This window comes from Tinamus guttatus, unplaced genomic scaffold, assembly GCF_059628265.1.
Source record: "Tinamus guttatus ecotype Peru unplaced genomic scaffold, ASM5962826v1 Tinamus_guttatus_pri_ptg000136l, whole genome shotgun sequence".
NCBI lineage: Eukaryota > Metazoa > Chordata > Aves > Tinamiformes > Tinamidae > Tinamus > Tinamus guttatus.
This window is the reverse complement of record NW_028288670.1, coordinates 279,875-424,053: the sequence shown is the minus strand read 5'-3', so window position 1 is coordinate 424,053 and position 144,179 is coordinate 279,875. Positions and strand designations below refer to the sequence as shown.

Here is a 144,179-nt window from a genome sequence, read left to right as displayed (position 1 = left end):
CAATAATATTTTTACTACTACTGCCCTCACAAACACAAGATACTCACACTATTGTTACTCTTTTTCTACTCTTCTCTCACTTAATTTAAAAGTCTGTTAACTTAAGACTCTAGTTGTTGCCATTTTTACTGAAGTGTGTAAGTTATCTGACATCTTTTGAAGTAGTTGATGAACACTTGTGAAGCTGAGAACAGAGAGTTTCCTTCAACTAAGCAGGAAGCACAGTAAAAAGAAATATTATGATGGGGAGGAAAAATCTGAGGAAAATTCACAACTTTAATACCAGTGGAGAATAATTGAATTTAAATAGATAAACCTTATCCTTAGATAAACCTTACAGGAACTGAGAAGAAGCTAGTTCTGAAAGACCTGCCCAGAACAACTGTGGCCCAGTGTCAGTTCAGTGTCAACTGGATTAGACGATAAAAACAGGTTTTTGCGGGAGGCCAGACACGACTCCTGAAGGCTTCAATATGAGTCTAACAGAAATCGCTTTATTCACATTACAGCACTCTATTTATCTACTACATTTCTGCTAAATTATCTAGCCGCGAGTATGCTTACAATGTAATTGGTTACATACTACTGTCCACGCATCTTCTATCATGCTAGGTTGGCTGTAGATATCGGGGCACACGTTTACTTGATTGGCCCGCACACAGTCCTCTATTCTGCACTGATAAACTTGTTTATAGGTCCTTTCTCTCCTACTTCTGTTCTTCCAGCTGGTGACTTTCCCACAATCTTTTTCGCCTTGGTCTTAGTCCGGCTCATCGTATCCGTCTTCTATCGGGAAGCCTCTGTTAATTAGATATCCTCCCACAGATTTTCATGCCAGATACTCTATTTCATTCATATTTTTAAAATGGTGATGGTTATACCTAGATGCACATTCCAAGCTGGCAGATACAAGTAATTCCCATAAAAATGATACTACTGAATGCACAAAGTGCTTGCGCCGTGCTAATTTACCCTGCCTCTCATCTAATATATCCTGTGCTAGCACAATACTTTGATTTGAAGTGGTTCACAGTGCTGCAAAAGCATATTCACAGAAAATATGGAACAGTTGAAAAGTTTTGATTTATTTTTAAAATGTCTTCTTCAAGAAAAATCGTATAACTATATGCAGGACATACATACTTTTGTATGCAATAATATTATGTAAGATCATTCTTTGTCTCCACTACAGAAGCGGTATCACATCAATTACTCCAAAGCATTTCATACAGTATCATACAATCTCTTATATAGTCATCTAATGACATTCTTGTAGTTCTTAGAAATTGATCAAAAATGGATTAATACTATTTAAGGAAATGTGAAACTTCTGAGTGTGAAGAAAGATATTTCACTGTTATTTTTTTCCGGGCTTTGTAGGCAAGAATTGTGTGTTTTCAATGTTTTGTAACTTCACGTTAACTAAAAGTATACTGTCAATTTCTAATAGATATTGGGTCACTTACTTATTACTTGTGAATGAAGATTCATCTTACTGTTAATTCTTAAAGTATTGAAGTTTTTAAAATACAGTTAATGTACTAGGCACTTCTTTTTAGAAAAAGATTGTCTTGTAGTATATGAAGCAAAAGGGGGAAAACATGAAAAAATGCACATAAAATTCTGATGTATGTAGCTTAGCACTACAGAACTGTAATCAGAGTCTATCAGTATAATGTTGAATAAGGAATATGCAAAAAAAAAGTAGAAAATATCTTTTCACATGCACAATTCAGAAGTTAATTCTTTCAACAGTTATGATAAAAATATAATTTCATTGTTTTCAGTAACAGAATATCCCAGTTCTTTGTAAATCAAAGTGTAGTGTTTACACTTCCAAATATCCTTGGGTTGCAAAACCAGGATAAATGTAACCATGTTAACAAATAAGATTTCCCTTGAGTCTTTGCCTCATTAGTCTGGTCATACCAGTTCAAGGTGATGTTGCGTCTGAATATTATTTAGTTAGTGTTGCATATTCTGTCCAGTAACACAGGCATGTAAATTACTTAAAAAAAGAAGTCATATTTTTAACTGTAAAGAACCTGAGGAAGTCAGTATCATTTCTTCTTGTTTCTAACTCTCATTTTTTGCACTCTCTCAGAAACTGTTCTAGGTTATTCAGCTGGGAAACATTTTTGAAAGTCACCCCCTGAAGAAAATGTTGTTCTTATCATATTGGCAGCAAGCATTCAATTCCTAGCTGTTATAAAACCAACTTGCTATTTTCAGTAAATTCAAGGGATTAAGGATAAAATATTATAGATCAGAATGCTGATATTTCCCCCTTAAAAATATAGTTTTCATTTTTCTGTGTACCAGTATGACACAAACTTATCGAGCTTTCTCCATGCCTCCTAAGTTCCATCTGATTGCTTTTTGTAATATTTATTCATGGAAAGATATGTTTATATTCTGATTCACTACAACAGCCTTCGGTTGCCTGTCTTTTGAAAAATGCTTTTAATAAGGATTGTGTTGAAAACAATTTTACTCTACTTTTACTGAAAACCATATTAGAGTTTTAATTCCTTCTCTCTCTCTTTCTCTCTCTTTTTTTTTTTTTTTATCATTCAAAAAATTGCAAAGAGCTTGAATTGTTCATTTCAGGTAGCACACATACCTAAACACACATATGGTAGAGATGTATGTACATTATATATATATATATATATATAAACTGAAAAATCAAGGCTATAAATGGTATATTCACAGAATCACAGCATGTTTAAGGTTGGAAGGGACCTCCGAAGATCATCTAGTCCATCCTCCCTGCTCAAGCAGGGACACCCATGTTGCACAGGGTCATATCCAGGTGGGTCTGGAAGATCTCCAGAGAAGGAGACTTCAGAGCCTCTCTGGGCAGCCTGTTCCAGGGCTCTGTGACCCTCACGGGAAAGAAGTTCTTCCTCATATGGAGATGGAACTTACTGTGTTTCAACTTGTCCTGCAACTGGCCATCACTGAGAAGAGTTTGGTCCCATCCCTGCTATGTTCTCTCCTCAGGTACTTGGATATACTGATCAGATCTCCTCTCAGTCTTCTCTTCTCTAGGCTAAACAGGCTATTCAGCTGTGCTGGTTGACACAACTTGATACATAAAGAATTTTTTTTTTTTTCAGCTATGAATCAATTACTCCTGTTGCATTTTATGCAGTGGAAGGCTAAAAGTGAACACAATTCCAAGAAATACTGGAACAGAAGCATTGGATTGACATCTTAAGAAAAAGATAAAGCTTCCAGCAAAATGTTGTTACACTTTCTACATAAAAAATGATGAATTTGCCTTGCTCTGGGCAAGAATGTTGCCATTTGGTGATTATTACAATATAACTCAAATACTCCTAAATATTTTATATCATCCTTAGGTAGTGGTATCAAGCTCTCATTTGAGTTTAATCATACTGATTCTGCTTAACATGGTTGTTAGCCTCTCTTTCCTAGTGCATCTTTGCAAGTGTTGTTTTAGTAGTAGTAGTAGTAGTAGTAGTAGTTTATTTTATCTAGAAAATATATATAGATGCATTGCATTCAACATCAATTACCTGTTCCTAAAGTACCAAATTACCTATCTTGTTTTAAGCTTAGAGGTCAATGTAATAGAACAAAAGAAGGGTATTGTATCATTTGCATTGTAGGAGAGGAAATGTGATAAAATTATATACTTTAGTCTCAGCATATTAGTCTGAAAAGAATCTATGTTAATAGACTTCTGGACATGTAACTATTCTTATGATATCATGGATTTTTTTTTTTTTTTAATCCAGGTCGGGGAGAGCATAAAAAATAAGTTAAAAAATAAAAATAAATAATAATAAAAAATCTAATCAGTATGATTTATATTAGCTACACATTTCCACTGCAGGAAGAAAATTTATTTGGTGTAAAAACATATGGGATGGTCCCAAACCAATAACACTTAAAATAGCAACAACAAATGAGGGTAAAGACTTAAGTTCTGAACTTAGGACCTAATTTTACCTCCATGCTTTTAACTTCCCATTCGTGTCAGAGATAAGAATTAGATCACTATTCAAAAGTAAAATGAAATGGGAAACTTTTAGTTTCAAAAATAATTCAATTGTTCTGAACAATATGGACAACAGATTCCATAATCATATTTTTCATTTTAAATGTGAAATATTCTATCAATACACCGAACATTAAAAATTGAGATGGAAACAAAATGTTAATAATTGCCTGATTTAAGATGAATTTTTAATTTTAATTAGTAAAATTGGTGGAAATAGTCGAAACTGCCATAAAAGGAATAAGAATTGAGACAAGTCAGATCCAGTAACTGTAACATTTACTAGCATAAATTACAGTCAGATAAGTATAAACTATGCTCTCAATTTGCATCCAGGAGTATGTATCCAACTCCTTTATCTGGATAAATTCAAAACTGCTGTTTTAAAAATGCTCTTTTAGGTGCTTCTCTATGGAAACTGGACAAGAAGCATTCAGACAGAAGGCTTCTTAACTATTTCTAAAAAGAAAGAAGATAAAAAAGCTGTAATAAGGCATTTGAGACCTCCAGTTTCATGGGAGAGACAGCAAGAGGAGGCAGGAGAAGGAAGTGATTTTTTTTTTTTTTTTTTTTTTGAATGGGAGTCTGTAACTGTGGAAAGTGTTGATAGCCATGAAGGATGCTCCAGGACACGCATCATGCTCAACAACATGTTTCTTAATTGAAGACTTTGAAGTTAGGCACCTACTGAGTTGCCAGAAGTTAAATGTCTTCAGTCCCACCACAGACTATCTATAATAAATCTTGATCTTTACTATGCATAAATTTTCCAAGAACTACAGTTTTACCCCTGGCCTATGTGATCAAGTAATTCTGTAATCATTTCAAAGAACAAAACTGGAACTCTTCTGAAGTCCATTGAACTACCATTTTTTGGGATAGGATGAACATTCCTCACTTTTAGTTACAGGAATATGAAGGAAAACTACTTCAAGAAAAAATTAACAAATAAGACCTCAAGTAGACATTATAATTCACGATCATCATATTGAGAGTGAAAGAAAAATAAAAATGCAGGCATAAATAGGATGTTTTTTAAATAAAATGAAGCTATTTGAAGATAATATAGGATACCAGTAAGTTTTGTTTACACTTCCTCAGAATTTCTGAGCATTCAAAATATTAGACTGAAACCAACACTGAAAAGATGATGTATTTTTTTTTACTAATTTTCAAATTCTGTTAGTATAGTCTTTGTATGATATCAGTGATCGTCTACTTCTGAGCTCCTCTATGCTTCATATAGTTTTGTAGTCTTCCTTATGTTTGCAGGGTACCTAGACTTTTGAAAATTTAATTTGTAATAAATAAGAAAGCCTGGAGTAATTTTCATCTTGATGTTACTGACATTCTGATGACACTTACAATCTCATAAGACCTTCAATAGTTCCTCATTCATTTCTCCACATTCTTTTTTACTAATTCCATATTCCCCATTCAACTTTTTACTAAATGTTTCATGGCAAGGATCACTTTCTCTACTGTCACTGTGTTACGATGTGAATCAAACAAAACTAAATTATCCAAGGAAAATTATTCTATGGTATTCTCTATTCTCTTTCTTGAATTTAAATTAACCTATCAAGACATATCCTAACAAGTACAGAGTGTCTTAAATTATCTGATAAATCATAATCCTTACCAAATAACAAACTGTTATCCTTTATTCTTTCTATATTTTCTACAGATTCTAGATTCTATATTTGAGTTATCACAAGAAGTCCTGTCTTTTTTACCTGTATTGGTTATTGCTTATTTGTAATGATTCATGATGTGTAGCTGTTTCTTAAACAAATGTACAGGATTTTATTATTTTGAAAATGTTTCAAAATTGTATTACTTTGAAATTTTGAAATTTATTATGTGGAAATACAATACATCACAGTGAAAGCATGAATAACAGCTTCAGATTAATCCAATGTGTCTCCTCTATAAATGACATCTGGATATAAACAGGAATATGAGGTATAGAATACACATAGTAGTCTTTCACTTTCTTATAAAAAAACGCATAATCAGAAAGTCGTACTTAAAATATTTTCAATATAATATCTGAATTCTCCCATTTGCGTTTCTGAAATTTACAGCATAGATAATATTCAATTAAAAACAATACAATCCAAATCACACACATGCACACATGCACATAGACACACTGCTTTTTACTTGAAAGCAAACTTGAACTCTTTGTTTTTTTATGAGGAAAGTCTGCATAATACTTACATACTTATGAATGTCATTATAAAATTATCCACCAAAATGAATTAAGTTAATGAACAGAGGTGGATGCACAAGGTTATGATACTCTCTTGCTTCAGGTACTTTACTGACAGACAAGGAAATAGTAATGAATTGCCACTCACTTTTCTTATTAGCCCTTTATAACTACAGTTCATCAAACATTTCTTTTAACTGTGTGACTGGGAAAGGACACACTCTTCTAAATGTTACAATAAATCATTCCTGTGAGCAATATTACAAAGGAAACCTAAGAATATGCTATTTCTTCTTCATTGCTGATAGGTGGCAATTACAGAAAAATAGAAAAGTAAAAGGAATCACTGATCTATAATACCCCTTCCTTGAGGTGGGTTATTAGCAGCAGCTTCCTCTTTGTCCCTTATATCTGTGTTCTGTACTGTCATCTACTGTACTGAAGTTCAAGTACTTCTGTAAATCTCCTCTCTAGTCTGTCTGTTTATACCTTCAGGCTACAAAGTGATTGGCTGAGTGCCTGGGCAGTGATGCCAAACTTGAAATATCTTCTTGGACTGTTAACTGCAACCCGCTTCCACTACTGGGGGACTGCTTAAATGTTGCCAAGAGGCAGTGTTTTTCACTTTTTCAGAGGAACTGCACAGTTCTTGGATTTCGGCAAAGCTCTCATAAACCAATGTTATAAACAAGAAGTTAGAAAAAGCTAGACTACTACCTAGAGTTTGGTTACCTTGATGAAAGGCTGAAAATGAAACAAAAACATTTTGGAAAAAAATGGTTTAATTCCTTAGAATTGGATGAGTTTTTGGAAAGGAACATACTCACTCTTCCTTTTTCCTTTATACTGAAAACATGAAGGACTTGGCTTTATTGTCCCTGGAAGGTCATAATCTTTGACAGTCAAAATTACACACTGCCATTTTGTTGGAACTTACCTTAAGTGGAAATGAAGCTTCTCTTGTCCTCAAACATTATCAATTCACTAAAATACTCAAGAGACAGCTCGAGTTTTCTGAGAGAATTTAAGTTTCTTACTCTATCACAAATATTACTTTCTGCTTACCTTTTCACCTTTTCATCTCCTTTTTGTGAGGGTTTTTTATTATTATCGTTGCACTGCTTTCATTCCTTTTTTTTTGAGTTGAGAAAATTTTCTCTTTAAGAAGAGGGCTGCTTTGTCTTTTAAAATACTCTGCTAATAGTACATCACTGGAGAAAGTTTCCAGTGAAAAGTTAGTGCTGCAAAAGTTAACTGACAATGGAATATAGTTTGAGGTCAGCATTAAAATTGTTTACCTATCTTTTGAATGCAGTTTGCTTTTAAGAAGTGAAACCTTGAAGAAAGAAGAAATTACACCATGAATTGCATTTTTTGGGAAATGGTACTATAAAGAATGGTATTTTTCCTCGTCCGGAATCAGTATAAGGATCCCAATTCTTATGTAAACTGACTTGATGAAATAAAATGCAAGAGTAGACAACTGTTGTATTATACTATGTCGCTGCAGGGAGCGGAAAAAGCATTGAAAAAGGTATCATGTTTGAGAACTTTTTCTGGCAGCAGATTACATACTGGATCTCATAGCTTTTTGCAATCAGTTACAGCTCTAGGCAGGAATATACCACTGAGAAAATATATTTTCGTCCCAATTTTCCTGCTTTAAAATCCTATTTTCCCCTCAATTTCTTCTTCTGTCTGTCTCCTCAACCCCTTGGATATTACTTTACCCTTCTACTCCACCTGTTCACTGGTGCATTTCTGAATTCACCATCAATAAAGAGCTTTCTTCCTCATGGCTTCAGCCATTTTACTTCTCTTTGAGATAATTTGGTATCCTTCTTGTATCCTCCTTATCTACCATGCTCTTATTTGTCCCACTACTGCTATCTTCTAAGTTTTCATTCCTACCCTACTGTCTTTCAATAAAACAATTAAATGAGTAGGAAACATATGTCTTACTTTCCAGATCTGTATTCATCCGTCCAGCATGTTCAGGCCAGTTCTGGCTGCAGCTGATTATTTCTTTGGTAGTTTGGAGTTCAGAGTTAATATGAGAATAAGAAACGCATGGACTCTCTGTGCCCAGCTAGAGTATTTAGCAGTAAAACATCAAGTGATTTCTCTTGAATGTATGCCAAATACTTTGTTGGATTTGAAGTGTGGCTTGAGAGTAATTTTTTTTTTTTTTTTTTTTTAGTAAAAAGACCTGAAACATGTCTTTTATTTGAAAAACTGTACAGATATTCTGAAAAGGATCGAAGGACTGTCTGTGTTAACGTCCTCATTGAAACCATGAAAATATTAATGCTTGTTAAAGAGACAGTATGACCACTTTTCTCTACATGTACAGTGTTTTTTTTTTTTTTTTTTTTTTTTTTTTTTTTCTTCCTCCAAACCTGTTTTTGGAAATGGTGGATACATTTATGTCAAAACTTGCAATCAAAGTGACACCATTCACTCCAGCACACAGGTCACTCCAAATGTCTAAAGTCTAGCAAAGATTTCAGCAACATTTTTTTTAATCTAGTTATTTCCATATTCTGTCCCTCACATATCCACATCAAACTGTGATGTTTCTATTTTGTGTACTTCAATATTAGTCAGGCCAAGATTTGTATTAAGAAAAGCTAGTCATTATATCAAATTCCTGTCTACAAATTTCACAGAATGTTTTGAATAGACAGGAATCATTTGTCTGCAGCTACTGTTTTGCATTTTTTGAATTGTTACCTAGATCTCTAGGCCCCTGAATTATTCTGACACATGCCAGAGGTAATGATTTAGGAAAACTGTGAAGTGTGACACTGGTTAGGCAAATAAAGAAAGATATCACTTCCCTGCATAAGTTATTATAAATAGTTTTGATAGTGTACTCATGTATTATTCAGTGACCAACATTTAGTAATGGAAAGTTAGAAGGATAAAACACAAGAACAAACAGCTCATAACTGTATAAAAGCAGGGGCAAGTTTCATTCTGAGGTAATAATAAGGGAAATAAATTGAACATTTTGTAATCTCATGGAAGTGAGTAAGCCTTTTATTTAAGGAAGATGCATATGGCAAATTACATTTATGCAGAAGATGGTGTGAGTTTCAAAGATTAAAATGAAAATTGATTTAAACTTCTGCAAAGTGACCTGATGGAGTCAAACTATTTACCTCCTTCTGCTCTATAGTTCAGCTACCTATCATTGTGTAGCTAACAGTAGTATAGGACCAATATAGGATACTTGAATACTTCATAAAGAATAGATGGGTAAAGATACTGCTATATACTGTCACTGTTTTCCCCAGTTCTAGATCATACTCTTGGAATTTTTTTCTTGTGATTTATCTTGAAAGAACATTAAAGAAATTGATAAGATAACATTAAAGAAGATAAACAGGATCACAAAGGAATTATAACTTTTAAGGAATAATATTTTATTAAAATGGAGATGAAGACACAAGATTCCAAAAATTAAAAAAAAAACAATTCTTCAAAGAACTGTTAAAAGGCCTAAGTGATCAATGAATGAATTTGGGCATAATATAGTTATAGTCAGTATAAGCTTCTAAAATTATTAAGACATGCCAAAGCAATATTACTAGAAGAAGCTAACATCTTTATTAATCACATAAATTTATCTTGGAAAATTATTAGAAATACTAATTTTAAAGTATACCATTTTCTAGTATCATCTAATTTTGTGACAGATTCAGAATAATTCTGTATCCAGTGCATTAACTTTATTGTTACATGCAGCATTTTGTCTTTCAGCCTCAAGAATATATTTCCTGACACAACTCTGTGAGAAAAATATTTTCCTTTGAAACCTGTGGCTCCAAGAACATTGTCATTGGCAGTGTTGTTTGAAGTACTAAAAGAAAATTATATTGCTGTATCAGAAATACTTATTTCCAGAGAGATATTTTATTGTGGCAGGATGACAACTTAAAAGAAAAGTGGGGGTACAGAATCTAAGAATTCCTGTAACTCATTATCCTGCAAATACATGGATTACAGCAGTGCGAAAGAAACAACTGTATTCAAGAGCAGTCAACAAATCTCTGGGTGAATAGTTACTGTGAGAACTCTGAAATGAGGAAAATTGAAAGCAACTTCTGTGCTGCTCAAAGACTCATTCAAGCATGTAGGGGGTGAAGCTTCATCTCTCCAGTTTATTAAACTAGTTCATTTTTAATTAAGCCATACGATACAGCAGGGCATAAACTGTACTGCATTAACTCATAGTTAATGTGTTGCTGCTAGCCGTGAGGCTGAAGGATAAGTCACCATCAATGCAACTAGGCATGAATTAGCACCACTGAGTGTTCATTTTGTAGTATCTTATGGTCATCTTACACTGACCACATTATTTTGAAAATATTTATATTGCTAATTGAAAATGTGCACAAATGCAGCTTTATATGCTCAGCTTACTCAATTTTTAAAAGTCTATACATGTATTTAGCAAGGGAGAAATTCACCCCTTCTGGCACAAAGCCCATTTACTATGGAAGAAGTGGGAATAGAGGAAAGGAATAATAATTGCTCTTTTTTCATCCTGCTGTTCCAGCAGCTTCCGTTACTTTCAGAAGGTTTTGAACGCAGAATTATCACAACTATGCAATAAGTGTTGTTTAAAAAGTTAGTTAGACAATTTTAGAATTTTAAAGTTTTTAGTTCTGAACAGAGTATAAGATTCTTCTTCCTGTTTTGCTCATGTATATTCAGAGCAAAACCCTGGGAGCACAAAAGAGTAAGTCCCTTGGCTTCAATGAGATGCTCTGTATTCAAGTAAGAGAAGATACTGAGCTAGTGATCAGAGCTAGAAAACAATGCAATCCGTCCTAGCATTTGCTTCCTCCTCTTTCTCCACTACAGATTGAAGGTGGGCCACGCAGTGTCTGCTGGCACACTCAAGCTCACAATGCCCCTGACTCCAGACTGGATCTCAGCCAGCTTTGGTACAAAAGCTGTGTAGTCATGTCACTGTTGTGCTCCATGTGAGGTCCTATATCCCTCTCATGAGAGCTCAGCATATACAAAATGAGAGTATCAAACTGCCAGGACAGAAATGGCTTGTACTTGAGTAACTTGGAGTGCAGGTGGCTTATAATAAGTTAAAGGGCCTTTTTCCACCTGAATTACCCTGCACTACCAGTGCTTAGCCAGGCTTAGCGTGAGACATGGGGCTCCTGGGTGGAAGCAGCCCTTCTAGCTCTTGGAGCTAGCTGGGGAATAGCAGGCTATATATATGCATGCAGCAAAAGGAGAGGCAAGATTTTGGCACAGAGTTTCCAAACACATAGCAAAGTCTATACCCTGGGCCTTAGGCTTATCAAAAGCAACTCTTTTATCATATTTCTTTCTTCTAGAAGAAATCTTTTAACTATATACATATTTTTTTCTTTAAGATCTTGTAAAATATAGGTCTTATTTCACACACACACATGCAAAAATCTTACAAACTTAAATACTTTTAATACCTGTATTACAAAGTTCTGTAATTTCCTAATTGCAGTTCCTTTCTTTACCATTCCTGCTCTTTTTTTTTCTTTCATTTTTAATAGGTTAGTAGCAAATGAAAATAATTTGTGACCTTCCCTTCATTTCAGAGAGTGCAGGGATGTTAGCACTGAGACAGGTCCTGGATTACCTGGATAAGCTGACAACAGGTTCTGTAAATAACATAATTGAAAGTCAATTTCTGTGATAATATGAGACAAAATATATGGAAGTATACTGCATTTGGAGCACACTGCATGATTAGATTTCTTTCTGATGGTGAAAACCAATTAACAACACAATAGGACACAATACAAAGCAGTCTGCCCATCCTATAACAAAGTAGCTATTGCATCTCTTCCAAGTATCATTTTAGGATTTTCTTTTCCATATGGTATATGAAAGAATGCAATTGGTGACAATGGATTGTTGCCTCTGCCAAAGGAACTCTTTGGTAGGCTGTAATTCAAGATTTTTTTCTTGATAATGGATTATTAGATGATTGAATGACCATGTGAAATAGGTGAATTTTATTATTCATTAACGATTTGAGTATATGATGATCTTATTGCTGTTAGTTTTTCTTAAAGTAGTATTTTTAAGATAGTTAAAAAGGTATAATGTCTATAAAAATGCCAAGTTATAGAAAGTAATATAGAAATGCAGCAATATCTGCTGGCAATACCTAGGTATCATATGGCATGAAAATTGCACAGTGTTGTGCGGTCTCAGGGGTCAAGTAATCCATTAGTTTCATGGGCAATAGCAGCAACTAGAAGTAGAAATTTTATTAAAGTAAGAGCACTTTTATGTTCTCTTTCACAATCATACAGGACTGAAAATGTCACTCACAACTAGAGTTCTTACTTGTAGTCTGCGTTTGATTTGTTGACCCAGTTTTAAATAGACACTGGACTTTAACTAAGCTACAAATATAAATGATTAAATTTCTTGAAAGGAGCTGAGGAGGAATGACATAATGATTCTGTCCTTTAAGAAACCTTGAGAAGAATCAACAACAGATCAGTGTAAAGTTCAGAAATGGCCCAAAGCTAAACTGACTTAAAGTAGTCTTTAGCAAGTCTAGTCATCATTCATTTCTACCTGCCCTAAGTGAAGCAAAAAAAAAGTTTAAACAGCTTTAATACCCAGTAGCATGAGGAATAGTAGCACCAACAGAGGTCCTATTTTATCAAGAAACAGTCGTATCTTATTGTAAGGCTGATGTGTGATATTTGTGAATATGCTTACTGTACAATGGAAAGGCATGAAAACATCATATTTGTATGTATCTCACATGATTAATGTTAACACCTGCACCTATCCCTAAGCAGAATACATTAGGATTGCCTTTCTGAAACAATCTTGAAAATGTTTAACTTGCTACTAAAATTACTGAAAGCAGAATGATATAAGTGGATACAGCTTCAGCCATATTATATCTATACAGGAAGAAGCAAGACATGGGCTTACTTGACTGGACTTGGATTTTTGTCAATGATGGCCAATAATAAAACCAAAGCTCAAAACAGCTGAGATCACTGAAAGTTGATATCCAGCAATTGTAAGACGCTCTGAGAACTAAACCTGGCACTCTCAGGTTTAAAAGAAATGTATTTTATCACTGATTAGATATAAAGGAAATTTTGTGTCACCTTGGAATGAAATGGCTTAATTAAAATGAAAAACAAAAATATTTTTTGAGCTATAGTTTAAGTATGATTTATAAAAAAACAAATCATATAGTCAGACACTTAAATAATCCTCAAACAAACACACTAAACATAATATTCTTTTCAGCCTGGTTAGTGAGGACTATTTTTGGCTCTAGGAAATTAAGAGATAGAAAATCCAAAGGAAGAAATACATTTGCAATATCTATGTTTGAACAACAGAAATATTGTCTTAACCTACTAAACTAGTTGATATTTCACGCATTTTTAAATCAAATTCAGTTTCCAGTATCATCAACATAAATGCAGAGCACTTTTAGTGGGAATATTTTTCTTCAAATGTTATAGAAATATCATATAGAAGGATCTGTTCCATAGCCTCTCTGATTATAGCTTTTTAAATTGTCAATAAGTTTGAATGGGACTCAGGTAATTTGTTCATAGTCTTAATGAGGTTTGAACTGTTTGCTTGCTTGCTTGCTTGCTTGCTTGCTTTTGCTTTTTCTGTTTTAGATTAATGATACTGTAGGGGAAAATGATCACTGATAACCGGCCTTGTAATCACAGTGGCCTAAATGGATATTTTTGAAAGCCAGTCCTTCTTTTTATTAGTTACATCCATTTTATGTGTGACATCTGATTAATCATTTACAAAACAATATTAGATTAACAATAATTTGGCATAACAATTTTAGAGAAGTAAGGTAAGGGAAATCAGATGTGAAGGAAAAATAAGTCCTTCAGAATTCTGGAGCAGTCATGAGAATTTTATTAGAGTTGAGAACAGTCTAATGTGACAGAGATTCTTCACAGACATTTTAGCTTTCAAATTAGACAATGCATGCAGCATTGTATAAGGCCACAGAATAGATACATTACTGTCCCAACATCTTCAAAATCAAAAATCTGCAGAATTATTCACTTGCCATGCATACTGAATATTAATGGCATTTAATACTGCAGTTTATTAACCTTTTACATTAGTGGTCAGAAATGAAACATGCTTGGAACAAATGCACGACAGAAGGGAAAAGTGTTCCTGACGGCTATTGGGCTCCATTTGACAGTTAATAAAAACCATCAAGTCCATATTATGTTAGATTAACCAAGATCAGGATTCCACTTGACAAGTCATTATTATTAAAGGCAAGTGGAGGGTATTTTCAAATACACCCTGGAGTGATGCATGTTAAAATATGTATGGCAAACTCTTGAATGTCAAGGACATTTTGTGCAGTGTGTAATGGAAAGCTGTGTGTGATGTGCATTTGGGGAACTATTTTATGTACCTCTGAAGACCTCAAAGCATCACAATGAATGTTTTATTGAAAGCTGTCATACGCTGCGCTAGGACCAACTGTACAGCAGATATTTATGGACAGTCATCAGCTTGGCAACACAGTGCTTCTGCTAACGAAGAGCCTTTCTGAAAAGCCAGAATATGACTAAGCATATATCCTCCCCTCACTCATTGCTGTTTTCTCCCTTTCCTTTCCTTTTATCTCCTGCAGTGTTGCAACATGTTAACTTAGGATTGTGATTCATACATTTTAAATGCAGTAAAACATTTCTAATACTGGTCTTCTTACTGTACAAATGCAGTATTCTCTAGAGTCCTATGGCCTCCTCATCCATTTTCTGGGCTGTTACTAGGTTTTATGTTATAAAAGTGATGTGTTTTTATTTTGCTGCTCCTTTCCACTAGTGTTTAGAGTCAGGCTAGGATTTAGGGAATCTAGGATTTTAGGGTGTTATTTGGTAAAACTAAGCTAAACTAAAACAAAATCTCACAAAACTATATCGCGATAATCGAAGAATTATAATCCTATGTTGCCATAGTTTATGGACTACAGTGCTATGCAGGAATAAAAACTGATTCAGCTTTGTGGTCAGTGTCTTTAACAGGCAAATACCTTCATATTCATAGTAACCATCATGTTCTAATAAAGGAATAGTGTTACATTGAACAAGATTTCAGAATTACTGAATGAAAAGCAATTTTGCAACAAACCATTTCCTTTGGTTCACCCACCACTTTTGCCTTAGGAATTACTCTGAAAAAAATTATGTACTTTCTCAATAACTATTAACATTAGTAATAAAACACACCCACCAACATTATCCTACTCACAGGATATCAGACACGAAGTCTCTGTGCTCTACCTGTCTCAATCAATAGATTAGGCTCATTTCTGAGTTGACCTTAAGGAGATGTTACACTTCTGTTACAGTATCTTCACTGTATACTTGGGCTAGGATGTAGGAAAATCTATTAAATGATGAGCAGAGCAAAGACCACAGCTGAAACTGTGCATAAATTAATGATTATCTGATGGCCTTGAAGATATGTCTAGTAGAATAGGCATAGTAGGATAAAGGCAGCAAAAGGAGAGCACAGAAAATTGGTTCGTCTACATGAAAAAAGTGAGTTAGTAGTGATTCATTTTCAGTATGTCCACCACTAATTCTTGCTATTAGCTTGACTTTTATCATAGCTAGATATGGGCCAAGTAATGGACATTAATGTTATTTAGAACAGTATCCTCCACCTACCTAACTGTATATTTCTATAATTTACTCATAATTCTGCATTAAAAAATACATGTGTCTTTTCTTTGTTATGAGGATGAATTTTTTAAAAAATGAAAAACATTATATCCTCGATTTGTGACAATAAAGTAATTGCCTTACTACTATTTTATTCAGTTTACGATTTACAGAAATCCTTTCTATCATTTATTACACTGATAAGAGAAAATACCACACTGAATGGCAGCTCTTCTTGACTCAATTTATTCACTCTAATTTAATCTGGCATATAAAAGACAGTGGCACTCCTTCACAAGGCGCCTAATTCTTACCTAATAAGAACTGATGTAGCCTTATTGAAATAAATGTGATTCAGCACAACATGAAAAAAACAAAAATGGAATCATAACTCATACAAGTTTCTTCTAAAATTGATGTAGATGCTAGGGAATAAATAGATCAGATTCCCCTAGTGAGGGAACTATAGTAAGTCTAAATTTTTCATGTATGATCATAAGGCCAAAGGAGCTCTGCCTGGTCCTGAACATAGACATTATCAGATCACCCTCCATTTTCCATTACTTTCACTGGGACCTCACTTAGCTGTTGCCCAGTTTGAAGAAAGAATTGAAGGGGTACTAAAAATGGTAGAAAGTCGTCTTGCCTCACTAACTCAAATTTCAATTCTCTCTTTCAGAATTGTCTGAAATCATGTGTAAAATTTCAATTTGTTATTATTCTAGGGAAAAAAATAACAACCTGAGATATTCATTCATTTTTTATTTAGAATAATAGGGGGAAAAAAAGTTGTTTGAAGGAGAGTTATAAGCCAAAGTTAATCAGGAAAATTCATTTTTAAGCTGAAGACCATAGGATAAGCACACAGAGTCAAATCAGTTAGTTTAGCATCTTATCTCCTTTAGCAGCTCATAATAAATGTCTTGGAGAAAAATAACTTCTGAGAAAGTTTAGATAGATTATTCATGCAGCTTTCTTCAGTTGGTCATTTAGAAACATCTTCAGAAACAAGCTTAATATGGACAATTACATTTAACACCAAAGTATTTATTTCCCATGAAGTTATTTATTTATTTATTTATTTTAATTCGCAACGTCCTTCAGCAGTGAGCTTTACAATTTTATTATGAGCTGTGTAAAAAAATATATACATGTCCTTCTGCTTGTCTTAAAACCACTGATAAATTTATCTCTTGTCCTCTTATTTCTTTGTTACGAGAAATAGAAAGTAATCATTCCTTATCCACCTTTTCCTGACATGCATGATTCTATAGACCTTTTCAAAATCCTCTTCAGTCAATTATTTTCCAGGCTAAAGAAAGCTTTTCCTCTTGCAGAAGCTATTCTATGATTCACAAAAGCAACTGTCTTGCCCTTCCCTATACCTTGCTCATTCTATGGTAGGTGCAATGACGGTAAAAAGAGGTGACCAGCACTACATATGAATTTCAGGTGTAAGAACAATATAAATTATTAAGTGCTATACTGTTAATTTGTTTTCAAATTGCTTCATAACTATTCATAATGTCCTTTGCAGACCTATATAGAATGACATACAGGAAAATTTATTTCCTGATACTAACTAAATAATTTAAGGCTATCTAGTGGTTTGTACATATAGGCTTTTGTTTGTTTGTTTGTTTGTTTGTTTTTGTTTTTGTTTTTTTCCAGCTGTTTCTTTTGATTTAATGATGTTGATTCTTAAGTACCAGTTTACTGACATTTCACTTTTTATCAGGACATACTTTTTAAAATTTTTGTTTTTGCTGTTTCTTTTTCTTTTTCATCCTGCCAACACTTTAATTATTTTAAATAACTGCATAGATCTGCATATGGGTCTGTCCATTTATTTTTAGCATTAATATTCAGATTTATAAAGATAAAAGACCTAACATATTAGCACTGTTTAGATTCTGATATTAGATAAAAAGGAATGATGTAAGACTATCAAGCACTACTATAATACTTTATCAAAACAACAACTCCTTTGTCTGTCCTTCAAATGATCCTTGCTGTCTCTTTTAGTCTTAGATTTTACATAGTCTTAGATTTTACAGAGTTGTTTCGGTTCTGTGCACTTCTATTAAGTATCTTATTCCTACAAGTTATTCATTCAGTATTGACCTTTGTAATAAAATGCTTCGGATGAGAAATGCAGCACACTGAAATTACGGAGCTGTTATTTGCAACACTTCAGCTCTTGTATTTAGAGTTTTTTAAGGAGCATAATGGTGCTTGGTCCAGCATGATTAAACAACACACAAAATATGAAAATATTAGAAAATCTGAAAGAAGGAGTTCAGATAAAATTATATTTTATCTCCACTAAATTTAAATGCAGATATAAAAGTCTTGACTTTTAAAGATGTTATGAATAAGGTAACAATAAACACAAAGGAATATAAATATAAATAGGAATATAAATAAGTGTCAATATAAAGAAAACTATGTAAGGTTTTAAGGTTGAATTCTCATTGCATTTTTTTCAACTTTCTCTCCTATTCTTCTCCTTCTCCCTCTACAGCCACCTCCGATTAAAAGCCATGGTAGAAATAAAACTGATTATCTTATCATATGCAATATTCTCAAAGTGTTTAATAACAGCCTGCTCTAAACATCATTAAAATTCTTTTAATGATTCAGAATGTGTTGTGGGTTTGTGTATAATTCATAAACCTTCATTAAGATTCTTTACATATTATGCATTTTTATATGTTCTTGCAAGAAATAATATTGACAAAAGCATTTATATGTCAATATGTTTTGAGATTAAATCTTCTTAATCTGTAACCTGTACTGAAAAATGGGGGACCTTTACATGAAATAAGAACAGAAAGTAAAAAAAAAAGGAAAATATTTGCAGATCAGCCCAAGTTTAATTACCATATGAAGCTCTAGAAGAACCTTGTTTATAAAATCAGTATATTGATGATATTTAAACAGTGCCCTCCCCATGGCTTGAGCATTCCTCACACATACTCTTGCAAATGGGATTACACTCCAAGAATAGATGCAAATCGTGTATCATGAAGTAAAAAAAAAAAAAAAAAAAAAAAAAAAGGAGAGGAATAATGATCAAAAGAACATTAAAAAATCATTCTCTACATTTGTGTATGCATGTATTTGTATGTGAATATAGATATTTACATTGTTTTATAGACATATTTTTTTACCATTTCAAAAAGGTGAAAACCATGATGGCTAAAGCTCTTTCATATACAGCTCTTCAGCTCAACCATGCTGTAAATCTGCAGAATTATAATCAGGACAGGCAGTTTATTTTCATCTTAGAAAATACTTACAAATATTTTTTGTACTTATGAGAAAGTAACTTAAAATTCATTTATTTCATAATAGGCAGACTCAAAATATTAAAGTGAACAATAGCCAATTTTCATGAATTAATTGCACGAATTCTAGTTAAGAGAATACCTTTGCCTACAGTATAGCAACTATATACTCAGCGATGTTACATATTCTATTTACTCTTTTTGAGGAGGTAAGAGTGTGTTGAACTCAAACCTACCATTTACAGTGAATTTATACATTCCATGTTTGGCTTGGTATACAGAAGACAACCTGGTGTTTTCACTTTAGGAACATACAGTGCAATATACATTTTTTAATAATTGAATATTTTAGTTTGAATAATTTCCATGTAAATTTTAGCTACAAGTGGCACTTAAGGTTCAAATCTGGATCAGGAGTTCAGTTTAATCATAGATCTGGTAGGGTGAAACAAAAAATCTAGGATTTCCAAAAGAATACCAAAAGTTTTCAGCTCCCTTTTTGTGCTTTTGGCTTTTATTTTCTGGCTCAAATTGCTTTGGATTATCACATCTCATTTCTCAATGCAGGTAAGTCTCTCACATTTGACTTCACAAAGTGTCAGTTGTTGAACAAGATATTTGACAGTTAAGTCTTTCCTTGTCTGCCAACCCCAAATGCCTGGTGACACTGTGCCACAACGGGCTACTAACTAATTTTTGTCAGAAATTTTCACCACCTGAATATTTCTTGCTGTATAGTTACTGCTACCGTTTAGTCAGTGCAGATGGATTCTTTGCTTTTGCCAGCGCAGAGAGCACCTGTTGAGAGTCCTACTGGTAAAAGTCATGCTGGGTGGTTGATGGCACAGGAATTATTTCAGAGCCAAAGAGTCTTACAGAGCGCAGCTGCATTCACTGCCTGCTGAATAGACAAGGCATGCATTTGATTTGGTACCAGGCATTTTACTAAGCTGCCTGCAAAGTAAGGTGTAATACTATGGTAATGTTACTTATGTAACTTTACCATGTAACATTACCATGTAACTTTACTTATGTAAAGTTTCTACCTCTTTATGAGGAGGGGAGAAAGGGAGAGCAAATTATATTGGTATAGCAGACAATACAACTATGAAGTTTTTATAAGAATAAAAGAAGCCATCCCATTTCAGAAAATCTTCTAGGCAAGGTGCTAAAAAGAAGCATGTTGAGGGCTCTGAGTAAATAGCTATTTGCCACAGCTAACAATATAATAAGGAAAAACAAGAAAGTTTTCCTTTTTTATTTATGTTCATTTTTAATAACATTTACCTGAAAAAGGAGGAGGAGAACAGGGAGGGACAGATAAAATTGTGCCAGAAACCAAACACTTTTCAAAAAAACAGCTCTGAAAAACACAGGCAAGTTAACAACTGAGATTTGTTGCATTGCATCCTCCTATTCAGCAGATCATACAAAGCTGTAAATATAGAAAGAGATAACAAAGTAGCTGAATAAAAAGCTTCTAACAGTTTGTGAAGAAAACAAAGTTTTGAAGAAAAAAAAGAAAAAAAATCAATAATAAAGAATGTTAATGTAGACCTTCTGGTTTCTGATACCTGTGACCCAAGAAAATAATTTCCAAATGATGAAATATCATCATTTGGAAGAATCATGATTTCAGCTGAAATCCTGCATAGGAAAGCCAACAGTACTATATACAGGGTGCATTGACACAGTCCAGTAGCCAATTCCAACTGTTTCCAGGAAGAGTTTCTTAATGGTGCACTTCTCTGAATCTTCTTTCTTCATAATAATGATATTAAGATAATACTCCATTTCATCTTATGGCCATCCAATAAACAATGATTAAGCATGCCAGATAGTATTGCACAAGCTTGATAATAGAAATACTGCCAAACTGAAGCTTGATGGCAACCATTCCATTGTGGAGTTTAGTCTTTTTCTGGCATAGCTGTTTTTATTTTGTTTTGTTTTGTTTTCTTATTCTTATTCTTCTTCTTCTTATTATTATTATTATGGACAGCTTTCAGTAGAGACTTTCAGCAGTGCAAAAAGATATCTGCAGAAGGCAGATAGACAGTCCCATCGTAGACTGCAAGATTGTCCAAACCAGTGCCCTTACCTTTCCACTGGGGTAGACCTGATCTCTGAAAGTGTCTGGCACCCTCAGGGTACACTGCTCAGGTAAATGTTTGAAACCACCTTTTGGGATAAATGGCCCAAGTTCATCATCACTTTTGAGTTCCCATATCTATGAAAGGGACCGACCTAAACTCATAAGCCTCCACCATTGTAGTATTGATATATGGACCATATATCCCACTACTATTCTAGTTCGGATATGTGGTTTAGCACATTCACAGGAGGGGAACTGAGCTGAAATGAATTGTATTCTGTCTTGGCCTATATCATTAGTATATACCACAAATTTTAACATATTTCATAGGGTCACTATTCATTAAAGACTTTCTAAATACAGCGTGCCTTAATTTTAGGACATCAATTCAAATGGTCTTCAAGATTATTTTTAGTTGGAGTGGTCCACATGATGAATGGGCAGCTAGGAATTGGTGGTAGAAATTCCCTAGGACTTTCTGTTCTCATGCTAAGAAAAAAAAAAATCTTAATTTTTGTCAAAAAATGTGTGTGACCTGATTGAAACCTGAATCCTGAAATGTGAATTAAGTGACACAGATTTTAATGTCCAGAGTTGAGTACAGAACTATAATTACCTGCACTTAAGACAAATTCAGGAATCCAGCAAATCCATTATAACTGATTAATATCTGTAAGTAACTGAAAAGAGTCATTACTAAATTGCTACTATATGAATAATGGCAGTCAGAGAGCAATTAGCAAACTTTTTAGATAGCTTTTGTTAATCAATCAATAAAATAAATATTTTTTCCATAATCACACATAGGCTTCTAATATTTTTTACCTACTTGATAACGCTTAAATAAAACTCTATGAAGATTCTGATTTTTTTAAAAAAAAGTTAAGCACAATTAGTTCATTAAAAAATAAAAAAGTTATTCTTCCTTCTTCTTCCCCCAAAAACAACAACAATAAAACAAAATAAATCCCCTGACTTTCCATTCTGAAGTAGAACGAACAAATTTGAGTTTGATCAGATTGAAACATTGGTTTGGATTTGATCTCAGGTATTTTCTATTTGATTTAATTTATTTTAGTGCTTTTTTTCCCTCTCTTTCTTTTTTAGGGACAATTTGCAGAAGGGAGGTACTTAAAACAGTTTAACATTTTGATGAACTTTAGGTCAAGCTGAATTTGATGTTGGGAACACAGTCTTATTTTGGTTAGAGGAAAGCTGATGTTTCGCATCTTGAATTAGATTTATACTGATATATATGAAAAACTGAAGTATCAGGGAAAAAAAAGATGCCAACCATATTTTGCAGGGTAGATCAGCACCCAGGATCTCATAATTAAATATTAAAATGGTACATTTAATGGAAGTATATACCCAATATTTAGCTGTTACGCATAAGTGTTAAATGTTTATAATACAGTGCATCATTTTTAACGAAGTCATATAGATTTGTGTACATATACATATAAATATATTTCAAACATGCCATTTTATCAGGGAGGAGAATATTTCAGAACAGAAGATTTTGACAGAGATGGAAAAAGTATTTTAGAAATATACAGATGTTTAAAATTACACTTATGTCCTACTGATAAATATATTCTCTCTTTTTGACAACTATGCTCTTCCAACATTAGGTCCTGTTAGTTTCATTCATTTAAGCTTGCTACATTTCCTCTGGTGACTGTTTTTCATAGAACAAAACCCACTCAGAGCAATTTGGGAATTCAGAGGGGTACAGTATTACTCAACTCTTTACTTCAAGCTTTTTTAACTCTTTGAAGTTCTGGCTTTACATGCTGTGTGACAAAGAAGAAAAACCCAGGGGAATGAAACTCAGACCCCTTGAAAGTTTTATCTTACTGGAGATTATTTAAATCCTAACTTCATCTCATGCTTGAGATTCATACTGTATAAAAAATGTATCACTCTCACTACTATAGTCCCTTTGAGCTTCTGCATGTGGACACTGAAACTTTGCAACATACAAAGAATCATTTATCAGATTTAAGCGCAGAATAGCTTCTAAATGTTATTATAAAAGAAATAGGGTCACTGCCATAAACTCTAAGCCATTATTTGATTTTTCAGTAGCTCTATATTTAACTTTATTGTTGAAAATTTCTTGCCCATACTTTCTGATTATTGTGAAGAACAAATGCCTGCTCTCTTGAGGTTGTATTTTTTGTTATCTATTGTGCCAGTTTTCCTTTTCCCAGCATGGTCATCTGAGAACTTAAAACAAGAAACAGAGTGCTACGTTTTCAAGTCTTTTTTTCCCCATCGATCTGAAACCCTTTTTTTCCTGCAGTTAAGGAAGACTGCAAATTATCTATTGGCACTAAAAATCTCCAGAAAGCTCCCAATGCATTTATCCTCATTAACGGTTACCTCCATAGTCTCATTATTAGAGACAACCCACGAGGGGTTGTCCCCAACTGGCAAGTTCAGTAAGAGAAAAAATGTCAATTTTATCATTTTTATTCTGAACTCTCCCCATTTTATTTATGAATAGTTCTCATAAAAGTCATTTACAAATGGTACTGCCTATAGGATATATATCCCACTGCTATTTTTTTTTTAGAAGGGCTCAAAAATGGCTTAGAGAGGTTGCATTTTTACGGCCTTTCTCAGAAATTTCATAGCAAACTTTCTAAAAGAATAGGCAAAAATCTAATTAAAATGTTTGTCTCCTGCCAGCTCTACCTTAGCTCTCAAAGCTGAGCTGTGGTTTCACTTCATTTCTTGGGAGAGAATAGAAATAAAATGGTAAAAATTTTTCATTGTGTCATGTTGATGTTCAGTGATTTTCAAATAGTACCAATTGCTCCCTTATTGTGTACAGGTGTATACTTGCATCTGTGACTTCCATAGTCTCAGCTAAAATTCTTTCAAATTGTGAAACATGACATTGTAAAACAGCTTAGCAAATGGAATGTTGAGTGCACGGGGAGGGCAAGGAAAGGTAAGGGAAAAGTTTCCCTAAACTCTGGAGAAAGAAAATTCAGGTGCTGGGGTGCACGTTGATGGGGTCCTAGATGGTGGTCTACCTCATCAGATGAGCCTAAACACAGCAACAGACTCCTAGCCACAGTTAGGAGTTTAATAGCTAGAAACAGAGCATTAAGAGAGCATCCCTCTCTCTAATTAGGCTTCAATGAATCAGTGAGTACACGTTGTATGGTGTGGGAAGAGCAGGGAGCAGGCAGCTTATGTGACTATGTCACAGATCTGCACATGTCTTTTTTTCCTAGAAAAGCAGGTTGTTAAAAAGGTAAAAGCAGTCACTGAGCCAGTGAAGATAACTGGCTAATCTCCCTGAAAAGGTGAATTTACTTGAGTTGAAGAAAAAGGAGTTATCTCATTTCACAAAATAGCAAAAAGAAAAAAAAAAAAAAAGTTGCTTGAGGAAAATGATTTATTCATTATCAGTCTTGCTGCAACCATATTTTGTTACCTGGATTTGTCTCAGGAATTGAAAGTTACAGAAAGTGAAATCTCTGCAATTCCTTTGCAAACCCTGGGAATCTTTGGAAAGACTTTCAAAGTGTTTTTTGAATACAGAAGAAATGATTAGATAGTCTGTGCCTAACCAAGGAGATGAACTTTAAATTATGACATCATATACTATGTTTATGTGAGAATATAAGACTAAGTCTCCCAAACATGTCACAATATCAGAGATTTTGTGTTTTTTGGGGGGATATTTTTTTCAGAAGTAAACAAACAAAAACAAAAGCCTTACGCCAACACCTGTGCTGGACACATCCCCAACCTCTGCCTTGATAGCATTTTTCTACAATCATAGAACAGAACAGGAGGTGAGCACAAAGTAGCTGCAACAAAATGAAGTTAGTGTCATAAACAGTCTCTTCACATTTCTTCTGTCTGAAATTAAGATATTGTGAGATTATTGATACAGCCTTATGTAAAAAAAAACCCACCTAACTGAATTTGCAACTTACTGAACAGACATTCAAGTATTCGCAAAATTTCTGATTATTTGATTTTTTTTAGATTACCTAAACTTCTAATTTGACTGTAGGAGTATATTATCCTGAATTTTGAAATATAACATATACAAGAGAGGAATAGAATAATATAACAGAGAGAGATTAGGAAGCAGTCTCATATTCTGTGAAAACATAAAACAAACTTCTGGGATAGTTTATACTTCAGTCTTTCAATCTCTTTATTCCCTGGATTAAAAAGAGGCAGAAATTCATAATCTAGTTTCTAACTAGGACTAGGGAATATTAAGAATTCTGAGATATCTGTCTGAGTATCCTCAGTTAACTGAAAACAACCATTTATATGTTGAGAAATTGTTCAGACAACTGAACTTCAATCTTGGCATTATGAGGTTCTTCTGGTCTTAGTCAATATGTATTTGTGATGCACAAGAAGATAGTTTACTATAAATATTACAGCACAGGATTTTTCAAGGAGAGCCCAGAAAGCAGTATTACCTCAGGCATTTACAAAAGCTAGTTATCTTAATGGAATTGCATTCATGTGCTATATATTCGGTGGAGAAAATATACATTTACCAAATATTTAGCAAGATTTATGAAATTAAGAGATCTATAAATTCTTAATAATCATAAAATATACAGTATCTGCCCATTTTTAAAAATGTTTTGCATATAAAAATTTAATCAAATGATGTGTTTGATAATATTTTATAACTGGCCGTGAAACAAAACAATGACATCGGGTAAATGACGCTTTGTCTCAGATAGGCCACACCTTGAATACTGTGTTCAGTTTTGGGCCCCTCACTACAAGAAAGATATTGAGGTGACGGAGTGTGTCCAAAGAAGGATAACGAAGATGATGAAGGGGCTGGAGCACAGATCTTACGAGGAGTGGCTGAGGGGTTATTTAGTGTGGAGAAAAAAAGGGTCAGGGGAGACCTTATTACTTCCTACAACTACTTGAAAGGAGGGTGTAATGAGGTGGGGGTCGATCTCTTCTCCAAAATGACTACCGAAAACAGGACAAGAGGAAATGGCCTCAAGTTGCATCAGGGGAGGTTCAGGTTAGGTATTAGGAAAAAAAATCTGCATTGAAGGACTGTCAAGCATTGGAATAGGCTGCCCAGCAAAGTGGTGGAACCACTCTTCCTGGCAGTGTTCAAGAAACGTAGATGAGACACTTAGAGACATGGCTTAACAGGCATGGAGTTGAGGGGCTTACAGTTGGACTCGATGATCTAGAAGCTCTTTTCAACCATAATGATTCTAGGATTCTATAACTGTCTACAGTGTTCCATATGGAATTCTACTTACACTGTTAGGGTATGACTACACTGTTGTATGGGGTTGCAATTTTGTTCCAGAATGGATAAACCATAAGGCCAAGAGACATGTTGGCCAATGTGATGAAGAGATAAAAAAAAATTTCCTCATAAAACCAGGGAGAGCAATTGGACTCTGCAAGGATGTATCTTTTAGTAATGCAGATCACTGAGAATGTTGGGTTCTTCCTTTCTGTCTCCTTAGAACAATGACCTTGATTGGCCCTGTCACAGCTTTGGTACTGCTCTTGAACTATTACCAGGATACCGTGTGCTGCAATTCTACTACCCGAAGAAGAGAGCTGGAGAGCCACCGCGGAACCTTTTTTTTCTAATTCTCTTCACTAGTAGCATCATTCAGATTAATAGCAGATACGATCTCTCCTTTCACATCTGAATAAGTAGTACAACAGCTAGAACATCCACAGATCATCTCCTTATCTCTTTTAGGCTAAATAATGAATAGCACTTACTTTGCTCACTCCCTAGACATTTCTTTCTAAAATATTAAGATTGTGTATACAATATACTGTCTGTTGATGCAATTTGAAGAAAAACAAGAAGTAGAATGTAAAAGGGGATAAAAAGGAGACACCTCATCCTTATTTCAATGCAGTTATTGATATTTCCTTTTTTATCTATAGCACAATTCTTAGGAAAATAAAGTGTCTCATTTGGAAATATTTTTATCCTCCTACTATATCTTATAAATCATGGAAATCTCAGTATTTGCTTATATTCTGGCTTCTGTTAAACAAAAAGCACTATGAGATGCTATACAGTTGCATCTATGATCTGGGGGAAAAATGCTTTGATTTTTGAGGAGTTGGCTGTTATGTGATCATTCTGTGTGTTTAGATGGTTGGGCTGTTTGAACAAATGGAGCTGTTTATTAACCATAAGCTCTCTTCTGGCTGGAGAAAATTAATACATCTGTGAACATAATTTCTGATCACTGAAAACGTTTTGACAACTTCTCTTTATCCCCTAAAATTCTCTTTATCCCCCAGAAGATCTATGCTAAACATGTAATAGGAGAAAAACTATTATAAATAAAAAATAATTGAACGTTTACTTGCAATCATAAGTTTATATTTGCTGAATTTCACATTTAGAAAATAGTTTTGTATGACATTTCCTAACATTTTTGTTTTCAAAGTTTTAAAGAGAAAAAGAGAGGTGATGCTGTTCTTGTTTTTAACTAGTGCCAAACTTCAAACTTCAGAAAACTGTAAAAATAGCTGAAAATACGGCAGATGGGGTTCATAACTCTGCTCTACTTGTTGCTATTTTGTTTTCTCCAAAAATCTACAGAGCACATAAAGCATGAATCTGAGCATTTCTACAGTCAACCTTCTTGTGTACAGGAACCCCTAATATACCTCAAATCTCAATGAGACAAAAATCAACATGTGTTTATAAGTAAATTAGAAGAAATGAAAGTCCCTGGAGAAAACATTCTGATGTAGTTGCAGCAGTGATACTGTAACTAATGTGTTTAACCATAAAACAGTTAAAACAAGAACCAACAAATGACAACATTTCAATGAATGTAAATGTGTAGGCATTCCATTAAATATTTATTTTAATAGTTTCATATATTATGAATAGCAGAATTATTGTGAAAAATCCTGTGTGTCTGGTCTGTGACTAAATGAAACAACACTTACTTTCTTTTGCAACCTTTTACAGAAATAATAAAATAAAAATATATACTATAGTTTACTATGTAAACAGTGTTGTGGTCCTATCTTGAATTTGCTTGAGCATAACTCAGAATTCCCAAATACTTAAAATACTGCTTGAGTGTAACTCAAATTGCACACAACATGCTTCCCAGCACAAGGGATAGAAACGTGAATAATTAGGAAGTCTAGGTTGTATGCACAGTTTTGTTAATATGAACCAAAGATTTATGTTTGTTAATCTATAATATTTAGCACCCTGCCCAATGCTAAAGAAATTCTGTAACCATTTTAATATTTTCATATTTATTTATTTTCTAAAATTTATAAAATAAGTATGAAAATGATTTTTTGACAGATACGGACCAGAATCTTGGTCTTGAAATTCATCAAAACCCAATCATGTTTAAAACAAGGTAAAACAGGAAACACAAACACAACTATTTTTATCTTCGCTCTATATATGTATGCATATATATATATTATGAAATCAGAAGAGATAATTCTTTTAAAATATATTGAAATAGGGAAAAGTTCAAAATACATAAATTACTATATTAATACATTTAAGTATTCTTTTCCGTTGCATAACTATATTTCTCTGGGATAGAAAGAGTTGGTAATTTCCTAATGTATTTGCTGGACAGTGAATTTAATATTGCCCTTCAAAGAATTATCTGGTGTTTTAACCACTGTGAGGCATGATTAGAAAAACATTACATTATGAAACTTTCTCTGAACGAAACAAACTTTCTCTGAATGAGGCAAATCATATTTCTGAAAACGTTTAATTAAAGAGGTTTGCATGGGAAAGCAAACAATCTAGAAGGCTCAGCTCCAATATGAAGTAGAAATATTGTTGAGTGCCACTACCATGGGACATATTAGAGATTCAAGTAAAGAATATGTTTTACTCTCACATCTTTTTCACTCCTGAAGTAAATAAGGAAGTATTTTAATTTAAGATGTATTTAAAGTTACTCTATTTACTCAGATGACAAAATTTCCTTATAAAAAATACATCCCTCTTAATTCTTTAGAGTCAGAATAGAATTGTTTATAACATTTTCTAAATAAGGGGGAAGGCTCATAAGAGAGTTGACTGACAATTTTTTTTTTTTTTATTGAGAAAATCAAAATGATTACCTTTAAAAGCATAACATTATTTCATCAACAACAGCAACAAAAATCACATGACTTAACACCTGGGTTTTGGGGGAGAGGAATGTTTATTTTTGAAGTTATAAATTAGCCATTAAATGACTTCACCTAAGTTATGGGGACAATTGATATCTTCCAAGTGGAAAAAAAAAAGTTAATCATATCGTAACATTTTTTCTTTGAGACTTGTGATTGATTTCAATTTTGTACTTCTGTTGTACATGTCTAGTACCAAGTTATTAAAACACACAAAACTCAAAGCAAACAAAGCAAATAAACAATTGCTGCAACGTGGAGTCTTCTATGAACTTAGTGAGATGAGTTAAAAACTTACATTGTACTTTATTTGTATTGTGTTGTTTTGAAGTTATTACTTTAATCAGTTAATCAGGCCAACTGTACTTATAGCTGAAGAGAAAAATGGAGGCATATGTTCTGTATTCATAAGAACATAAATGACCTTAGCTTTGTCCTTGCTTCATTCACCATGTATTATTTCATTCCAGCTGAGAGCTCCAGTCTATTGATATTTATAAAGCACTTAGCTCTAAATGGAAATTTCATTTCAGAAATATTATAATTTCTGAGATTGTATTGCTTGCCTTTATCTTATAATCTCGTGTGTCATATTTTCCTATAGAAAACTTAAAAACTTTTGTTTTTTCTTACATGTGTCTAAGATGAACATAGTTAGATACTGTCTTCAGTATTGTATATTTTTTTTAAGGGTGCCAATGTCATTTGACAAGTCACATTGTATAATGTTTAAAATTGAGAATTTATGCTGTTCTTTATGAATAATTCACATAAAGTGAATAAAATGAAATAACTTCACCAGTATAATGCACTAATTATGCACGAAATGTTCACTTAATGTACATTTCTTTGAATGTGGAAATCTAAATCCAGCAACCTCCTTTAAATGCTTACCACTTCCAAACTCCTATTCCCTTGTAGACTGGGAAAAGGGAGTTTTAAGCATAAACAACATATGTCCAAATGGGAGCCATGATAAACATTTTTGTTTGACTTAATTTTCAACATATGTTTCTCAGCACTGTTTAATTCTAAAATATCATTCAAGCAGAAGTGCATAAACCTAATTCTGAATGTTTTAATTTACTTCTCTTAACACAGGTGTCTTCAATATTTGCATAAAAACAGAAAATAATTCAAAAAGCAAGTTCAATGTGATAATAGGCAAGTCAAATTCAGAGTTTATCATCAGTTGCCTCAAGTGAAACAGATTTGGTCTAATCAGGATAAACCCATCTCAGCCCCTATCTCCTGCCTCTGAAGAACTAGTGCTTTCCATTTCACAGTAGGACTTATAGTCTTTCTCTTTCCTGTCAAATAAGTTCTTGATTCCTTTCCTTCAGTGATAGAGTTTTCAGCCTATAATTTAGGTGCTTTTTGTGGGTAGATTTGAGCTCTTTCTTGAAGGGCTTTCCATCCGTTTCTTGCTTTGATTGTTCTTTCTAATCTATAGAAGAAGTATTCTCCCACATATGTTGAATCTTTTGTGATGAATTCACAATCGTCTGGCAAATTAGAAGATCACTAGATAGTGGCTGTAGCCTCATGCATAAATTCTCTCTCTCAATATAGATGAAATTAATTTATTTGGATTCTAATGGTAAATTTAAAAATAAAATAAAGAACTGGAAACACTCTTAGTTGAGAAAGAGGATTGGAAGAAAGCATTCTTTTTAATCGTTAGGACTGAAAGATGCAAGCATTTTTGCTTATTAAAGCTTTTGGGATTTAGCTTCACAGCAAAATAGTAATAAGGAGTTTTAAATGCATACAACCTTTGTACTGAGAATGATATTTAGAATATCATTCTACCATAGTGTGATAATAGGATCAGCTTTTTAAAATATATCCAGTTGTAATTTTATGTATGTGAGGGTGAGTTTCTGTACATTAAGGAGCTGAAAACTTTTACATTAAAAATTAAAATGTATAGATTTTATAGGAATATATATATTCTCATATATATATGTAATTATATATTCTCTATATGTAGGTTCCATGTATGTAGGAAATATTGAATCTTTTGTGAAACATTGCTTCAGAGGAAGAGTAACTTTAAATAATTAAAGGCTGGAAAAATATTAATGAACATAGGAAAAAATAATTCTCACCAAAAAACTTTCTTACCTACGAACTACTCTGCACTCTAAAATCTCTCAGCTAAAATATACATGTGTGTATATATATATATATAATTTTTGATATTGTATGTGCTAGTTAATTTCCTTTTCTGTTTTTGTGATTTTTACAAAATAATTTGCAACCAAAATAATACTCCTTCTAGTATGAAATAATCAGATAAGCTAGGAAATATGACTAACTAACATTACACAGGAATCCGAAGCTGACTGTAGATAAAGTACTATGAAATGCACAGAATAAATACACTGAAAAATAATTAAATTATCCTCTGATCTCTTTCCTTTATAAAAATATGTTCTGCTCCTTGTAAGTTATAACAATAGCAAGCTCAACATTTTCAAGCAGAAGTAATTTTTTAGATGATAGGATTCCTTAAGACACTGATCTATTTCATTATATTACCTAACCTAGAAAAGCAATCTACCATTGCTTCAGAATTGTACATGAAAAATATCAACACTGGAAAATAAGGATGGACTCAAGAATAATAAGAATATAAAACAAAATGAGAACATAATCTATTTTCATAAGCAGGGAAGCCCACACAAGTCCAGAAAATCTTCTTAGCAGAATAGAAAATACTTATATATTTCTCTTCACCCTGCCCCCAGAGAAATCAAGTACAGCTGAAGGAGTAAACATCTTGTTGTTCTTTTGCTAAGAGAATTAGGTAGGACCTTTTTTTTTTTTTTTTTTTTTTCTTTATCAAATTTTAGTGTAGAGAAAAAAAAAAGTAGTTACGCAAATGAATCATGAAAAGCAAAATATAATGCTTTCCTTTAAATGCTTTTTTTCACAAAACCAAGCTCTGTCTGAGAATAAATCCACAATTAGTTATACAGAAATGAAAATTTATCAGTTCCTTTAGTGGAAGTGATATCAACCTTACTTGCTGTCTGTCATGAAAAATAAAAAGGTCACCTAGAACTAAAACCAAGTCTGCTTTCTTTCATACTTCTCTGTTGAGTCTTGAGTGCTGAACCAATGTCTGAGCAATATTGAAAAAAATGACATATTTTTCATATGATGAACAAAGACCTGGAGTTTAGCAAGGTCAGGGAAAAGAAGGACTTTGGAACAAGTCATACTGCGTAGAAAGTTAAACTACTATTACGGACAAGCTTGTGACTCTTAAAGTCTATATAAACAAAGAAGTATGGAAAACAGGAAATTTTTAGTAAGACAACACAGTCAACTTACTGTGAGGCAATTCAATTTTTTAGTAGTTTATCATACTTGTAATTTGGGAGAGGCATAAGAAGTGATAGCATTTGTAAGCTAGAAAAAAACACAATAAAAGAAAATAGGGTACCTAGCAGAAATGATATTCTAAGAATTTGAGACTAAAGGGCAAAACTAATTCTCTGACAGACACCACAGTTATTTTATCTTCAGCTTCCATCCCATGCATGCATTTTCATGTTCTATAATGGGGGCAGAAACAAAAAAAGTCCAGAAATTATATCTTCATTTAGTTATATCACCTTAAAAGCTGGGAAAAAAGAGTACTCCTCCACCCACCCTCCCACACCTAACAAGTTTTAGCCAATTATATTGTCTATAGCCTAATAATTGAAGTTACAATGTAAGGTATCTGGCAGTTATGTTGTATTCCTAAGTCTTTCTTGGCCTTTTATCATTTAATTTTTCTAAATCCTTGTACTGTGAGGTTGATATTTCTGTTATCCAGGAAGATTCTCCAACAGGGAGAGAGATTTCAAGTGCAGGATTGCAGGTAGATAGTTCATAGGTAGCTATATTACTTCAGGCAGACCTGAATAGAAAAAAAAATTGTGCCGTAATTACGTCACATCACAACATAGCTCAAAATTAATTAACATTAATTTATTAATCAATTTGGGATAAGGAAGGAGAAAAAGATATTAAAAGCCTTGTAAAAGTATTTACTGTGTAAACAGCACTACAGTAAAACTAGCTCTGAATTTCAAGCACAGATGTATACTTACCTACAACTGTCAAACAGCGTATCCCATTAATCATTATAAGAAGAGCAAGGAATTTAAAATGGTGTGGTTTGTATGGACAAATATAGATGCTCCAAGAAGCCAACTATTTTTACTTATTTACCAGAGACGGATATAGATAATTAAAGATGATTTCTAAACTTACTGAAAATTGATTTAAAAAAGGAAACTGAGAAAAATCCAAACTCACTCAGGACTTGGAAAGATTTCTTTATGAAGATTTTCACGGATTTTAAGGGTTATAAAAGTAGTCAGTCGCTTAGCGAGAAAACTAGAAAAGAACTAGCTAGAATCAAAGGGCCGTGAGAAATATAAGGTAGGAACTTCCCCAGACCCCTTTTTCTAAGCAAGCATAGTGTGATAGGATAAGCTGGGTATCCTGATTCTTCAAGGATAAATAAAAATAAATAAATAAAATAAAATAATAATAATAATAAAAACAGGAGAACAAAGAGTCAGCAGCCATTAAATATAGGGAAAAGAGAGAATGCTTAGTCTACTCAGAATAAAATTGTTATTACTTTCAAGACATGATGTCTATGCCCAAAATAGGCTCCACTATGACAACTTTAATTTACTGACAGTTCCCATTTTATCACCATTTTAAACTGGCTGCAGTAGCAGGACTCACCTTCAATGGGCTATATAAAATGGAAGACTCAGTCGGTGCCTCATACACAAACTCTAAGTAAACAGGATTGGAAAAGAAAAGGAGTGAGCTGAGTATAAGAAAATGGATGTTCACCTCTCACTGAACCTTTAAATACAGAATACTCACTTCTGCAGCACGTCCCATTTAGTGTTTCTGTTCAGAAGCATAATGTTGCGTTTCCTGTTTCGCTAGAGTTTTTTGTTTGGTTGGTTTTTTCCCCCTCAATCTAGAAGAAAAGTAAATCATTGTGGGGAAAAAAAAAGTTTTGCTCTTTATGTATAGCAACAGAACTATGACAAGGAGATTGATGTCTCTATTAAAGAAATAAGTGAGGGAAATCATGTCTCTATTTTACTAGGGCTGAACCAAAAAAAAAAAAAAAAAAGAAAAAGAAAAAAAAAAAGAAAGAAAAGAAAGCCCCTTCATCTGGCAGTGTAAATTTAAAGCCACCAGCAGCCAAAATAATAATTTAGGTTTGAAGATCATAAAGAAAACAGTAAAGCATTGAAGTCCACATCCAACTTTCCCAAAGTCTATAGCTTCAGAACCTCTCTATGTGTTGCCTCACAGCTTCTTTAGGACAAGGCAGAGGGCTTGTGTTCTTGTATATGGCTGTTTTTTATTAAAATCTAAAGGCTTTTTTTTATTTTTTTATTTTACTTATTTATTTATTCATATCAGCTGCCAAACAGATAGCTGCAGCACCCGTTGTAATAAACAACTGGGAAGATTCTGAGTAGTTTTTTTAAAGTTACTGATAGATGTTTGATGAAAACATCTGCCCTGTGATTTAGATCACTAGTTACAAATATCCCTTTTGTTCTTCACCAGAATTTCCATTTTACTGTAGCTACCCATATTAAATCCCTGAAGCTGACATTTCACTTTAAGAAATGCAAAGGAGTTTGCAGCACTTGCCTCTTACCACTTAACCTCCTCCAAAACAATAGACGTTAGCGCATTACTGTTACTTCTGGAAAGAAAAGGAAAAAGAAAAGAAGAAAAAAAGACCTCTATCTGCAAGTTCATAAATTAAAACAATGCTGAGGGTTACTCACAAGAAAGAAAGCACATATAAATTAATGTGCAAGAAAACATAAATTTATTCCTGACAGTGTAGTCCTTTAGACTGCAAAAGCCTCAGAGACTGAAGGTCGGTTTAAGTGAAAGAAAACTGCTTTTCCAACCATAATGAATCTATGTGTTGATAATGAATCTATGATTCTGTGTGTTCCCTGTTTACAGTTTGAGAAGCAGTAAAAGTATACGTCTGACAAGAATATCTAGCAGAGCCTGTGTAATTTGGACACGACTGCATACAGTAACGCTTTTTTTTCATCCCTCTCTCACCATCTTCCTGTCTTGCACATTTCTACTGCAGACTTCCAGGGATTACAGTGTACTTCCCAAGCGTAGGAGCATCCTTCATTCTAGTGCTAGTTACATTCATGACTGCTCTATTGTTTTAGTTATTGTTATATATTCATTTTATTTATATATTTATAGAAATACATATTTATATTCTATTTATTTATTTATATTATTATATAAACATATTTTGGGCATACTGATACCAGTGTTAAAAAAAATTTAATAATCAGTGACTGCTGCGTAACAAAAATTTCAAGAATGTCTAATTCATTTTTATGCACAAATTAAATTATAAAAGAAAAAAAAAACCCTGCATTTTAGAATCATTTGATGATGACACTCATCTCTTTCAGTCATCATAAAAAAAGTATAACCTCCCAGAAGTATATCTTTCTTCCAGGAAAAGTGTCTGAGAGAATTTTCTCAGCCGGTGGATCCAGATTCCAGATTCTTTATGAATCATAGACAAAGGCAGAATTTTTTAAAAGCAAACCGATCTTTGAATCTGCACTAGACAGAAAATCCACAAATCAGTCTATTATCATAAAAAAAGAAGTACGGATGGATAAGTATTGTAATTATCATGTCTTGAGGGTTTTTGTTTGTTTATTTGTTCATTTTTAATTCACAATAGGGTCAAAAAAACACATGATAAAACATCTAGAAGTAAATTATCATTCTTCACAGAAATTAAAGCCAGAAGTTTTGACTTAATATAAATCCTGTTTTTTTTACAGATTAATCTTGTAGAAAAATGGTTGTATTTATAACATAAAGCCTAATATACTTTAAATATTTATTTTATTTGGAAAATAAAGTATTCTAAAACTTTCTGGTCTGTAGAGCTGATGGATATTGAAACACTGCAATGAGTTTATGTTAGAAAATACAAAAAAGTATAGCCAAATCTGTTATGAGATACATCAATGCCTGAAAATACTTGGAAATTTGAGTGGAAAATATTTTCTCCACTAATAACCATACCCATTAGTATATTAAGTCAGTGAAGTTATTTGCTATGTATAGACAACTATACAACTATAAATGCAGCCATTATATTGGGTCCTAGTCAGTAATGAGGATGATATTCAACTCCATAGTGTCAATGGGAAGGGGCAAGCTCCTCAAAAGAGCAAATCAGAGTGTAAATGCAAGCTAGATGCTTCAGTACAATATTTTGACTGCCACCCTAGCTTGACTTTCATTTTAAGATTCCAAAATTACTAGTCAAATCATTCAAATAAGTATGTATAATTGAGGAGCAGTGTGACCCCACCATTGAGTGCTGGTCTGTCTTTCAGGACTACCACTGAGAAGGTGAAGAGAACACATCACCTCCATGCTGACTGCATTGGCAGTTCCCTGTCTGGGGTGACTGCAGAAACTTCCAGTGTCAATGAACAGAACTGAGAAAATGCTTTTTCCCTACTAATATATGTGATTGCAGGGCAGAGAATACAAAGATCCTGAAGTAGTCTCCATGTTATAGATCTCAGCTATTTTTCTAGCTTTAACAGTAGCAGCTTGCTTGGATAGCAGGGTGAGTGATGACTCAGACCTCTCCATTCATCAGAAAGTTTCTTCATGCCTAACACTTCTGAAGATTGAATGATGCAGATAAGAGTCTGTGACAGAAGAAGGTGTCACAGTAGGACACAACACCATATAGATAGCTTCAGAATGAAAGAATTGTTTTTGGTAGGGTGGATGGAACTGATATCACCTATGTATCTGCAATGTGGGTACAACTAGCGGGAGCCTTTCTGAGAACTCAAGTCCAGGTTTAGATACTTTCAGTCAGCTAATAAAATCAGGCAGTATGAGTAAATGAATAAAAATATGAGTAGCCTCGTAATTTGGATGCTGTAAGTAAAGAATGTAAAGTAAAGCAACATGTACTTACATAAAAATGGAAGTAAAGCAACACTTGGTGTTGCTAATAATTTGAAATTCAAGAGGAATTGGCTTCAAAAAGTATATATACATAAGTACTGTCAAAGTTTGTTCAATATTTATTCAAAACTCCTTCTCACTGCAGCTGGGAATGTTGTTTCTAATTACCAAAGACCACTGCAGAACAATGGATACATAGAACAATTGGCATTGTTAAAGGTAACAGGGAGAGCTTTCATCGAAGACATACTACACATCCCACAGATGCTAGTTTTGCTCCCAGTGTTGATAGTGATAAATGATGGACAAAAAGAGTGAATGCTGAGACCAAGACTCATATAGAAAAGGAATCCAACGGGAACTTAATGACAGCAGGAAACAGCTCATTTTGCAAGGGTAGCAGGTATGGCATTTTGTTTTCCCTTGCACACCTGACTTCCTTATAAAATTTAAAGCTTCTTTTTCATGTCTTTGGGTTGCTTATTTTCAAGGGAGGGAACTTTGTCTTCCTAATAGCACAACCCTAACTTCCTCATATATAAGGAATAATAATATATGATATAAGGAAGGATAATGATAAAACTAATTAGTGTTACAGAGTGGGGATAAATGCACCTAATTTCTGCATCATTCGTGTAAGTGGAATGTGAGGAGTGTGACTACCTATTTAGGTCATTAAGAATTGACTTTGAAAAGCACATTAACTTTAATTGTCCTGATCTTTTGAGAAAGTGATCAGCACATTTGAAGGGTGGATTGATAATTGAAAGTGTCCTATGATTCATTATGCCTTACTGTTACTGCATTACAATAGCTAGTATATTCCTAGTTTTCCTCATCTCCTTTTTATCTTTTTATTCATTTTCTCCAGTTTCAAACAGTCCATGTTGTCCTGAAGGCGGTTTGAAGGGCTGTGCATGTTTTCCAAACTAACCTGTCTCATACGCTGAACGTTGTAATGAACATTTGCAACTAATTGAAAACACATATACACTTCACAGATGAATGCTTCAGTCATTATCTTTCAATTATGGATCTTGGCTCCCTCTATTTTTCGGTACCTGATTTTGAAAACATCTTCAAACCTGGCTGCAAAATTCAGTAACTTGTGTAAGATCTGGAAGCTGAAGGATAGTTTTGCCTATGCATCATGTCAGATCATAATTATGGAGTCTGCACCAACAGCAGTATGACAAATACTTAAATAGAACCCTACATAGCTGTCTCAGGAAAACCAGAGTATGAAAGCATTAATCAAAAAGGCTGCTATAGCTTATACCAAGATCTGCTCTGGCCCCAGCAAGAAAAGGAAGGGTTATAAAGGAAATCATAGACCTTTTTTCAACTCTGTTCTTAGTTTCTACAGCAAACAGCGCTGAGAGAATATTAAAGCATGGCTTATGGGGATTGATCTGGGATTCACTGAAGATGCTTTATTGTTATTTCATTTCAGGCTGTATTTGATCCACCTCCATCACAACTGATAGATTTCAGCAACTGAGAGGATATAGAGATTCCAAAGCCTTCACATTTTTTGCTTATATTTTTACAGTTGATATTGAAATGTTATTTTTCCAAACATTGCAATTCTCAATTATCCAATTATCTTCCAATTATCTGAAGACAATTCATCCATTCTCTCCTTTTGCTCTAGTAGTAGTAAGGGTGAACCAAGGAAGGGCTTCAGCATTTGGGATCTTTACATGATAGACAATGGGGTCCACTTATGCTCTTATTCTGGCTTACTATAGGAAGGGTCATCTTCCCAAATCTAAAGTCTATGGGACAGGATCAAAACAAAATAAAACAAGCAAACAAAGAAACATTAAAAAAAATGTTAGTTATACTCCATAGGAAATGAGCATGAAGATACATGGTAACTATAATCTGTACCCATATCTTTTCTTCCCTACACTGGAATCATATTTTTCTCCTTGTATTGTCTCAGACCTAAAAAGTTTGCAGATTTTTGTGAGACCAGGGTGCACTTAAGATTTTTATCAGAAAAAGATGTTGCAAAGTCAATCTCATTACAGTAATGTTATAAGGAGAATTATGGGCATGGAACTAAACAATTGTAGCTAAATTTTTTAAAACCTTTATGAAGTTTTTTTTCTAGAAATGTTCTTGCACAGATAGGGAGTGGGAATTACTGTTTTTGTTTATTTATTTGTTTTCCTTTTTGACTATGATATGGTATGAAATTATGTATCTCAGAATGAACAAGAAAAATTGTGATTTGAAGCCTAAATCTGGTATTATTGCCTTCATGAAGCAAACAGCTCTATTTTTCTTTTTTCTTTTTTTTTTTTTCTTTTTTTTCACACTGCCTTTCTCCACACTGCCTTGCTAGATGTGCTTAGTCTTTCAGTTAGCTTACTACTTTTAATTGCCTAGGAGTTATATACTAGCCACAGTCATTCATTGTTCACTCCTTTTGGGGATATAAAGAGAAAGCCACAGTCCTCTTTATCAATTTCTAAAGTACTGGTTGACTCAGTTGCACCACTATAAAACTTATCTGTCTGGAAGCTTTAGTATATTGCAATACACACAAATTGTACAATTGATCCTACAAGGACATTCATGAACATCATATTCAGTTGCAGCAAACACTTTGGCTATGACATAATTCTACATTTCTTACAGAAGCAAAACATTGCCAACAACAGAGTTCAATATCAAGCCTATGTATGCAAATCTGAACCAAAAAAAAAAAAAAAAAAAGCTATTGCTTTTCCAATCTGTCAGGTCAATGATCCACAAATTAAAAAGCATTCATGCCAAGAATAGATTGGAGAGGTACTTCCTTCCTTCTGATAGTGTAATAGAAAAGTAGGGTCCATTATGGAAATCTAAGTATGTGTTTGGCCTTCAAAGTAGGGTCCATTATAGAAGTCTAAGTATGTATTTGGCTTTCTGGTTTGTTTTGTCTTTTAATAAATTTGCCTTTTCAAGATTTTCATACATATAAATATAGAAATAATATACTAGAACATCATAAGGGAGACTGAAATCTGTCAAAAGTATAAAAGATTTTTAAGTGTTAAGTGCATTTTAGCAACTTCCTAAGTAAATATTTATACACACACAAACACACACACAAATCATTATTTACTGCAAATCAGATCTTATATTTGCAGAACTTACTTTATTAAAGAGAAGGATAACACAATGAAATTAAACAAGAGGAAAGCTCTCAATTAAGATGAGACTGATTTTCATTAAGTCAGCTGTGCTTATCTTTCTGTTGTGTAATAACAGATTTAGGGATGTTGCAGGTCATTTTGCAACAGCAGAAGTCAGTAAATTAAATCCTGATATTTCCTTAATATAATTTGCTATATTTGCAAAGCTATACTTACTACTTAAGAATTTTGATTAAAGTAATTATAACACTCCTAGAAGTAGAATTATATACAAATTTTCTAAAATAGAACATGGACCTCAGACCTTTGACACAAGTCCACCAAAAGTCAATAATGTGCTCTTTCTTCCATTCTTCCAGATCTGAAATCCTGTTTGAATGCTGCAAAAGATAAATGACAGTACTGCCTATTAGAAGGACAGTCTAGAGGCCTTGCGTGACCATATCCTTCCTTGCTTAAACAATACTGAAAGAAAGTTAGCCATGATTTTTGTCCTTTTATACATAGTAACAATGAATCTTAACTGATTTGCTAAGTTAAACTCTGATATCTTCTAGTATTGAATTCAAGCTTGGTAAAAATCACATTTTAGTATTAAAATGGCTTTCTTTGTGAAAAGGTTGCATATTCCCCTTTCTGATATGTATCAAATCTTGACAGATCATTTTTAATTTACACAGACCCTATGGAGGTAAAGTAATAAATCCAGTAAAAAGCAGAGACCTAAATTGTTTAGATTTAATGGATATAAATATATTTCCCAAGGTGCCTAGCATCCCTAGAAAATCACCAAAATGCCTGAAAGATCTCCTTTATTACCTTTGAATGCATACTGCCTAGTAAAAAAGCAGCCCTCTCTTGTTATATGAAGTAATGTTTAGGCTATAAGGGTTTTTTGTTTGATTTTTTTTAAGATTGCATATGTGTAATTGTGTGAACACGTGACTATGTACATACATAACTTAATTTTAGTCTTGAACCTATCTAACTTCTCAAACAAAACAGTATTGCTTGGATTTGATGTATGACACAGAGGAATGAAGTGCCTCTTCTAACTTGCAATCTTTCATTCACGAGTCTACAATTTTGTCTAAGCATCTCTCTCATTAGGCTTCGGGCAAAACTTACACAATCAATATAGATTTTTTTTTCTTTTTTCTTGGTAAAAATCATGATGACTTAGTCAGCAAACACAAAGGCAAAATCATTAAGTTAAACTAGAGAGGAGATGTCCAGCCATTGACTGTACAATGTAAGGTATGGGCAATCTGATAATAAAAAACCTGAAGTGGGAGCAACCCACTTTAGCAACAGAAATAATCTTTACTTGCCCAAAGTTTACAGCTTGTTCTCTAAAACTAATGGAAATATTTTTTTTTTTCAAAACCCATCCAGCAAAAAAATATATAGCATTCCACATTTTTGTAAGACTGGCTAGAATGTCTGCATATGAAAAGGATGCAAATTCTGTAATAAAAATAGTATTCTTATGTGAGAGAATTGCTTGAAAAGGGGAACTTAGGGAAAAATAGAGCCTAACAGAAGTTATGGCATTACAGAGGCTTGCCTGAGTTGAGAGAGAGTTACCACTTCCAGGATGGTTGGTATGTGTGGAATCTACTTCTCCACAACCCCCTTGGCAACACAATCTTCCCTTCTAGCACATACTAATAAGAGTAAAGGGAGAGTGGAGCAGAATGGAGACACCATGGCCAAACTTTGTTGGCTTCCCTGGGGAGGGGATAATCTGATGGTGCCGTGCAGATGATGAGCGAATGGAGGGTGGAGCGGAGCGAAGACACCGCGGCCATACTCTGCTGTACTCCCTGCACAGGTGGCAACCTGGTTGTACCACACAGCTGATAAGCCACATAATGTGATGTCTGGTGCTGGGCCAACAATGGTGGCAGATCAGTCCCTTCTGATAGACTTCACTCAAACTTCTCCTCCTTCTAATCTATTATAATACCAATACACAACCCCACCCCAGAAGTTATCCACTTCCAAGGAACGACCACTCCTCACTGAGCACATTCTCTAGATTTTTGATTAATTCAGGAGACTTTTTTAAATCAATGAATAATAGAAGTAAAAGACTAGACTCACTCATGCTCCACCTAGAGGTAAAAGAAAATATAGAAAAAGCGAACTAAGGAGGAATATGGTAGGAAGGAAGAGTGGAGTAAGAACCAGGAAGGAGGAATGGGATGGTGAGAATGGAGGAAGAGGAACTAAGGAAGAAGAGGAAAGAGGGAAATTCCATTGTAACTTCTGGATCAGTCAACAGGCTGAACCTCTTTCCTCCCCTAGGGTCAGGACACTGCCTGAGGAGACTCCTCAAGATCGAGAGCTCTGTCTCATCTTCTAGGTGAGCGACGATTGTGCATTTGGACACTAGACGCTAGCTAAGAACCCCACACTGTAGTAGAGAATTTCCTATACTGACATCCAAAACCTGTTTTCCAAATGTTGCATTTGAATAAATTGCGCTATTCATGAATCCAACACTTGTCTTGAAGGCAATCGGACCTACAGTCGTCAGACTGTCAATGAATCTGATACTGCCAGAATTGAGTTTATAGTCGATCACACTATTAGGGAACTTGATTCGCTCCTAGGAAGGTGATCAGACCAATGGTCAGCAGACTGTGGGGGAATCTGATACTGCCAGAGTTGAACGTGTAGCTAACACAGTATTTGGTATCTCTGCTAAGCAGTGAGTCCAGCCACTCCCAGTCCCTCTAACCTTTGAGGATTGGCTGGAACACAAGGGGATTCATCTCTTGCAAAATTTGACCCCCCCCAACCGCATGCAATCACAACATCTTATTATATCACCCTGCAGCTTGTTCCTATTCGATAACCAAATTGACTCAGAAGTAAACTATCAAAGCAATATATTTTGATGCTATAAATCTTCCTTTTTCACTTTTTGCCATCCTTGTTTACCCAGATTTAGCAGGTTGCTCATTGGAAGTAACTATTCCAAGACTCTGAGTTTCAAAGATACTATTTTCTTGCCTCTACTAAACTACTACCTAGAGGTAGGTAAACTGCTGCCCAGAGAGGTTGTGGAGTCTCCTTCTCTGGAGATCTTCAATACCCACCTGGATGCCACCCCGTGCCACGTGCTCTAGGGGTCCCTGCTTATGCAAGGATGTTGGACTAGATGATCTCTAGAGGTTCCTTCCAAACTTAACCATTCTGTGATTCTGCGAAATGTCTATACTGTAACCAATCATCTGATTTATAATTAATTTTCAAGCCTTCAGAGTATTAGTCTCATACTGTCATGATTGATCAGTGGTCTCATCATGATTAATTTGTCACATGCCATGTATTTATCAAAAATAGAGAATAGAAAATTTTAAATAATATTTCTATAAAAGTATTAAAATAATGAAAAATGTTTCCTTACACTCCTCGTGTCCTCCTCTTTTAAATTTCAAATATGAAATGAATAACCCAAACTGCTGATAGAAGGACTCCAAATATTCAGGAAGTTATTATTAAAGTCATTGACTGTGATTTACTGTCAATAGACACAAGATAACTGGTTCGTTCTTGCTGCTTTCACGGATTTATTCAAAAATTAAGTTCCTTGTTTAAAATACTTAACTCTTTCATCCAGCCAGGGTACTACTGAATGAATGTTACTATTGGTAAGAATAATCCTGGTGGCATGCATTGCTCACAGTATCACTTCAAAAATGATTCACCGTCATGCAGTAAGAGGGCACTTCAACACCAGTATGGACATACGTCTAATCTACATGTTCTCCAGTGGTGAATGTTATGAATAAGAATTGACAACGTTTCTGGCAGACAATGATATCTGCAGGTTTATTGTCCAAGAAAAAAACAATCTGCCACAACAATGCCATAAATGTAATGGACCAAATACTCTTGATTTTCCTAAATGATTCTTAGGTATGACTTCTTTTGCAGATTGAGAAACTTCATTTTAATCCACGACTTAGAAGAAGATACGGGTTATAAAAGGAACATGGTCTTAAGATGGAAAAAGAATGAAAAGAACATTATGTTGTTCAGCACAAGTGAATTTGACTAAAATCAAAAGTACAGACAAGTTGTGAAGTGGAAAATTTAAGCTATTTGAGGTAAAGTGAATCACTGCTGACACTAGTAGTTACTTTTACTTCGCCCTCATATAGAAATGCCATAATTAGCTCTGTCTCAACAAAAATGACTCAGAATAGTTTTAATTTAGAGTTAGCTGCGTCCAATACTGAGGAAAAAAAAATCTAGTTACCAACATTGCACTACTACTTATTAACATTTTTTGCCATGATGCCAAAATTGAATGTGCTAGGAGTTTAAAATATTTCTGTTTGGAAAAGCAGTTCTAGGTATACAAGATAAACTAGAAGGCTGAGTCTATCCTTCCAGGTGGTAGTTTTGTGCAAACCTGTACGGCAGCCAAGATATCAGAGCACAGTATGCAATTATTATTTGTCTATTTTTTAACTAGGTACTTTGAACATTGGAAAAAATGTACCTACAACAAGTAAGTTCAGTGACATCTACCTATGCCTCATAAGCAGAAATAGGCTGATGTTTCCCAGACAGTTCAGTGCCACCAAAACTACACTGCTAACAAGCTGTAGAGTTTAAAGTTAATTTGGATATATGTGCGTGACTCATAATCAAGATACACAGTATGAATAAACATAAGCTTTCATGGTCATTCATAAGTTAACAGCTTATTGTTATTTCCATTAATGCTGTACTAATACTAATTTGTAGCCCCCTTGACTTAGACTTTTTATAAAGATAAAAAAATACATAGAAGAAACAGAACAAGAAGAAGAAACAGTGGTTGAATGAACAGGAGAAATATTTGCTTAATTGAAAACTTTGCTCCGACTTTGAAAAAAAAACATAGATTATTGTAGAAATCAAAACAAAATAACTGTGCTGAGGTTTTAACTTAGTGTCTTTTGCTGTTGTTATTGTTGTGCATTTTCATTTCCCCTTATTTAAAATACAAAATACTGAAACACCATCATATACAATACCTATGTGAATGCATATGAGTATGGATGTGTGTATCTATGTCATGTAAATGAAAGAAGTAAAGCAGTTTCCATAGCTAATGTTATTGACTTCTCATAGCAAAATTTCAGTTATGTAAGAGATTTTGTTTACTAAGTTTGCTTTGACATTTCAGTTCAGCTATTACCATGGCAGAAGACAAAACGATTAGGTCATCTGCATCATCTAAATGGAATTCTGAGTAATGTCATCATTCAGTGGGCAATTGAGAACAGAAAAGTGATTGTATCCCATCAAACCAGGCTTTATAATCAAGTAAATAATAACTGGAATGCAGCATTAGTCTATGTAGATAGTGAGGCTGCTTGGTTGATATTTGGAGTATGGACTTATATTTGACAGGTACACTTAAGGAGAAAAAAAAAAAAAACCTGTATTTACAGCCAATCTTAATTTCAAAATGATTTGAAATTACCTTTAAAAATTCTGTGATATAGCCAATAAAATGTTATTTGTAGTGATGACTTCCTTTTACTTTTGGATTTTGCTGTATCTGATAGAGATAGTGCACTGAGTTTTTTCACCACATATTAATGGAGAGACATTAAAATAAGAGAAAGACAACAACTGCTTTTGAGTAAATTGTGACCAGTTTTCAAATTCAGTTAATTTAATTTAATTTGGTTTCTCCCACCTAAAGTTATGAATATTCCACATGCTAATTATCACATCAAGTCAATAATATGCCTCCACAGGTAGTGGTTATTTGAGTGTCCTTAATTAAATCAGTTCTATATAAACCAGACCTCAAGTGTTTCTGTAATGAATTATGTGATTTTGGTCTGAAAATGCTCAGGACATGTATATATTGTGTGGAGAACAGTGAGACTCACTATTCAGGAGAGATTTAAACAAGTTCAGTCAGGTACCAGAATTATTCATTTAACTCTAGCTGCCTGAAGCACTTCACATTCACTTAGACCCAAATGGCTCATGTTGCCCTAACTGTATAATGTACTTTCGTTTAAAATGAATACCTGCACTGGATATGTTTTGAAACTGTTGTGTATTACATTGGTCTTTGTTAGCAGAACATCAGGGATTTATAAGTGTGTTAGCAAATTACCTTCATTCAGAACACCAGTCCGGCCTGAGTCTCCTGAGTTATAGAATTCAGGATGATCAAAAAAGAAAAGGAGAGTGACAGACTAAGTCAGATTGATTTGGAATTGTAATGTCCTAACTTTCAGTACACCTGGTTAGAGTTTTAAGAAACAAGAGAAAGTCTTTAAGTAGATGGAATATAAAGTAAACCTGAGAATAATACTGCATTTAACTCCTTTATTATAAAGGGCATATATTCACACATCTCTATATATCTTGCCTTAGGCCAGTTGGAAAGAGGAGCTCAGACCTGTAAGGTAGAGGGTACTCTGGCTGAGATCCAGCAAAGCACTCCAACATGAACTTAAATTTAAGTATTAGTCTCATACCACTAACTTCAATAGGATTATGCTTAAAGATAAACTTATCTTAAATGCTTTGCTGGATCAGAGCCACAGTGCCGAGTCCAACCTGAGAGGAACATTTCCCCCTCTATGTCTCTAGACAAATTTCACAAAATATTTAGAAGGTCTTTTCACGAAACTGAGCTGTTATAATAGCCAAACTGAGCAAACTAGGAAGGTTGGGATGATTTGCAAACTTTGGGACTTTATTGTTAAAGCAAAAGTGCAAATGGAAAGGAAAAGTGTTCTTTGACCTTCCTATGTTCAGGCATTCACTCATTCATTTAGCTCAAGAAAAGAGCTGGTATAGCTGGACATGGATACAGGCTAAAAGGAAGAAATAAACTTAGAGTGGCACACAGGCATTGTTCTGTATTTATATTTGTCAAATTTCTCTCTTAATTTAGCTTATGCGTCATTAAACGTCCTACAAAAAAAGAAAGAAAAAAAAAGAAGAAAACTCTTCCCCTAAAATAGCATACAAAAACTTAGAACTGCTTCAGCTAAACTTGGCCTCATGTGGGTTTCTTAAAGTCTTATTTAAAAATAATGTCTAATACACACAATGGGGCACCATATTTCAAGGGAAATAATTAAAGACAGCATTGCACTTTCTGGCTAACAGCTCTCATTGAAGCAATGGGCAGCTCTGGCAAAAGTCTGCCACAGTGCACCCTGCAGTAAGATTAAATCAAACTGATAAAGAATTCTATCACAGGTTAGTGAACATGAGACACTTTTGAAATATAAAGTGCCCAAGTAGCTCAGCATGTGTACTTTTTTTTCTGGGTTTATCCTATTCCCACAATTCAGCTCCTCACCTTTTCATCATATCCATCAATCTCTTCCTTGTTGAGAAACAATTGTATTCTAAGAATCTTTTGAACTCATTTATACTCTTTCCTTTATTCTCATTTCTTGTATCTTGTTCAAATGTGGCAAAAAGGTTTTATTACCTTTTGTATGAGACACAGACCAATTTTCTATTTACTCCTAGATCCTTAATGCCAGGAAATGTTCTTCAGATTTGAAATCTGACACCAAAATATATCAGTTCCTTTCATAAGCTGGAAAACTAGATTTGGACTCAACTCTTGAAATTTAAAGAATGATCTTTAGCCAGGCAGGCACATTTTATATTTTCATCAAATATTCATAACTGGGTCAGATCAGGAAAATATTTTCTGAACTTATTCCCATGGGTGTACCTTTCTAACCCCATAACCAAATCAATTAAAACCACATATTGTGAACTGTTTAATTCCCAGTACCAATTGTATATAGATTTTATCCTTCAACTTGATGTGGCAAAAAGAATTGATAGAACAGAGGCTACTAATTACATGAAATATTCAGGACTCACTACTTACATTACTTTGCTTACTGAAAGGAATTTGCAAAATAATTCACACTCTAAATTTACTAATATTTTTTTAATTTAATTTTGATCGATTGACTGAAAAGGCAGTACTCACTTGGCTCAAAAACTTATTTACTCAGCCTATATCTAATTCATTTCAAGAGAATTCATTCATTTCATTTCAAGAACATTTTTCAAAGTCTGATGTCTTTCCATAGTACATGTAAAATGACTGTGGTAAATATAAGAGTTGTTTTCAGGGGAGGAAAGGTAAGTTTGCCATCAGAAAAGCCACAGTTAGAGTTAGCACCATTTAGGAACTTCATCAAACAGCCTAAGAATTAAATGCATTCGGAAAGATAAGTTTCCTCAGAGTTTGACATAGGTCTAGATTCCGGTATATTCATCAAGGGATCTGGTGATCAATGACTCTTTCAGTGCTCCTTGGAGGTCCACAGCAGCTGGCACAATTTATAGCAAACACAAGATTAGCCTCTTGTCTAAGCTCTTTGCTTGTCTTCACAGTGACATTAGCTAAAGTTTTGCACACTCAAGCTAACTCCTCTCAAGTTGTTCTCATTTGAGTGTCAGTGGTCACTCTAAAAAAATATTCAGAATTACTCTCCACAGAATCATTGTGATAGTAGCATGGAGCAACTGAGCAATACAGTTTGAGTCGAACTTCGGATAGGCCAGCTAGCTCAAGTTTAAGGTGTTCATTTACTCTAGTGAGAGGTCTCCACCTACAAATATATATAAAGTGATCAAAATAGAAGTTAAAGCCTGAGTTTACATGTTAGTAAAAGCAGATATATTTTTCTCTATCTAACTTTTATAGCCCAAAGGAAAATGAACAAAATAAATCTTTTACAGAGAAGAGAAGCATGCTTAGGTTGAAGAAGCAGAAGACTTTTTGTTTGTTTGTTTTGTTTTGTTTTAAATAGGTTTGATGAAGAAAACCTGATAAACTGTCTCAGTTTCTTTGGGTTTGTTACTGCAAATTAGTTCCTCTACACCCAGTAGCACAGTTGAAGTAAAACTTAATTTTCATGAAAACAAATGCCATTAATTTTGGAAGCAGTAAAGATATTTGCCGTTAAATAGTATTGTTTGGAATTAGCAATTAAACTCAAGGACGATTTAGATTTCCTTCTGTTGCTAGGAAAATGTTATAAAAATTGATAAATAGGAACTTAGTTGATCAAGTAAGTTACTTGTGTAGTTACAGAACCAGAATGATCCCACATTAAAAATAGAAAATTAGGGAAAACACAGCCATCAAAAGGAGTTAACCTCTGAGTGAAGCTCAACGACCCACTGAGAGAAAATGTCATCTGTTCTGTGTTGCTGCAAGAGGGTGAAGTATCTCCCTATTCTTTCTCCCCTACTGTTCCCTCTCTCCTCTTCACCTCCTCCCTTCCACTTCCAATGTCATCTCCTAACTGTGCAATCCCACCTTACCTTTTGTGTTGGCTGTGGCATATGCCTTGAAACCAATTGTGCATCAGCATCTGTGGAAGAAAATTCTTGATAAACCCATTCCACTTATAACCACAGAAAGTTGCTTGCTTTTCTTGTCAGCTTGTTTCCTGACAGATTTCATGAGTTGAATTGACCTACTATGTGGACAGTGCCTGAATTGGCTAAAGACTGTGATGGGCCGTGGAGCCAGTAGCATCCAAGTAACTGAGATGGGGAAGGAAGGACGACATTTGTTTTTTGGAGGCAGTAAGCTATTAGGTGAACTCATCTTTTTCTACAGTTTCACCATTAGGAGGTGGGTTGGGTTGCTGTCTCTGTGAGATTCTGGGAAGAGTAAAATGGTAATCTGGTATGGAAATGCCACTTACCACTTTATACATTTATCCTAAATCCCCAGGAATGCACCTTGACATATGTTAACAGATTTGATATATGTTAACAGATAGGGGATATTTCAACACTTAGTAAAGAATCTAAGGGTCCTCTGACTCCTGAATTATTTTAAATTTACAAATTTAAATACAAATTCATTCTAGCTCTAGGATGCCATGCAGAAACAGAGATTTTGATGTTTCCCACATTTTTATAATGTGTGAAAAAGCTGTAGAACGGGGGGTTATTTTTGCCCTTGCAGAATAGAGAATTGCAGAGGTAGGATCCTCTCACTGAGAATGCTTTGCCAGCATCCAATACACTTTTGCTGAGAGATGAACTCTTTTCCTGCAAACAAAAAGTAATGCATCTGGCTATCTGTACACAGTGAAAGCACAGGATTTTAATGGAGCTTTGCTGACAAAATCAGAATGTAGAGGCAAATCAGCCCTGTACTGAAAATGAGGGTCAATTTACACTAATACACTTTCTCATAAAGGAGTAGAAAAAGTATTAGCTTTTCTGACTAGTTCTTTGCACTGAGAAGCAAAGTTCAACATGCTGCATATGCTGATACATAGATCATTTTGCTGATGAGTTAAAGCTATTTCTAAATCTTGTATACCTTCACCGCCCACCTCCACTCCATTATACCACATTGGACTAGAGTACTAGAATTTCCTAGGACTTTTCTTAATTTTTGTTTTCAGATAGGCCCCCTGTCTTTAAATTCATATGTGATAAGATTGAGACATGCACTTTGACTTAATCTCACCCTTTCCCCAGTCTCCTGATTTTCCTCCAACTCATGTTCCAGCCTTAGTTTTGATATTCCTGAGTGAGAGTTCTTTATTCTTTCCCCTCTAGTCACAGCAGGTCCTTTCCATTCCCTTTGGCTTTGCTGATGCAACTGTTGGGTAGAGCAACTGGAGATACTCCTCAGCAAAGTCCTTTGAATTTTTGCTTTGTACACACTTGGGTTTCTTTTGTTAGAAGTTTCTCACTGTGCATTATGTGACAGAGCACATTCTTTAAACTCTTACTACTTCCCTGCACTTGCTGTTTAAGGTCCCATAGTACAGCTATTAGAAATGTTACAGTTTACAATTTGGTCTACAAAGACAGATGAGGCATATATATGCTTTGATAGTACATATTCTGGAGGTAAGGATGATACCTCTTACAGCATTATTGCTGTATTTCTTTGTAAGTAAAAGCTCAGATATTTATGTTTTGAAGGGACACAGAAGTTCATCTCTAGCTTGCTCTGAAGACTTCGAATCAGAGAAAATTTTATTTCATGGAGTAACTACCTTTGTATCAAGTCCCTTGTGCAGTATCTGTCCTCCAGTAAAGACAGATAACTTATCCTATGACTCACCAAAGAAAGAGCATCTTTCTTAACAGCTGATATAGGATGCATCTGAGCTAATTCATCAAGAACTTTAACTGATGAGAAGTTGAAAAGTACCATTTCAGCAAAGTTATAATGTATTTATAAAATGAAGAGTAAAAGTACAGACCTTTATAATTAATTTTTTTCAAAGTGTTTGCAGTTTCAAGCCCATGACAAACAAAATAACGATAAATATTGAGCAAAAGAAAGTAAATCTGCATCTAGAACATTTTAATGAATGTTTAAAAGAAAATCAGCACAGATCACTTGGCTCTAGCTAACACTTGTTTATCTTCCATCCGTCTGTCTTTGATGGATGTTGTTCGTGCTCTTTAGTTTACAGTAACAAGCAGATTTTTAATTTTTGTATCTTCTATCTCTCTAAATGCCAGTGTGTGATGGATGACATGGCAAAAACATTCCTCAGTAAATTCGGTCCTGAATATGAAATAAATTAGTAATATAAGAAACAGATTTGCATTCTCCAATGACAGCACAACTGCTTCTGTTGCTCTCTCACTTTGCCATTTTACTTGCTTAATCTTGATAATAATGCTAATTCAAAATAGAGATATCTTGCATTTTTTAAGCACAGGAGTTTACAGCATTTCCATTGTATATTTTAAGGTACTATTTGAGCTGCAGTATTTTGATTACGTGTTGACGAGTAAGCAATAATCTCAGAATCAAGAATAGGATTGCAAATCGACTACATTCTAAAACAACATTGTGACATTGACCTATCTTGTACAATGTTGCCTCTAAAGACCAGTCATGCTTAATATGTGGATTGTGCACATCTCATCACTATTCTTTGACTTTCCTGAAAGTGAATTTTTACTTTAACGATTGTTTTCCTCAGGTTTATGTATGTTTTGGAATGGAGATTTGGTGTGCTTGAATGATAGTTTGGAATCCTTCTTTTGGGGTACTCTAGCCTTTGTACAGAGGAGACCAGGTTCACAGGTTACATCAATAGCTCCAAAATGAACAGGAAAATTAAGGATTGAGGAACTGAGTTCAGCTTTGAATTTTTTTTTTTCTTCTGAGTGTGAAGGTATTTTCTTCTGCATACAAAATTGATTTTAGAAGGACAAGGAAAAAGCTCTTTACAGTATAATCTAAAATTTCATAGTTAGTAACTGTTGCAGGAGACTTCTGTTATGTTCACATACACAAAATCAAAAAGAAAAGAAAAGAAAAGAAAAGAAAAGAAAAGAAAAGAAAAGAAAAGAAAAGAAAAGAAAAGAAAAGAAAAGAAAAGAAAAGAAAAGAAAAGAAAAGAAAAGAAAAGAAAAGAAAAGAAAAGAAAAGAAAAGAAAAGAAAAAATGGGGATGCCTCCTGAAGGAAAAAAAATAAATTAGAAATTTATGCTTAAGGAAGTCAGGCAAGATTAAAATATATTTATGCAGCTAAATAAAGTAACAAGTTTAAAATCAATAGTGGAAGAAGCTGAACGAATTTAATAAGTTCTTCTTACTTATCCTAAACTTTCTGTAATGACATCTCAGCATTGCAATTATTCACTTTTCCTGCAAAGCTGTTTTATAGCCAATCTGAGCAGCAGCTAGGATTCTCTCCAAATAAGGTTTCTTTGTATGATGTAAGGAACCTCTTCTGCACTCCCTTTTTCAGCTCTCACCAAAGAAAATACTGACCAGGTTAAAAAAAAAAAAAAATACAGTAAGGTTTCTTTATTCTGTAATCAACTTCCAGATCTGAGATCAGAAATCTTGGTCACTTAACCTGACCTTTTGAACAGTAAAGGTGACAGACATCTCCTCTAATTCTTAGATCCAGTTCAAGGCTTTACATTAAAATTTATTTATGGCAGTATGTGAGCATATATAGCATCTGGTGGGGTTATAACATTTCTTCTAGAAAGGTTCTTCATCTTAACGATTCGCAGAGACAGAGTTCCATGGGACATTGATTATATGATTTCAGTCTTTAATCGCCGTCATTTTAAAAATGAGACTGATTTTTAGCATAAATTTTCTTCTTCCAGATAGCGGGTTTTCTTATAAACAGAAAAGTATCTTATACAAAGAAAACCTAGCTGCATAATTTGTACTTTGAATGGACAGGAATGAGATATGACAGGAGGGAAAGTTTTGAAATGATAAATGATGGGCAGCTGAAACTCTATGAAGACCAAACAGTTAAGAGGATGAAACATTTAGTGTTTGAAAATTCAGCACTCCACAGCAAACCACACCAAACAAAATACCAGCACAGTTTTTGAGGTCAGATACAGCTTATGAAGTTCAATTCATTTTCTTTTTAACTGTTGTATCATAGAATGTTTCTGCCAATATGTAACTGACTATTGGCAGGGATGACCTAAAAGGAATCTCTCTTGGGCCAGGAAGGAAGGAGCTCAGCACTTCTGAGTGTTCTCATTAGGCAAGTGTGGTGCCCTAACGAGTCAATTTATTATCTAGTGGATCATTACAATATTTCAAAGGGATATTGTCTTCTGGAAATTTAGCAGTGAAAAATTTGTAAGACACAGAAGAGCAAAAGCACATGTTATTGGAGAAACAATATAAAATAGGATAAATTCACAAAATCACAGAGAAAGATTTCTGAAGGAAAGGGAAAGTAACAGATTTCATGTGTTTAAAAAATACTGGTCTTGAAGTGGAGAGGTGGCAGAATTGTATTCTGATTTAATTACAGAAGCAGCCAACACAAGAGAAAGGGTACAAGTACAAAATACTTGATTTTAAAGAACCCTTGAAATGCAGAGGATGCTTCAGAGAAGGCTGCCAGAAGTATCTCAGAATACTTTGGAGGAATGAGATTACTAAAACAGGGAAACTGTTTATTGTTTTTGTCTGATATATGTCATATAGGCTTGCAGTAATTTGTTTCCAAGTGCCTGTATATGATATGAATATCTTCTATCTATTCTTGGAATCATAAGAAGTAAAACTGGGAGAATTTCATCTTCAGCCAAGGCCCCTGGAAATATCTGTGGAAAACAAAACTTATGTCTAAGAGCCAAAGGGCCTGGGCACTTTGAAGCCAAGAGGATTATCAGGATCTCTGGTAGATGTTCAGATTTTATGCTTTTCAGACAAGGACAAATCATATCCCTTTGTAGCATAAGAAAACTCATGGCAAATAGGATTCATTGTCTGTTAAACTTCACAGCCATCCCATGATACAAGCAGGAATGCTCAATTAGTTCTGTGATATACCTTGTTTTCCTTACCTGTGCCAAGATTACCAAGTTCCACAGCTGAGAATTTGACCTAAGTTGAACCAAGCTTTCAGATAAAATGTGTTCAAATCAATTTCATGATCTGTTTTTAAATAGAATTAAAATATACAGATACTCTACTTATTTTTTGACCATGAGGATCATACAGGTGTAAAATGAACTCCCCTCCACTATCACCCCGCAACAACATATGTAGCTTTGAAGAAAAGACTCCCCTTGGATGTGAGAGCCTATCTTGAAAAGGTTTGCATTGTCTTTTTTTTTAAGCATTTGAAATTTTCATTTGACCATCATCTGTGTGAGACATACATTGACTTGTACATCTCCACTATGGGAGCACAAAATCCAGTCAAACACATTTGCAAAAGCCCTTGGTACAAAAGGAGCCTCTTTCTACTCTAGTAGTCTAAACTCATTAAGTTTAACAAATAGCTGGGAGCATCTGTACTATTTCTAGAGAAATCTGTGAGAAGATTCCCTTGGGCCATGATTCCTCCCAGGCATTGCACATTTCCTGTGTTAGGGAGAGGTGAAATAAGAACTAAGTGACTCTTGCAGAGGCAGTTCTTAGCAGACATCCTATTTTAATTCAAAATATTTTGGTCAGTGCTTTAACAATTGGGAAATTCTAATTATCTTTTTTTTATTATTTTTATTTTTATGAGTAAGGGATATCTTTCACTTGATCCCACAAGTCAAACTTGAGAAATGTCAGCAGCCCACTGTGGGACTCACTGCTGCTTGTATGTTTGTGTAAGTGTCAGGGGATAGGTAAAGTTTCAGTGATTTTCAGTACGGTACTTAGCACCTCCAATACATTCACCTATAATTCCAAGTCTCAATCTCATTTGAAAAGTAGCATATCCTTGAGCACATAAAATTAACTTGCCATTTTAGGGAAAAAAAAAAAATCTATTTCTAATCCCATTTGAAGGCCTCAGAATTCAAATTTTTGATACTGAGATTTATATTAATACAAAATCCTTGCAAAATTTTGATATAAACGCATCTGAAAAATCAGTCAGAAATGTAGAGTCATATGATATAAATATCAAATTCAGTCAAGATGGTTTGTGTTCTGGATGTCAATGAAGGGCACAAGGGGGAAAGGACTGAGTGGAACAGAGAGCTTGTATAAATGACTTCAAACTCTTGGGTGAGCTCAGGGCAGATCCTGTGCCTATGAAATCATTTGCTATTGTTAGCCTGCAGAAAATGTTTGGCTGCATGCCTACAGCAAAACTAGGCTGGTTTTGTGCCACACTACTGTTATGAGGACAATGTATAACTGTTACTTTTCACATACAGAACAAAGGATTACAGATATTTTTTTTTTCTCTGTGAAAGTCAGCTTATTGACAGGTATGGTCATTTTCTGCAACAAACCAGTAGAAAAACCTACTATTCATGCAAGTATCTTTCCAATGAACTAGGAAATGGAAGTCTTTATTGTTCTAGTTATGAAGGTGAGAGGAGAGTAAATTCTGTGTGAGCTCCTGCACTTGAAATGGTGACCTACCACTGGACAACTGAAGAAGAAAAAAAAAAGGAAAAACATTTTTATTTGTGAAGGCAGATAGTAGCTCATTTTTTGGGAAACAGCACATAGCTTTGCTTTATTCTGCAAGAACTTATGCACTGAAAATATATAACAGCAATAAGAACTGGCAGGTATCCACTTTTAGAAATATATCCAGGAATAATAACGTGGAGAGCAATTTTATATCTGCAAATGTTTCCTCATCCTATGTCTCAAAAAACTCTGTGGTACAGAGCTGTAGTTATAATGAGTAGGAGACTAATGGAAAAGTTTATGCAAAATGATTTTGTTATAATAAATTAAATACAATTCTTTCAATTCCTGAACTTGGCATTGGTATTCGAGTGTATTATTTCAGCTATTTAACTGTAGCTGTACTTTACTGGACGTGATAACCACTCAAGATGACAGCCTGATTTTTGGATAGGGATGCTCAGTGGGCATTTAAAAGTCTTCTTTTTAAAGGCTAGTTAAAAGGGATAAACAACTTAGGAGGAAGGGTAATTGAAGGTACTAGATGAAGTAGGAATGAATTGGCACATTAGTAGGCATGCATTTTGAAAAGTTCTTGAATATGATTTACATTCTGTCGGCATATCCAAGAAACAGTTTTTGTAGGAGAAAGTAAAATGAATGTCAACTGTAGAGCAAAATACTACACAGAACAAGTGTCCTAAAATAATCATTTATCTAAGGAACTTGTCACTGTCAAATGCCATGAAACAGTTTATCATAATAAAGGTCCTAGATAATTTTGTTTCTCTCCTCAGGATCCACCGACATTAATTATTTCCAGGAATCTGTAGATCCCAATGAAACAATAAAGATGAATAAAATTATTTTTGAAATAAATATTTCCTCTAAGTAAATGCCTCTAGTTAAAAATATGCTCTGTGAAATCCAGCTATCTTATATCTCTTCTTCCCTTGTGGTCCATAATGCAGAGGACAAAACAGTTGTTGAGAGTGATCCTAAATTGAGATTACATGATTACTTCCAAAAAAAGTAGAAGATACGTGTTAGTAAAAGGAGATAGTATCTGCACTATGATCAGATAGCATCATAGCTTGTAATATTTGCTTTACAATTGGAAATTGTGATTTCTGGCTATTATGAACAAGTTTAGGTACAGCTTCATGAAGCTCATCAACTTGGTAACTATTCTATATAGCTGAAGACGTACCACCCTTTCAATGTTTTTTAACCCTTCATACTTAGCATTGTCCAAGTGCTGAATAAAAATGCTCATAGACTTTTGCTGATAAAAACAAAAAATGCCAAATACTGAATAAAACTTACAGTCTTTTTTTTGATAAAGCAGAAGGTCTATCATATTTACCCTATATGTTAACATGGGCCAAACGCAGCCATACATGTGAATTTAAATTAGTTCACCCTTACATCAGATGAATTAGTAGCAGATTATATCTGGCTAGGTTTAGTTTTGATCTCTGTATGCTCAAGCCTTGGCTCGGCCTGACTTCTTCTGGCAATATATTACCCTGCCATCAATACTATGTTATATTTCATAATAGATGTCTCGGTTTATCTTCACTGGTATGGTTCTGGTGACATAGAAAGTAATAGAATCTCTGAGTCTCACACACAAACTCTAGGAGGAGTCTTATGGATTAATACCTAAAATTCTACTTTGAAGTGTGTGCATTAGTAAAATTCTAATGCAACATGTTTGAATTTATATTTTTAGTGGTTGTGTCAAAATGTATAAACAAACAAAGCAAACTAATTCGACTTCAGTGATTCAGCTTCCAGACTGTGCAAGTTAAAGTTTTCCTATTATAAGGTGTCCATCTTAAAGGGATACTTGAAATCTGCAGTCTAATTAGTGGTGGAATGCATTTTTCTGTAAATCTAACTGTTCGGAAAGCATTTTTCAGTTTCTCCAAATCTTGCAAAATACTGTTGATCTGCCAGATGACTGATGTTCTTGAGTACCAAGGGTTGTGTTGGCAAAGCAGGATCATGTCTGCTTGTAGATGATGTAATTAGAAAACACTGGCAGATGAGAACTGAGACAAAGCAGGGTGAAAACCTTGCACCATGACCCTTTGAACTAGGTCGGTAGCACATTTTATTTTCATGAGATCACAATTTTGTAAAATTAAAAATTACATTTGAGTGTATAAAATAAAGCAAAAAAGTAAAATGATGGACTCATCTTAGACTGTCACTAGCGCTCAATTTTAAGTCCTCCAGTCCTCCAATCTGCACTGAATGAGGTTCTTCCATAACAAAGCATGAACAAGTGACTCATCTAAATTTAAATCTACCAGCCATATTTTTAAAAATCTATTTTCAAGAGCTTGCTTTTATGTTATAAATCTATTCAGGCTGTACACTATAAGTGTATAACACTGATACTGCCAGTCATCAATATGCAACTTGAGAGAAAACTTGCAATGGATTTAAAAAGCACATAACTCATTACTACAAGTCACAGACATCATCTGAAGGCCATCAGACCAGTAAGGTATGGGAGACATTTCCCAGAATAGGATCTGACACCAAAACAGATTTATGCAAATGCTGAGTTAACAGAGAGAACCATAAAGTTGGAAGTTTTAAGAAAATTAGATTTTTTAATTAATAGAGAACTTGATATTATGCATACAATTTTGCTCAATCTTAGCAGAACCCAATTTTTCCAGTTGAATGAAAGATCACAACAAAGTATATTTTGTAAATAAAGCTTATATGATCAAAATGGAAATTGAATTCTTACAGAAGAAAGATTTTAACAATAAAAGCTGTAACAGTTTCCTGAAACTAATATTCAGTCCAATAGGACACAACAAATTGTTTGCTGTTGAACAGACTCTCACTAACAGGCATAGACTACATGTTTAAGTCTTGCTTTGCCTCCAGCTAATGTACCTAAAAGATGTATTAACTGTGCAACTTTCCTGTTTCCAGGTGGTAAAAAGGATTTGCTTTGTGTATAAGAGTAAAAGGAGAAGAACATAGTTTAGAATATAGAAATATAGAATATAGAAATATAGAATATAGAATAGAATGCTGTCAAATATATATATACATATTAAAAAATACAAATAACTGTTTTGATGTTCCAAATAATCTTAGGAGTCTTCATCCTTATCTGCGAGTAAAATATAATTTATTATTTATTGGAATACAGAATAAAATGCAATTTAATTAGCCACACATATCAAAATGCCAAATGGGGTAAGGGGAGCCCCATGTATCCTTTATATCCTGCAGCGGTGACTCCTTAGAGCTGTTAGTGTTTCATGCTGTAACAACAGCCTGCAATTGAAATGCAAACTCATCAGTGTAATTATTTTTTCTCTCCCTTTTGTGCAGGCTGCACTGAACGATGGGCATCTTTAACTTAATTACTGATTACGTTTGTTGCAGTATGAATTCTGTAAAACAAGTGTAGCAAATCTATTGGTACGCAGAGTTGTCAGGAGCCCCTGTTCTCAAATTTGTAGCTCCGCTGTATGAAAAACAGAAAACCTTCTTTCCCCTGCTGGTGTTTTGAATTGCTCTAATTTGTTCTGGTAATGGCGCCAGATGCCATAGTATAAAAGGAAGCCCGACCCAGCAGAAAAAGATTGCCATTCTGACCTTCTATTCAATTCTGGCACTCTTGCCCTTTTTTGTCTTTTGAACAAATCAAGCACTCACAAACACGCTGAATGGAGTGGAAAAAAGCTGCTTGACTCTCATGAAAGAAGTGAGAAACAGAGCCGAGATGGCCGCTTGCCACTTCCCCGTCTGGGTGACATCTGCCACTGTGTACTGCGCTGCTTTCCATGGGGGAAACGAATCTCAGCCTCAGCAGGGATGGCCCTCTCCTCCTGCCCCATCTCTGCATGGCTGTTGCTGTTTCTTTTTGTCCAGAAATACTTTATTTTTCCATCAGTCTGTGGAGAATTGACATCTTCCAGGAGACATGAAAGCTCTATCTTATGGAGCTGTTATTTCAGCTAGATCCCTACATCCCTGACACCATTCCTTTTCTTACGCAAAGAGCATTTAGTTTATGTTATTTACCACTCCATTTCTCCTGGCAAAGCAGGTTTACATCTGTAAAAAGAACTCAGCGGAAAAAATCAAAGTAAATACAGCCAGATGTCTGCTTGCATTGATAACAGTCCACGATCATGATAAAGTCAGTCAGCTTCCACATGATTCATACGTCTTTTAAAGCATATTTTTGCTAACTGATCTTTGGTGTGTTCAACAAAATCTAAGTTCCTGTTTGCAGGAAGAAGAAATGAGGCTTGAGAATATCATCTCTAGATGCAAATAGGTGTGTGTATGTGTACCGGAGCGGTTGTGTACTCGTGTGTACGTCTATAATTTTTGGCATTGCCAATACCAAAAACACACCAAATACCAAAAATACGAAATACCAAAAGGTATTGGCAATAATTTCATTTATATAACTTTTACTTACATTAAAAAAGCAAGATTCCTTGCGCAGTTTTACTGTGCATTGCTAAGTTTTTGTTTATTTGTTTTCCTTCTGTGTTAAAGATATGTAGGCACTGAATTAAATTATTCTTTCACAAAAATTGTTCTTATTGTTACAATTTACAAAGCATGGAAGCCATGCATGACCATGAAATATTTTTAGGTATGAGAGCCAGATTTCATGAAGCAAAAAAAATAGAGTAAAACACCTTCCCCCTGTTCTCTCCAGTAAAAAAAAAGAAAAAAAAAAAAAGTCATTTGCTGGGCCACCAGTGCTTCTTTTATGATTCTTACTGTTTGGAAATTTTCTATATAATTTCTGTAAAACTCTCTTCCTTTTTCCTCACCACTATTCTTTTCTATTTATCACCAGTCCACCTCTCCTTTTCATTCTTCATGACACTAACTGACACCCACAAGCGACAGCAAGTCGAGGTCACTAAAGCAAGTCCCCTGTGTCCCGCTAAAAGTGGCCATTGATCTAGGAGTACAGTCCCTCATGACAGTGCAAGGTCACTCAACTTCTTTCCCTTGGTTTTCATTTCTGCACACGTAGCTGCCACTTCAAGGTTTTTCCTTCTAACCTGTCATGTTGTTTCTTATTACATTACTGCATGAGGAATAGGGCGTACTCCAGCCTTTATAAGATTCTCTCTTAAATATTGTTCAACTAACAGTTCACAAACACACTCTTCACTAAAAAAAGCTACTAAGGTACACTAATTTTCAAAATGTAATAAAAATGTGTAATAGTTGCTGCTATAGAAAGAAAGGAAGAGAGGAAGAAAGAAAGGGAGGAAGAAAGGAAGAAAGAAAGGAAGGAAGGATGGAAGAAAAAGGAAGGAAGGAAGGAAGGAAGGAAGGAAGGAAGGAAGGAAGGAAGGAAGGAAGGAAGGAAGGAAGGAAGGAAGGAAGGAAGGAAGGAAGGAAGGAAGGAAGGAAGGAAGGAAGGAAGGAAGGAAGGAAGAAAAAGGAAGGAAGGAAGGAAGGAAGAAAAAGGAAGGAAGGAAGGAAGGAAGGAAGGAAGGAAGGAAGGAAGGAAGGAAGGAAGGAAGGAAGGAAGGAAGGAAGGAAGGAAGGAAGGAAGGAAGGAAGGAAGGAAGGAAGGAAGGAAGGAAGGAAGGAAGGAAGGAAGGAAGGAAGGAAGGAAGGAAGGAAGGAAGGAAGGAACCCGTTATATCTTAATGAAAATATGTTGTAGAGGAGTCATATATCTGGAGCTGACATAGATAATAATCTAATGTGAAGCTAAAATTCAGTCAGATACCTATGACAGTAACTTTAGTTGATGCAAAGCACTTTAGGATATTCCGTAAGTGACACTAGCCTATTTATCTTTGAGTTAAAAAGAAAGCACTTGGGAGTTATGCAAGGTCTTCTTATTTAAAGCAGATAAACCTTTGTATTACAAATAAGTCTCACACTGGCATTATACTGAGGTCTGAAAAATAAACTGTAATTTCTAACTTAACAATTATAGAAATCTCAAGAATGTTCTTAAAATAATTCTAATACAGAAAGGAGGTAACTTTTCTGATGGAAGAAAACCTACTGATTTTTATATTTCCTTTTCTTTTCAAAGATGTAAATTGAATAGTTGAAGTCACTCCTTCCTAGGCTCTTGTCATGATCAAGTAAGGACAGAGAGTATTATGCTTTTCACAGATCTTATGATCAACTCGGAAACAGGTCTGATTTTCAGATAAGGTCCAGCTGCTATAGTGACTCATGCAAATCAAAATCACCATCCCTACTACTTTTGATGCCAGTCTATCTGATGTTGATGTACCCCTTACAAAGAGATAAGAATAGGCACAGAGAACATTCCGAGACCAGAGACATAAGATTTAAAAGAGTTTAGTGAGGTACCTCACTCACAGTGAGGTAATTGATGCATCCATGAAAATGATGCATCCATGTTTCATGCAGTGAGTTCAAAAGCCATTGAAGACTGAAAAAATCTACATCTATTCAGTATAAATCAGTCTGTCTGTGATGGGTAGAAGGATCAACTAAGGACAATTTATTACACTTGGAAAGCTGACTTTTGAAACAAATTGTCCTGGCAACCTTTTGATATTAAAAAGAGAGGATGTTAAGTGAACTTCATACCCCAGAACCTTGGAACCCAAAGAAATAAGATTGGGTTGTTCCATAATATGTCATTAGGTAATTCCCCTGTCAAAAGGCAAAATCAGATGAACCTAAAGCATTGTTGACAAATGTTTCTCTAGTCTGATCTAAAAGTGAAATAAATATTACACAATTCTGTATAGAATTCTTCTGCATATCACTCTCTCAAGCTTTTTTCTTACTGCATCACATCGTAAATTCCTATTCAAATCACCCTCCCCCCAAAGCCTATTTTTATAGCTTAGAAATAACAGTGAACTGTTATTACTCTTATAAAATATTTTCTAATATATAATTTATAATATCCTTGCATTATCTTGCTTAGAATTAAGTTCTTTGCTTGTCCTGTCCATAATGATCATGAAGTTTGCTTTATCTGCTTGCTTTGTGTTTGTTGTTTCCTTTTTCTACATTCTTATCATATTTAATTATTTAAATTGTTTTATAGTTATATATAGTAATATACTGCCCTATCATGATTAAGCACTGAAATAGCTGAGTAGGTCTTTTTAAATACTCTATGCAATGACCCTTTCACCATATAGAATTTTCCTAACAAAAACTGGGAATTTTCCTTCCTATATACTCTTCTCACCTGGACAATTTACCAGCCAACAGATGTAACATTCTTACATCTATTAATTTGCTTGAAAGCTTACTGTCCCTCAGATACTTGTAATTTCCTTTAATATAGCTTATTTTTTGTACAGTCAAGATGGTGAATCACAGAATCACAGAATGGTTGAGGTTGGAAGGATCTCTAGAGATTATCTAGCCCCTGCTCAAGCAGGGACACCTAGAGCATCTGGCACAGGGTCACATCCAGACAAGTTTTGAAGATTTCCAGAGAAGGTGACACTGCAACCTTTCTGACAGCCTGTTCCAGGGCTCTGCCACCCTCAGAGTAAAGAATTTTTTCTCATATGGAGATTAAACTTCCAGTTTTTCAATTTGTACCTATTACTCTTTGTCCTGTTGCTGGTCATCAACGTGAAGAGTTTGGCCCCCTCCTCTTTACATCCTTCCCTCAGATATTTGTACATGTTGATCAGATCTCCTCTCAGTTTTCTCTTCTTCAAGCTAAGACTAGCTTGCTTAGTCTTTTCTCATAAGATAGATGTCCCAGCCCCTTAATCATCTTTGTCGCTCTACACTGGACCCTCTCTAGAAGTTCCACGTTCCTCTTGTATTGGGGAGCCCAGAACTGCACACGATACTCCAGGTGCGGGCTCACCAGAGCTGAGTAGATGGGGAAGATCGCCTCCTGATGCAGGCCAGGATCCCATTGGCCTTCTTGGCCACGAGGGCACATTGCTCTGGCAACAAGACAACACTTGTTTTGAATTATATTTTGTCTCACTGTCAACATTAATATAAATCACTGCATTGTTGAATGACTAAACTTAATATTTGGCATTGTTCATTTTACATGAAGTTCCCTGAACAGACCAAAGTATCTTTCCTTTAAGGGTACAATTATCAAACAAGGTGACCAAAGCATGATAATACAATTGAACATGTTATGATATAGAAAGGTTTGGGCCTGCAGATGCAGCTATAGAAAAAATGAAATATACCTAAGTGATTAGATATCCCAAGCTTTCTTTTGGAGGAAAAGTAACAGGTGAACAAACAAAGCAAAAAAATCCATAAACATCCAGAAACAGTAGACACTGAAACAGTATGTACACACACAGACCTCCATGTGGTCACATTTCTGAAGGTTTGAGTGTCATAGCAATTTTAAAATTTGTCACTTTTGTCTCTAAAGTTGTAAATCATCTTCAGTATTACTCCAGAAGTACTTCTTCCACCTTCTCCCACAAAAAAAGACACACTTATTTCAAAACAATAGCAAAGCTCTGTGTGGCTGAGTAATAATGATTACAAAATGTCTAGAAATGATCTGAATATTTCTGCTTAAGAGAAATATAGTGAAAAGATACAGAGACATCATGCAAGAAATGTTTTGAAGAAAGATCTCAGGACTGATTATCTTTGGGAGCTTACTGATGTAGCCCATAGCCCATATTTTTCTTCTCAGTAGAGACTTCTCCTCTGTCTGGAAAACTTCTTGTGCTATTTCTATCATTTATTGAATCTCAGACCAAGGATTCTTTGGATCATAGTATGCAGACTGAAAGTTGAGCATATTGGCCTTGTTTTACTTACAGTAATGCAGTTTATGCCTTCTCTTTCTCCCTCTCTCTCTCTTTATTTTATTTTGTTTTATTTTATTTTGTTTTATTTCATTTCATTTCATTTCATTTCATTTCATTTCATTTCATTTCATTTCATTTTTTATTTATATTGCAGTATATGATAAATGTAAAAATAATTCAGGGGAGAGGAAAGAGTTGGAAATGTTAAGAGGCATGGAGAAACTACTTAGCATAAAACACATGAAAGCATTCCAGCAACCTCAGAAGCAGTATTATGAGGAAAGACATATAAAATTTTAATAAAAAGAGACTATCTGTATTACAGGAAGCAAGAAGAAAAAAAAAGAAATTAAAGAAAAAAAGTAGAAATATGATTTAGGCTGGAATCACAGTTAAAAAAATGTTTAAAATTAAGAGCTTGAGAAGAAATTAAAAATATTTCTGGAAAAAAAAAAAGGTGAAGAAGATCAAAAAAAAGAAAAGATCTTCACATTTTATATTATACTTATATGTCTTTTTTTTTTTTTTGTGAGGAACTGAAGTGATAGTTCAGTAACGAAAGAGGAGGCAACTCTCTCATGTAGCTTTTGTATAATGTAAAGTAGAGCTGTGCATTGTTTTGGTAAGGTTATGTTCACAATCATGATATAAATAATCACAATGCATCATCAGTTTTTCCTCCTTAAGAGGCAAATAAAACTGCTGAAGCCTGAAGTAAATTATTTATCTCACAAGGTGATAATATGCAGTACCTTTAACAGTTATAGGAAAAGAATAAAACCTTCTGTTATCTTAATTGTTCTGTGGTTAAATGCACTGTTATATACATTGCTGCCTCTTGACTCTCATTCCAGGCCTTGGAGGAAAAAAAGTCACACCAGTACTTTCTGAATTGTGAGAGGGAGAGGCTGACTGTGCTCTTTGCAGGACAGGGAAACCAAAGCCACCACTTCATACCGAGCAATTAAGAGTTTTTGCTAGGAGCCTCTTTGCTATTTCAGGAGGGAGCTGAGTGTGAATATGTGGGACTGGAAGAAGAAACTTTTTTTTTATCTAGATTTCTCATTTACCTCAGTCTTGGCAATTTAAAAGACTTCAAATTATCCTCATCAAAAAAGTGTTCACCCATGTGACTTCAATAAATAAAACAACTGGGCATAAGCACTTTTTCCTGATGGATGTTGTGGCTAAGAGGACATGACAGTGAGCTACAAGAGTCATTATCTATTAATTTTGTGGTTTATTTTAGTAAGCAATTTATAGCTTTTCCAGAATGTCTTTTATATTTTCTGCTCATTAACTGAGCCTCATTTATACTCTTTCTTTTGCATTAAAAGATATATTGCACTATTTAAAGCCTTAATTTAGCCTATGTGTCAAGACTATATCTAAATGAGCCACTTACAGCACTTTTATATGAATTATATTATGTAAGTCATTCCGTTCTGTCTCCTTTATCTTTACAGATTCAATTTCTTTATTAGAAAATAGAAAAGGCACAAATAAAATATAAGCATATTAAATTGTAATATTAAAGCACAAACATGGTATTGTCAAATTGGGATCAAACTGGAAGAATTTTAAGTCTTTGAAAAAGTGGGTCAAATCCTTACACTTAAGTAAACTGAGAGACCTTCAGTGTCTTTGTTCTGATGTCCATTGGTATATCTTTTTCTAACCAGTAGCCTATGGTTTTGAAACTTGTAAGTACAGGCTTTTTATTTATATGGCTACTAGATTTGTGCATTTAAATTATTGCATTAAGAAGTCATACTCTCCTGTTTGTAAAATAAAGATAGGGGAGAGTAAAGGCAAATCATTCTCAGAGTTCTTCTCAAAGGTCATGTAGAATTATGGCTTCTATAGCTGCCAGCTCTAGGAAATAAATATATTTATACACATATGGATGTATTTATGTATATTATGTATATGTATATATATAATAACTGGAATCTACTGAATCATTGAGGCCAGGACATATCCTGTCATTAAACATTTTCTTCCTGAAAGTGTGCTGGTATTTTTTTGTTTGTTTGTTTTTAATTTATTTGTTTCCTGGCAAGTAATTTCTCCCTGTTTCTGTGCTATGAGCCAGATACCCTGCTGGTGTAAATTCATATCCTTGTTTTGACATCTCCATTGAATGGACCATTGAATCTGAAACAGTATATTTACAATAGAGTGTTGTAAACACATCTCTTTTCCTTGTTTGGCTTGCAGCAGACTGTGACATCTCCCTTTGGGGAATATTACCTTTGTGCTGTTCAAATGTGGGTATAACTTGCCTGTTGATATTGATGTTCACAATAATGATGTTTGTCATCTGCTGTGTTGAAGAGGTGATGTGCTCCCCACTTAGCACTAAATAATCAGGCTTCACTTTCGCAATTCTTGACTTTTCATTCTTTATTCAGAGAGTTTGGTAAACTTTCTTATTGATTTATGCACATACATTCCTTATCTATTCAAATGATGCTAATTCCCTTTCTCTTTTATTGAGAATTTCATGGCTTTGTCTGTTAAATCATTTAAGGTATATACTACATTTCGAAAACCCCATGAGCATTAATCATCAACAGTTCTTTTTTCACTTAAAAATGAGCGTATTTTCACCATGTGTTCCCTTTTGCTCCCATACCATTTTATGTATTGGTTATTATAAGATACAATATTGCCAGTGGTTAGAATAATGATCTCTAACATCTGTTCATTGTAAATAGCAACTGTTCCTTAATTTGGTGCCATATTTAAAGCTAATTGTGGTGCCATATTTAAAGTTAATTGTCTGTTTTCAGCAATCCATATCAATATCAAAATATAATTTTTATCATTGTATTTTACTAGGCAGTTGATTTAGTCTCATATTCTTTTTTTCTTTTTCTTCCCCTTTTTACAGTTGATTATTGGATTATAATGAATTATATGTTTCTCACTATGGAAAAATATGATGGTGCAAATGGTGCAAATAACATCATGACACATACTTTCAGCTTCTTCGTTTTCATGAAAGGTTCAGTTATTTAGGTCAATGTTCCTGCCATATTATCACCACTTGAAAAAAAAAAAAAAAAAAAAGTCCTTTCCTATTGGATCTATTGTACATCTTAAGAAGTGTTTTTGCCTTTCTTTGTCTTTGGGAAACTCTTGGAGAAACCTGAACAAATCTAAGGTTTTGATAAGGTTCTCACTACTGATTATTTTTGGTAGTAGTAGTATCACTATCTTCTCAGACCCACAGGTACTAGACAATTTGCAGATGATGAGCCCATTGCACTAGAAATAATTTGAACATAAAAAGTTTTGTGAGCCTTCTTATTATTACTTCACTGTCATATTTTTGATTTTTATTTAAAATAAACAGATCATATAATGAAGATATTTCAATGAATATTAGAAAATCTTTTAGGCAGAATAACTTTTCATTTTGCACTGAAATATTTAGGTTACATACTTTTTTGGATGAAGGAACTTACTGCCTTCTCTGTGTGTACAGTGCCTAACACAATGACACTGTGGTTCATTGAAGTCTCCTAGGTATGATTGCACATAATATGAAAAACTAATATCATTAACCCAGTGGGGTTGCACATTAGTATGATTTTATTTCTTGAGCAGTGCCCCTAATTTTTACAGAATTACATTGGCCTTAGAAGCAAAAAGTGCAGAAGGTCAATTATGAATGAAAATGAGGTGTCATATCCATAATCTTTAGAGAATGAGTATTATTAGTGTAATAGGAAATGTTAATTTTAAAAGTTTTAAATTATGTTTTGAATTATTCTACATTCCTCACAAATTGCTTATTTCAAGGCTGACTATAAAATTTTAGATTGAAATAATTAGAGCAGTAAGCTATAAAAGTAATAGCACAATTAGTGTTGTATGACATAAAAAATATGAGATAAAAAAGATGAGAATCCCTTAGTGTCTTGGTCAATGAATATTGGAATATTCTGTATATTTTGTTGCTGCTTTTGTTGAAGCTGACCTTTTAGAAATAGCCTTCTTGGCACTTTACGTATTCACTGTAACCATTTAATGAGGTAAATTTATTATGAAAATTATTTTTACTAGCTATCTTTGGATGTTTATGGACAAAATCTTCTTTCCCTTTAAATATCATTATTAGACTACCAGGTGAATGTATTTACTGTATTAAAGAAGAATATTTAGATGCTCTTTATGTTCATGGAAGGATATTCAGGAAAGTTTTATGAAGTTTTGGGGGAAAAAAACAGTTTTTACTTCAAACAGTTGACATAATATATATATATATTTTTAATACATACTGTGAAGAATTTAGTTTGTTATCTGTAAAGGTCAATTTAGAACTTATTAAACTAATCAAGAATTTTGTTATTATTTTTGGATATGCAAAGCACATGTTTCAGCCTAGCAGGAAATTACAAAACTGAAGTTATTAATTCTTGTTTTCCTCCTGAAACTTCTAGCAGAAATGAGAGGGGAATATTCTGTTTTTTCTTATCTGTACATTGTATGTGTATACTATTCTATTTTTTTTTAATTTTGACTGGAAAAAATGTATGAATAGCTAATAAAGACATAATAGTTTTTGACTTCAAATTTTGAAATACTTCAAGCCAAGACCTTACATGATGTGATATACAAAGCATCTGAAGCTTTGAAACTTTTAAGTTCATACAGACTTGTGTTAACCATTTTTTTCTGATCCAAATTACAGAAAACAAATATGTGATTGATGAAAAGCATGCTGATTAACTAATTGTCTTGATAGATTCATATATGCTAGTTTTTTAAATGAATATTGTTCAGGAAGCCCTGCAGAGTGTATTCCCTCTGGATCAGAGTGTACAACACAGACTGATGGTAGCAAAGATCCACAGTGATATTTGGATGTAAGAATTTACTTCCCTACAAAGCTATGATTCAATATAGATCGTAAAATGGAGATAACAATGTGAGAAGAAACAAAACTGGCAAGTCCCTACATTGTCATACAGAACTATATAGCTATTGTTTATTTCATAAACCGTAGTATGTTTATTGATTTTGTCCTTACATTCCTCTTTTTACTGAATTCAGTGATCTTTCATATTCCAATCAGGTAACTGCATCACTGCAGTGTCTCCACAGCACATAGGCGACCCTGCTTACCAGCATACCTTTAGCTTGCAAACACATACAGTACAGAGAATAGGACAGAAGATGAGATAAAGAGCTATACTTATCGTTACTCTGAAGTCTGTTATCTTATTGCAGAATAGATCAATTGTACCAAGACACATACCATCACATAAGCTCAGAAGTGTGCCTAAGCTAAAAAACACTGCTTCTTGGTGCACTATTATCTGTTAATGAAGCTGTATGTTTCTCATTTCTGGATCTCAGTTTACAGACTTATTAAGTCAGGCCTCCACTATCTCCGGTATATTTGCATTGCACTGTTTTATGGTGTAAACACTGTTTCCAAATCCGCATTTGGATACAGGCACAATGATCCTGTTGAAGGGAAAGAGATACCAATTTGAATCTACAAGGGCAAAATTTAACCTTTACAGCTTATAAAATATTCACATATAAGCAAACAAGACACAGAGCAGAATTTGCCTAATGGGAAAATGCAGAGTTTTGAAGCTACAGTTTAAGCCTAATTCCCACATACCAATGGGATAGTATAGCATAGTAACACCAATAAATTACAGTACTATACTAATGAAAGCTATGTCAGATTCCTTATCTTGAGCGAACAATTAAAAGGATTTTATTTTTTTTTTCTTGTGAAATAAGGATGAAACATTTTAATAAGTCTAATAGCAACAACAATATGTAGGTTACTTTGAATTCTGAAGGAACAATCAGATTTGAGGCTGGGCCCATAGTAAATTTTACCAGTGATTTTTGAGAACACTGGGCAAATTGAGTCAAAACTGTTAGTTTTCTTTTGCACTTTGGAGAAAGGAATTTGATCAAGGTCAAAGAGGCAGAATTGAGCTTCAGGCTTTTGTACCAAACAACAGACTTGAGTGCCTCTTTTTCATCCTTGCTGGATTTATCTCCCTGAATCCCCAAGCCCTTTTGAGAGAGTAGAGTCATCTAATGGCAATGACAGTTTCTTCTCGTACCAGCTTCCTTCCCTGCTTGATATCCACCAGCCTTGCTGTTTGTGTGGAGGCGGGCTGACTTCCGAACGGGGTGGCCTGATGCCTGTGCGAGTTCTTCTCCATCTGGCTGGCAGAGAGCTGGCTGGCACCCAAGGCATGGCTGACCTTGCTTCTGGGCTACCTAGTTCTTCATCTGATTAGGACCTTGCTGTGCTGCTCCTAGGTCGCTCTCCCCTTCTCCTTGCTGCCAGAAAAGCTGGTCCTCTGGCGGGCTGGCATCCAAGCTGATGCGGTCACAGTTTCTCCATCTGGTTTATTCTTGGAAAGATGAATTGGCTGTTCTTAATTTAGTACAGTCAGTCTCTCTTGACCCTCTCTTTCCAGCTTACTTGCTGCATATATGGCATATTTATTTTTGGCTAGATTTCTGCATAATGTGGAGAGGAGATCTAGCTGTTTTTGTTTGCCTCTTTTCTGTCTTTTGCTTCTTTTGTATTCTCCAATGCTGGCAGAAAGTTTCCTAAATACTCTTAGTTTTTCACTCTCAAGATCACTTCTTTTCCTTTACACCACTTTTCTATTTATTTCTAATCTTTTGTCAAAAAAAAAAAAAACTCCCTCTGCCAAAAAAGGAACAGTTTAAAATTTTTATTCTATATATTTACAGTGTTTTATTGTCCTTTTGACATATAAGTATCAATGACAGTCATATATCCCTTCCTCTCTCTCTTCTAGGTGATGCGTTTTAACAGAACATATGCATAAAAAATAGTTTCACACAAACATGTTACATCCATGGAACCAAATAAAAAAATCATAAGCACTTGATGGTGCGAAAAGAAAAAGCTTTTATTAAAAAATATCTCATTTCAAATAGGCAGTTTTTCTCTTCTGACTGTACCAGGCCAGGCATTGTTTACTCATTACTCTGTCCCTGACTTAGAGAGGTCAGTGCATTTCAGGGCTGTTACATGAACATTCATGTCAAGATCTTCATCCAGTATAAGTGGCATAGGCTACACAGCATTCAGTGAAGCTAGCTAAGTTTACATCTGCCCATCCTGCTTGCAGGTCAAATTGCGGTGTTTTACAACCAGCAGTTATTCACTCCTCTCTGATCTGTCTTTAACTTGTAGGATGAACTTATGTTGCACCAGCTATAAATCTGTGGTAGACACTGCCATGTTAATTCTTCTATAAGCATGGCAGCATATTTCAAGAAGCTATAAAATTTGATATTATTTATGAACACAGCCTGTAATTTAGGATTCTGTCGCTTAATGTGCCCAAAGTAGTTGCTTTAGGGTTTCCATAGATATTAGTGTAAATTCAGGTTAGTTTTAACTGTAGAATCCTGAAGACTATGGCATGAAATTAACACATTCTTAATATTTACATATGTATATAGCTATTAAGAAAGACTAGCTCAATATGAATATTACACTAACACAGAAATTAATTAACAACTTAATTTGTCCTGAATTAGAGCAATAAATATAAAGAGAGAAGGGTTTCCAGAAAAAGGGAAGCCAGGTGAAGTATATAGAGCAAAGTTATTTAATTTTAATTTAATTTTCTGTCTGCAGAGAGGAAGATCTTTTCTGAGAGTGTAGCTGAAAATAGCCAAGAGTTTTCATTCTAGAAAAGCAGAGAATAGGAAAAAAATAACAACAAAAGTCTTTCTATTTTCTCCTGTCCTGTGCTGCATGCCAGAAAAACATAGAGATGAAGGGTCCATACACGAGCTGGGGTCCACGCAGCTTAGCTCTAAGGCACTCTTCTTGTGCTATCTTCTTAGTATCCACTGACATGAAGAAAGAATATTGGCCTCCTGCTTTCTTCTCCCCCTACAGCTCTGTTTGGCAGCATGGATTGGATCCTTTCCCCATCCAGCAGCTCATCTCAAAGGCTTTTCACTTCACAATTGTCTTCCAAACTGTCAGTTTCGGAGCTATCATTTAGGCTGTGCAGCTGGAATATGGAATGAAATGTTGACATTTGGAAATTCTTCAGACAGGAAATCCTTCATTTTATTTTATTTTGCTTTGCTTCATTTTATTTTATTTAATTTCATTTCATTTTTGGAAAGGAAATGTCACAGAGCTTAATTAAAAGAAAAAAAAAAGACACACTGACATTTCTGAAAACAAAATATTTCATTTAATTTGCAGAGCTCACCCAACAGGGTTATTTTTGTGTCACTGAATTTTGTGCATAAGTGTGTTTTCCAAATTAGGCTGACCTGCCATATAAACTCTACACCAGTTTTACACTAGAGACACGGTAATGGAGCACAACACTGGGCTGATGAGTCATAACTTATAGCTTTGATCTTTATCCTAACATGCTTCATGAAATTGTGGTTAATATTTCTAATATTTCCTCTCCATTCTCCATTTTTCTTCCTAGAAGTAAATGGATATATTAATACTTACTTACATATCTACCTACCTACTGCAGAGATCAAATAGTCTTTTAACGCTTTTAGCAGACTTCTCATGTATGTAAAAAGATGCACGAGGGTTATGACACTAAACAACTGGAAGAAATATTTGTCCTGTTACTGTTTGGCATATTAATAATTCACGACTGAATTCTGACTTATAGTCTAATCTGCATGTAGTAGTGGCTGCTAAACTCTGCAGGAGATGGGTGGAAGATCATGAGCCATTTATTTACAGATACTGGTTAAATTCTATTGTAACAGAAGGAAAAAGCAACAGGAAAGGGAAAGCAAAAAGGAAAAGAAAACAGAAATGGGGAAAAAAGAGAAAGAGATAAAGAGGTAGGAGGATTAGGAGAATGAGATAGTTAAAATTCAGATTCTTTTATTAAAGAATATTTATGCACCATTTCCTCTGACTTTTCACTTGTATTACTAAATAGAAGTTTATTCTAAGCAATTATGTCTTGTTGTGATTCATTGACTTCTTTTCTCCACACAAAAAAAGGAAAGAAAGCATTTAACAACACAGAAAGCACAGAATCATACAGCAAAAAAATGCAAATACTCAAATTGTTATTAAATATTCAAACACGAACAAGCAAAGAGATTTTGAAACTGATTTCAAATATTTCCTTGAGAGGAGGGTCTCACTAGTATTGTAAATTAAGTGCATGCAATTTTGTGTTTATATACAATCACTGCAGACTCATTTATAGAATCTGGTTCTGTTAAAAAAAACAGTGGCTTATAGAGCATATTTATGGAAAGTGAATTTCAGTTGCAGTGATATTACTAGAGAAAGAGTGAAAAAATGATTCAATGAAATTATTTTTACCATTTTTTCCTGTTTGTCTGTTATTTGGCATGGTATACTTATCATTTATAATGAAAGGATATTATTCTCGAGTGTAAAAAATTCAATTGATTTGAGACTCTGGACCTCCTGAAGCCCTGATTTTCCTTCCTTTCTTGTTTTCACCTGGCTCAGAGTTGTGTCTTCTTGAAGATGAATTAGTGGGTTCACTCTGAGGGCCTCATATCTGAATTCCCAGACTTATCTCCATCAAGACATGGAAAAATGTCTAGTTTCAGTAATTCACTATTCACTCCTTGGAGAAGATAAAAATATTATGAATGTTGTAATTGCTCTGGTTCATACCTTATTGCTTCAATTTATAGATGGCCTTTTACACATTGGCCTTTTTATAAGTTTTGATGGTTCCTTATGTAGCCCGGAATCATTTTTCTCAAGGGGCTGAATGCCAATTGCAAATTTGATGCCCACTCCAAATACACAGTTATGATTTGGGTGTGGGTGACTTCGGGACATCATTGCTCTTGAAACATTTTATCTATTTATTTACCTATAATGATTCTGTTTATTTTGCACTAAATAATCACCTTCTGATATCAGATCAACATTTGAATAATATCATAAGCCACAGTTTAAATAGAAGTCAAATAAAGATGTAAGTAATACCCCCAATTTTAGTTCACAGAAGCAATAAATTTCCATGGAAAACTGAGGACAGGACCCATTTGTTAAGTCTTCACATATGTATAGATGTTTTTTTTATATAGAGTACTCCGATAGAATTTGGAAGATATTTGTTTTGTTTTATTGAACTTTTTCCAAAGTATGAAACTTTTTTATCTAGACGTTTTCTTTTTTCTTTTTTTTTTTTTTAAAAAAGCCTTTATTTTTGGAGAAATTTTCTGACTCTTGTAAACTTCACCTTCTCCCAGAAACAAACATCTTCAAAGAAAAAAATCTGTTTTTACTTTGAATATAAGGTCTATTTTCTGTTCTCTCTGCTTTATGACAGAAATTCTCTCTCTATTTCATAAATCTGAAAGCTAGTCTCTGAAATTCCTTTAAACATTTTCCTTTAGTATAAGAAGTCCCCGGACCTTGTAGAAGAGTAACTAAACAGCAAATAAATGACACAACAGGAAAAAAAGCCCCCTCCTTTTTTTTTTTTTTTTTCCCCCAGGGTTTATTTTTCTCCCCTTTTGGTTTACAAAGAGTTTTCAAAACAAAAACAAAAAATAATTTTGACCTTGCCAGAAGATCTACTGGTGTGTTGAATTCTCTGTATAATCAGCATTGACTCAAGAAAGAACCAAGAAGAATTTAATCTTCTCTCCTACATCATTAGCTGTAGCTCCACTGAAGAACTCTAAGAGAGTGAAATCTGAGATCATCCCCAAGTGATATCTCCCTCTTAACTAGACATGGTCAAAGATGAAGACACATCCTCAATCATCCTCATGAATGAGAACTGAACCCCTTTTAACCTTTTAGAATACCTTTTTTTTTTTTTTTTTCTAGTGTGCCTTGTTCTTTTTAAAAATAAAAAATGTCCCAAGATTGCTTTATTTTGAGTTTATGGGAAACGCAGTAGAAGATTGTCTTAATAAAAATAATTACCAAGTGCCTGGACACATAAATACGAGAAATCACAATTGCTTTGTCTCATTATATTTGAACAGGAATTCCACATTAAAAAAAAAAAACAAGAAAAGACATAATTTTACAATTGACCAATGGATAATCAAACTCAACTCTGTATCAACATTTTAAGCCTGTGCTTTTCACCATTTTTACTACCTTGCTTGCAAGCCATCAGATAATTTAAGGTAATAAAGATTTTGAATAGATAAAATTCTTATTTTTAATCACAGTAGAAATAATTAAAAACTATAGGAAAAATGACATTTGGATTGAATTCTGAACTCTGTCTTACAAATCCTAATGGCTATGTGACAGTTTATTTATTTATTTAGGTAATCTAAAGCTCATCAGGTTTTCCAAACCAACAGTGAAGTTTTGCTCAAGTGATGAGTAAAGCTTATCATATGTTCTTTTTGGTAGTGAGTTGCCCATTCATTTTGATAGGCAACTAATCCTGCTGTCAGCAAGCAGCAGACCTCCCCTGTGGAGCAAGAGGATGTTAAGCTTTTAACACACCTTGGAGGGAAGCTGTGACAATAGTCAAGGTGACAGTGGCTGCTGAAAGCTACTGTGTTTCTGAGATCTCTCTCTGCAGGAAATAGCATGGTCTGTGAGATCAGTAAAGAGCTAACAAAATAATTATTTTCATCAATATGTGGCAGTCCAAATTATTTCCTTTGAATGTTATTATCAAAAAAGGCTGCTGGTAACTAAAATGTGACTAGACAAAGAGAAGCTGTAACTATTCATTACATGCAAACTCCATCCTGGGTATGCACTCCTTTTTTAATATCTCTCCACTGTGCTTTTTTGCTGTTGTTGTTGTATAAACTTAAATTTATATTTAGCTGCTGTAATTTCCATCTAGCTTATATGCAAAGGGTTATTCTCCATATCAGTTATGGATAGACCCAAAAAGGCACGAAGATCATGTTTTCTGGGTTTGAATAATCTAAGAAAAGGACCCACTCAATTTCATACCTGCATTGACAACAGACGTTTTCTGCTCAGTTGAGAAATGCTTTGTCATAATTTTGAGAATTCAACTTCTTACCTGGCTTCTTTTTTGAAGATTCAGAACATTTCTTATTGCTGCACACTATCTGCCTTGTGTCAAAATTCTCTCATTTGATGGCCAGTACAACTCATCTTTTCTTCAAAAAATATTTCTAGGAAGCTTATATTTCTGTTTTACTTCTTCGTGCCTCATTCACATGGCATATCCTGCATAAAGAGCATCCCATGACAAGACTTGGCATTCCCAGCAAATGAGCACATCTTCTTGAACAACTGTCAGCTATGCTGTAATCCCTTTCTTTCACCTATGCCTAGTTAATTCTTACCTGGAGAATGAAACATCTGGATTTCTGGAAAGCCAGCAAAAACTACTACCAATAAAAAAAAAAAAAAAATCCAGGAGGTAAATGTCAATATATCACTGAATTCCGGTCAGCATACTCCTTCTGTTTCCACAAGTCTTAAGAGATTCCCCTCCTCATCCTTTCTTTTTTTTTTAAAAGAAAATACGTATATATATACACATATACACTGATCCAGTGCAGAGCTGACATCAGACTGTGAATAAAATGTCTGTCTTGATAAAAAGTGTAGAAGACATGAAAATGCCATCTTACATTTCAGAGATTCCCTCATCCAAATCTAACATAAGGTTTTGCAAGGAGAAAACACAGTGTTTCCTAGCACAAACTGAAGTGCTTTAATTAAGAGTACTACAAAGAAAGCTGGGGTTTTGCCATCTTGTTTTTGTCATTTTCTTTAAAAAAAAATTACACAAGAAATTTTACTAAAAATACAGTGGTACCAAAAAACTACATGCTGTATAATTGTAATTTTCATATTTTCTGTGATGACAAGAAAATATTATCCAATCCATCTACTTTTTAGAGTGTATTCTATATAAATTGAATTGTAATAAATTGGAGGTAAAATGATAATTTGATGATCATTTCCAGTCAGAATTTTATACTGGCGTAGCCCTAAGAACTATTATCAGCCCATAAGTGCAAGCAATCTGTAATGACTACAGAAGTGTTACTTTAATCTACAGTTCTTAAACATTCCCCAGAGAACCTTCATTTATTTCTAATCAGTATTTAAATTACTGGTAAAAATTCCTAAATTGACTTAACATAAAACTTAACTGCTAAAAAAAAATGTGTTTTTATACATAAGATCATAAGATTTTTAGTGAATTTTCCTTTTTTTCTTCCTTTTTCTTCCTTAACTGAAGATCATCTTATTACCTCTTTTTAATCGATTAAGGAATAGAAAGTCTGGTTATTAGACAAAAGATTAACTTTATTAGATAGTTGCAAAAAAAATATTTCAAAAGGCTATCAAAATACATAAGAAAGGATAAAATCTGTATCTCGGACTTTTTTTTTCAGCGTGAATATCTTATGATTCTTGAAATGAAATTATTTGGAAAAATAAGGCTGGATAAAAAAAAAAAGAAGGATGACAGTGGAAACTCTCTTCTTTTACTGAGTTTTGTGACTACTTTAAATTGGCCACTTGTTTCCCCGACTAATCTCTAAACATGGGGCATGTCCCTTTCACTTGCAAAATACTCTTACACAAGATGAATTACCTTCTTACCACCTTGGTTACTTGTCAGGGAGTACTTTATTTTTCCACAAGGAAAAAGAAAATCAGCTTGTATTTTTCTTGCTAAAGCCTTCTGCATTTTAATTCTGAACTCTCAATGAATCAGAGGGGCCTTATGATGTTTTACACAAAAGTGCCTGTGTTCATAGTTTTACTCGGGGCACCCAAAATAGCGTGCAGTGAGCACTGTCACACTGTGAGTTTTCAAAACTAAAAGTAGAAGTGACTTACTCTGGCAGGAAGCTGTAACTCTTAAAGCTTTCTAAGGATCTGTGAAGTAAAGTACTGCTTACTTCTCTTCATCAGATGTTTAACCTGAATTTTAAGCTACACATTTCTTTAAGCCTTGAAGACCCTGGAGTCACACAGGTATGATCTTGCTCTTATTTATTTCATTATCTTCAAAAATAAAAATTAAAGTGTTGAGCTGTGTGTCTCTAGACTAAAAGCCAAGAAAGATAAAGACAAAACTAGAAGCCATGCAAAACCTCTAGAGGGAGAAAACTACTTTTGTTGTTCCCTCAGAAGCTAACTTCTACAGCTGTGGATATCTAACTTTCTAAGTTGAATTTACTAGACAAAATGATTACTAGTCCTGTTTATTTGTACACGTTGTACATTAAAATTTTCATGATCAGTTATCACTATCAATTTGTTTCTGCAAGATCCCCAGGCATGACAGATTGTGAAGGAAGCATTTACACTCATCTAAATGGCTGTTATAAAAATGTTCTGTTTCTGAACAGAAACACCTCTGTCTTACACAAACACTTAGAAATGCCCCCTGACTTGCTATTCTGTCTGATACTGCAGCAATAAGAATTTATTTAATTAATTAATTAATTAATAAATCTTAGCTCCCCTTTTCTGTTCCTGTTTCCCTTTAATATCCCACATCTGGTAACTGGAACAACTTTTGCAATACAAAACAAAACAAAACAAAAGCAGCTTTGGTTTTATTGGATAATGAATGTAAAATGGCAAGTAGTTAATGAGCAGGATGTTCAAATATTAGCGCAGTACACTATCAATAATTTTTTTGAATGTTTCTTCTCTAAGTTTGCTACTATGGGGTACAACTGCAAATTATTTTTTATGTTCAGACAATCTGCCTAGACTATTTTCAAAACTAAAACACTAGAATATAGTTGTGGATGTGTAAAAACTGTTAGCTGGCCATTAAAATGCAAAATGTTCATCGGTTTATGCAGTTTTACAAGTATGTGGTGGTATGAAACCGGTAGGAATAATATAGCTTTTGATAATTATTTTATAATAACTAGTAATTTAAATTCAATTGTGGTCACAAATGCATTCTAGATAAACTCTGTGATTTGTCCTTGGGTGAATATATACGTATATTTATATTTATACATTCTGTGAACTTAATTGTAAGAGTTATCTTGATTAATTTAAATGATCATCAGTCCTCTGCAGCAAGTGTTGGACCAAGTATTTAAATAAAATGGGCTGTGTCTGGAGTTCAGATTTTTTCACAGACTAAAAAATGTATAACTACTGGCAGACAATGAAAATCCCTTCTTGGAATCATTTGTAAGAAAAAGAAGAGAATAAAGATGAGCGTGTCCTCAAAATATTCTGGGAAAAAGCAACTTAAACTTGAAGAAAGAAATTACAAATCTACGGAAAGCAACATGCTTTTAAAACCAAAATTATTGTGTCCCAATATTAGGCATTTTTTGAAGTTCTAACACAAATTTTATGTTCCAACTTGCTTAAATGTAAAATATTTCACTATAAACACAAAATATTTTATCTCTGTTTTGGAAATGGTTGAAAATTACTAATCAGATAAGGATATATTATCCAATGTCAGCACATCTTGTTATCAAAATAGTAAAACCATGATGATAATCCATGGTTTAGGCTCCTCATTACTTTTTATTGTAGCCCCCTGGTTTTGTTGGGTCAGTATAGCACTTTGGGCTAAAATTTAAATTTTGTAGCCTTTGTTAACTAAATATTTGTGGAAATTTCTTATTTAATCAGGAGATTCAGCTTTTTTAAAAAATAGGTTTAATTGAGAATTCGTAGTTTTGTCAACAGCTCTAATAATAGGCCATCCAAAATTACAGCATTAATTCTGTTGCAGCTGAAAATCATCAGTCTTACTTTTCAGTCACCATAAGTTTTGATTTCTACTACTTTTTTTAAAAAAGAACAGGTACCACAACTCTCTCTGCATTTTCTCAAGAATTCCACTATGTTCCTAAGTGTTCTCATGCCTATAGAAAGCTAAAAAGAAGAAAGACATAAGGAAATGTATCTCTTCTCCGTCTCTTCAATCTATCTATCCCACAATACATGTTTCTGAAGGTGAATTATTTTAGAGATCGAAGACTATGGATTGTAGTCAACTGCACTGACTACATTAACCTTCATTGCTGTGGAAGTAGTTATGCCAGGTCCGGTAAGGCAGGCTATGCACATATGTATATATGCTCTATAAGGGAAGCTAATGAGAACTGAGCAATGTGAACAAAACCATGTGGGGCAGAAACAGGAACATAAGTATGCTTTGGATTCACAGACCAGCCCTCCTCTTTGCATTAAAATGACCTGTAGTATAAGAGGAATTACTATGCTAACAGACTGCAGTTGGTTGTTAACAGTGGTTGCAAAAGGCATTGCTCCTAGGCTTTTCATCATGAGCATAGAAATAGCAGAGACCTTATGTATGGAAGGTGATGTTAATTGAGGCGCTCTCACTCACAGGCCACTGGTCTAATCATTATGTCATTCTCTTTTTGAGACAATAGCATAAAAATTATTCAGGTAAACAGCCTAAAGATACTTATTGAAGAAAAGTAAAACATCAGTAAAATGTAAAAGTATGTGCAAATATAATACTGCAACTGAAAATATGACAGTAAAATTGCAATGATTTTCCTCATTGTAGAATCTTGTAAGGTATCTATATTCTAATGCAATGTTAATTATTTGAAGATGCTCTTTTTGCATTGGCACTATAGGCATTTTCCATTTTCACTTATGTGTGACAGGTGCTGTAACTTATTAGCATCAGAAAAAGTGTAATATGATATGTGTTTTCCTCTTTTTTCATTTTAAGGTTTTCCTTTTTTACATGGTGTTATGTCATATCAAAAGCCAAAACGTGTTCTGCAACAGTAAATTATAGAATAGAAATAAAACAATAATTGAATTCTGTATGACTGAGTACTGACTTAATGAATTTATTTTGATGTAGATCAAGCTGGGATAAAATATCTCTGCAAAATCAACTCATTTCCTGTATTTTGCACATATTTAAGAAGACAGTCAGTGATAAATAACAAGATTTTGAAATAGAATGTTAAGGTTCTTGAAGTTTCATTCTTCTTGGCAATTTTGTGTTTAACACTCCATTTTTGCAATTACATTAAAGATGAATACCAATTTTAAATGTCCTGCCCTAATTCACAGGCAGTATAAAGAACATTTGTGTTTACTCATTGTCAGTACTTTTATGGTGTAGCCAATTGCTGCATTCTCTTTCACTAAAAGGTGTTAAAAAGGATAATGCTTGGCAAATGGAAAACGGACTACAGTTAGTCTCTTTTCTTTATTGTATACACAGTGCTTTCCTTGTAGAGAAACTTTTTTTTCAGAATGGTAAATAGAACACATAGAATAATTGATGATAGGAACAATTTACATTGCAACATTTTAATTTTTTAATGTCCCAGAGTTCATAAGTCTAAGTAGGATATCCTCATATATAAAAGTCATCTTGCAGAACTGTTTAAGAAAAAAGGGGGATAAAAGGTCCTACACAGGAAATTTCTTTTACTTGTTGTCTCTTTAATTATTTGCTTATTGTGTCTTTAGTTATTTGAAATTAAGCCAAATAGCAATTTCAAAAATTATCAGAAAGTAAGAAGAGAATATATATCATATATTACTTTCTAAAAAGAATATTGTTCACTGGATGTAGTCACAAGTGACCAGAACCCACTTCCTGGGAGTTTTACATGTGCTGCCTCAGCTTGCATGAGAAAGACAGAAACATGAGAGATGTGAATCCTTGTTAAATCATTTATGTCTGATTTCTGGGTGACTGAAAGCACTCTGAATGTTTCCATAAGTCAGCCAAAAAACAGCATAAATAAAACAGAGAAAATCATGGCTTAGCATCATGTTACAATTCGGGATATATTTTGGGAAAATCTATTGTTAAGTCATATAGACATGCTCTGTGCATAGGATCATGCTCTGTTACATGTTGTCATGAGATCTATCAATGTGAAAACTGCTACAGAAGATTTCTAGTGTCTTTACTCGTGCGTATGTTCTTGTGAGAAAATGGACACAGACTAGAAGTAGTCATAACTATTTTTAAGTACTATTCATGGCATTGTAGATGATATGAAATGGAAAATTATCTCTATTCAGTGCATTTTTTTTCTATTTCCTTCCTTCAAATAACAAACATAAAAAGAGGCCATGTGGCCCAAGTGTTCATCATAATTGTAGCAGCATTTACTCAGGCCTGCAAGAAGATTACAGCAGAGTAACTTCATAATTAAGTCAGAATTTAATTCATTTAGAAGGAGGTATAAAAAGGAAAAAGTACAGGATTCCAATTAAATTTAATGGGGTTTGCCCAACTCTTTTTAAAAAATCATTTTTATATATGTTATATAAAGCTAATTTGAGTCCCTTCTCATTGAGATTGCTAGACAAGGACCCAATGTTAACAGAGTTCCCTTTAAAGAATGTCATGACAAAATAAGGTTTTTTACCCACAAAATTACAAAATGAGACAGTTCCCTTTTAAATGTTGAAAGACAAAGTTTTCTGTAATTTTTGATTATATTTGATAGCTTCAGTCATAGAATGTCTACTAGATTTGTGAAAATCAGTGTCTTTTCCCACATTATTAGAAAAAAATGGAAATAGCTAGAATGTCCTCATGTAATCCTAATTTTCCTAAGGGAGATAGGAAACAGTGTCAGTTAAAGCCCTCCACATTTTTTACTGCTTTTACCCTATTCTTCTTGGCAATTTTGTGTTTAACACTCCACTTTTGCAATTACATTAAAGATGAATACCAATTTTAAATGTCCTGCCCTAATTCACAGGCAGTATAAAGAACATTTGTGTTTACTCATTGTCAGTACTTTTATGGTGTAGCCAATTGCTGCATTCTCTTTCGCTAAAAGGTGTAACCCAAATGTTATTGTTTCCATTTTCTCACTTCTTTTAAAAGAAAAGGTGCTGTTAAAGGCACAGTTACAGGAATCAAATTCTGGAACATGGGTTTAAGGTAAAACACCTAGGTCTCAGATAAGAGGTACCAAGCAGTTTTGGTACCTCAGTAAGTGAGATGTGACTATAGACAAATCCACAACCTAGTGGATTCCCAGCCTTCCCAGAGTCTCTCAGAGTGCATAGAAAATTTAAGGTAGAGACTAGGAGGAGAGGACATGTGTGCCAACATGAACCGGACTAAAACCAGCACTTTGGAAAATGATGCTAGTTTCAATTACTGTGGGTCCACCTTCAAAAGAATGATCTCTCACTCTTTTTCCATGACATGCAGATAGCTGTTGAAGAAGATAAAGGGCATGGTTGATGCTCTTTTTATGTAACACTATGATATATATCAGCTAGGCCAAAATTTACCCTTAGCAATGATTCCCAGTGGTAGACAAGCTAGAATGATTTATGTTACTTTATATCCCGTGATGTGCCCTTGGAAAATAAAAAGATGTTTCCAGACAAATTAAGATGACAACCAGCCTTACATAACGAAAATGTGGTAAGTGTATTGGTTTTCCCCTAACATCAAATTTAACATATAAATTGAATGGGTTTCAAATGCCAGATCATTAGATAGCTGGAGTACACAGATATTTTCATAAAAGACTGATCCATGAAATATATAAATAGCATTTGGAAATGTCACATCAAGATAAACTGTGCTGATTGCTCAACTTTTCATATGTACATTTTCCAAAGCCTGCTAATGTTATAAAATTAGACCCATTTTCTGCTGCCTTATATATGACATTATTGTACTCAAATACTTAGACTTTATTTATTTATTTATTTTTAAGAGGCATTCTTGGGAAAAGCTTTTCTCTTCTGCTTGAAGATTAAGAGGAAACAGAATTGAGATGACAACAGGATTTGCTTAAGAGTAATTTGGCTATGTGAAGACTAAATAAACTCAGTTATAGAAACATTTTAATCACAGCTACATGCTATTTGTTTGAATGATGTGACTCCACTATCCCATGTTAAGGCTCAGGACAGAAGCTGGGGAGGTTGGTGCAGATGTCCCAGCCATCAGGGACAGTCAGGGCATCGGACCATGGAGCTCCAGAGGTCTCTCCAGGAGTCCGTCATGGTCCTTCTCCTGATACTTAAGGAATCCCTTCCAACAAGTATCCCGTCAGTCCCCACATGCGCCCCTGCAGTCTCTCTCCCCCACGCTCCTCAGCACCTCTCCCCAGCGCGCCCAGACCCCTCAGCTCCAGCCCTCGGGACTTGCCCTCTTGACTCCTCTCAGCACCAACTCCATGCTGCCACCAGCATCCTTGCCTACACCAGCTCCCGAGAGAAGTTTCTCAGCATCCCCAGCCCCTCACGTGGCTATTTGCACTCGAGATGCCCCATCCTGTTAGGCTAGTGCAGCCTGTGCATTGTCACGGCTGTCAGCTGGGACCAGTTCGGGCCATGGGCCACCATAACTGTGTACGAAAAGGTAAAAAGTATCTCAAGAAATACCTCCATGCAATAATCTAACATATGTGATGCTGCAAGCTAAGCGTCACGGCGGATTCTGTCACCTGCAGGTGTTTACTCCAGGTCAGACTCTGAAGTGTCTGCTCTCACAGGAGAGAGAACAAGTAATTCTTCAACTGCGTTCATCAAAATTACCCATAGGCGTATCTGCCTGCTTTTGATCATCCATCCAGTAATAACAAATGGATTTCCAATTAGCAAATATCTCAGGGCCTCTCCACATACTCTCCTACCTCTCTGTAAGCATGCTGCCTATGTTTGAAGAGTATGAAGTGTATGGGCTGGATAATAAAGTTAGGTTGACTGCCTACAGGAAGGTGAGAGGAAAAGGTATTACCGAAATGTACTGTCTGCAAATATGGTTTTTTTGCATGTATAAAGCATTCAGATAATCCCTGAAATATAAGTTTATAATAACATTTTGCACTTGTAATGTAAATAATTCAGAGAGGTGAATAATTGGCAAGCTGTCATAAATCCTTGCTCTTCTGTTTTCTGAGAGGTAGCTTTTCTAAAATAATAGCTGATTTTCCAATGGAACAATTGTGTCTGAGTTTGAGTTGCTATAACCTGATTCAGTCCATTTTGCTTCAATGGACAAAAAGTATGCTTCAAAAACATACTTTTTCAAAAAGATATATGAAGCTATACTCTGGTAGCATGATTTTGGTGGCAACTTACAGAAAACAACCTGAGATTTCTAGGAATTTATAATTTTTGTGCTTAGAATAATTGTTGAATTTTGTGGATTTTTTTTTTCTTATTTTAGTTCTGGCTATGGTAGGAAATGTTCACTAGACCTGACCCGGGGAAGTAAGATGAACCTTCCATGGGTTCATGCAGAGAAACTTATTGTCAGATGAATTGTCACTAAAGTCCAAAAAGCAGCTTACTGGAGCACTGTGTTCACAGTTTTAATATACAGCTGATAAAAGCACAGAAAACTATAAAATACAGAAATATAGATAACTTTGTTTTGGTTTTTTTTATAACAAAAATAAATATTTTTATTTTATCTTTATACTTTGAACTAGCATCTGTGGTGCATGTATGATAGTATGATATTTTGTGATAATAATCATACTGATCATAAATCGTAATAAGGAGGGAAATATTCTGATAACAACCTGTTATCATTAGGACTCAAAATACATGACAAAAATGTTTTGGAGTAAATTTTAATATATATATGTGTGTGTGTGTATAGATATATACATGTACATATATATTTGTGTGTGTGTATATAAAACGTGTGACAATGTGAGGAAATATCCATTCCTTTGGTATTATGTCAAAGAAGGACAGTATCTACAAACACAATTGTTTCCAGAAGAGGGTGATTTAGACTACTTAGTTATCTTTCTTAAAATAGGATAAAAAAAAAGATGCCTATATCTTTCCATTGACTATTGAGAGGACCTATGTAGGTGTGTTACTAGATTTTTACCTTTCAATGTTTAAAATAATAAATCAAATCCTAAGGAAACGTGGAAGCCTCAGGCTTTGCATTATTAAAACCAAGCCACTAACCATGTCATAAGCAATAATCATTCACAAGCATGGAAATAAAATAGACAAACTCTTAGGTTATTAGCAGGCCTATAACACCTACAAGCCTGTAACAAACACTGTAATCTTTCATCTTCCAGTCACAATTTGTCAACAGAAGGAAGCTTTGTTTCTTACTGTGTTTTGTTCTTCCGGTAATACAATTAATTTTTCCAACTCATTTACCAGTTGTGGTTAGCAGGCACTGACTGTAGGAGTAGAATTAATTCACACATATTGTACTAATAAAAGGCAATATAAGTGAAATAAATAAAGCATAAATAAATAAATAAAAGGAAAGGGAAACATGCTGGCCACAGCAAGTTTGGCCAAAGGTCTGATGTATCTTGTCAAAGTGGCAGCGGGCACCGGTGGAGAAACACTTAATATTTTCTACTCTGCAGAAACTGTGAATAAGTTTGATTTAACTGAGGCAGAGAGGCTGCAAATTGATTTCTTGATTCATTTAGGACACAGCCAGAGGTAGCATATAGAAAACCCTAGAGAGGAGAGGACAGCATTATTGTTTCCTTCCTTAATAGGTGTAAAGGGCTGCAAGTCTGTCTAGTGGTGGCAGGTTCATCTGTGCAAATGACAACGTAAGGTATTTGCCAGGCGAGCACATCGACCGCTTGATCCCAGGGAGAGCCGTGGGAAGGAGCCACAGCAGCCGCTCACAACTCGTGTCCTGCTGTAGCCTCCTGTCAGAATTGGATTAAACTAGCAGATGTGGAGAGCCCCAGACCCACTGCCAGGTGGGGGAGATGAAGTTTTATTAATTGCCTGCTGGGCAGTTGTGTCCAGGATTGCTCTGCTAAGTTAGCAGGTCTAGTTCAAAATAAGCATTAGCTGAAAATTATATATACTTATATGCTATATATACTACTTTCAAGGGAGAAGGGAACAGGGGAAATGAAAAAAAGAGAGAGAGAGAGAAAGAGAGAGAGAAAATGATTTTAAAAGGCACAAATTTTGAAAGAAATAAGAAGCTAAATAGCCTGGTTTTCATATGTGAAAAATGACATCTGTATTTTCAAACACCAACATATTTTTAAGCAGTGGTAACAAACTGCCATGAAAACATTCAATAAGGAAGAAAAGCTAAATTAAAAGGGCTTGAACTGAAAATCTTTAGAGGGAAACCTCAACACTAGTTACTTTAGAAGTTTAGACCTTCCCTATAAGTGACCTAGCCATAAATACATAAATTAAAAATGAATTTGATTGCTTGTTCATGTAGATTGCATATAATTATTTAATTTCAAAATACAATTTTGTAAGGTGAGGATTTTTTACAAGGCTACAGCCTGAATTATGTTTTACACTGATATACTATTAATGGATTAACGATGTGCTAAAAAAAAAAAAAAAAAAAAAAAACTTTAGCCTGAGAAATTATTTTATAGCTTGAACTATGAAATACCTAAAAAATACAGTAACTCTATACCTACTTCATATATATACATATATATGGTTTGGGTATTTTTTTTCTAATTTTCTAGTACTTACTCACTCTGCCATTTATAGATCTGTAATAAAGAAAGCAAAACATCTTTCTCTTGTAAATCTCCTGTGAGTTATGCTAATGGAGGGGAATCTTTTATCTGAATAACCATTTGCTGATAATATTAGGCAAAGTCTATAAAGTTTAGTTTACTCCACTAATCTCAGTCCAGTCAAAGATCTCTTTCTATAAATAATGAGCAAGTGAAGAAGATACTGGTTATCAACTGTGCTTGATATCAGTTGGTTAAACACCATGCATGCATTTTCTATTTTATACTGGATATCATAGATAACCATTCTTTGCCACATTTAATATCCTAACATCAGTTAGGATATTGTACCAAGCTATCAAAAAGCATTAGGCTGACATATTAATTTACTTTTCATCTTTCTGCATTCTACATAGAAAACAAACAACTGCAGGAATATAGTTCCAATCTAGACATTATTTTTATTTTTGAATTATTGTCTTAGCAATCTAAAGAAGGATGGGCATTTCTATTTAGATGTAGTGAGATTGGTAGTTCTTCTTAGATGTTGTTCTGGGTTATGTAACAAACTGAACACTGTGCATGGAAAAGGTCATGACCCGAAGACTTTAACCTTATCTTTGAGCAGAAGCAGTACCGATGTTAGTAAGGAGGTGAGGCTGTACACGTACTGTAAACCTCAGTCACTCCCCTTCCCTATCATGTCATCCTTTCCTTTAAACCTTCTCTTCTCCTTCACTGACATAAGTATGAAATAACTTGGCAAAAAGCAGGAGTTTTGTTTGTGTTTTTTAGCTTTAGTTAGGTTAGGTTTGCTCAATTCATAGCATGCAAATTCTCAGTTCATAGGTACAAACAGAAAGGGAGGCTGATGACTGGCAAAAAATGTCACTGTGATAGAAGAGAGGAAAAAAAACAGTCTAAAGTCACTAATAAATAAGTAAATTGTACCTTTAGGATTGCAGAAGAATAAGGTAGCAATTTGAAGGGATAGGAAGGGTCCCACTCACAATTCATCTGCCAGTTAGCACAAAATGCACAGAATTTTTAATGTAAAGCAACTTTCTAGAGAGAGACAATGGAAAAAGTGCTCTTCAAGGTGAAATACTTCCATTGCAGATGAAATACATGGCCTGTTTACAGAATCAGTTTCTGTTTCCACAGAGATGAAACTGTAAATCCAAATAGGTTGAATTGCTATAGACTTGATAATAGATCATATTTTGTTTTAAGATTGACTTTTCACAAAACCTGCTTGGTCTCTGATTCTTACTGCAAATAGTTCAGCATTCAGTTTGAAATTAACATTTCAAAAAATATCCATTGATATGATCTGCAGTTAAACATACCCTCTTCAACCGTGGATATGAACTGTTTTTCTGTGAGATATTTCTTATTCAAAATTTGTATTATTCTCTATTTATAGAAATCTTTTGGTTTTTTTTCTGGGAAGATAACCCTTTAGACCTTTCAGAGATTTTGATTAATTTGGATTTTTTCAGCCTTCCAACAACTGAGAGTTGTTCAAGATATTTTTGTTGTTATTATTGTTGTTGTTAAGCTAATTGCAATTTTAAGCAATACTTCTGTTCCATTTATTCCTTTTAAGTAAATAAATGTGCTTTCTGTACAAATTACCTGCTATCAAGCAGAAAATGGTAAGACATCCTGAAAGGCAAATTCAGAAAATACAAGATCCCTTACTATTCCCAGTTTCAGATGACATGTTACTGCTTCTATTTCAGATAAAGTGCATAAATATTTCATTCATTTCTTTTAATTTTACCTATTTTTTATTGATATTATTTCTCTTTCAGCAATGCATAAGTTTAACACATTAGATTTATAAATTACATATTGTTTATTTTCTTCCTCACCTAAGAAAGTTTAAGACTCTTATATTTATTTCTTAGGAAAATTACACTTTCTACATGGGTTTTTTTTCTTTACTATCCATTTCCTGGATAACAATTCTGAGTTCTTCCCAGAGTGTACGATTTCTGTGATGTTCTTAAGATACTCTAATACTGTTGCAATAAACTGTCCTTTCTTTCATACTATGTTACTGCACAGCAGTGACGATGAATAGTACAATAACGTAATAAGTATTAACAATATACATTTTGAATCATATTTCAGTTAAGGCTGAGAAGGTTACAAAAGTAATTTAAAGAAGAATGAGAGGGCAAATGTGCAGAATTTACCTTCATGGCTGAACTACAAACTACTCTAGTTTTCAGGCAGTCATTTGAATATTTTCTTTTTTTTTTTTTTTTTTAAATAAAATACCACTGAAGTTGTGATGCGTCATTGAGTGACACTTAAGCCCATAGTAACTGAGAATACTTTTGTATTTTTAAAATACATTGCATAGGAAAATGTGCTTCCATTCATTGCAGTAGTTTATGAATTATAGTAATGTATAATATAGAGATGAGAGCAACCTACTATTAGGCAGTTGCCTAGGTTGTCTTGTACCAGTCATGGGGGCTTCTTGAACAAAACAGAACTTACTTACCTGATTGGTAAAAACAAACAATGAAGCAAACAATGAAACTAATGAGTACTATTGCTGGGACAATAATTGTAATTTCATGTGATGTATATAACCGTTTCCTTTTTTCTTTCACTTCTGCTCTCAGTTTTCTTTTTCTTTCTTTGCATAGCTTTCAGCATCCTGCTTTCTCACATCCCATTTATTGCCTATTTGCAAAAGCTGTCCCAGAATCTATAAGAAGACCCAAACCATGGGGAATTATAGGAGATGGCTGTCATGACAAGAAATGTAAATCTAGTGACAAAATCTAAAAGCATGATGAGCAGTGGAATTCCACCCAGGGAGAAATATAGGTATCAGTCTGCGCTTTGAATTAAATGTGCAGGGAAAATTTTCAGGTTCAACACCTTGCTGAAAGATGGCATTGGAATTAAAATGTATGAAAAGAACGAAATAAAGCAACATAAAATAAAATAAAGCTGTAGTTGCAATTCCCTTCTGGGCTGTTCATTTCACACTTGCAGAATTAAAATGAATAACTGATGTACTCAGGAATCTCATGAAAAAGAGCTGCAGAATTCATTAATCTAGGGAATTAAATTAGATAGCATTGGTTCTGTAAGTTGTTGAAGTTATAGGTAGATTCAATGATTAAAAGGTCTTTTCTATCCATTTACTAATGCAAAGTTCCAAAAAGGTGTTTATGATATCTGTATTTACCCATGCTATTTTAGAAAGTTATAGTGCAGCAGTCCTGTTTTATGATTCTGATCTGCCCAATTGCTAAATGTTGCGTAAGGCAGAAAGCAAAGGGAAAGAGAACAAAACTAAGTGCATTGAGAAAATTACATCTGTAACCTGTTAGTGGGTCATCCCCATTCAACTCACAGTAAAAGATTTTCAGTTTGAGAGCAAAAAGTTGAGAAACTGGGTCTTTTCTGAAGCAAGCAAATATATCATTATTTTTTGTTACTTAGTTTTGACACATCCTGTCTCGATACCACCTACCATAACAGGTGACTATGCCACACTATGCATTGTTTTAACACAACAGAATGCAGAACATCTTAATAAATCACACTGTGACACAATGATGTGATTCATAAAACATACCTCAAAAGACTTTTCATATGGTATGGCTCCTCAACCTATTATCTGAGCAGTTTCCCTACAAATTATACATATGAACATGGAAAAAAATGACAACAGATTGCAGGCCAGTTGTTTTTACTGGATTGCAAAAGTGCTCTGTCCGCTGACTGTAAATTCACACAGTCTTTTTATGGAATGGAACAGTTCATTTAGGGAAGTGTCTTCAAAATAAATTATCAATAAATAACGTAAAGCCTAATCTGTTTTGACTTGGAAAGCACTACTATTTCCATACCATAGTTTCCTGTTCCTTTTCATTCCCCTTGACTTTTTGGCTGGTTTATTATTAAACCTATGAAATAGCATGGGGCAATCAAAGCCCATTTTTCACTATTAAGGAACTGGCACCTATTTATTAAATATATATATAATCCATTAACAGTGGACTCTCTGGACATAAATATTTTAAAACTACTACAGACGGTAGGATATGAGTTTTGGCTTACATAAACTAGTGAATTAAGTCTTTGTCCAATCAGTTACTATGGCAACTTTATGGCCTGCCCAGTTTCAGCTGGCTTGTAATGAATTAAACAGTCAGAAACATTGAGAGACTCCTAAAAGAAGGAGAATTATGTGGATGAAACTAGCTTTAAAGAAGAGAGACAGCCATAGAAACCCATTTTGGTAATCTCTGTTGTACAAATTTATTCCTGTGAGCAGTATTAAACAATCTGATTTAGTCAATCACTGCATTTTTAAGTACTCGTGCATATACATACGTCTATTTGCACCCAAGATATTCACCCTGCTATGCAGGAAACAGAGAATGCTCTCAGGCTCAAGGAAGAAGACTAAATGAGGAATGAAAATGTCTACAAAGCAGACATACTGGTGGCCGAGTCTAAGGGCAAGATGTGTGTTGAAAAACGGCCATTCAAGTCAAGGCTTTAAACAGGCTTTCACGGCAAATTTTCTTAAACTCCTGTGAAGGGATGAACTGCTCCAGAATTGTTTCCAGGACGACTTCAGTTTGCCTTTAACTGTTATGAATATATATCAATTTTATATCAATTAATGTCAATGATAACCACTTTTGGAAATTATATTTGACTTATAAATGTTTGGACAGGATATTTCATTTGGTGTGTTGCTCAGATTTATTGATCCATTCTTGCATTTTCTTAAAAGATCACCTCCTAGCATAAGTAGCCCTGCACTTCTCACATACAAACTATCTTTGAAATCTTCTCGAAATACTTAACTTTAAAACTTCTTCCAGCAGTACTGTTGCATCACTTCCTCAGGAAGGTCTGATCACAGTAACTTCCATAACTTTTATTAATCCTTTGCCCAGTAGAAACTACTTTGATTATGCAATGAGCTGCACTGATGTCATAGCATTGACACCAGCCTTCAGTGATTTTATATTCTTTTGAAACAACTGGGAAAATATAGCGTGTTTTGCAACTTTCTACCAGACATGGAGCTATTGCACCAAAATTCTGCAGTTCTTACAGAATACAGTGGAAAAAGACAAAAAAAAATATTTTGGTATTTCCAAATGAGCTAAATTGGATATACTATCAGATTTTAACAAACGGACTTTTAAAGCTGAAGAGAAATAGAAAAAAAAATGATTAACAGAACTGATTGCTGGTTCCTACATCTTTTGCCTAGGAAAATGTTGTAAGGAAACCATGAGGCAACTCATCCTGTGAATGGGGGACTAAACTGCCAGTTACCTACCACACTTCAGATTTCCTATCTAGTGCAGGTCTTGCATTTAGCCTCTTTCCCAATCATGTTGATAAAATAAAATTATCATTATCTTATTTCTGTATTCTAAAAAGTCAAGAGCTTCTACTCACTCCCTTTTTCATGTCACTTACTACTATTTACAATTCTCACCCTGTTAAACCCCCTGTTCTGTCTCATATTAGCCAGAATTTATTTATAGTAGTAACTCCTTCTGTTTGTAGCACTCTCTGCTTGCTTTATGGCTTCAGAGGGTTCTCTGGGTGTCAGAAAAAGAAGGTAGTGAAGTTTAAAGAAATGTTGAGTTTGATTATGTGTTTTAACACTCAAGAAATACATGATGGAGTAAGGATACCTGCTCATTTTGAAATAAAAAAAGATAAGGCTACAAAGTTATAGTTACTTTTGAAATAGGCAAAATTACCCTCTGAATGACTCACAGAGACTCTGGCTTAACAATGGAATGCAGAACCATTTGTTTTGTGCAATAGAGTTCTGTGAAGTAAAATATCAAAAAAAAAAAAAAAAAGAGAGAGGTATGACTGAGAGATAGCACTGAATAGAGAAGTGAAAAGACTCATGCAGGTATAAAGTGAATCATTACATACAAAGATGGCAGAGAGTTAAAAAAATATAAAATTTCAATAAAATTGCAATAAACTATTATTACTGATGGGTGGTGAGGACAGGGCTAAGAGGTGAACAGATAGGTAGTCAACATTAAGTCTACTTAGACCAACAGATTTAAAACGAAGAATGTCAAAAAGTGGGGAGACAGTCTCCATGCCATCATGAGAAGAAAGAATCTGACTTTGGCTAGGCACAGTAAGAGGAAAAATCTTGTTTTAAGGAGGCTAAAAACAAAACAGAATGGAAAAGGAACTAAATCCAGTTTGAAGAACTTCTTTGACATGGATGAATTAAATTAATTATATAATAGCATTTATCTGGCCTGAATAATACTGTGCCCCTATACATTTCTGCCTGAAAAGTGTCTACTAGTACAATGAAAACAAAGAAGATCTACACTACATTGATACATCTTTGATATGAAAAGGATATCAGCCTTTAACATAATTGATAGTATGAGTGAGTAAAAAGGGCAAGATATGTTCCTGGTGGAGAAGAAGAACAGTGAAAGGATAAGTGAGGGAGACCAAAAGATGCAGGTAAGCCTCTGATCAGTGAGGGCTAAATGGGAGAGAAATTCATATTGCTCCATTGCAAGAAGTAACAGAAGACTTACAACTGGACTAAGATACGAAAAAACCTATAAAAGTGTATTTTTTTTAGCAAGTTTGATAATTAAGCCTTTTCAGTTTCTAATTATCACTACTCTGAAAACTGTAAATACTCTTCTTTTTTTCTTTTTTTTTTTTCCATCTACCAAGATCCAGTCAGATTCTCTTTGTTCCTGTCTCATGTTGTTTGCAAACTTTCTGAGGGATGATGTATTCTTTCAGCAATTTTCCAATTTGCATGCACTGTACTGCTGAGCAGAGGAAGACTGGCTGGTGCTAAACACTGGGTTTTTTGATTTTCATATAAATATGCAAGAGCCATTGTCTATTCATGAACCTAAATTGTATCTTTAATTATATCTTTAAATTCTGCTATGTATGACAGCAAATTTTCTACCTTATATTTTCGACCTGCACTATTAGTCTTAATGAATGCAAGGAGCAATTATGAATGGAAGAAAAAAAGAAAGTTAATCCTAAGGAGAATTTTGGAGTATTTCATGAAGTGTTTTCCTTAAAATCATCTGGCAAACAGTTTCAAGCATGAATCACAGAATGTGGTCCTTTATATCGTTACGCTGACGAGTGGTTCTACAGTACTGAGTGGTATCCTGTGGAGCCGAAAATGTTCCAGTAGGATCTGCCCAGTGAATCAAACATCTTGTAATTGGATTCACTATTTCTTTACCAAAGGAAAAAAAAGCCAGAAGGCAAGCTTTTTTTTTTTACTGTCTATGTGTGATAGACTATTCAATCAGCGAAATATTTACGGTAAAAGACATGTTTTATTTGGATGTTTCGGTGCTATGAGCTATCATAAAATTAAAAAAAAAAAAACACAACTATTTAAAGAAAACTACATTTAAAACTAAGAATGTATTTATTTTTAAGTAGTGTAACCACAGCTACTGGCATACTTGAATCTTTGCTTCTGTTTACCAAATTAATTTCTCTGTCTAAATAAAATTGCTGAAACTATTGAATGAGTGCCCAAAATGAACACAATTTTTCATAATGTTTAACTCTCAGGTAAGCATTTCAATTTTTCTTTCACTTGGAAATATCTGGACTAAAGCAGGATGTAGTTGTATGGCAGAATATGGAAAAGAACCAAATACAATCATTCATTTATCAGCATTTAAAATGCCAGTGAACAGTATAGTCAAACATACTAAATTTCTGATCCAGTTATTAATATCCATTGCCACGAACTGTGTAATCTGTGTAAGGAACTTTAAGTATATCTACACTTAAAAACTTCAATACAAATTTCCTTTCCATAATTATCATGGTTTGGTCCTAGGATATTTTTCTATTTAAAACCATCTCTTTCAAATCAGCAGTATTGGTGATATCATTATATGTCTTGTACAAGCACAATTAATATTCCTTTTTTTTTTTTTCCTGTTTGTTTTTCTTTTGCAAGGAAATGAAGTAGAGATATCAGTGTCTTTTGTCTATGAAAGTTAACCACATAACATCAATTCTTCAGTTAATAAATGTGGAGAAGCTATGGTACCCTCACCTACCTAAGAGAAATCCTAAAGGATTAATTATGCTCAGAGACTCTACTGAAGCTTCTCAGTGTGACATTCTTGGTGAGATCTGCTGGATCCTTTGGGGAATTTCAGTAGCCTCCAAAAAATCTCTTAGTTTTCCTTTATTGCTTTTTGATGTTCCAGATTTAACTTTAATACTCCTCTGGTTGCAGCTGAAAAACAGTAACAAAAGGAATCACGAGGAAAGGTCACAGTAATATCAGTTCCCCTTTACCTCTAACCACATACAGTGCTCATGTGAACCAACATCCCCAAAAGTTACCGACACAGAAATAAAGTCATCTCATGGAGTCCCACCTACCAGAAGCTTGACCCTTCCCGCCAAACTCTATTCTGCTGATGAGAGTGGTGCGGTTGACATGTTATTTCCCCAACCAGTGATTTTGTAGGCAGGTAGGGCAGTATCTGCATCTCCAAGGATTTTTGAACAATGTGAGTCTCCCTCTTCCAAGGGCATGCCTGAAGTGTTTGGAGATGATTTTGGTATAATATGATTGAAAGTAGCAAGCAAAATAATAGTTTTGCGTTTCTGAAATTTTCCAAAGATTCTCAGCAATGGCAGCAGTAATCTGTGGGTGTGGACGTAGACCCAGAAAAACTGAGCATATGCCACATTCTTGCCTCAGGTACATAAAACTCCAGGTAACTAGATAAATAGCCAATCACTTGGTTCTGAAATTTCTGCTGGAACAGGTTTGAGAAGAACAAGAGACTGCATATCCTGTCTTATGTGACTACAGACATTATGAAATAGGTATAGTGCACCCAGTTAAATGTGACAAATCTCAGAACAAATAAGCTATGTGACACTGATAGTTATCAGTTTTAACTGAGAAGAGAGCTTTCTGTATTTCTCCCCGACGAGTATTTCTCCATGTTGTCCATGTCGTAACATGATTTATCCCCTTCTTAATCATACATATATATAAAATGATGTTTAAAAGTTTGCTGTCTTGTACACCCTTAGTCATCCCCCTCCCCAACATACAAATTACTTCAACATTTTCCAGAGAGTGGAAATTTATTTTAATTTATTTTCTTCATGTTATTCTTGCAATAATAGACAGTAATAGGTATTATTTTATAAGGTAATAACATTGCCATAACTTGTAGTTAGCTACCATTATAAGAAATGGGATTCAAAGCTACGTCAAACTAGTAAGGCACTGCAAACTAGTATCCTGTTTCAAACAGTAGCAGCATTTGATTTGGAGACAGTTCTGGAATACGCCTAACAACGTACACTGCCACTTTAGGCCAAGAAGATAAATTTATTCCTAGTCTATAGGAAATTCATGATTTCTATTGGGTGTAAAGGGAAGATATTGCTTTGAAAGATTTAGCCTAATTTTTACAAATAAAATTGATATTCTAATTACTCTTTTGTATGTATTAGTCTTTACTAAACTAATGCTATCCAATGCAAGAGACAGAAAAAGCTTATATGTACTTCCTGAAGAATAGGACAGGCGCAGAACAATGGTCCACATTTCTCTCATTCCCTTGGGAAATTATTAGCGATAACTCACTTGCTCATCTCTGAAAATACATTTGTCTTTTTTTTTAATGAGAGATTATTCTATTAAGGATTTATCTATTTGTTCACATTACTCTATCACCTAAAAGCTCTGTGCTTTTACTAAGCCTCTCTTCTGTCCCGTATTACAATTATAACACGAACTACAAGGTCATTTGAGTTACAAAAAGCTTACAAATTAAACATAAAACAAGAGACAACTGATGGATAGGGAAAGACAGAAGAACTGAACAGAATAATGAGACAACACTAGTCAGTGCTCTCAGCACAGAATCATGGAAATTACTTCCCCTCCTCCCACCCCCTTTTTAAGTTAGTAACACTATTTTTTTTTTTTTTAAAGGAAAGACAAGAAATGGAGTAGCGAACAAGATATTAATTGCAGGATGTTAATTCTGAGTGTAAATTAGAATATGGAGAATAGTAAGAAGGTGATTGTTTCGCAAAGGAACAACTGAGTCTATAGAAAATGGCAACATGTGCTCACCAGAAGCTGGAGGCAGATTTTTAATGACAAGTGGGTAGGAAGATGTTGGGAGGAAATATACTTTGAAATTTCTGGAAACTGGAGGTAAATTAAGTATGTCTGATATAGTAGTGAAGAAAAGAAAGAAAGAAAACCATCAATTCCATAATATACCTTTTATAGGTATGTGAAAATATTGTTTTTCACAATAATTTCCTTTAAATATTTTAAATTAAAAAATACAGTTTTAAGAAAAAAAAAGCAAATCTCACACAAATAATGAAATATGTGACTTTACTAAATCTGAAAATGCTTTTTCTTTCCCCTTACATTACAGATGTGATAGCTGAATAAATATATTATTAATTAATACAATTTAATTATTATTAATACAATTAGGAAGGGGTTATTTATACAATTTAGGAAGGGGTACACCAAATTGTACTAAAAACTAATTATATTTTTAAGTTGTCCATCATTCATGGCTAACTGCTGAGTACATTGTCAAAAGGTGGGCAACAGCTGACTGGTATAGTCATATTCTATACCCTTAAGTTGATGTGTATGCACACAGAGTCTGTCAGATGAGTTTTCTAATGACTCTCTGTAATCCAGTCTGCATGAAATAATAGCCTACAAGAATACTTTGTCGAACTAAGTGGGCAGTGTCAAAATAAATGCTTGAAAAACAAAATAATGAGTAGCCAGCAGCATGTGGTATAGTCCAGACTGAACACCTGTCTACTCATTTAAATAGTGATTGAAATAATTTTCTTTACAATTCTTCTGAAAGGTCTCTGACTATTGAACTGCTACTTTTCTCTTGAGTTGTCTGCCTTTTGCTATATACTGCAACTAAAGGAAAACTTATTTTCAAGAGTAGATTCTGTGCAAATTAGTGCTTAGAGTGAAATGCGCTCTTTGTACAAAGAGGCAGTTCAAAACCTTGAGGCCTTTTAAGTCTCCCTTAGGCTTTATTTGAGACTCAGGCTGAGCTTTTGTGAGCCTCATCTTATATGTCACAAATATTATTATTGTAGTTTTAGGGAAATAAACAATCATCTCCTGCATAAAAATGAAGCAAGAAAGTACTTAATTCCCTTTCCTTCCATTTAAAATTTGTCTTAGGGTGTTATGATTGTAAAGTTGAAGGATCGAAAATCTAAGAAATTGGAATCAGGAGCCTAAGACTTATAATTCATTATGCCTTACTAACAGACACTTTTCTCAACAAATATCTGAAAGCAATTTTTAACAGAATAATGCATGTGTTCTGAAAGGAATAAAATAAATGTCTGTGTGACATATCATCATTTTAAGCAAATATGTTTTTCTTTGCATAAGGAAAGATATTTTATAGCATTAGTATTTCAATGCTATTTCTTAAAAGTTACATTAAAAAAGTTATGGTCTTAAAAGTTGCATTAATTCACCTTTTATTCTTGATGGGTAAAAAGGTTCATGGATTTTTTGGGCCTAAAATAAGTACAGATTTTTTTTTTTTTTTTCCCCAATCCATTGTATGAAACTGCTAGTATAGAACAAGTTCATAATCAAACTCTGCTCTTGCATTGGAAGTGTTATTCTTCAAGTAACATTTTTTTTTTTAAAGTGTGTGGTATGGAATTTCAGAATTCTCCACCCCATAGAACATGGTCATGCTCAACCAAACACTGCACCTTATTTAAAACGAGAGTTCTGTTAGTTTTGCCAAAAATCGCTGGACACCATTTGCTTATAGTCTGTGAAAAGCTTTGCTTTTCTGAAATAATACTTTGTGCCGCTTAAGCAGGCTACTGGACTCTAGAGCTGCTAGTATATATTTGCCCTTTGTTTAGTTACAGACAAGAATGTCGCAGACTGTAGAATAGTACTTAATTCGTGTTGATCAGGAAGGACAGATGTGCGCACTTTGGCTTCTTCTTCATGGCACACTAGCTCCTAGCATTTTTGCAGGCATTTCAACGAGTTAGGAAAGAGGGAAAGAAAGGTTAAAAAAAAATCTGCACTCCTCTGTTTCAGCTGTCAGTCATTAGGGCCACTAAGGCTAGTTGTTCACCCTGCAGGTAGTTCTGTGACTGCAGCTTAAAATGAGCCCTGTCTAAGCAGAAACATATAATTATTCCTATCAAATTATTGATAGGCTTCACAATACAATTACCCAGCTTAATGTGAAAGATGAATTAATCGAAGGATGGTTTTCCTTTTTTGCATAGAAAGTCCTTGTGCAGGATATTCATAAAAGACAGTCAAATACTTGACTTTCATATCACTGAGTCTCTAAAAGAATCTCTATTTTAATCAAAAACAGACTTTGTTCCAGGTTTTTCTTTTCAGGAGTGAGAGCTTTTAACCTTGCAAATTAACCCTTAGATTAGCATAGAATCAATACATGAAGCAGGGAGCACAGAAGAGGTACTTTGTTAAAGATGTTTATTGTTATTTTTCCTCTTCTACAGATGAAAATTGATTGAAAGGAAATTTCAGCATGAATTATTACGCATTGCCATCTCTTGTGTTGACACTGGTTCAGCTTTGGCCTTGCACTCCAGACATGCAGAAGAAAAGTATTAAAAGCACAGATCAGTCCTTCGCAGCAGTTCGAAGAGTGAAACGTGGCTGGATATGGGAACCTCTTTTTGTAACTGAGGAGCAGATTACGAAGATGCCTTTGTATGTCGGACAGGTATGATGCCAAGGTGCAAGGAGACACAAGGTTTGATCGAATGTGGTATACCACATTTCTTTTGGAAGATCAAGCATCTTCAGTGATCAGGAAGCATCAAGACAAGTTGTAGGAGGAGCTGTGGCCGGGGCTGAAATCATCCAGCACAACATTTGCCCTTGCCTGTAACCTGATCGAGAATGAGAGATCGCGATGGGCTAGGGGTCACTGCAATGTCAAGGGCCTACATTCATCCAATTGAACTGTCAAGGAGGCACCAAACTCCTTCTGTATTGAAAGTAAATCATACGCAGTGCATGTAGGGATCAAGCTTAACATTTCCTTTCTACCTTCTGAATGAAAGTTGAAGACTCATTCATCAACAACTGGCAATTTGCTTGTGCTATTTTTGGCACTGCCTCAAAACTGCCACATCTAGTGCAGTGTAGTTTACAAACAGTATTTAGCATGATTTTCTATTATACTAAGTAGCAGCTAATTTACCCCTCATTAATTTTTAATGAAGCAGATTAATACTAAATCCTTTTACCACTGAGAAGCTGCAGGAATCTGCATGGTTCATTAGATTAACGTAGCTTTAGCACAACAAGCAATTATTTTTCACCCTCTTTTAAAAGTGTACTTTAAGTTTTTTTTTTAATGAGACTTTATCTTCTCTTTCCTCTTTCTCTGTTTATTATTATTTATTATTATTTATTATTATAATTTACTTTTGTAGACTAAAAGTAATTGTAATCTTGAGATCTAGTTTTTTTCTTTAAGGCACTTCTTTCTAGATGAATGAACTGAAATAAGTTTAACTGCTAATTAACTAGCACTAAAATTTAATTGGGCCCAAAGGGTGAACTGCTCAAAATTCATTAATTACTTTTTCACAGCCCCTTCGAAGTAACTGCTCTGGAAGCATGATGTCTCACTTCTGAAAGAACAAGTATAGACATATTTTTTCTTATTATTATCACTTTTCTTGGAGCTTAAAAACACATTTTCCTTCAAAAGAAACTTCGTAAATGTCAACTATTTTCACAGTTTTAGACCATATTCGTAATCTTGCCTTTCTGTTTTTCACACTGCCACAAGTAAACTACCTGAAATTTTAATTGAGGATTATTGTTAGTTTATAGCAGTATAACTGTTTAAATCAGACACTTTTACTTGTGGCTGTCTACAAAGTAGAATGCGCTCCGCTTTCAGTAAGTCTGTGACAGTCTATGGTGAAGTGAAGACCATTTTAGTAAATAAGGCCCAGCAGGAAGCTGCATCAACAAAAATTCAGAGATAAACTGTCTCTGTTATTAACTGTCAGTATTCCATGTCACATTTTCTCTTCACAGTTTGATTCAGGGTACAATTGTCAAATTTCATGTAACATAGAGCTATGAATCCTTATCCATTACCATGTTTAAGAAGAAAGAATGTGTCTACCAACACTATAATGACAGAAGTATTAAATACATGAATTCTTTGGTCTCATTTACAATGGAAGATCATTTACTCTATATACCTAGCTTGATAAAATAGGTAAGCAGAGAATATATAAATGTATAAATGTAATTGCTAAGAGTCTTGTAATTTCACATGGCCACAACCATGAAAATAATTTGCAGAGATAAAATAAGAAGTGGAATCGTTCACACAGACTACATTTAAATAGCCTATCCTAGGTAATCATCCAGGCTTCCAGGGATTGATGAACTGTTTGGTCACATCTCAACTCCATATTAGGGTAAAGATTCAGATCTATTTCACCTCTCCCATACCCTGGTGGATGTGAAGAGAAAACCCAGGTTTATAGTTCAAAAACACCCACAATGCCCTTTTACCAGGTATTAAATTTGGATAGTGTTAAAATGAGTGGGGGCAGATCACTCACAGAAGCCTGTGACACCCAAGTGACCTGTCTCACTTTTAAATACATTCACTTGGGCGGAAATTATTTGACTTTAAGTTGGTCATTTAGAAAGTTTTCTCAAGTACATAGGCTTGAAATTTGTATCTCTCATTAGCAAATGAAAAGTCTCTCTATTTTGGCCTGGAAACCATGAAATGATTCAGGTAGAGCAAGAGCTCAAGACTGTATTCCTCCAAGCAGTGTCCTAACCATATTGTCAATAAACTGTAGAGCTGAAGTGAATAGATGACCATGCATTTTGAAAATCTCCAAAAGATATGGCTATTATTGCAAAGAAAAACTAAATTGATTTTTTGAAACTTCAAAAGCATTCCAAGACAGAGTAGATAAACAGGGAAGTGTGCTGTTAACAGTCTAGAGCTACTTCTTTCCTTTATGTCGCTTTGCATCTTAGACTGACCTGCAGGGTCAGAAAAGGACAGAACTAGTAGGTATTAAGAATATTTTCTTTATAACAACTGAGAGTCTATGACGTTCACCTAGGAGCACAGGCAGTCTTTAACAAATGCTCTGTTATGAATAGTTCTGTTCCATTAATGTGAAATGTCATTAATGTGAAATGAAGACTGACGGACTTCTAGAATGGCAAGTGCACATGCACATACTTTTCTGGAATGAGAAAGCTGAATGTTAGTTTCATTTCTAATTTCCAGCAATTACTTATCCTGGGTAACTTTCTCCTTGGTTTGCAAACTTAAACCTAATCATTGAGATTCTTCTTGAATATAAAGTATATTTGAGTCGGGGCTACTGTATGATAAGCAAATATTTTTGTGATGGTTTATGTTTCCCAAAATTATATTCTCTTATTCACCTGCATGACTGCCAGATAATATGAGTCATGTTAGAAATAGTATATTGACTGATGAAAGGTTACCATCATAGCCAAGAACCACCCGCACTTAAGTCTGACTATATGTCATTTGCCTTAGAGAACTAGTAAAGAAAAAAGCAAAAGAGTGAAGGCAACAGATAGAACTATCGTTTGACTTTAAAACATTCTGCTTAGTAAGAGAAGTCAGTATTTATTACAGTGATTTTTTTTAACAATTAGACATTTTGTGTAGTGACATTTTTGCTTCTAAATCTAAAAGAAATAAGGTAGAAAATAGAGAATTAATAATATGCTGAAACAACAATTTGTTCTCACAAAACGCAACAATGCATGCTTGGCATGTTAGGAATTTCAGTTATTACTATAAAAAATGCTATAACATACTGTTAACGCTAACAAATCAATTTTGATAGCATGAGCCATTGTAGCTGAACTGCAATAGTCTCCAGGGCTAAGATTCATCAGAAGAATGTGATGGTAAAACTCATCTTGGCAAGACTACACTGGATGAAGATCATCCTGGAAGGAAATTGAAAATGTCTATCAATTTCTTTCAGAATAAATAATAGAGACTTCTATTGCAAAGTGGTTTTATATCTCTTTAATATTTCAGTATAAATGGAACACTACTTTCTCTGATATTTAGACCTAGTACTGCTGAGTAGAAAAAGAATATTGTTTTCAGTGGAAGTCTTTTGGAGTTGATATAGCAATAAGCATGTACTTCTGTTTGTTTGTTTGACTCCAAAGTGGCTGAAGTAGTTTTCTTTTTAGGTTATCTATAAGTCAGTTACATCAATAAATTAAAACTGTGCCACATCTGGCTAGAAATGTGACAGTAGATGCTTTTAAACATTAGTTTCCGAGATTTACTTTTGAATTTATCACAGAATGAAAACAAATATTAAAATAAATATTTCAAAATTTTATCCTGCCTAAAATACTTTTTGTTCTTATTTTTGTGTGTTCACTTGTTTATGTTTTGTGTAGCTGAAATCCGATTTAGACAAGCAGGATAGAAGCCTACAATACATTTTGACTGGGGAAGGAGCTGAAAGCATTTTCGTCATTGATGAATACAGTGGTAAAATTTATGTGAAACAGAAACTGGATAGAGAAAAGAAACCCTTCTACACTCTAAGAGCACAAGTTATTAACAGAAACACTCATCTTCCTGTTGAACCTGAATCAGAATTTATCATCAAGGTTCGAGATATCAATGATCATGAACCACAGTTCTTGGATGGACCATATGTAGCTACCATTCCAGAGATGTCCCCTGAAGGTATGATGTGTTATGAATCAAACTTTATTTCCTGCCTTTTTTTTCTGGATAGCAATGTTCATACAAAATCTTAATAGCATTTTTTATAAACTGCCTTTCAGTCAGATGGAAGTCAGAGTATTTTACAAGCCTGAAATAAACTGAAGGATATGACCACTGGGATTTAACACACTTACCTTTAAATATTTAGGTGGCTAGATGTAAAGTCCTTTAGCAGAATCCTGGTCTAGATTCATGATTGCATTCATGCATTGACTATAGCGAACTTTCTTTTCCACCAGTGATGCAACCTTGATATTTATACATGTTTAACATGCCATTACACATTAAGATGGAAAAAATACTGTAGCCAGTTGACAGTGCAAAGAAGATTTCAGGCTGACAGATTTCATTTTTGAATAAGGACACCAGACTAAAATCTACAAAATTGTTCACTGTATGATTTTTCTTACAACCTGTCAAATCTCCAGGCTTCTACCCATGTAAAAGAAAAGCAGCATGTACTTTGAAGGCCTCTAACCTTGGTTAGCTCTTTTAAGTATATATAAGTTCAACTGAACTGGAAAGTACTCAACAGTCTCCTTTAGTCTATTCTGACTGCTTAATAATTAAGCAATAAGCCTTTGTTATAACCTGTTTAGTATAAATCACTGTACTGGACCAAGTACTGTAATTGGAAAAGAACCACATACATACCACAGGCACTCATTCACTCATCCCCCAAGAATGAGGAGAGTTTCTCTCCTGTACCTAAGAGGTTCAGAACAAGAAAGGTATGAAACTGATATGGGGCTAATGTAATGGACATCCTCACATCATGGGTAATGCCTACCTGTGTAGACTTCCAGACCTCTGTCAGTATAAATCATCTTCCCTTTGTTTGGGCTAGATGGTGCACAGTGAAGGAATGTCTTCAGATTTCCTAAGTACAGGAACTGAAATTTTCTTGTGAAGAGGAACAACTTAATATGTATCCTTTCTACTCCATAACTGCACAGTCAAAGAGATGTAGGCTTAAATCTGCCATGTATTTGGAAAGTTCATACAACAAATATGAAACAGGATAATGGCAGTCAAACATGTATGCATACACACACACACATAAATCTTTTTTTTTAAATAAATGTGAAAGCAGTTATCATAAATGAGCACATTACAGATACTAACATCTCAAAATAATTCTTCTCAAAATTAAAGGAAAAATGGATTCTTTAAGACTTGCTGAAAGAATCCAACTGATCTTTTTTTTCTTTTCATTTCTTACCTTTTTTTTTTTTCCTCTTTTGGTTATTTCTTGTGAAAAATAATATTGAAAAGAAATTCAAATGCTGTGCTACTTAAAACTATTTGAATTAATGAGCTCATTAGTGCAACAGCATCAGTGATCATAAAAGGTAATAAAAACTATGCATCATTCGGCATTACCTGCTCAACTTTTAGGGCAGATACATTGAATCTTTCATAGGGAGCTGTGAATTATATCATCCTCTGACAGCCTAGATAGCAGTTACAAGACAAGTATATTCATTCCTTGTGTTTAATCGGGGGGAACATTAATATCCCAATTCCTACAGGGAACAAGTAGCTCACCATCATACCAGCAACTGCCACAGAAAACATCTGTTAAATCAACTCATCTTATAGTCACCAAGCTTCTGTCCAGCTTCTATTAGGGAAATCACTCTTGATTGTTCATTCACTGCTACTTTCACCCACACAGAGTTATTTGTCTCAGGATTTTGAACTTATAAGAAGGAATACAAATTTTTAATAACCTTACTTTTGGTCACCTAATTTTTAACACAATTTGCTTCTGTCCCAGGTACTTCTGTCCCATGTAACTAGACCGTCCACCCAGGTTAGGAGATTAGAACCAGAGTACGATTGTTTTTTTCTGATGAGACCATTATAATAAAAGAGCTAATTTGTTGCATAGAATCATCTGGGGAAATTTATCTAGGGTTAAACAGATTTAAGATTTTGACAATGCTTTTCTTTTATTTTTTTTCTTTTCTCTGGCAGTATTGTTATTGTTATGAGACAGTCTCTTAAAAATGGTTTTAAGATAGCCTGTAATTGCATCTGACTTTATTTACACTCACCCAAACCTTCAACTGTTCTAAGAGACATATCAATGTTTCATTTCTGAAATCCTTCCTACTGTCCTTCCTAATTTAGCTTCCTAGAGAGCTTTTGTCATATATGAGTGGATAACTGAATGTTAAAGGAAACCAAACCAAAACAAAGAACACCTCCCCTCCCCACCGCCCCCCCCCCAAAAGCAAATAAAACAAAATAGATCTTGTTTTCTTGGCTGAAGTTCCTAGTAAGAGTGATACTTATGGCCAAATGAAGCAGTAGCAATCTTTTTTCATATACCTCTGTTGCTCGTCTGTTGCATAAAATAACTAAACTGCAGAAGATTTATTTTATTTTGTGATATTCCTATAAGATAACAAAACAGTCTCCAGAAAATATATTTAAAAATAATAATAATAATAATAAAAACAGAAGTAACACTGCTTGAAATAGTAAATTAATGGATTTGTCATTATCCAGTGTACGATAAGTGACTCTAGGTGCTGCCTTTCGGCTTCAATTGCCTCGGCGCGTCGAGCGCGTACCCTACATCTAGGTCAGCTAGGTTCCTACATCTCTAACAACTCTTTTCTATACCATTTCTATGTTTGATCTCTAACATTAATTACATCAGTATATATTTCCATGTGCACTCATATATACTAATGGTATACTAATGGTATATTGGTGTGTATGTATGGTTTGAAATTGAAACAGGAAGGTTAATCTCTACATGAGGAAGAACTTTCCTGTGAGAGTGACAGAGCACTGGAACAGGCTGCCCAGAGAGGTTGTGGAGTCTCCTTCTCTGGAGATCTTCAAAACCCACCTGGATGCCACCCTGTGTCACGTGCCCTAGGTGTCCCTGCTGGAGCAGGGGGGTTGGACTAGATGATCTCTAGAGGTCCCTTCCAAGCTTACCCATTCTGTGATTCTGTGGTACTCTTCCAGTGTTTCTCAGTGCTTCTGTCCCTCAAACTAGATTTTTTTTCAGCTTAGTTAGACCAGAGTTAGTATCATGAGAGGCTTGTTTTTTGTCCTTTGCTCCATTTTCAAGCTCTCCAGCAAAAGTCCAGCTCAATGATGCTAGACCTAGGATCTCCTGGCAATTTTCTTAGAGAGATTATGCTCAATAAGCACGGTCCACACTTGAGAAAGCAGTTCGCTGTTAGTAAACATTATGTCTGAATGAAGAAGAAGAAACCAAGGAGAGAATAATTCACAGACAGGAATGTCTTGCCTCAGAGAACCTGGCTAACCTTACCCTAGGAAAAAAAAATGCCTGAAGTTACGTACAAACATCAATATCTATACTGATGTGACAACAAATTAGAATGCATTTTAGTTCTTTCTAGACTCTCTTTTATCTTCAGTATTAAATTTTATTAGGATTTTATATTTGAGTGTCACAGTAAATGAAAAGTGTATCAGGAAATGGACTCTTCTGGGAGTACAACACTGGTTTTCCCTCAGGCATTTGGTATGATTTTACATTAAGTGCTTCCCATATAAATGTTAAACTTGCACAAATGTAGAATATCTGATGGAATGGTTAACAGTCAAATGTAATAATATATCAGTACTTAATATTTTTATAGATTTCAGGCTCTAGTTAGCAAAATGAATAACTATACCCTACATGAGTGCCCTATAGTTTACTTAATGGGCTGCAAGATATAAATTGCTCTGTTATGTTTTGCTCAAGAGGAACAAAACCAAAGCTCCAGTGATACAAATAAAAATCTTATGCCTCAATCAACATAAAAGTAGGTTTTTTTCCAAATAGATCATAATAGAAAGTAAATAAAGTATAAACATACTTACTATCTATCTTAAGACATTTCTGTGCACTGTAGACGTGTACTTAGGAATAAACTTCATATCAATGTCACACAGACTACCTTATTCAAATATAGATATTTTAAAGTCCTCAGGCATATTCAGTGGTTTTGCCCCTTTGGCTACATATCCATTTTCACCTAAATGATGCAACATGCTATCATAGTTAGGTTGCCAATTATTGCATTTTGTATCTGGAATGTCAGGAGGTGCTTATTTTAAAAAATGATTGTTTTAAAATACGTTTTTATGAATCTGCTCAAATATTTTCCTCCCAAACATGGAGTGACAAAAATGGTTTACCATGTTTTCAGGGTTTTTGAGAACATAATAACATGTAATTTTTATCATTCAGAACAAACATCTAAGTAAGCATGGTTCCATTTAGGAAATGGTTTGTTTTTTTTGGTGTAGATTAAACATATATAGAAAAATAGATTTCATGGCAACGTGAAATTAAAAATTGAATAAAAGAATCGAATCTTGGGATAACATTTTTTTTCTGGCTACTGCTCAATTCATATTTAATTTAGAACTTTTTATCAAGATCTGAAATCTCTGTCCTCAAGGAATTTATGAAAGCACAGTCCTGCCTTTATGTGGTCTCCTGTCACCCCAAATTCAAAATAAAATCTTCCTGTTGAGAATGCTGACAACCGGCATTCTTTCTATCCTCCATATTTGTTCTTTCCTTATTAGAGACTGCTTGTTTGCTTATCTTTCCATTTTCCTGCTGCATTTCACTAAGCCCACTCATACAAACGCCACACTCCCACTCTGACTGAATGAAAAAGGAAGAAAAGTAAACTGGAGCTTTGAGAAGCAACAAATATCATTTTATTTGATCTCATTCCTCATTTGTCAAATATGGTGTTTTTTTCTTCCTCAAAATAACTATGCTATCCTCATGATGAATTATTTTAGAGGATGAAAATAAAACAGTTGCCACTGACCACACCTGGTACAGAGCTAACAGTTGACTAGCCAAGTGTTTCTATTTTTTTTACCCTTCCATTTTATTAAGGATATATTGTTGCTTATGAAGAATATATATTCCCTGATTAGTCTGTCTAAAACAACAGGGAGCTATATATACATACCATCCAAACACACACACACAGAGATATAAAAATAGTATTTCTGGCATAGGGGTGTGTGGCTGTGGCTGTGAGTCTGTGCATAATATATATAACAAAAAAATGGTATTGTAGGAATTTCTTGAATGATATCTCACTTTAAAACTTAGTAGCAATGAAAAATACCTTACTCTGAAGGAAGATAGCACACATTATGGAATCACTTGAGTTCTGTAGAGTAAATCCATAAAGAAACATGTAGGCTAAGATCTAATAGAAAAAAAAAATAATACTTCTAAAAAAATGTTGTTCACCAAATTCAGCCTACTTCACACTAGAAAGCCTTCTTCAGATCTATTAACAAACAAAACTATCTATTAGAAAGATCAGAAATGAATACATTTGTTTTACCACAGACAAGTATAAGCTTCCATTTTGCTTCAGAAAAGGTGTTTCTGGCCATATGTCTTTCACCCCATCATATCTTCTTTTCTCTTTCAGCTTAGCTATACAGCTAGATTGATATTAAGGTGCAGCCATGTGAACATATGCCAGAAAGTTTTAAAAAGTAGCTTGAGTTCCTGCTCTTCCTCACGAGAAGTGCTGTTTGTGTATTTATGCAGAACATAGGTGAGAAAAATGGACAAAAATAATGATTACATTATAAAATGATGCCACAATGAGTATTTCCCTTAAAAAGATTATCATGACTGATAATCTGATATTCTATGAGATTGTCACTAATCTTGGATCTAGGATATAACTGACTACCAGCCTGAGTTGAAATCATGTTCTGCAGATTGATTCTGCTGTGTTTTTTGCACTAGGAAAGGCTTATTAAAGACTCAAGGATATAAAATGTTATCAGAGCCTTATTATATTTCTTTGCTGCTTTGCCTGTTAACAGTTTATTTTTTTTTCAGTCATGCAGTTCTCATAGTGTTAATAAAGTGCTTTTGTTTTCTTATTCCTATTGAAATCTTTTGGAAGATTCTTTGAAGAATTTACATGGGGAGAGGAAATATCTTGCTATGTTCCATTCACTTATAAATTAGGATAAAAGGAGTAAGATATTTAGTATTTTAAGCAATATAAATAAAGATAACATTTAAAAATCATATGCTATTTCTTTTTATTTTGATTGAAAGTTTAAATGGAGCCAAAAGAACTGCTGAAGGAGTTCCCTTTTTAATGATGAATTTGAGAAGGTGTCATTACGTTTAAATTTTCAGGATGATTTAGGAATATAAATGGTGTCTGAAAAGATGTCTTAAAAGCATCTTGAAATGATCATGTTGTGTAATTAAAAAGTAACTTATACAAAATAAAGAGGCTGAAAAGAGATAATAGCAAAAAAACTGAAAAAGATGTATGGACCATGGTTCAAAAAAACATGTGTTTTTTTTTTTTCCTCTTAGGTACATCTGTTACACAGGTAACGGCTACAGATGGTGATGATCCTTCTTACGGGAATAGTGCACGTCTGCTTTACAGTCTCATTCAAGGACAGCCTTATTTCTCTGTGGAGCCAAAGACAGGTACTGTAGCATACTCTTGCAACATGAGATTAATCCATAAAATCCATAAAATATCAGAACATGGACATAAGCAAAAATAAGCATTTTTTTCTTCAATTCAACACAAGTGTCAACTCCTATCATCCTACATTTGTATGTCTTTGCATAATTTTCACTTTTTTTTTTTAATGAGCTATTATCTCACTCTGTTTAGAGAAGCAATGACTTAACTGTGCGTACTGTGCACTGCCTAGAATGCAAATTTATAACTGTGCCTGATGATATATTTTATACTCTTATTATGTGGTCAGGTTTGGGGGCAAAATGTGACTATGTCAGGGCCATAAAAACGTACTTTTGATTTTCTAGGGATTATCAGAATGGCTTCCCAAATGGATAGAGAAACAAAGGATCAACACTTGGTCATCATCCAAGTCAAAGACATGGTTGGGCAAGCAGGAGCTTTTTCAGCAACAGCCACTGTTACCATTAACCTCTCTGACATCAATGACAATGCACCTAAATTTCAACAGCGTGAGTAGAGGTTGCTTACATTTGTTGAATTCTTGAGGAAATGTAAATCTACTGTAGGTCTACTAAGTAAGTTCACTGAAGTCTGTCTGCGTTTGTCTTCAGGAGCACAAGTTTCAAAAGAAAAGCTCAAACTCCAAATAGGGCAAAAACCTCCACTACTGTCCAAAGACTTCGGGCTCTTGTTTTTCTCATTCGGAGACCGTGGAGTTACTAAACTGCTTTCCACACAGTTTGCACTTGCTAAAGTTTGAGCAGTGGAACACTTAATATTCCTTTCACTCCCCTTATTTCTCTCCTATCTTCAGTCTTTGCTAGAAGATTCTGTAATCCTGGTCCAGGGAGTTTTCAGCTGATGCGAGAGGAGACGGTTGGGCTGGCAGTAGGAGCCAATAAAATGCAGTTGGGAATTGCTGCCCTCCTCTGGTTGCTGATAGTGCTGTGTTTTATTCACTTGGGCCCTTCTCATCAAGAGGGGCTGGGAGAGAAGGACTCATGGAGGGAGTGATTGTCTTCCCCCACTCCCAAAGTGCATCAGTGGGTCTTGTTAAAAACTTGTGCCTTTCCCCAGCCTTCTGATAACCTCTTAGCTGTAATGGCAATTCACTGAATGGTGTCAGTATGTTTCTTTAGGACTCTACTACATGAGCGTCTCTGAAGAGGCTCCTGTGGGCACTACCGTAGGCAGAGTCATGGCAGAAGACAGCGATGTAGGGGAGAATGCAGCCATGAACTATTTCATTGAAGGAGATAGCACAGATGTTTTTGACATCATTACTGATAATGAGACTCAAGAAGGAATTATTTTATTAAAAAAGGTGAGATACCAGAAATTACTTCAGCATTTTTAAATACTAGAAAGAACCTCCTCAAACGAGCAAGAGCTTTTAAAAAGCTTATTCCTTTGGATTTTTTTTATTTTTATTTTACAGACTTTGTGATTTGATAGGAAATTTTAAGGGAAAATAAATAAATATGGTTTTCTTTTTTTTTTTTTTTCCCTCATTCCTGTTACTGGCTAAATACAGAACCATTAGATGAAGTATAGTAATTTTATTCCTAGATATGAAAACTAATATATCCTATTATGAGTAAATGTTCACTCCTGTAAAATCTGTAAAGCCTTTATCAGTAAAAGGATATCACTATTTCTTTTCTTTCAATACTTCTTGTTAAAGTTAACTGAAGGCAAAACATACTAAGATACTGAGATAGACAACGGATTGAATGGAATTATTATCATGACATGTAGCTTTTGAAATATTCTAGAAATACTCAAAATATACCAGATTTATGAATTAAGATATTTAAGAGACTTTTGTTTACTGTGAGATTTAACTTGGTATTGCAAAGGAAGAAGACATATTCTGGGTCTGAAATGATGATAGACTTGAACAGTCACCAGTGAAATACAGGATCTTGCAGAACTGAATGTTAGATTTTTTTTTTTCCCCTATTTGGATTTATTACAATACAGGAAGGTACTTCTTTAATATTTCATGTTTTAATTAGAACAGATAATAACTGTCAAAATAGTAATATAACTGTGTGTTTATTAAGCTCTTTATTACCTCCTGGAATTTATTTCTTTTAGAGACTTAATTTTAACAAATTCAGTTTAACTCTTGCAGAATAACTGATTCCCTTTGTTTATGCAAAAGTCAAGGATAACATTCATTAAAGTTCTACTTACAATGGAAATAGAGGTGCCAAGAAAGGAAGTTTTTTTGCTTAGGGCTGACACTCTAAGGGAAGACTTTCATCACAGTGTTTTTTAACAGTGAAGTAAGCCTCCATGCCAATGAAGTCAATACCTAGCAGTGAAAGACAACTAAGGTATGCCACAGATTAATTGTTGGAGTGCTAGAGTTAAAAAAAGAAATCTTAGAATAAAATGCATATGAAACATTCAAAAAGAAGATAGCACTGCTTTGTCTTTAATCTCACACCAAGTATTGGTTTACTATTTATTTTCAAATCTGAAGAAAAATAAATATTCCAAGTTCTCTTTTGTTTCTTAACAGAGGGTGGATTATGAGACCAAGAGGAGATACAGTGTTCAAGCAAAAGCTGTCAACAGGTATATTGATGAACAATTTCTGGAAGAAGGACCATTTGAAGACACGACCATTGTTAAAATCAATGTGCAAGATGCTGATGAACCTCCTGTTTTCCCCTTGGAGAACTATGTGATGGAGATTGCTGAAGGGGCTGTGAGTGGCTCATTGGTAGGCGTTATAACTGCTAGAGATCCAGACAGTGATGACAGCCCAATCAGGTATCTATCTTAAAACATCAATAGGCTTCATACATAAATATACAGGATATCCAAAGGCACCAGGAACTATTTTTGTGACATTAACTTCAAGGATTCCTTTCTTTGATTCATGATTACAATTAAGTACGCTTTACAATTCCTTTGAGATGAGACAATGTTTAAAAGAGTAGACTGGGGGACATTATTGTATAGGAGCACAACTGGGGTGTCATAGTTGAAATTATAAGTGCCTTGAGGTATTCCAAACTGTTCCCAATTACTTCTAGAGAAAAGAAGAGATGAGTCATTGGTAGAAGAGAAAAACAGAACATGTCAATGTGAATCTACCCTATTCATATGACCAAAATTCACCAAAATTCACCATTTTCCCACAGCTACCACAACTGCCCCATAGAAATACTATTTTTTTTATAAATAAATAAGTAAATAAATAAAAGATCCCACAGACTTTTAATTTTATAAAGTATTTTTTATCTGTATCTTAAGGAAGGAAGGGCTACTTGATGTTACTGTGTACTGTGTGATTAAAACAACCCAGGACACAGAGACAAAAATGGGGGAATGCAAATAAACTTATGGTCTGTGGATTAATTTAACAGATTCCTAATATTTAAAAAAATCATTTTGTTATTTATGTTTCAGACTTCAGAAGTATAGCCAAGAATAGGCATTTACTTTGTTTTCATACCAATTTACTGTTATTTGGTAAGCTAGTCATAGGTCAAATTAAATAAGAATAAAAATATACCTGTACTTTTTTTCAGAATGATTGGATTTGGTTTGTCTTTATTCAGATCCTTCAGTATCTCCTGCAAACCATGTAAATACAGTGCACATCTATGAATCTGAAATATTTTGATGAGTTTTTTTGTGAAGTATGTCAGTATAGTCTCATTCCTCTTAAGTGTATATTACAGCACTGGGTTTCTTTAGAATAAAGCCAGGCACTCTTAACGAAAAGATAAGTTTAGGGGAAAAAGTATGCACCCAATACATCAATTTCTAACCCAATACATATACCCAATTTCTAAACCATTATTATTGTGAATGATGTTGCTTATAACACGAAACAATATCCGTGTTGCATTTTGGATCACTGTTTGCAAGTAAATGAAAGAAATGAAAGCATGTAATAAAACCACACTATATCAATATTAAAAAAATATATTAAAAACATCCAACATCCATTTATTATCTGAAAATTATCTATCAAAACCAGATAAAAACAACAAAGAAAGCAATGACAGAAACCCTAAACAAGCTTTCAATGAGGAGGATGAGGAATACTCACATAAAGAGAAAGCATTTAAGACTGAGCTGTAAATCCCTAAAACAGAGGTTTTATAAAAGTCAGTCCTTTGGCTCAAATGAAAAGAACAATCTCTGACTATGTTAAGATGTTTCTTTAATTTACTATCTTGCTTATTTTTCAAAGAGACTAAAGGATAACTATAAATAATAAGTAAAAGAGAACCATCCAAATGCTGGCACATAATCTGAGCTAGTCCTGAGCGCCAACAGGAGATGGAAGGATATTATCAAGAAAACGTAAAGATAGTATACAAGAGGGAATAATTATATGTGGGAATTCCAAAGAGGAAGAGAAAGAATCTTTCAACTATTCAAGCAGATTTTATTTCCACAAAATAGATTCTACAAGGAACGGTGACACCTATTCTTGCGTATATATCATGAAAAATATTTGTGTATATCCTTAGCATTTGTTACTATATCTTATTGTCTTTTTTTTTTTTTTGTTACTCCAAGGAGTTAGACTTTAACAAATCAAAAGATGTGTGTGCATGTATCTATGTATGATATGTGAGTGTCCACATATAGACATAGCATCCAGAGACTTTTAAATTAAGACTCTGTAACCCTGGGCTCATTTGCAGTCATCTCTAATGTTAGGACTGTGTACCCTGGCCTGGTGACACCTCATTATAGATAGCTGTCTGTCTGTCTTTCTAATGCTCATTCCCTCAGCACCAGAGCATGTCAGCAGTGACAAAATGGATTTACCATTATACCTCCGCTTAGCTGTTAGTGTTATTCATTTCACAAGTGGCACTTTTGCTGTTTCTTTTCAATGAAGTCATTCACCTGCTGTGAGCCTGACTTAGAAATAAGAATGAATAATGCATTTCAGATTCAGTTCACATTAATATAGATCTGAGGCATATTTAGTTTTATAAAAAGAAGAACTTTGATCTCAGCAGCAGTGAATTTTAAATGTTTATAAGTCTACATCTTTCATGATTTCTGAGTTGTTGCAGCACACATTTACATGTATATATTCACAGGTCTGTTTTCTCAACTGACAATAGATTTATACATTCTTTTTTTCTGACAGAATATTTCGGCATTAGGGAATCTTTTTTTTTTTTTTTTTTTTTGTGCAGGTATTCTATTGTCAATGACATGTATTTAAAGAGATTGTTCAGCATCAATGAACACAATGGAACAATCATTACAACTAAACCTCTGGACCGAGAGATAGCTGCTTGGCACAACATAACTGTTTCAGCCACAGAAACAAGTGAGAAACTTAAAGAACACTGTGTTTTATATCCTGCATACTGTAATTATCACCTGAATATACTTTCTTTTAAATGGAGAATACATGCTTCTTTCTCATTATATTACTGTTGCTTGTTACGTTGAGGAGTGTTATTAAAATGATTAGTAATATAGGAACAGAATGTATTTGAGCTCCAAGGTCCTGTGCTTTTTCATAAAAGAAGACCTTATGAAAAAAGGAAAAGATATTGTAATAGGATCGAGACCGTAATGCTTTCAAGTTACACTAAAGCATGCGAATTGCTCCCGCAGTACAAGATCTTCTACTAAATTAGATCCTGGTTAATTTCACACTAGATTTTTGACTAGTGTGAAATTAGCCAGGGTCTAATTTAACTCCAGTCAGAAACCTGTGGCTCAAGTTAATTGTGAATGTAAGGCCTAAACCAGCTAGACTTCTCTTCAGTGACAATTAAATCCACACAGCATCCTTTATATAGATTTCACCTATCAGTTTTGTTTGGAAGTCAAATGCAAATTACTGCTGTTTGTACTTTTGGTTATCTGGTTGCCCTGACTTTGACACAATACTCTAAGAAATTAGTAGTTACTGATTTATAATACAGTTTACCAAGATTATTAGGGATACTAAAAATAACTAATCCCATCCATTTTTAGAAATGATAAAAGAATATACAAAACTTGAGGGCAATCAGTAGATCAAATCAATTTTATCCAATATCTATACTATCTTAGTTGCATCCTGAATCTAAATTTGATGCTATTTGTTAAGACTAGTTTAAACATATATTTGTCAATTGCACTGTGCTAAAAGGAAGTACTCTATATAGGTCAGAATAGCATGTCTAGAAGTTTAACATAGAATAGGCATTAGTAAAAATCACTGGAGTCTCCATTTTGTGCTTGGGAATTTATGATCTTTCTTTCAGCTTCTCTACGAGTTTTTAAACATAAATGTATCTATCTTCTCATGTTGCTGGACAGCTGACAGGTGATGGTAAAATAGAACTCTGTCATATTTTTGTCCTACCTTGAATAGCTCTATGGAAACACAGCAGGATGACTTTGGTTTGGACTTTTCTGTTTAGCTAAAAAATAAAAAAAGAAAAGACCAAATGTTACAAATGAATAAGCGTCTCCTGCAGTAGAAGGAAGCAGGTCTTCTGCGGTAATGAAAGTTACTCTAAAGAGACTGGTCCCTCATTCTCTTCATATTCTTATTCTTTATTTCTTCAACAATGGCAAGGTCACTGTCTATAAAAGTATATTTAAAAGAATTGAAGTTAGGTTACCTTGGTCTGACCATATCTGAAATGATTTATATTATCAATTCGTAGCATTTTATTCCTTGAAATATAATCCTAATGTGCATATAAGACATCTTGGCGATAACATTGTGGATATACTGAAGTCAAATCAAAAGACCGCTAGACTTCATCCACACTGGATATTCTGTGTAGATGAGACGAGTCTTGAAACTGCTTTAGAACAGCAACTGCACTACGGGCTTACTGATATCTTGGCACTTGTATAGGGCCTAAGCATTTTGACTCCATTCTTATGATAGGGATCAGAGGTTAGAGTGAGAAGTTTGCCTTTGCTGTTGCAAAGTTCTTGTGGATCATATCTCAATAGCATGTCTCAAAATTACCCTAAAATAGATCTAATCCAATTGACACAAGATTGAAGTGCTGGAATCCTACTATCTGTTCAGTCTTTGCACTGCTTTGCTATCTGCTTTATGACTTGGAGTGTTCTTGGTCAGGAGAAAACAATTTTCTTACATGTTTGATTTTTACTCCGTTTTAATTAACTTTCAAACAGTACAAGAGTCAAGCAAAAACAGCAGCACTCTAACAGCACATTAAGGCAGGAAACACTTCAGTCATCAATTTTACTTGACAATGATATTTGAATAACAGTTTGTTAATCTAGAAGGGGAATAATTGCCTCAGCTTTCTCTCAATTGAGCTATACATGGTCATCAGAAAAAAAAAATGCAGTGGAAAAGACTAACTGACTTACCCTTCCTCTATTCTCATCTGTCTGTTAGGGCACTAACCGTCTTAAACACAAAACCTACCCACAAGAGTCAACAGAATCATCTGCCCATAGAGTTTTGTACAGAAATCTTTTTGTAGTGGGTTTCAGAGCCAATATATGATTACAGTATTCATGACTTTCTGGAGATATCAGGCATGGTTTATATCATTAATGCCTATTTATCACTTTTGTTGTTATTGACAGACTTCTAACATCTTAGATCACTCCTATATTGTCTAATTTTATCACCAAATTCTGCCTTTCTTTATTCTGAGTCGTGAAGAAAATTATAAACTTGTCTTAATCTAAACTGAACTTTTTATTTTTTAATAGTTGTCCTTATTATTCCAATCCCAAACTTTCTTCAGTCCCCTGCAAATTTTGAATTCGATTTTGTTCCTAGAGCTTTTTTTACACACAGCTCCCTGTATCCCCTGAGTGAGTTACTCAATTTGGTTTCTGGTATTTAAGCATCAACTTATTATCTACATTGGCACAGCCTGTTGCAGATGACAAACTGCTTTCTTAGATCTTGTGTTTCATGCTTTCATTTCTGTCATGGAGATTCTCTTCTCATGGAAAGATCTTTAGCTTCGGGGCCTGAGTATGATAGCTGTATTTAGTTTTATTTATAGATATTTAGATCCTGACAGCTGTTTTCCTATGTAAGTGAAAGCAATTGCTACCTACTTTATTTACGAATTGTATGAGGGATTGGAGGAGTCTCTTTCACCTGACACCTTAGTTAAATATTTACTGGGGACCTATTGCAGGGGTGTTACTCCTTCCCAGGACAAACTCCTAAGATTTCAGAAGATTTAAAACTGCCAAATTGTTATCCTCAAATGGCAACATGGAAAATTTATCCCGTTACGTAAGCATACACTGATGAAACAAAAATAAAACAAACAAATGAACAAAAAAATAAAACAAAACCTCAAATACATAAGGAAACAGCAACAAGTTCATTACCAAAAATCAAATAAAAGGAAAAACAGCTTGGTAAAAAAAACCTACATGTGTTCTAGGAAGTTCTAGTCTGGAGAATACTGTCTGATTGCTCCTGCAGACATTCGAGGGTAGGCATTAAAACCAAGACATTTTCTGTGAAGCTTATGGAACAGAAGTTGTTCTGAACACGCTAGCCCTAAATTTCTAAGCAATATTCTTAAAAAGGATATATATATATATATTTACATTTACTTAAACAATAAACCAAGAACTATATCATTGCCTCTCATAAGTATGTAGGTCTTCAACGGGAGAAATGCCATGTCACAAAAAATATTTTTAAGAAGACACAGACACATCATTAGCTTCAGGAAATTCTGATGATTTCATGGGAGGAATGGCAATGTGAAACGGTAGTATATCTAGTCCTTTATCTCTGTGGTAGTTGTTTTTTCTGCTACTTCCTTTGGCAAAAGGCTCAAAGCTATCAGCACAGATTCAATAAGAACGAAAAAAAAAAACAAATGTTTGCTCCAAGGAACCAGTTAAATATATATATATACACATATACATACATATATATATATAATATATATATATATATACACATACATATATATATATATAAAAGAAATATAAGAATCAACCAAACCCTGTTAAAGGGAAAGCAAAAGGGAGAAAGTTTTTCCCTAAGGGTCTACTTGACCAACTTAAGAAACAACCTTAAGGACTTAAGAACAGAGGCACTGACACTAGTCACATCATGCAGCTTATTTTAGCAATATGAATATTCTTGTGAATGACCTGTTTGTAGTTAGACAGAACTCATATTTCTTAAGATGACTAACTTTACTCAATTAAATAAACAGCCCAACAAAAAATCATGATAAAGTCAACAGTACTGTAGCAGTGAAAGTTCTCAGGTACTAGAATAACACGTTAAATTGCTAACTGCTAAGTGGAAAAAGCAGACATTTTTCAGAGCTATGCCATCTAAGTGGGTCAAATCCTAGTGAGCAGGTCAAACCCTTACTGATAGGCAAAAGACTTCAAAGAGGTATTCAGTACCTTCAAATGATCCTTTTATTGGTTTCAGATGACACATTTATGAACGTATTTATTACATAAGCTATTTAGGCCTCACCTATACACAAGTTTAGTATCATGTTAGATCTGAATTGTCTTTATCAGAGACAGATAAAAAAGCTTGTGTAAAGCTTGTGTAAATGTAGTAAGTACAGGAATAAAAGTGCCTCATACTGGCACAGTTTATTTTTCTTTTCAAATAGAAATAATCCATATGGATATAGGTTTTATATTTAAAGACCCAGCAATAGAGTGTACTCAAGGAGCGGAAGCAGTACAGCTTTCACGAGCACATAATGCCTAAGAATTAAATCTGTTGGGCAAATAAGACTTGGAACAAAGCTATAAGTAAGTTCAGTCTCTTGTGTCAGTAGTAATACTTTAAGTTTGTCTGAGTAAAACCAGATTCCTTTACAATTTCTTTACAAATAAGTGTTTGGAAAGCAGTGGATAGAACAACTCTCTTATTCCATTCAATCTATGTTCTTTAGAGCAGTCCCAGCCTTCTGTCAACTGAAAGTAAGTGTGAATATCCACTACAATTACTCCATGGCTAGCAGTGGCGGAAGTGTTTTGAAAGTATGTATATTTTGTGTAAATTTGCTCTAAAGATGTCAATATTTCAAAATAATAAAGGAGAAGTGGAAGAGTAACAAAATTTTCTAAAGCAATGTGAATTATCATTGTCCTATCCACGAGCTAGAGGTATTCCATACAAACAAAATTTATCAACTTTGTACAGAATAGATTTCATTTTTTTACATTAAATCAATTTCCAACCTAATAAATGAATGACTGAAAAATACATGCTTATATATTTTTACATACACTATTGTAATTTAACTTGATGAGTTAGGGGAAGAAGGGGGAAAAAAGGAAGAAGCAAAAAGCTTTCTGTAAATACAATGTAGCTAATCAAGAAAACAATTTGATTCATGCTGGGAATTCAGATAAGGCAATTGATATTGGATAAAAAACTCAATCAGAAACATAATTACAAATCACAATATGAGATATACTTGAACAGGAGTATTAAAAAATATAAGATGTATCTTTAAGTCTTGGTGACTACTTTCTTCAGTGTAAAATTTAAGTAGAGTTTTGTAATTTCTACATTTCTGTAAAATAAGTTGTAGATTGCTTAAAACTTCAGATTTTTAATTTTGTTTTGCCATTAGGAAATCCAGAAAAAAATTCAGAAGTAAATGTGTATATCCATGTTCTCAATGTCAATGACCATGAACCGGAATTCCCTAAATACTATGAAACATTTGTATGTGAAAATACATTTTCTGGCCAGGTAAGTGATTTGGTGATTTTTTTTTTAAGAATACCTTGGCTATAAATCATTCATTGTGAACTACATTCAAACCTTATCTAATTCAGTCTAATTCAGTTAGGATGTCTAAAGTTCCTTAAGTTATGGCTTTCATAATACCTTCCTTAGTCGTCTACTTATGAAGTTGTTGTGTAAGGGAAGTGTCTGTTTGAAGGTTTTCCTCATTTCATACTTAAAAGTTCCCCATGGTTTTCCAGGTGAATGCAGTCACATCGGATAGCTGTCCTAATCCCCCAGATATACCACTGGAACTTCATTTTCCTTTATCCACTTTCTTCCACAGTTAAATATTTTCATAGGTGAACCAGTTTTACAGTATAGGCTCCAGGGTAGCTTAGAGCCAGACTCTGCTCAGGATTTTAAAAGATTCTAAAAGAAAATTCTGAAAGGAAAAGAAAAACATATTTTTAAAAAGTTAAACAAAAAAGGTATAACGTGAATAATAGAAAGCAGTAGATACAGAAAATCTATTTTCTTTCTTTAAAGTGTTCTTTGGACACAGAAAAGGGACCTTTGGAATAACCATGACACTCCTATTTGAGTGATTTTGCTTTGTCTGGATTTTTGAATCCTATAGCCTCTCTCTACACTGGCTTGGTTGACTTTGGTTACTGAGCAGTTAAGTAAAGCTTTCCCTGTTACTTAAGTAATTCCTTTATAGCTTTCACTATCTGTGTACATACTCTTCTACCAGCACCTAGTTTACTTGTTCTACACTTGGCAATGTTGCACTCTGAAATGTTGTCCTAGCTTAGACATGTTTGGAGCAATCCTGATTTCTAACCTTCAGTCTAAAGAACAACTGTAAAAACAAAGGACACATTGGCTCCTGTCTTAGAGGCACCATCCATCTCAGCATATGATGGATTCCATAGATTGTTGTTTTATGATTTTCTTTTGGAATATAATACAGGATTATTCCTACAAAAATGATAACACCTATACAATGGTGGAGACAGATGGGCAAAACATTTTTTCTAAATAATTTGTTTTTTTGTTTGTTTGTTTTGTTGTTTTTCTTTGTTTGGTTTTTTTTTTTTACTTTGCTATACTTTTGTGAAAGTTATAAGCAGCATTGGAAGCCATTCAGACTAATGTTAAATAATCGTCACATTAACATATGTTCTTAGGAAGAAAAAAATGAAGCTGTAACTGAAGTGCATAATTATCACAGTCAGAGATTATATTTTGTTCATGTTTAAGATTTAAAACAGAATCAGTGGTTGATGTTTTGATATACTTTATAATGAGTAATAACTCACAATTCTTACTCATTTTTCTACATATAAATTACATAAAATTTATTTATTACATTAGCTATAAGCTTTATTTACTTTCATCAGCTAGAAGCTATGAGTTTTAAAAGTGGTTGTCCACTGAAAAACACAATTTGCATTTTTGAAGAATTAGTTTAAGCAATGAAGGGCTCAATCAGACATGCAAATGTCTTAGTTTGCCCTTATTTCTACAATCATTTCAAAAGATTTCAGGTATATGCTTATATGCTATGAGTTGAGATCATAGACAGTATGAAAATTGAAATAAAATAGTATATCTAAAGAAGCTATCTCAGAAGCTATAAGAGATATGTTGAGGGATAGTCCCCAAGACAATCCAGAACTCATTAACTCATTTCCTATCCTTATCTTGGCTGAGTTGTGTCTGAGTTGTGTTGATAGGATACTCTAAAATAAATTTGTACTCCCAGTTTACAGCGTTTGAGAGGAAGGAAGAAAAAGCTCTGTAGGGGGAAAGACTTTGCCAAAAATGAGACTGCCTTTTTGACCGTGGAGGGCTTTTACCTGGTGTCAGCCAGGCTTATATCAAAGCAAGAGTCATGTGACACATTATTGTGCATAGTCCTAAAGTATACTAGACCTTCATAAAGAAGGAAAAAACACCACGAATAAAACAAAAAGTGTTGTCATAATTATCCAAATATAGAGGCAGTGAACAACAGTTTAAGATTAAAAAAAAAAAAAAAAATTGCTTTTTCCAAAGCGATTTTATTCTATGAAATATTACCATTTTTTTGTCTGTTTTTATCAAATGAGTGTTCATTTTATTGTCCATGCACTATGTTTTGTGTAAGGTACAGGCAATTTTAGTTTAGGCTCTGGAAGACTTTCAAAGGATTAGATCTGGATCCTTGGGAGTATCATTTGAAACAAGAACATAGCAATAAAAAGGGATGTAAAGAAAAAGCTATTTCTGACAATATTCTAAATCCATTTAGAACTTGAGCAGGAAGTTGCTATGTAAAATAGAATTCCACTCTATTGTAGCAATAGATAATATCAGATCTAATAGAATTATATTTATAAGCCAACCAAATATGGGATTTCTTTTTGATTCACACTGGATCTTTCTGACTTTATAACTGTGTTGTACATAACGTAAGCGATGACCATGATGTAGTGTTAGTTCTTTAGGGCTTTCCTTTATGTGTATGTACAATAGCTACGAACTGTTGAGTTATACAGACAATCTATAAAAATGTCCAGGAAAAAAAAAATAGACCAAATTTATCCTGAAAGTAATACTATACACAACCAGAAGGAAAAGATTTGACCCAGTAAGCTTTATTCCCAAAGCATTAATATATCAACTCAACCTGAAGCTGTAGTTTGAGAGTTTAAAATAAGTAAGATGCATCAAATGTCTGAGCCACATGTAAGCAAGCTGAGCATCCAGACTGTATCCAGTTGTATGTATGGCGTTTTCAGCTCCCTTGTAGTCTTTTTTCATGTCATACAAGAAATATGTTTTGGCTGAAAAAGATGCACTGAAACATCTACATTTTGAATTAGTACAGCCTTCTTTAATGAATATTTTGGCAATTCTGAATTTCTTTGAGAATCACATATGAACTGACTTTGATGTTGTAGCTTGCTTAATAGTTTTTATTATATTCATTGTATTGAGTGTACACTAAACATCAGAGATAAGAAATATATAGAAAATAGGAAATATATAGGACTAGAATTTCCTAGTTCCTAGACTAGATTTCCTAGCTCCAAAGTCTAGGAAACCTGCAAAAAATATTCTTCTTTCTGGGCTATTTTTTTTCCTGTGGGCTCAGCAAAATCAGAGCAGCCTATTGCTCTCTGAATATTTTACAGACTCAGTTTTGCTGAATCTTAGGAGAATATAGTAAGAAATAAACATTAAGAAGTTGCCTTGGATCATTTACATATATGCTTACAAAGCCATAAGGAGTCTAAAGTTTGCGTAGAATAGTACAGGACAGATCATAACGATGGAAGTTTTCTTCAGGTTAGGCATGTGTTCCTCAGAATTATATTGATTTGAATCAGACATAGCTAAAATTAATGGGGGAAAATGATTGACTCCTAAAAATATAATTTCTAAAGTTATACCTAATACCTATTTAAATAACTATTAATCAGAAGGAAAAATGGGAGTATAAAAATATCACCTACAGTTAATGCTTTTTTTTTTTTTTGAAATTATGATAAGTAAAGAAATTTAGAAGTTTTATGATTCTCATCTCAGAATTAGGGTATTAATAAGCTACATTCTTACACAAACTGGGGGAAAATGGCTGTATGATTTGTTAATCCAGTATCTATGAGAGTTGTGTTAAATTGCTCTTAACAATTGCAAGTGATGGACAACTTCAAAAAAATTGAAACAGTATCTTCAAGCCTTTTTTCCACTCAAAGAAATTTGCTTGAAATTCACATTGCTTTTCACACAGAAAAAGGCATCACTGAAATCATAAAAAAAGAGAGAGAGAGAGAAAAGAAACTAGGTTTTGAGCTTGAGAAAATTCTAGGACTATAGAAGAACCAGCCTGCTAAGCGAGAGTATATGACCAAGCTCTGAATAAGTCAACTCAGATATCTCATTATCATTGCAGAGCTCAGGTATCTCATTATCATGGGGTGTTCTTCCCTACTTAAGAAGCCAAGCTAAGAATAAGAGGATATTAGATGTGACTAAGACATCTAAGACAGGTATTACTGTGCAGTATTGATGCATTAACTTGTATATTGAGTGTAGTTTCATTGACCCTGAACTGTAGGGGCAAACATACATCCATACAAAGATTTTTCTCAGCAGTAAACATGAAGTCACTAGCAAATCCTCAGCAAAAAACAGAAGAGACCTTTAATTTGTTGAGGTGTAGAGCAGAATAATATTAGGAAAATATCCTTGTTTTAGATTGGACATATAGAATTTCAGTTTCTATTGCTGTTGGTATATAACATATTCTAAGTATTATATTCCACTAAAAAATGAAACATAAAAGCAAGGATTTATTGTCAAGAGTAGATCCATTACTAGGGATCAGTTATTACTCTAGACAGATTTCTTCATCCTTGTGCCTGTATCACCTTTTCTATTTAACTTTTTGCTCTGAGGAAAAGCAAAGCTTTTCTAAGATTTGTTCTTTGTGCACTGCTACCAGGTACATCACTGAGCAACCAATCAGTTTCTTAGTGAGTAGTTCTTAGTTCTTCATTTTCCTATAGGGTCAAAATATTGACTTCAAATAAATTTCATGCATAAAAAGGAGACAAGGTGCTAGGAACACAATGGTTCTATGGTATGTGCCATGTTTTGAACTTTCCTGTGACGATTTCATCAAACTCAACTTATCTGAAAAGAAAAAGAATGAGTGTTGAAATCTTTGGATTTTTGACTGAAAAATGGTTTAATTCAGAAAGAGTTTTTAAAGGCACAGGTTGAAGGCTGATGTCTACTTCCGCTGACTTACTGCTGTTCTTGCTTCTAAAGTAGCCCTTGTAGGATTCAGATGTTTTCTGGTTGAGGAGAGTTGAGACTTGAAATCTCCTGGGTACAAAGGAGTACTTGAAATCTCCTGGGTACAATACCTACAAAGCATGAGGTGAATGACAAAAAAGAGCTTGAGTGTAAAATGGATGTTATCATTTCTGAATTTTGATGGGCTTGCATCAGACTGCTTTCCTCCTATTGGTAAAGATCTTCTCTGACTATTATATGCTATAAGGCTTGAGTCAGTGAATATTCACTGATAAAAGTGACAAATAGTAGATTTTTGCATCCAGAAATATTACTAATTATATTACCTAGAATGTGGTTGGTTTTTTACAAAGATGAAAGACATTCTTTTTAATGGTAAAATATTAATTTTGATTTTCATTTTGCAGATGGCAATCTATTTTGGCAGATTTGTAAGAGAAAGCTATTTTGTTTTCTTGGGAGAAAAAAAAAAAAAAAGCAACAAACTACCAAGCAATTCCATAATCAATCTGTTATAATTTCCAGAATCAACAATTCAACACATGAGCTTGTCACAATATCTCACTTACTGCAGCTGCAATATGGAAGCTGAATGATGTCAGTGTGTCCTGTGTGCCTCATGGAAACAGATTTGGTTTAGAGGGATTTATTCAATTGTAGAATGATAAACTTTCACCTTGGGAAAAAAAGACAAAATTCTATGTGTGTATATCTATATGTATACATATCTGTATACATATACGTATTCTGTGGAAACTTTATCTTTGCCTTTTGATCCAGCAAATCTTTCATATTTTCTCAAAGTTTTAATGCCTACCTCTCTTAAACAAATGAAAAATCAAAGCAACATATGCAGAACAATTTAATATGTATTAGAACACCACAATTACATTTGTTTGGGTATGACAGGTATATATTTATGATATATATATTCATAGATCCCATCTCCAGCATCAAGAGTTTATTATAATACAACATGCCTTTTTATTGTTTTAAAGAACAAGTAAATATTTTTATTCTTAAATAATTCTATTTTTCTATATTTCCAGCTAATTCAAAACATCAGTGCAGTGGATAAAGATGATTCAGTAGAAGGTCACCACTTTTTCTTCTCCTTGGCTCAGGAGGCAACAAACAACTCACATTTTACTGTCAAAGATAATCAAGGTACTGTCACTCATAAGCTCTTTAAGACCATCCTAATGGGAGTCATATTTCTAATGGTCCTAAAAAAATAGCATAGAAAATACAGGTATAAGGTATGAACACATTATGCATTTTATAATTCTGTAATACTAAAGAGGCTGGAAGGCTGAGTTTTTGTTTTATACCACCTCTGTCTGTCTGTCTAAAATACATAAATACATAAGAAAATAATCTTATTTCCTAACACAGTTTAAATCATGTATCCTGAATACTGATGACATCATATATCTTCTATATATCTTCTATACATTTTAATGCTTTTGGATCTGGATTGATTGAGAATCTTAAGGAAAATGCTAAAAGAGTGATAACAACCGAACCAATCTGAAGTGACGGAATTTCAGGAAAGAAGATCACTTAAAATCAGTCTGCTGAGACTATGAAGAAGGAATTTTCCAGACTCAGCTAAAGTATACATTGTTCTTATTGACTTTGTTAATTATTTGAATGTTCAGCCTAGGTGAATAAATCAATGAGAAAAAAAGTTTTAGAAAGTTCAGACTATGTTAAATGGCAAACTACCTTTCTCAATATCAGCAAATTAAAGTCAACACTTTAGTGTGTCTTTCATTTCCCAGCTTCATTAACCTCTCTTTCTCACTGCCAGGAGAAAACTTGCTCCATTAAGGCTAAGTTCTAACAATACAGTTTCGTTCGCCAGTTTCTTTTGTATTCTGCATAAGCTCCAAGCAGAGCTACACACAAGGTCCAATTCCTTTTGATGGCTATTGATAGGGAAATTGTATTTTCAAACATAGTATGATTAGACACCAATCTCTCCCTTTCTGATACAATTCACAGAAATAGATGGGTGAAATGGAAGTATCTTAACACAAAAGCAAAAGTGAGTATACATATCTGCAGAATTTTAACTCAGAATTATCCTCTAAACTATAACTAAGAAATCCGTATGGACTTAAATGTAAGGGAGTTAACTTTGACAGACTGTTTGGATAAATATGAGCTATAGATAACTGTAGAGTTGGGGTTTTTTTTATGTGCATACATGAAATAATTCCCCATGACATGATTAAAAATCATAACATATATTTATGTTTTATTATTCTTTCTTCTTTCATATCTTTCATATGTGTTTTCTTATTCAAGTTCCTTCTTCAAAATTTCAAATTTGAATTAGCTGATATGTAACAGAAATTGAATTTGCTTATTAGGTTTCATACAGAGCTGATTTCTGAACACTGTCAATTAAATAGAAAGCAAGGCAAGAGTCTCTAACAACTTTTTTAAGCAGTTTAAGTAGTATGAGCTCAGTTAGCTCCAGTTGTAAATCAGGCAATGAGCAAATGACTATTTTAGGGCAGATTTTTCTTGCTTTCTCTCCTTTCTCTTGCCACCTGCCTTCTCTCTGTGCTATCTGACACACTTTTGGGGCCTTTAGATTGATAAAAATGTCTGTTGTTGATCTGTGAACTGCAGAACTGGTAACAGCGGGGTTACTTGGAAGTATTTTAAGAACCTACACTGAGTGAATGTTAGATCCTAGATGAGTACTTTTCTTTCTTATCTGTGCGTATTAAAAAGAGATCTCCTGTTGCCCCTAAAACATATCTGTCCAAACACATGCAATTATTTGGGAATGCCACCCAAATAACACTTATCGGCACGTGGTTTAACTCTCTTGCCTTTTCTAATGTGCAGGTTTGTACTGTACCAAAGTTTTTAAACAGTTTGGTCAACTGCTCCTGGATTTTATTGCCATTGTTAAAAAGTGATAAATATATATCATGCATATAATTTATCTTCTAGATAACACTGCTGGAATTTTCACAGCAAAAAATGGCTTCAGTAGACAGGAGCAGCTTTTTTTCTACTTGCCCATCTTAATTCTGGATAATGGAACCCCACCACTTACAAGCACAAACACTCTCACTATCACTGTCTGTGACTGTGACATTGAAGTTAACATCTTCTTTTGTCGATACGGAACTTTCCTGTATTCCTTGGGTCTGAGTACAGAAGCTTTAGTTGCTGTTTTGGCTTGCATACTAATTCTCCTAGGTAAGTACTAGTAAGTGAAATAACTTTGCTTCCTTTTACAGTAGATTTGATTATGTGCCATAGATATTCCCTAGCGAGAAAGAATGGAGGTAGTGTCCTACAGAGAAAAATCCAATAGGGCAAATCTTTCATTTCTCTTCTGTTTTCTTGACTATAAAGTCAAAGTATTTTTTTTTTTTAAAAAAGCCTTAAAAGTTGGCTTTAGTTGAGTAATGCTCCTACTTATTTTTCTAGCAGTAATAATAACAAAGATTTGGAAAGCCAAAGGCTGTATTAGAATTAGATTAATATGAGCAGAACTCTATTCATTCTGCCTTAGGTATGGGTAGGAGCAAGTGGAGCAAATGTGGAGCAAGTATTAAAGCGCAGAGCAATATAATAATAATGGAAAAAAAAACACTGATACTATCTGGAAGAAGCAATATTAGCTTCAGAAATAAACAGAGTTGCCCTCTCTGTTAATAACGTAGCATCTCCAGGCACTCATTTCTCCAAGAGTTGGGCATCAACTTTTTCCTCTCAGGAGACTCTAAATTAGCCTTCAATATACCAAGGAAGTCCTGAATGTGAGACATGAATTTGAGTGTTATCTAAATAATTAAGAATGGCTTGTGAGGTACTTTTAGAGTTTTATAAAACATTTTTCTTTTTATACTAACCTACTTTTAGAATTCTGTTGAAACAAAACAAGCAAAAAGACTGTAATGTAATACTTGCACAAAGTAATGCCAAGAAAGAAAGAAGTAATAGAAACAGAAATTGCACTGCCTTAAGAAACAAAACTTTAATGGGTAATTATTCTCTCAATGTTTTTCTTAATGTGAACAAATAAAATTAGTAATACTTTTTAAACTTCTATATCATTGAAAGATTTACAAAGCAGTTTTAAATAAATCCTACTTTTTTCCTTGTAGGATATTCAGGTAAAGAACATTCTTTATCTACCCTTATTATACAGTATGACCTCTACTAGTCTATAAATAACAGCATACAACACTAAGTATAACATTACTAACCACAGGGAAGCTCTGAGGCTTGGAAATGAGGGCTGGCAGCTGTATTCTGATTATTCTGATGCTAAATTTTGATCTGTCATTGTAGCAATGCGAAAAGGAAGACAAGTCCAAGAAATTTAATGGAATTATTTTGACTTTGTATCAATGAAAATGGAAGTTAAACATATTAAAGATCACCCATATTCCTCATTCTGTCTGCAACCTTATGGTTTTAATTTCCATAGTGTAAGCAATAAAGGTCTTTGGCCTCATGACTGAATCTTTTTGTGAGAACCCATTGAATTTTTTCCTAGAATGAAACCCTACAGTTCAGCCCCACAAATGGATTTGAGTTCCCCAGAAGCAGCATCTTGATGAATTAACTGTGAATCGGTTAATTGATATGACCTTGGTCCTTCATGATTTTGTAACATGCAGGAAACTGCAGAAATAATATGGCCTACAAAAAAAATCAGAATGTTTTTTGTTAAACCCTGAGAACTCTCTGAATAGTTAGAACAAGGATTAAAACAATAAAAGAGTAGCTCATTATTATGTTTAGATGACAATTATCCTGGGCAGACTCTAGTCATATGATGACTCCATATCAAAGTCCAGGAAAAAAAACATTCCCCTACTACCAACTCTTGGTTTCCAAGACAGAATAAGAGATTATTCTGAAAACTGAGATTTTTTGTTTTTAGCCTCACCTACAGTTCCAGAGACACCTTATTGAACCCACATTTTCCTTGTCCCAAGCAAACTTCAGGCAATTCTGACTGGTGTTGCTGCGTTAGACTTTCAAGTCGGTGTGTGTTTAAAGGCCAACTAGTACTCATATCAGTGTTTTCTTGGCTTTTGGTGGTATATCTGGACACGGTCTCGTTAGGGACTTAAAGGAGTGAGGATGAGGTACTGTCGTTGCATGGTCCAGGTTATTAATGGAAATGTTCATCAAGGGCTTTTCATCTACTTGCAGAGAGAACCTTTTTCTGGAAGGAATTAACCCTTGGTGCTTGTTGGGCCAATGTATACCACAAAAGTCAAAGCAGAAATACAAACGCACATACTTATTGGTTTCTTTCTGTTTTTAATTATCTAACACACTCTTTACAGACATATACATTCAAATGTATATCACAAAGAATTTTGTCGGTTATTTAAAATTATTATTATTTTTTTTTCTCACATTTAGAATACAAAGAGTTTTCCTCTTACCCCACAACCTTTTAGTCAGCATCATCAAACATTATTAGAAGAGTTTATCATGCAGAGGTTTAGGAGAACTGAAGCTCCTATTTCTCTTTCATAATTGTGGAATAGTGTTGTAGAAATTCATTTTTCCAGTGTTGTCAAATTTGGTGTTAATATCTCCCACTCACACAATATCTTATCCGTAGAAGTGAGGTAAAATCCTGTGGCAGTTTTGTCATGTTACATCCTGAATAGAGAATTGCAGTACAAAATCTATGTATTTATTAACAGAACTGTAATTAAATTTATCTAAAAACTGAAATCATCCATGTCTCTGAATGTCATTGAGTACTTGAAACAGATCACTCAGAGTGAAGTGAGTAAATAAAATAAAAAAGAAAAAGAATAATACTTCTAAATAGAAAAGAAAAAGAATGAAAATAAGTCTAAGAGCTTAAACATAAAAGGAAGAAGCTGCTCTTATCCACAGATCTCAAACTTTAGGGAGTCTTCAAACATCCAAAGAGATGTAATGTAAGAAATAATTGAATCAGACCCTAAATACTCTGTAACAGAATTATTTCCTACCAGTTGAGAAGATTTCATCCACTGCCTTTCATTTTTCATCCGCCCTTCCTGAGGCTTTGATCTAAGAGGGAGAGAGGGGGAGGGAGAGAGAGAGATAAAGAAATTAAATTTGAATGTGGAATTGATATATCAGATGATGAAGTAAAACAGTTTCAAAAAGTGTAGCCTGTGTTCCTATCACTGCTTCAAACTCTCATTTAGCCAAAGAATAGCTCCATGTCATTCACCCCTTTTATAAGTCCCTCTGTAACCATTTTATCACCCTATACAATGTTCATTTCAAAACCATAAAATCCATAAAGATTACAGCTCTATAAATCTGTGAGGATAGCTTCGCTTTGCAGTAACAGCGATATTAAGGCATATTGTGACTTTTTAGGTGTTTCCAAGCACGTTCAAAGTTGCTGGTTCTTCTTACCTTTTCTTTTGTGTTTTTGCTTTCTGTCTAGTTTTCATTTTGGCGGTTGTGGCCATAAGAAGGCAGCGGCAGAAGTCTCCGTTTTCGGAGAAGATAGAAGAGTTCAGAGAGAACATCGTTCGGTATGATGATGAGGGAGGTGGAGAGGAGGACACAGAAGCTTTTGATATTTCAGCGCTGAGGACCCACACCGTTATGAGGACACAAAAAGCTCGGAAGAACATCACCACAGAGATCCATAGCCTCTACAGACAGTCTCTGCAAGTTGGCCCTGACAGTGCAGTGTTCAGGCAATTCATTTCAGAAAAGCTTGAAGAAGCTAATATGGATCCCAGTGCCCCTCCATATGACTCACTTCAGACATATGCCTTTGAAGGGACTGGTTCTTTGGCCGGATCCCTCAGCTCTTTAGGCTCAAACACATCAGATATGGATCAGAATTATGAATTCCTTGGAGACTGGGGACCTCAATTTAAACAGCTTGCAAGCATGTATGCTTCTCATAGAAATAGGAGAGATTAACTTGTTTTCATTGTAATTTTTAAGTGCTTAGCAACAAAAAACAATTCTTGATTTTTAAACAGAGATCAGTGATCAGTCCACATTTTAGCACCAAAATAAACATGCTTTTTCTAGAATCTGCTGGGTATGGAGGCATTTTGAAAAATCATGCCAGGAGTGCCATGAGCTGAGGGATAGGCATTCTGTATTTTGAAAATCCAGTCTTTATTTAGGTGTCTGAACACAAACTGTACTTTTTTTGAAAATCTAGGCCCAGCTCTGGGGGCTGAAAATCTGTATCCAAGCAAATAAAACAGCAGGAATAGAAGCCATATATGAGTATAGTAAATATTTGGTCATCTGTAAGCTTTAAATTGCTGCCAAAGTTAAGAAAAACTTTTGCTGTGGAATATATTAATTTAACCAAAGTTAAAACATGCATATTTGTATAATGCTTCAACATATAAATATATGTATGTGAGAAAGTAGACTCTAGACATTCTAAAACAATTGCCACAAAGACTTACAGAATTATCTATTTATTTTTCACAGAATGATTAAACTAAAATAAATGTTTTCCTATCGGTGTGAAAATAAAGATCTGTTACAACATGAGTAAGTATTTTCTATTAATTTTTTTTTAATTGAACTATTGGCAAGTGTCTAAAACCAATAATATTTTTAGCAGTTACAATATACAAAAATATAGTTCAAGTTAGAATCAGTATTCAACTTAAATACTGCAATCAACTACATTATATATTACTGACTGTACTTACATAAATACTGTCTGTATCTGGGCATTTTTACCTTTATTGAAGTTTAAAAATGACTGATTTACTATCACAGATTTTTTTATGGAATACAGAATTAGCTGTAGTACTCTATTTTATTGTAACAGTATTAAAGATCTTTAAAATACTAAGTTGGTGAACATAAATCTTTATGTATAGGATTACATAATAAGACAGTAAAATGCTTTAATGTTAACCCAATTTTTCAGAAATTGATCCCATCATTCTGAAAGATTCAAGTCAGACTTAAAAATTAATTTCCCGCTGTATTTATTTCCAGGACAGTCCAATGAATGAGTCTCAGGGTATCTCAGAATGTTTACCTACACTGGTAACAAGCAGCAATTTTGCATCTAAAGGTTATCAAATATATTGCAAATGAACTATCTGGGAAAGGGTCCTGCCTGTTTTTATTCACCTTTTTTCCATTAGGTGCTTATTTTATAGCATCTGTATCTTGTAATCATATGAATTTTTTTTTCACGCTGAAGACTAGTACCAGGATAAAGAGTTATTTTATGTTTCCGTGTGTGTTTTTTTCAAAAAAAAAAAAAAAAAGAAAAAGAAAAAAAAAAAGAAATTCTAAGGTAAGCTCTCATAGATACAGGAGAGAGGTAGATAAAGCTTACACAAAAATAAAAAGGAATGTAACACACAAGCATATTATGTTTGTTACAATTTCAGTTTATTAAAGGAAAGCAAGGGATGCAAACTAAGTGGAAAGCTGCCAGTGCAGAATTTAAACTCCTGTTAGGTTAAAAAAAAAAAAAAAAAAAAAAAAAAAAAAAAACACATGGAAAAGTTTGAAAATCAGAAGAGATTTCTAACAAGAAGTCTGGTAAAGGCAAAACCATTAATCATGATATTCATAATAGGAAAAAATACTAGGTGTTATCTGACTAGATGCAGATGAAGCAGCATGTGCTTCCAATGGAAAAACTGTCTCTAGTCGGATGATAAGATTCTGGTATGGATGAGCAAATACAAAATATCTTTAAGATATGTAAAACCAAAAGCTTTGCATTAGTGACTCTAGTGCTTGTACTCAGTGGCTCTCAGAACATATCTGACAAAATAATTCCTCACTGAGATAGTATTGTGCATTTTAATCATTTCCTTCATGGAGAGGGATAGGAATAGAGGGAGTAACTATGCTTGCACTTCCTTGGAGTTGGTAAGAAGCATATTTTTAAGATTAGGTTTCAAAATGCTGAGTAAGTCCTTCTTTCACATATGGCCTCAGTGAACTTTATTTCTCAGACTTTCAATTTATATTTAGTCCAAAAATGATAGCAGCCTCTGAACACCTGTCAATCCAGACATTTTGCATGTTTAGATGGGGAAATAGCCTCAAATACCTAAGCATGTTTGCACTGGTACAATTCCCTCATTTAGCTGTAAACAATTAACTTTAATAAGAAATAGCTTTTGTAACCAACATTTTCACTGTCATACCAGTGAATTTTATATAAAAGAGCCTATTGTGATTATTAAATGATCCTTAGCTCAAAAGGTGTTTGTACAGCAGGGACAGGGAGTATTTTGTTACAAAGTAAGAAGCTATTTCCTGTTCCTGATGGGCCACATATTATTGGTTTCCCAAAATTCAAAGTAAGCTTGAAGGATGGTAGATTTATGTTTACAAATAACTAAAACACTTTACAACAATCATCTGCATTCTCTCATTAAGAAAAAGTACACAGAGACCAGTTATCTGTGAGATCAATAAGAAACCCCCTACCCACAGCAAATAGACTATAACATTAGTCTGATATATGCAAAATATTCAAGAGTATATTTGTCAGCAGTGGCACTAAGAGCAAATGTTAAACAAAATTAAGAGCTATCACTACCTCACAGAAATTTCTCATTTTGTGAGACCAAGTATGGTTATCAATAACAATTAATACTGAAGCATTTTAATTGCTATTCAGGTGATGCTTTAATAATATTAAATCTGTAATCTAAATGATATTGCACATGTGGATTCAAATAGGATTGGCTTAGAGGGAAACACTGCTATTTACACAGATAAAAAGATTCTTCAAGTCTTATTCAAATAATTTTTGCAGTGAGCCAAACCTACTCATACAAATATGAAGCACTCTTCTAATGTTATTATGAGTAAATTCAACTCTCTCACCACAAAATTCACAGATTTCCCAGTTGTTCATCTCATTCAACTTTAGTCAATGAAAACTTAATGCAAGTTATTCATCTATTCTGAATTGAATGCTTGGAATCATTATCTGGAAGCGCCAGTGACATGCAATAACATAAGCCTAGATAATAAGTTTAAAGTCACAGACTACAATTTAGATTATTCAAGTTGAGATGAATCCCTCCCTCCCTATTCTCTCTTCTCTTTTTCTGTGGATCCAGTATGCTGCTCTCTTTCAAGTCCTGGGAATATGAGGCAGGATGGATACTCTCTGGGACAGCAAAATGAGCACAGCATCTTTCCATGACTGTCTACAATGAGGAACACCTGGAGACAAGTCGCTTTCACATCACTGACAACTCTAACCCAATGATGAATGACCTCTAAAGCTTCATCTGCTTTCCTTGCTCTGATAAGGATGTAAGGATTTTACTTTGTCTTCATGACTGTGTAAAAATTGCTTAAAAGGTGCAACTTCAAAACTAACAGAGTTTTGGCACTACAGAAGCTTGCTTGAGGTGATACACAGTTGCCACTTCCAGGATGGTTGGTACGCCCGGACCCAGCTCCTCCACGGTTCCCTGGGCAGCACAATCTGCCCTCCTCACAGCTCCAAAGAGGAGTAATGGAGGGCAGAGCGAGTGAAGACACCACGGCCAAACTCTGTTGCACTCCCTGTGCTGGGTTGCTGATAAGCTTCACAGTAGCTGCTCAATGGGAGATATATGATAAGATGTCCGGTGCTGAGCCAGCAAGGGTGGCAAATCACTCCTTTCAGATCACCTTTCCTCATTATAAGCTCATTATAATGTCAAAACACACCTCCATCCCAAAAGCTACCCACCTCCAAGGTATGACCACTCCTCACTGAGCATGCACTCCAAATTTTTGATTGACTGTACCTTTAAATGAAACCCAGAGACTTTTTTTTTTTTTTTTTTTTTTACCAATCAGTAATAAAAGTATGTATGACTACAGTCACTCAAGCCCCATCTAAATGTGAAAAAGTATAAAAGGTGAACTAAGGTCCCACAGTGTAGTAGAGAATTTCCTGTTCTGACAACCAAAACCTGCTTTGTAAATGTTTCATTTGAATAAATCATGCTGTTTGTGAACTCCACTATTTGTTTGGAAGGTGATCGGACCTACAGTCCAATCAGACTGTAAATCTAATACTGACAAGAGTCAGGTATATAGCTGCTACAGCATTTTGATATCTTCCTCCCCACTGCTTTCAAAATGCAACAATACTTTCACATATGACTGGCATTTTTAGCAATTTAGTACTATAAGAGAAAAATATTTATTATCAGACTGCCTTGAGTAATTAGTGTTGCTTTATTGTATTCTACAAATAGTTAAAGCTTCCATGGTCAGCTGCTCAGGGAGGTAGCTATCTTGTATTCATGTATCTCAAGAATTGCAGAGAAAGAGACAAAGGCCAAAGTAGGTCAAATGATTCCTGTAGCTTGTGCGCTCCCAAACTGAAAACAAGATGTAGGTCCTGAAAAATTCAGTCTACTGCCCAGCTCCCTGGACTATGCATTTGGAAAATTTTTGCATCTCCGCATGTACTTCCTTAATTTATCTGAATAGTCATTGTAAATAAACATACTGTGTCGACCTAGACTGATTTGGTAGATCACTTTGAATAACTTGACTATGATGACTGTCAAAGGCAATGCAAAGTGCAAAGTAATACGACTGCTGATTTCTTGTTTATAATGCTTTCCCTCATCCTTAGGAACTAGACCAGACACTAGATATGCAAGTGCAAGTGCAAAAAGTGCAAGTTAAAGGCACAGTTCAGAAAGAAGGCTTCATTACAAAAAACAAAAACACAAAATTCTGCACGCAACACACTGGCACATGCCAGAGTACTCTCTCTTCTCCCTTATCTAAATCTATCACTTACCTAAACCACTTATTATCACTTATCTAAATCTATCTCGACCTTACTGTGACTTAAAAGGAAGGGAACAAAGTCCTAGCAAATGTAGATTACTTAGAGAGTTCCTTCTTATGAGAGCCTTGTAAGGGGCAACCTGTGACTAAAACTGAACAGGTAATTCAGGAAGTGTAAAATGAATGGAGGCAAAGGAAAGACAGATGAAGTGTTTATGGTATTCTCCATTGAGCACTGCTAACTAATTGTTGTATAGTGGGTGCAGGAAGAGTGCTCAAAAAAGTGGAAATTAGAGAAAAAATTATAGTCTAATAGAAGTTATAGCATTACAAAAGCTTGCCTGGCATGAGAAAGTTACCACTTCCAGCATGATTGGTATGTATGCAATCTACTTCTCCACAATTCCCTCAGCAGCACAATCTGCCCTGCTAGCACATGCTAATAAGAGCAAATGAAGAGTGCAGCAGAATGGAGACACCATGGCCAGACTCTGTTGTACTCCCTGCAGAGATGGCGAATGGTAATACCATGCAGTCAATAAGCCTTCTGTACATTTTGCTAGGAAGAATATAATATTTATGGCAATTGTGCCTTATTCCTTGTGCAGATAACTACTTGGGAGCATTTTTATGTTTGCTAGCATGCTCCACACCCTGATCTTTCTTCTTGCAGTTGCAAGTGCAGAAGTCCTGTATATAGTGTTACATGTATATAGTATGTTGCACACTTTTTAATTTTCCCCCTACAAGTAAAGGGGACAATTTACCCCTTTGTTCTACCCAGCTTCCAAAGTTGCAAGCCTTTAACAAGCAGCAATTAAGCCTTGGTGAGCTGTTCATATGGGCACAGGACAGTTTCAAGGCTAATAATCTCTCTCAATGCCAATGCCATTTTTACATTTTATTCCAGTGTCATACATAGCCAATTCTACATGAAATAACTATTTGCTTGTAATATTACTAATATGTGCACATTTATACCCGCACACTTACAGCACACAATAATTCATTTTAGCTTTGCATTAGGTAAGCTTAAAAATATCAGTGAGGTTTGAATGGGGTGACTATAATGTGGGTGAAAAAACAGCTGAGTCACTGGAGACAAAGGATGGAGAATTGATTGAAAGGTCATTTTCACTTCATCCTGAAACCAAACATACTAGAAGTGTCATGCATTACCTACTTGTAAATATGAAATATTCTTTCATTAAAAAAAAAATTTTTTTTGGCTGAATAACACCCCTAACCTCCCCCCCCCCCCAAATTGTTTCCTTCTTTGATCACAGTTTGAAGCAATAATGCATATGTAAATTTCTTAACTTACTCTCAGCTATTTTTCAGAAACAGGCACACCTCCCAGCTGAAGGGTTTTCTTTTATACTTACTCTCTTCCTATTATCTGTTTCAACAGCTGCTTTAGGGAAGTCCCTGTAGACATCTTAGAGAAGAATGTAGGTGGTCAGAAAAGAAGACACTTAAACTAAGGAAAAAAAAAAGGCACAAGTTACCTCAGGTAATAAAAAATGGAAAAAAAAATCTCTTCTACAGCCCTTAAAAATTCATTCAAATATAAGCTTTATAGATGAATCTGAGAAACAAACACCAATTTTCTTTCCAAAATTTCAAAATACATATATATATGGCAACAACCTTAAAGTGTAGGAAAAGACCACTTCTAGTAGAGCAACTCTCCTCTTCAACTCCATCTTCAGCTTAAGTTTTAAACTTAATCTTTGAGCAGGGACACATTCCAGGCAGCAGTCCAGATCAGTTTGACATTATAGCTTTCAAAAACTTCCTTCTTTGGGTCTCAGATGCCTCTTTCGCACCCTCCGTGCTTCCTCATCAAAAAGTTAATTATCCAATTTACAGCACTTGTTCCAAATCTCTACCACCTGAAATTGATATACTGAACCCCCAGTGCCTCCTTAACCTTGCCCTATATGAAAAAAAATAGAAGAGAAAAAAAGTACCTGCTGATTTTCTTAAAAGATGTTTTTCTTTTTACTGAGACAGGTTTGTCTGCTAGGAGCAATCAATCATCTCTGCTGTTAGAAAGCATATTAACATAATCATTAAAATAATGTCCTCATGGTGAAGGGAGCTGCTCACTGGTGGTACTCTTTCAGGCAGGTGTGCTTAAACCTGAAGGGGGGGTGTAGAGGAATCATTAAATAGTAACTATTGGAAATGCCTCAGAAACAGATAGACTCATTAAGATGGTTTGTACTTGCATGCTTTAACACTGCAGTTCTAGAGAACGGTAAGCTACAGAAACAATTCTGAAAGCCTAACAATTCGATTATACAAGGGGAATATTCTTTGTTTTCTGAATTAATCTAAAATCTTTGAGAGTCTTATCAGTTAGTTGTCTTGTTTCTGAATCTCATTGTTAAATATCAGAATAAATGATAAGATTAAGTTTTTGATTTCTGAACATGACTAATATATCTTCATTTTTGCAGTATGTTTATGTGCAGTGTAGAAAGCTTTCATTGTCTGAACTTATTTTGTAAAGTTGTGGGAAACAATCCAAATAATATATATATATACTATATACATTGGGTTTTTTATTATTTCTTCTGCTGATAGATGAAAAGCTATTTTCTGCAATCTAAGTAGTGATTTTTTATTGCTGTACAAGAGACCTGAAAAGCCACTGCTTTACTGAGAATTATTGTGCAAGCAGCTTCTGCTAAGTAGATGATTATATAGATCCTTTAATGCTCCTATATTTTAAGTTGAATACTGATTGTTTTGTTTCTTTTTCATTTTCATTCTTTCTCCTTTTTAAAAAAAACTTAAGGTGGTTCATGTGGGTTCAAGACTTAGCATTATAAAGTATAGATGTGCTATGTAAAGTCCACTTTATATACTGCAGAGTTTATTGGTGGGAAAATCCTGCTATCCAGGATTAGCTTCACACTGCGATTAACTTTTTAGCGGCAGCTGGATGGGATATTTAGCTTTAGGTTTTAATAAGTTTATGTGCATTATCAGTTGAACACTAGGTAGAAACACACTGCTTTCACATAAAATGTCTTTATTCCATATCCTCTTCTTTTTTTCAGCTTCTAATAAACCAATTCTGCAAACAGTTCTTATTCTTTCTTAAAGGATTAATTTCAAAATAGACTTACATAAAGCATTCAAACTTCCATATTTCACAGTTTTTCTCTCCAAGTGAAACTTCTGCTGAATCACACATAACTGTAAAGCTACATAGCTGTAGCATCCACAAATCAGTCCTGCTTGTACTTTACACATATGGCTTCTGTTGTGGAAGATGAGGGAGAAGGAGGGAAATACTGAGTACCTGAAATATGTCAAAGGTTCTACCACAATTTTAGAAACTTAGTGGCATAAGGAATTTATTGACTTGGAGGCAGTAGAGAAATCTGAGTAATTCTAATTAAAAGAAAATCTACCAATCATTCAGCTTCTCAATCACCAACATGATAGGTCATCACTCAAAAGCAACTTCAAGTATTTGGACTGTCAAAAGTAAGAGCTTTCTGGTTATGGGATATATATTTCTTTCTTTATTTTCTACTTGTGATACCTAAATTTGATGCTTTCTTCCTGAAATGGGTATAGAACAACTACAGAACTGAAGTCCTATATCTTCCAAGGCAATTGTATCTGTAATTATTAGAAATACTTATCAATTCCATTGTATTACAGGCTATTCAAACTAATATTTTTATTCCAATTGTCCTAATGTAGATGCATCATGTACCTACCTCATGAGCTGCTTTTACCTTCTATCACTGAAATTATAGTAAATGTAACGGTAGGAACAAACCATTAGCCTGGATGTACATCCACATTCTTCAACAGCTGGAAACTATTTACTTTAATATATAGATAATAAGGGCTTCTATGCAATGCTCCAGGAAGCTTAATAAATTCACCCAAAATCCACTGTGAAGCCATACCTAATGCAGTGCAAAGAGTTATTTAGTGTGCTCTCCTATAGACACTAAGACTATACAAGACACTAATGAGAGGTAACAGAAGTGGGGTATAAGTAAGAGATGATCCTCTTCTGTCATTATGACTATGCTCATCTATACTTATGTGTATATATAAATATAGATACACAAAAATAAATAGGTGCCACGTCATGTAGTTTTTTTTTTTTTATCATTCTCTGAGCTGTCCAGATGCCAGCCAGCTGTAGTATTAGAAATTCAAGCACGGAAATAAACTTTTGTTAAGAATAAAGTATGCTAACTCAGGCTCAACTCAATTCCTTCACGCAGCTTCAGAACTGTAACTGGCTCACACGTGGCTGCCCTGACATACCTGAGTCTGCCTGCCTATACCCCTCTGCAGAGAGGAACCATAGCACTAGCCTAGCCCAGGCGTGTTCTGCTGGATATAATAAAAAGGTCAAATTAAAAAGACCAGTTTCTCAGTGGAAAAAACATTAGAATTTTGTAATTTAACTATTCTAACAACATTCAATAGCAATGCAAATTGTAGAATTGGACCCTCCATTATAAATCGCTTGTTTCTTTAAGTGGTTCAATGTTTTGTAATCAACTGGTGATAAAACACTTAGATAAACTCAGGATCAGATATTGCAGAAAATTAGGGGAGAGTAATTGTACACTTCAAGCTAGCAATGAAAGAACAAAGGTTAAATTCTGCCTCTAAGCTCAGTACTCATGTTGGACAAACTGCAGCCTG

The 144,179-nt window shown here is 34.3% G+C and overlaps 1 protein-coding gene across 3 annotated transcripts; it reads left to right on the top strand.

The window, feature by feature from the left end:
- Positions 1-37,842: 37,842 nt before the first annotated feature.
- On the top strand, positions 37,843-134,667 carry LOC104565900 (cadherin-19). Of its 3 annotated transcripts, none has more exons than XM_088521861.1 (12): positions 37,843-37,970; positions 101,506-101,639; positions 105,377-105,671; positions 112,084-112,203; positions 112,552-112,716; positions 113,347-113,531; positions 114,738-114,991; positions 117,394-117,530; positions 122,791-122,912; positions 128,753-128,870; positions 130,677-130,928; positions 134,155-134,667. In XM_088521861.1, the coding sequence occupies exons 2-12, from the start codon at positions 101,508-101,510 to the stop codon at positions 134,643-134,645; spliced, it is 2,271 nt and encodes a 756-aa protein (XP_088377987.1). In that variant the 5' UTR covers positions 37,843-37,970; positions 101,506-101,507; the 3' UTR covers positions 134,646-134,667. The 3 variants fall into 3 exon arrangements, with proteins under 3 accessions (XP_088377987.1, XP_088377986.1, XP_010210946.2); XM_088521860.1 differs by having other exon boundaries at positions 101,413-101,639; XM_010212644.2 differs by lacking the exon at positions 37,843-37,970 and having other exon boundaries at positions 101,392-101,639.
- Positions 134,668-144,179: the final 9,512 nt, after the last annotated feature.

Excerpts from the sequence above, each read along its gene's own strand:
- LOC104565900 (XM_088521860.1), top strand. The coding sequence starts at position 101,442 with ATGAATTATTACGCATTGCCATCTCTTGTGTTGACACTGGTTCAGCTT. Across the intron at positions 112,204-112,551 it reads CTCTGTGGAGCCAAAGACAG|GGATTATCAGAATGGCTTCC; the intron begins GTACTGTAGCAT and ends TTGATTTTCTAG. Across the intron at positions 130,929-134,154 it reads TTGCATACTAATTCTCCTAG|TTTTCATTTTGGCGGTTGTG; the intron begins GTAAGTACTAGT and ends CTTTCTGTCTAG.